The 122,542-nt window shown below is 43.8% G+C and overlaps 1 protein-coding gene across 2 annotated transcripts; it reads right to left on the reverse strand.

Moving 5' to 3' along the window:
- Positions 1–2,002: 2,002 nt before the first annotated feature.
- Positions 2,003–116,576, reverse strand: RASAL1 (RAS protein activator like 1). Of its 2 annotated transcripts, XM_075830070.1 has the most exons (21): positions 116,140–116,576; positions 100,470–100,526; positions 91,528–91,641; positions 91,337–91,398; positions 87,318–87,447; positions 33,038–33,119; positions 30,203–30,349; positions 29,902–29,993; positions 27,183–27,300; positions 26,937–27,087; positions 25,385–25,449; positions 22,625–22,737; positions 19,870–20,062; positions 19,190–19,327; positions 18,768–18,912; positions 16,025–16,197; positions 3,910–4,050; positions 3,667–3,802; positions 3,464–3,584; positions 3,180–3,259; positions 2,003–3,085 (listed from the first exon to the last, which is right to left on the reverse strand). In XM_075830070.1, exons 1-21 carry the CDS (start codon positions 116,202–116,204, stop codon positions 2,964–2,966), a joined length of 2,445 nt encoding a protein of 814 aa, XP_075686185.1. In that variant the 5' UTR covers positions 116,205–116,576; the 3' UTR covers positions 2,003–2,963. The 2 variants fall into 2 exon arrangements, with proteins under 2 accessions (XP_075686185.1, XP_075686195.1); XM_075830080.1 differs by lacking the exon at positions 19,190–19,327.
- Positions 116,577–122,542: the final 5,966 nt, after the last annotated feature.

The following is a 122,542-nucleotide window of genomic DNA, read 5'->3' on the forward strand; positions in this document are numbered from 1 at the left end:
TACAGTTAAGGTATGCATGTATTTTCCCCGCGTAGAGATATGTATCCAACTATATGCAAAAAGAATTTGCAATTATATAGCATATAGTTGACTTTAACAGGAAAAATCCTACACAGTGGCATATACCTCTTTTTTGCAGTATTGGATAGAATAGTAACCTTTGTTATTCTATACAGCAAAATAACTGTATTCGGATGCTTAGCTGTCAAACATATGCCAAAATATACTTTTTGGCATGCGATTGGTGCATAGAAACCTGTGTACATCGTAGGATACATTTGTTTATTGTATTTATTTGCTATCCAAACGTATCTTAATGACGTAACAAGTAAGCATAGCGTGGAAGGGGCACATGGTGTGGACTGTTATCTGTTTCATCTTATGTTTCATTTTCTAGGTCATACATGCTGCAATACTAAAAAGGTTGTAGAGGATTAGAAAAAAGGATCTGGTATTGCAGCACATGCTTATTCAAGTGAATAAGGTTAAACTGCAATACCAGACATAGCCAATGGCCACGCGTGTAGCCGTTTCTGCAAAAAAAAGCAGACCCATTTTTCTATTGCTTGACAACCCAGGGTTAGGTCTTATTCACATAAGCGTGTCCGTTTTGCGCGTGTAAAAAATGCAACATTTTGCGCGTGTTGCAGTTCCGTGTGACATCCGTGTACGGTGCGCGTCTGCATTTTTTATGTGCGTATGTCATCCGTATGTCACGCGTTTTTTACTTCAGCAAAAAAAACAAGGTGTTTTTCTTTTTCTCATCATTTCTTTGGCAACCGTTGCGTAAATCGCGGACAGCACATGGATGACGCAAAAAACGCACAAGTATAGGACATGCAGTGATTTTCACGCAGCGGACACACGCGTGAAAAACACTGAATGTCTGAATGGCCCCATTGAATTGTATAGGTCCGTGTGACGTCCGTTGTTTTAACACGCGTAACACGAACGTGAAATACGCTCGTGTGAATTAGGCCTTATAAGAAAAAAAAAGACTGATATTGCTACCATTGTCACTGAGAGCCTGTATAACATAGTACAGTAAAAACCCAAACTAAAGCTGCTTATAGACATTAGAAAGGAAGAAAACAGCCAACTGATTTAACTGACTATATCCTGAAATTTTAGCAACTGATTGTTTCCTACGACCAGTACCTCTTACCTGCTGAAAACATGGTAGGACAAGGTAAATTGTTTTTTCCGGCTGTTCAGTAGTTGCTATCAGGTGTTCATGGGTTTGCCAAATGATGTCAAACAGCTGTTTAGTAAAATTCACTTTTTATTTTTTCAAAAATGAAATAAGAGTTTGGGAGTTTGCAGGCCTGAAATGAATATTGGTGAAAAAAAGTGTTCTCTAGTACTGGTCCTTCTTGGACAAGTTTTAGCTGATACAATCTTATATGATCCTGGGGGTGACAATGATATCCCTAGTGAACTGACTGTCTTTTTTACCTACTGTCTATAAGCACCTTTAGGCTGGGTTCACACGACCATGTTACGTCCGTAATGTACGGAACGTATTTCGGCCGGAAGACCCGGACCGAACACACTGCCGGGGGCCGGGCTCCTAGCATCATAGTGATGTACAATGCTAGGAGTCCCTGCCTCGCTGCAGGACAACTGTCCCGTACTATAATCATGATTACAGTACGGGACAGTAGTTCCACGCAGAGGCAGGGACTCCTAGCGTCGTACATCACTATGATGCTAGGAGCCCGGCTCCCTGCAGTGTGTTCGGTCCGGGTCTTCCGGCCGAAATACGTTCCGTACTTTACGGACGTAACATGGTCGTGTGAACCCAGCCTTAGATTTAAAATCTTGGTTTTAAGTGGCCCAAGGAGACAGAGAAAATTAAAGAGATTGTACAACTTCAAGAGATTGTCAACATTCTGAAAGCTTATACTCTCTAGGAATTAATCAGTCTGGATGAAATGACTCTAGTGACATAGAAGAATGCTGCGACACATGTTCGTCTTGATTAAAGTCAGAGCCCATGAGACGTGGAACAGAATGGGGAGATTTATTAAGTTAGACAAGATAAAAATAGACCAGACAGGCAAAAACTGAGCCAGTGGCTAACGCTGTATGATACATTTGGCGCGTCATTTTAAAACATTTTTCTCTTCATTACACCCCATCATGAATGGCATACTTTATACCAACATTTTGTGCCAAAAGACTGGCACACATCATTAATAAATATGGTGCTTTGTACTACTTCTTAGCCACGCTACTTTTCTACACATTTTTCAAATCAAGTGAGGCTTACAAAGTGTCTAAAACACATAAAAAATTTACCGCGTCACATATATGCCAGTTTTTTGGCCCAATTTCAGACGAATTTTGCTTTGTAAATCTCTCCCCTTTGCAGAAGCACAGACAATAAAGTCTGCAACTGTATAGACTAATGTTATAATACCAGCACCCTACAATCAATTCCTTTGTAATTGCTGGACTACCTTTGCTTTGGTAACTGCAGACATTTACAGTAATGATGACATTTGTATAGCTGACAAGTGTAAATAAAGCCACCTTACTGCGCAGAAGAGGTGATGAAAAATGGATGCCCAATGAGGTACAATTGTGCTCTGTAGGGTAACAGGTACACTACAATCTCTAGAATGAACTACATCCAGGCTGGGGAAGACTGCAGGTCACTCAATGATAAATGATGGTATTTAAAACATGGCCAACTCAGACCTCCAGGGACAAAGTGTGAAACTGCTGACAAATACACTTCCATTTCCAAGAAAGGAAGCAAATTAGTTCTGACTTTGAGGTCCTCTCCTGAGAAAAGATACAAAATAAAAAAAAAGAGAAAAATATCTGCATCGTTTGTTTGTTTTTTTATTTTATTCTTGGCCTCAGGGAAAAAGTACAAAAATCGGAGGAAAATTAGCCAAGTCTGAAGAGCAATAAAAAGGGCTTGAATACAGACACAGGTTGTAATAGTCTGTGTTCTAGGTACATTGACTGTGATTCGGTGTCTCCTCTCGTTCTCTCCTCTCGAAGGCTTGGTGCGCTTTTTGTAAATCCTCAATCACAGAAATTAAACGTCTGGCTGGGGAAGATGGTGTGGAACCTGAGTGAGATAAATGAGAACGATATAGTGATACGTTACTCATATAATACTATACTGAAGTAAACATGAATATCCCGCAGACATCATACTGAACCTTCAAACACTTTGTCGTTGTAACCTATAGAATCCGGTTTTCCTACAGATGCACATTCTGCCCCCTCCAGACACTTATTCCTAATTAAAAAAGGAATCAACAGATCAAAGATTTTGCAGACAGCACGGAAAATGCCCTGCTTGGAAGAATATTGGGTGTATTTTTCAAATACTTACAATATACAATGGACGACAAGAGGGGCAAAACATATGATGAAGCCATGCAATCACTAGACATGAAAGCAAACCCAGTGTATGATTAGAATACAAGCTGTATTTGCAAACCTGAGTATGTCCTTTACAGATAGAAGATGTCGATATAGGACCTGAGCCTCTGCATCAGGATCCAAAGGATCACTCCAGTCCCCCAGAGTTACAGCCAAATGTGTTCGACTGCACCCACGAACTATAAAATAGACAAGGCATAACTGGATTGTAAACTATAGGCTTGCAATATATTCAAGTACGCTAAACTGTATAAACATTACCTGTACGTTCATTTTGTAGGCAGCATGTCCAATGTGCATTGCGATAGGCCCCTGCGTGATAGGTTGGCAACAGGCGCTGGTTACATAAACTGACTTTGCGCAGAGCAGAGAGCCATTGATTCAGCTCATTTACATTCTGTTTGGCCAGAATAAAATATACATAATATTTCATTTGTCTCACACATTACAGTCTGTAATTTTGTACAATTTACATTGTCTGGTAAATATAGCCCTGATTCTCACCTTGCATTGTATGTACATTATATGGCCTCCCTGTGCTTCACTATCCTGGGTAATGATCTGCATCATATTGGGCTGCTGAAATGCATTTTCATCTACTCGCTCTACAGCACAGATCCGATGTATTGGTATAGAAGAACGAACCTGTAAAAAGGAAAGAAATTGCAGTAAGAACTTTAATGTATAACTGCACTGCTAGGATAATAGCATTCAAATGTCATAGCTATTATTATTAATATTATCAAAATAGTTTTCACAACCCTGTGTAAACTTGAATAATTGTCTTTCCTGAGGGCTTGTGCTGGCCTGGCAGAGATGAAACGTTGAGTTCCTATGCCCCAATGTAAAATCTGTAACAGAGTACTCTCAAATTTACATGTGCATTTGAGTACTAGTATCCGCTTATGCAGCAGTGGAACCACTGGGCTAGCTCTGGCAACAGTTACCAGATGTAACTGCTACCGCTACACTTAACATACTGAATGAGTAATAATTCTTACAGTTATGTCACAGAACCTGGATAATGCACACAATAATATTTAACCACATGCATAAAAAACAAGAATAACAAATTCAGTACATGGATAATAAATACTGTGAAGTCATAGGAAAGGTATAGGGAAGGATAATATAGTGATGTCACAGCTATACAGTGATGTTACTGAACAAGGATAACATAGTGATGTCACAGCTAATGGATAAGGGCCACAATGATGTCATAGCACCAGGGACAATAAACACAACATTATAATACAAGCATATTGCACCTATTGATGTCACAGCACAGGGATAATAAGCACAGGGATGATGCACACAGTGATCATGGTCACAATGTGGTACTGTACAGGGATAATGTGAAAAGAGATGTCGCAGTACATGCATAAAAAAAACACTGAAGTCATAGGAAAGGTTATTGCACACAGTGACGTCACACTATGGGAAAAATGTGCACAGTAATATAACAAAACAAGGACAATGTCACGGAATAGAGATACAAACATAATGATGTCATCCAGAGGTGTTAACCCCTTTAGGACACAGCCTGTTTTGGCCTTGTGGACACAGATGATTTTTTCAAATCTGACATGTGTCACTTTATGTGGTAATAACTCCAGAATGCTTTTACCTATCCAATTGATTCTGAGACTGTTTTCTCGTGACATATTGTACTTTATGCTAGTGGAAAAATGTGGCCAATAAATTCAATACTTATTTGTGAAAAACGTTACATTTTAGCGCAAATTTGCGAAAATTAACATTTTTCGAAATGTAAATGTATTTGCTTGTAAAACAGATAGTAATACCACACAAAATAGTTACTAGTTAACATCCCCCATATGTCTACTTTATGTTTGCATCGTTTTTTTTCACGTCTTTTTATTTTTCTAGGACGTTACAAGTCTTAGAACTTTAGCAGCAATTTCTCATATTTTCAAGAAAGTTTCAAAAGGCAATTTTTTCAGGGACCAGTTCAGTTCTGAAGTGGCTTTGAGGGCCTTATATATTAGAAAGTCCCCATAAATCACCCCATTTTGAAAACTGCACCCCTCAAAGTATTCAAAACCACATTCAGAAAGTATTTGAACCCTTTAGGCGTTTCACAGGAATTAAGGCAATGTAGAGGGGAAATTTACAAATTTCATTTTTTTTGCCGAAATTCATTTGTAATAAAAACAATTCTGTAACACAGAAGGTTTTACCAGAGAAACGCAACTGAATATTTATTGCCCAGATTCTGCAGTTTTTAGAAATATCCCACATGTGACCCTAGTGTGCTAATGGACTGAAGCACCAGCCTCAGAAGCAAAGGAGCACCTAGTGGATTTTGGGGCCTCCTTTTTTTAGGAATATATTTTAGGCACCATGTCAGGTTTGAAGAGGTCTTGTGGTACCTAAACAGTCGAAACCCCCCAAAAGTGACCCCATTTTGGAAACTACACCCCTTAAGGATATTTTCAAGGGGTATAGTTAGCATTTTGACCCCACAGTTTTTTTTTCAGAATTTAGTGGAATTAGTCTGTGAAGATGAAAATCACCTTTTTTTCTGTGGAAACATAGATTTTTTTTTTCATTTTTACAAGGAATAAAAGAGAAAATTTGTAAACCAATTTCTCCCAATTTCGGCAATACCCCATATGTGGTCATAAACTGATGTTTGGAACCACAGCACGGCTCAGGAGGGAAGGAGCGCCTTTTGGATTTTGGAGCGCAGATTTTGCTGGATTGGTTTTCAGTGCCATGTCGGGTTTGCAATGCCCCGGAGGGAGCAAAACAGTGGAAAACCACCCCAAAGTGACCCTATTTTGGAAACTACACCCCATAAGGAATTTTTCTAGGGGTATAGTGAGCATTTTGACCACACAGGATCTTTTTTAGAGCTAAGGTGACCAAAAAACTGCGATTTTGGCGGTTGAAATTCTTTATTACGGCGTTCACCGTGCGCAATAAATTACGTTTTACTTTATTACTTTATTCTGCGGGTCGGTAGGATTACTGCGATACCATATGTGTATAGTTATTTTTTTCCGTTTTCCAGCGTTTGCATAATAAAATTACGTTTCTATAAAATAATTAATTTTCTGAGACACCCTATTTTAAGCCGTGGGAGGTTTTTTTTTTTGCAGGACGGGTTGTAGTTTTTATTGGTACTATTTTGGGGTAAATGCGACTTTTTGATCACTTTTTATTCTATATCTTGGGAGGGGTGGTGACCAAAAAATAGCGATGCTGACATAGTTTTTCCGTTTATTTTGTTTGCGGTGTTCATCGTGCGGAAAAAAGAACATTATAGTTTCATAGTTTGGGTCGTTACGAACACGTTGATACCAAATATGTGTACTTTTTTAACGGTTTCATTTTTTTCCTATAATAAATGACTTATTATAGGAAAACAAAAACTTTTATTTTTACACTTTTGTAAAACATTTTTATTAACTTTTTTTTACTTTTTACACTTTATTTTTTTGTTTATTAACTTTTTACACTTTCTTTTTTTTACCTTCAGCTCTGATCGCTGCTAGAATACATTACACTACCTAGGTAGTGTAATGTATTCCAACTGTCAGTGTGACATCACAGTCACTCTGACAGTTGGTCTACGAGAACCAGCCATAGGCTTCCATACATGGCAGACCCGGAGGCCGTTGCCTGGCCTCCGGATGCCATCACAAGCATCAGCAATTGCATGGGGGCTGCTAATGTGCTACAAACCCCCCAAATGTGTCGATCGCAATCGAGCACCACATTTATCGGGTTAATTGCCGAAATCAGCGGCGATGAGCCGCTGATCAGCAACACTGGAGTGTCAGCTGTCGGGGACAGCTGATCTCCCAGTTCCCGATGCACACCTTGTCGCCTACAGTGTGCATCGGGAACGACACAGTGACTTCCTGTCACTCTGACAGGAAGCCTAACAGGACCAGCCGAAGGTTGGCCCTGATGGGCTTCCGTCCATGGCATTGTTTGGCTTCCGTTTGCCATGCTAACTATCGGCAAACCCCGCGATTTCGGACCGGGGTCTGCCGATATGCTAGAAACCCCTAAGATTCAGCGATTGCAACCGATCGCCGAATTTAAGGGGTTAATTCACCGAAATCAGCGGCAAAGGACCGCTGGCCGGCAAGAGTGGAGTGTCAGCTGTCGGCGACAGTGTGCACCGGAAACAACTCAGTAACTATACGTTTTTCGTGCGGGAAGTAACCTCCCGCGACGACGTATAGTTACTTACTCGTGCGGATAGGGGTTAAAGAGCTATAATAGAGCTGAATAATTACTTTTCTAACAAAATTTGCGTTGTACCGTTCCTCTGTCATTCCTTCCTGAAATGTATGAATAAATTGCCAGTTGTGGATGTGTCCCTCTACACAGACCATTCAGTGCAGACAGAGTGAGACTGCGTAGCTATTTTATTAAATTTTACAATAAGTAAACAAACAAATATGAAGCTAGACCAGGTGCTTCTTCATATTAATGTAAAAAAAAGGCAACATTGATCAATCATCAACTACGGACAGAACAGCACATGCGCCGTTCCATTTGTGCAAAGACTAATATCATACAAAAGTGCATTAAAGAAGTAAAAGGAAAGAAAAAAACTCAGGAGAGAAAGAAGAGAGGCACAAAGGAGAAAAAAAAAAGGGTGTGAGGGGAAGGCTTCCAAGAGAAATCCCCAGAATTATCAGAAGGAGAGACTAGTAAGTGGTAGATGGGAATGGGCATGAAAGATCTATGGACCCCCAGATCTTAAGAAATTTCAAGTGGGTTTCGGAAAGAATTACTGGTGAGTTGTTCATTGTTCATAAAAGTATCCAATTTGGATAGAAATCCTGAGTACAGAATACCTGTGTAACGTCTATGGCCACGGCCTGTCGTTCTGACTTACCCCTTGATGGCCGTGGCCACGGACATGTGTGTTCTCTGCTGCGTCGTCCCCCAGTGAGGCGCCGGCACTCACTTCGTGGTATCGAGACTGTCTCCCGGAGGGCGCGTGCGCCCTAGCGTGCACGGTCTTAAAGGGCCAGTGCGCGCATAATTGCAGGAAGTCTGCAATCAAGCCCAGAATGCTACTGGACTATAAAAGGGGCTCTGCCCCCTTGTTCTTTGCCTGAGCATTGTTCGTTACCCAAAGTTTGTCTTGCTAATGGTCTCCTAGTGTCTTCCAGTTTCCAAGTGTTCCCTGTTCCAGTATCCCGTGCTATCCAGATCTAGTACCGTGCTGAGCTGTTGTCGTGTTGTGCTGCATTCCACACCTGTTCTGCTACACCACGCCTGATGTCTACGTGCCGCCTGGTCCCAGCCGAGCCTGCCTTGCTACTGTGCGAGTTGCCACAGGTACTCTTTTGGACTATAGACTCTGTACTATACCGGTTTGGTCAGCTGCCGTCCCGCTACGCGGTACAGTCCAGTGGGTCCACACCCCGCATCATGACAACCTGTATATGGTTTCTTCAAAGCATTGGCTGTCGTTTGCTTAGCTGATAGGAAGATAAATGTACGGTAAGTAATCAATAATGTGCTCGGGTAAGGTCAGAAGATTTGTGGTGAAGCAGGGCTTTCCAAGGGTCTCTGTGGAGAGAAGTGCGAAGGACCCCTCGAGCTAGGCCATAAACATGAGACCAAAATCGCAGTAAACTAGAACAGGTCCACCGCACATGCAGAATATCACCAATGTAGGCACAGCCTCTAAAGCAGTTGGCAAGATAGCCAGGAACCATATGGGCTATCCTTGCAGGAAACAAATACCAGCGCATGAGAACCTTATATACATATTCCACTGTAGTAGTGTTAATAGAGCAGGAGGAGACTGCGTCACATGCATTGTTCCAATCAGCTCTATCTCTTGACCCAGCTAAATCTGACTACCATTTAGTGTGTGCAGTATGATAGGTAACACCGTTGAATGTGGAATTAACAAGTGATATAAGACCACAAGAATGTGGAGACATTGTAACGTCCGTGGTCGCTGACCACAAACTCCTTCCATCTGGTCGACGCCCTTCTCTCCAGAGATGTCTGCACATGCGGCCGTCCTGTTCCACAGTGACCACCAGGGTGTGCTCGGGAGCTCAGTCCAGACAAGCAGCCAGGTCGCACACAGGTGGGAGGTTGAGCTGATTGCTCCCAGAGCACCCTGGATTATTAGAAGGGCTGTGCCCCTCCCTGCAATGCCTGAGCCTTGTTGTCATTATCCTAGTCTGTCTATGCAAATGGTCTCCTAAGTGTTTTCCAGTTCCCAGTGTTTCCCGTTCCTGCTACCTGTAACCTGTATCCCGCACTATCCTGGTCAAGTGCCGTGTTGAGCTGAAGTCATGCTGTGCTGTGTTCCACACCTGGCGCCTGCCTGCTGCCAAGTCCCAGCCGAGCCTGTCTTGCTTCTGTCTGAGCTACCACAGGTACACTATACGAACTATAGACTGTGACCTGTGTCCTGTTGGCCAGCTGCCATACCGTCAAGGTGATATGGCCCAGTGGGTCCACATACCCAACGTGACAGACATTTTACATATGCTCTAAAAGTAGTGAGAGAATGCAAGGAATCAAAATTGTGAAGGAGGATTGTGAGTCAACGGTTTAAGTTGCATATGTCGGAAAGTTTCTGATGGAGGGATGGAGAAAATTTCTTTCAACGCCTCAAAAAAAAGAAGGCCAGAGGAGGAAAAAAGGTGATAAACCTTTTGAAGGCCATTCCTACACCACCAGGAAAAGCAGAGATAGTCATCTAAACCCGGAGGAAATGCTATATTTAGCCTGAGGGATTCGAGGCGGAGATGGGGGTAAATAAGTTTGCCGAAAAGCTTGACCGCATCCCATACCTGTAGTGAGTCCCGTATCAGTGGACTGTGAGTCGTGGGGCAGGGGTTAGCTATAGGGGGTGTGGAGGTAGCAGTCGCAGCCGGGCCCTGGAGCCTGAGGGGACCCAAAAGCCCCTCAGCTGCATAAGAAGACACGAGTATTATAAATGATATATGGTAGGTGGGGGTCCTAGTATAGATTTTGCACTGGGGCCCAAGAGCTTCAAGTTACGCCTTTGGCGGAGGGTTGAGGGTACCCACTGAAACTCAGTCAATTGGTAACAGGGATCTTCAAAAACACCCAAAGTGGCTTGTCCGCTGTGCAATGCAGAAGGGAGAGTTGCGATATAGTAGCAGCCTGATAATATCACAAGAGATTAGGGACCCCTAGACTACTGTCCCATTTGTGGGCTGCTAGGGTGGGTTATGGTCCGCCTATTTTCCAGATAAAGGAAGGAAATAAGACGATTTTTCAGAAGTCGTAGGAAGGAGGGAACAGAGACTGGGAAAGTACGTTAGAGGTAGTAATTTAAGCAGAATGGTCATTTTAGTAACATATATCCTACCCAACCAGGAGATCATCAATAGGGACAAGCTGGATAATAAGACTACTTATAAAACGCAACATAGGGGCATATAGTTAGCAGAGTCCTTATGAAATGAAGTGATACAGACACCTACAGTTAGGTCCAGAACTATTTGGATAGTGACACAATCTTCATGATTTGGGCTCTGCATGCCACAACATTGGATTTGAAATGAAACAACTGAGATGCAATTGAAGTGTAGACTTTCAGGTTTAATTCAAGGGGTCGAACAAAAATATCCTGGACACGTTTAGGAATTGCAACCATTTTTCTACAAAGCCTCCTCATTTCAGGGGCTCAAAAATAATTGGACAAATTAACATTACCATATATAACGTTTTTTTTTTTTTATACTTTGTAGAGAATCCTTTGCAGGTAATGACTGCCTGAAGTCTGGAACCCATGGACATCACGAAACACTGGGTTTCCTCCTTTGTGATGCTTTGCCAGGCCTTTACTGCAGCGGTCTTCAGTTGTTGCTTGTTTGTGGGTCTTTCTGCGTTAAGTTTTGTCTTAAGCAAGTAAAATGCATGCTCGATCTGGTCGAGATCTGGCGATTGACTTGGCCATTGCAGAATATTCCACTTCTTTGCCTTAAAAAACTCCTGGGTTGCTTTCGCAGTATGTTTTGGGTCATTGTCCATCTGTACTGCGAAGCGACGTCCAACCAACCTTGCTGCATTTTGTTGAATCGGAGCAGAAAGTATATCCCTGAACACTTCAGAATTCATCCGGCTGCTTCTGCCTTCAGTCACATCATCAATACACACTAGTGACTCAGTGCCCTTGGAAGCCATGCATGCCCATGCCATCACACTGCCTCCACCATGTTTTACAGAGGATGTGGTGTGCTTTGGATCATGAGTCGTTCCAAGCCTTCTCCATACTTTCTTCCTCCCATCATTCTGGTACAGGTTGATCTTAGTTTTATGCTTTTACAGAACTGGGCTGGCTTATGTAGATGTTGTTTGGCAAAGTCTAATCTGGCCTTTCTATTCTTGAGGCTGATTAATGGTTTGCACCTTGTCGTGAACCCTCTGTATTTGCTCTCATGAAGTCTTCTCTTTATGGTAGACTTAGGTACTGATACAGCTACTTCCAGGAGAGTGTTCTTCACTTGGGTAGACGTTGTGAAGGGCTTTTTCTTCACCATGGAAAGGATTCTGCGATCATCCACCACTGTTGTCTTCCGTGGACGTCCAGGCCTATTAGAGTTCACAAGATCACCAGTGTGCTCTTTTTTTTCAAGAATGTACCAAACTGTTGATTTGGCCACTCCTAACATTTGTGCTATCTCTCTGATGGATTTCTTCATTTTTTTTAACCCTAACGATGGTCTGTTTCACTTGCATTGAGATTCTCTCCTTTGACCTCATGTTGTGGGTTCACAGCAACAGCTTCCAAATGCAAATGCCACACCTGGAATCAACTCCAGACCTTTTACTTGCTTAATTGATGATGGATTAACGAGGGAATAGCCCATGCAGCCCATTAAATAGCTTTTGAGATAATTGTCCAATTACCTTTGGTCCCTTGAAAAAGACGCAGCTACATATTAAAGAGCTGTAATTCCTAAACCCTTCCTCAAATTAGGATGTGAATACCTTCAAATTAAAGCGGAGAGTCTGCACTTTAAGCCCATATTGATTATATAACTGTATATTCAATATGTTTTGGTAAACAGCTAAACTACCAAAACTTGTGTCACTGTCCAAATAATTCTGGACCTAACTGTAAGTAGTCTAAGTGCATTGAGGACCATTGGAATGTGCATGAGGACTGTAAAAGCGAGATAGAGGTTCCAGGCATGGAGATGGGGAGAGCATGCGATTTCGAATCATTAATGACGAGTCCAGATATCTTACAGAATGCTGAGGCCCCATGCACACGACCGTAGATTTCGTCCGTAATTATGGACCGTAATTACGGTCCGCAATCATGGACCTATTCATCTCTATGGCTGACGGACACCTTCCCGTATATTTATGTGAAGGTGTCCGGGCCATAGAAACCTTTCCGTAAAAAATAGGACATGTCCTATTTTTTTATTTTACGGACCCTGCTCCCATATTTTAAAATGGGTGCACACTCCGCAAATGCGGATGCTGTCCGCGGCCGGCCATGCCCGTAAACACGGACAATGATTACGGACATGGTTGTGTGCATGGGGCCTCAGACAATAGAAAGATTAGGTAGGATGGTAAGGGGTTGGGTCAGTGCAAACAATATGTCATCTGCAAACAGACGCAATTTATGATGGAGTGCCGCTACCTCTTATCCCTTGACATCTGAGGAGGCCCTGATGGCGGCAGTGACTGGCTCTATAGATAAGACGAAAAGAATAGGAGAGGGAGGGCAGCTCTGCCTCGTTCCTCTCTCTATGGAGAACGGTGTAGATTTATATCCAACATAATGAGCCTGGGCCGTGTGATTAGAATATTGAACAGATATCCAACCAAAAAAGTTTGACAGGAATCCCCATTTTAGAAGTGCAAAGGTCATGTAATGCAACGAAAAGGAGTCAAAGGCTTTCAAAATATCCAGAGAGAGGTACTGTCACGTCCACGGGGAATGTGCACCCACTGGGCTACTCCGCGTAACTAAGTTGCAGCTGGCCAGGCAAGTAAATAACAATCACTGCTCAATGGGACCTTGATGGCAGGCTGGTGCCGAATTACTGGAAGCTGACTTGTGCTGGATTAACTGAAGCTGTCTTGTGTTGGATTATCGGAAGCTGGCTTGTGCTGGATATCGTAAACTGGCTTGTGCCGGATTATCGGAAACTGGCTTGTGCTGGATTACCAGAAGATGGCTTGTCCTGGATTACCGGAAGCTGGCTTGTGCTGTATTAACGGAAGCTGAATTGTTCCTGATTCTCGGTAGCTGTACTGGTTACGGACACTGGACTCGTCACTGGATACGTCACAGACACTGGACTCATCACAGACACTTAGCACGGATATTGGGGTCGTCACGGTCACGGACAATGGACACAAGATACAGGACTGGACACGGATACTGGATAGTCACAGACACAGTTTTCAGGGAACTGGAAATGGAACCTTTGCAGACTAACTCTAGGTTAGCACTAACATTGCTCAGGCACTGAGGAAGTGGGCAGAGTTCCTTAAAAAGTCCAAGGTGTGCGGGGATAGGCTGGGAGCAATATTCCTGGTGCTAGTCCCCGTTCATTAAAGGGCCAGCGCGCGCACACTTTACGAGCATAGATCGAGGAAGGGGAAGAGAGCAGAGCACGCCGGAGTCCCTGAGCAGAGAGATGCCGACACTGAGGACAGCTAAGCTGGCGCCTGCTGGGGTGAGTGAGACCCGCGGCCGCCGGCGATACAGTTACAAGGAGGGCAGCACCCATGAGGCAGCTATATGTGCTAAGTGAATGTCCCTTCTAAATGTTGTCATTACATTGACGACGCAGAATAAATCCTGCCTGATCCCGATGGATAAGGGAAGTAAGAAACAAATTAAGGCGGGTAGCTAGGATTTCCGCCAGCAATTTGATATCAATATTCAAAAGAGAAATAGGACGGTAGTTATGTATGTCTAGATCATCTTTGTTAGGTTTAGGGATCATAGCAATCTGTACTAAAGTCGAGGTAGGGTTCAGGGAGGCACCAGATTTAAGAGTAAGCATTAAAAAGAGTAACTAGATGAGGGTTCAGAAGGGAGGCAAATGTTTTATAATATAGGTCTGAAAAGCCATCAGGGCACAGTATTTTGCAAAGTTTTAAGCATTTATAAATGCTTGTACTTCTAAAAGGCAGATGTCAGTTTCCATGATATTTACATCTTCGGGGCTATAAGGGGGGGGTGAAACGTTCAAAGAAATCTGTTGCTGAAACAGCTCAGCAAACGCTCGATCATCTGCTGATCGTATAGTTTAAAAAAAGTTAAATATTATTGATGTCGGCAGCACATCTCCCTGTGTAAACAGGGAGATGTGCTGCCAACATGATAATAACGTATGGGGACGAGCAATCGGAGAATGTATGGGGACGAGCGATCGGAGTAATGACCGCTCGTCCCCATCCATAGCTCCGTGTGACAGGAGCAAACGAGCCGATCAACCAGACATCCTTGATCGGCGATTGCTGCACCGGCCAAATATCGGCAGGTGTAAAAGGCCCTTTAGTCTTCCAGGTAGAATCTAAGCGTGCTAAAGGGCCTTTTACACCGGCCGAAAATATGCCGCTGCAGCGAGCGCCGATCAGCGAGACATCGTTGATCGGCACACGTTTGCTCCTGTCACACGGAGCTGTGGATAGGGACGAGCGGTCGTTACTCCAATCGCTCGTCCCCATACATTATTATCATGTCGGCAGCTCGTCTCCCTGTTTACACATGGAGATGTGCTGCCGACAACGATAATATTTTACTTTTTTAAAACTATACAATCAGCAGATGATTGAGCGTTTGCTCGTTCATCTGCTGATCACTGCCCTGTTTACAATTATCGGCAACGAGCATTATATGAACACTCTTCAGCATTATAATCACCCAGTGTAAAACCCCCTTAACTCTGCGATCAAGAATTGAATACGATTTAGTCTAGAGACTTTGCCAGGATAAGGGTGCCCTTAAGGTTGACTGGGAGGATTTAGGGCAAGAACTAAAGTTGAAAATAACCCAGTTTTAAATTTATTCATAAATATCTAGGAGGAAAAAATTTAAATAAAGAACAGATGATAAAGAAAATAAAGAACAGATGATCCAGAATTGTTATTTCATGGGGAATATAAGTATTTACTAAAATAGACATGTCAGGAGAGGTGACAGGTCCCCCTTAACAGACTGGACTTTTGGCAAAACGTTCACAGATTTTTTAATTGTCGCCTCACAGCTTTTTTAAAAATAATTATTTATTTTATTTTTTTAGACTTGTTTATAGTTCCATATTGTTTGTAAGTTGCCGGCTGTATGACTGCTAAATAAACGAAAGAATTGTGGATCAAAACCATGGCCTGGATTCTTACATCAAGACTATTTTTTATATGCTGGACTAAACCAAACAGTTTTTAGCATTATCCATTGAAAATGTTCATATACTCTCCAAACCTGACAGTATTTAGTCTTGGCTGTCTTCTAATAGATGAGAGAATATAATCTGTTTGCAGCTTGCTGGTGCAATCTATACCACGCATATATATGTGCCTTACCTAGTGGTGTGATGTAGACTGTAAAAACTAGTGTAAATCCAATCTAGAACATGCCTAAATACCATCTTACCTGCCAGTCTGGGGATTTGGAGTAGGATAAAGTCTCGCTGCTCAGCCAAAAGTATCTTTTCTTGAATGTAAAACGAGTAACCAGATTCACAGCTTCAGCTTTGCGCTTGTGCAGGAATCCTTCCTTAATAGTGACTGATGGGTGAAAAAGCGTACGAGATGTATGCCCACACTCTATGAGAGATGTAAAGAGGAATAATTGTGACAAGGATTCAGCGGTTATTCTTGAGATAGCAAAAAGGTTAAAAAAAAATGTTTCTCTAGTAAGGGAACAGTTAATTAGAAAGTTGAAATGGAGAATAAGAGTATATTCACACGCAGTAGATTAGTTGCAGAAATGTATGCGACTGCTCCATACATGTGAATGGGAATGTTTCTTCAGCATGTGCATGGATTTCTGCAAGCCCAATTCTGATGTATGGAACAGTTGCAGACTTTTCTGCACCACATCTGCTGCATGTGAATATACATAAAAGTATGAAAGCTAAGACAAACCCTATCTTATAATTTGTTTGTAAACTTTGACTGCAGTGAAGTAACTTGGCATGAGTAACGTACGCCTTAAGAGGATCTGTCATCAGATTTCACAATACAAACGGCATACATTATTTAATAGACCTGATGAGACTGGTGTACTAAGTTTGAAAATCTGTGTAAGAATGGCTGTATGATCCTTTTTAAAAATTTTCTGCCATTAAAATGATCTTTTTATGAGACCAAGTATATGTATGATGCAATCTTAGTCTCCTCCCACTTAAAGCTGACAAGTTCCTATCAGCGTCCCTCCTTCCCTGCAACATGCTGAAATCTCACATCAGTACAAACTACAGTCTCCCTGGCTCTGCAGTTAAAGAAAGCAGCAGATGGAGTTAGAAGGTGTAATTCCACACTAAAACTGCTGCTGGAAGACAGGCTCTCTATCTGCAGAGCGAGGGGAAACTTTAGCTTGTACTGAGCATATACTTGGTGTCATGCATATATTTCTCATAAAATATTTATTTTACTATAAGGCATAAAATCTTTGAGAAAGGATTATACAGCCATTCTTACATGGATTTTCACAATAAGTACACCAGTCTCATCAGGTCTAGGATATCTATGTAATAATGTATGCAGTTTGTATTGTGAAATCTGGTGAAAGATCCTCTTTAAAGTGTAGCTAAACATTTGACAAACTTCTGACATATCTTAGTGAAGTTTGGACTGGTGGGGGTCCGAGCACTGAGACCCCCACCAATCACTAGAACAAAGCAGCTGAAGCGCTCATGTGAGCGCTCAGCCACTTCCTGTCTGTTCGGCTTTTTCCTGTAATAAATGTATCGGTGTACGAACTCAATAGAAAGTCTATGAGCCCGTACTCCGATACATCGGATTTCCAGAAAAAGACACGAAGTGGCTGAGCACTCAATCGAGCACTTCAGTTGCTTCGTTCTAGCGATTGGTGGGGGTCTCAGTGCTCGGACTCCCACCAATCCAAACTTCTGACATGTCACTATGACATGTCAGAAGATTGTCAAACGTTTAGCTACACTTTAAGGTAAACCATTTTAAGTCTCTTCTCAGCCACATTTACACAGTAGCCAGAAAACAGCACAAAGGATCATAACATGCATGAACCACAGATACAGACTATCATAAAACAGTCTATGGCTGCTGGTGGGACAGAAGATAGAATTCATAGTTCCAAAGTCTGCAAGATTTTTATTGGACTTTTACTGGAGGAAATGTGATTTCAATAATAACATACTTTAAGGGGACACAAAATCTATGATATATCCATTTATTGGGCAGTTGAACACCATCTTTTATCAGTCATGTCATCTTGACTGTAATGTTCTTCAATGGGATTGCTGACAAGAAGTCCAGAAAAATATCTGCCCCCATAATCTCTTCTAAATATCATACATTTCTAGTTATGTAATAGTAATATAATTACAAATAACAATAATATTATAATAATTATCAAACTACAAACAGTAGAAGGCTGGACCGGGAAGCATGTGACCCGTTGGCCAGTTCCCCAGTAGATTTTGAGGGCTTATGGGAAAGTATTTTACACTACATTGTGGTATTTGGTGCTGCTAAGGGGTGTTATGTACGTTGCACTGTGATATTTGTTTGACAATACTGGGGTGGTATTTTGTGCTGCACTGCGTTTCTCATGCTGGATGATGGTATATGTTTGTCCTGCTGGGAGTATTATGGGCACTTCACAGTCCTATTTGTTTGGCACTGCTACGGAGGTAATGTGGACGCAGCATGTTAGTATTTGATCGCTAGAGAGGCCTAAGCAGACACATTTTAAGAAGCCCTGATCTAAATGATTGGACGTAATTCTCAGCTCAATCATGTACTGTATCATGACTGTGCGATCCCAACATGAAAACAACACCACCAGCTGGATATAAAGCCGTCTTACCTCTTCCCCCTTTATACAGCAGTCAGAGGAAACCCGTTAAGGATGGGCTGCTACTCATGGGCCAGTGCTGTGTGCTTCCCCCCAGACTAAAACGTGAGATGGTCTGAGGTACATGTGACCCTCAGTTGAGAAATTCTGTATTCTGGTAACAGGTATTCATCTGAATTTCATCTTAATATTAAGTGTCACAGCGATAAGGAACATTGAGGAGGCAGGAGGGTATGGATAAATGGCATGATAGAAGTGTAATCTAACAATCTGAAGTTCACTATAAATTTAAATGTATAAAAAGATATACATTTATAATAATTTTAGTGCTACATACCAACATCACTTTCCATATCTATAAGTTTGTCCAAGAAATCCCGCAAACGCCCAACACTCTGTTGAATAAGAGGATGCAAAGGGGACATCCACTGTTCCTTTCCGTGACCAAGCTGCTGCCCTAGATTCCCAATACTCTGTACTACCTGAAAGACAGTGCATGGTAACATTACCAAATCAAAAGCGATGGATGGCAAGATATCAATAACAGCTTGATTATCAATATATTTATGCCGTCATCCTTAGCATTTTGCACTTAGTTATTGGTATACTTTATTTTTGAGGAAGAATAATACATGCTAGTATGTATAGCGGGCATAAATGACAGACATTAGTCACAATAAATATTGCAAATTGCATGCAGTGAAAAGAAACCCACAAGAGTCACAGGAGAACAATGTGATCACTACTTGTAAGGGATACCTTAGCGAGCAGGAGTAAAGTGCGTGCCGTGCGTGGATCTGCGTGATGCTCCCGTAAGTGGAACAACTTAGGAGTGAGGATTGCAGGTGCAAAAAAGCGCAAGAAAAGGAAACCACTGATGGCCGCATACTTCACATCCTGGTTTCAAGCAGAGATTATCATCACATAGTATCCAATACAGTGTCCTACACCCCCCCCCCCCCCCCCACACACACACTTTATCCCGTGTATTTATATTTATACAGTCATAAGAGCAAGTCATTACTTTTTCCCAGTTATGAGCTCAGAAAAGAAATTACACAATAAGATCAGGTTCAGAGTGCAGTCTTTAATGTGTCTTTTTTAGCCAAGGTGACATTTTTGCTTTATTCTTTCCATGCCTTCAGGATCCACTCCTGGCTTTAGGTAATAAAACACATCAAAATCTGCATGCGTGAAGCCGGTCTAAATAGTCAAAGCATGGGTCTTTCTACTGAAATAAAAGTTGATGAACAAAAAAAAAAAATATTTTAAAAGTTACACAAAAAAAATGGTTGCTCTATATATTTGAATGCAGTGATCTAGTCTGATGGCATAGAATAGAAAACACAGACAGAAATGACACTGGCTTGAACATGACAGACTTTATGCCAGCCTAAATATGTAGTTATGTAATGTAAAAATAATCTTGTTATTCTCACCAGGTTCGCCGGTTCTGGAAAACGTTCTTCCACCCGCTTATGTAGCTGCTTGAAGCAAAGACGCATACCTGGTGGGCACTGTTCACCTGAGCCCAAGATGGCATCAATTATGTCACTCAGGTAACCCCTCAGAGATTCTACACTGCTCTCACGGATCTGCTGCTCTGAAACGGAACCCTTAAAGGAGATACGTCTGCAAAGAAGTGGCAAAACATTTTCATTGCAAAAATAGTCCTGCAATTTTATGTATCTTGGCCGTGTAAATGTGAATAGTATTAGATTTTGATCCTAGGCATCTGTTATATGTATTTAATAGGTTTTGTACATTTACCCTTAATGGAGCGATTGTGCAAAAAGCAATATAGAACTGCCGACGCATGCGCGCTCCCGGCCTGCTGTGTGTGATGATGCAGATGTGCATGGACATGCGCTGTGTGTGTCTTCCAGACGCCGAGCCAGGAGTGCTGGACGGTGTATGGGGGCCGGGCACATGCACCATATAGTGAACGGTTATTAGATCAGGTGGGTGTATAGCTTCTATTGTAGTAACAACAAAATCTACTGCTTACAATTAATTATCGTCACTTACTAGTATTCTTATGCATATGCCCATTGGTTTAGATGGGAAGTTCCTCCCTCTAACCTACTCATTAAAGATGGATACATCCCACCACTCAGTAATGCTTATAAAAGCTGCTGGCAAAACGTGCGTCGGGGTTCTGTGGTGGTGGTCATTTTGTATTTGTGGGGAACAACATGCATTAAGGCTACATAGGATTGTACTTGAATGCATTTATCTACTGATCCTATACCTCTTGTTCCTGTTAGGTAACCTGATTTACTAATTGTGTTGGCTATACATATTTGTGGAATTTGTAATATTGTTGTGCACATTGTTTCTCTCGGACCACTACTATATGTTTTTTAACTGTGTATGTCTCATTTTAGGTCTTGATGGCCAATTCATTTTATAATTCTTTGTCAATAAAAGTGAATTTTTTTTACTGTACACACAGTGTACTTTTGGTTATGTATTCATACGTACACGTATATACATATGTTGATAAGTACTTTATGTATTTTGTAAGCAGGAATTCCAATTTTGAGCCTTCAGGAGTAATAATACATTTCACAGATGTGGGAGCTTAAAGAGGCTCTGTCACCAGATTTTGCAACCCCTATCTCGTATTGCAGCAGATAGGCGCTGCAATGTAGATTACAGTAACGTTTTTATTTTTAAAAAACGAGCATTTTTGGCCAAGTTATGACCATTTTTGTATTTATGCAAATGAGGCTTGCAAAAGTACAACTGGGTGTGTTGAAAAGTAAAAGTACAACTGGGCGTGTATTATGCGCGTACATCGGGGCGTGTTTACTACTTTTACTAGCTGGGCGTTCTGACGAGAAGTATCATCCACTTCTCTTCAGAACGCCCAGCTTCTGGCAGATCACGCTGTGACGTCACTTCCCCAGGTCCTGCATCGTGTCGGCCACATCGGCACCAGTTGATTTTGCAGCAGCATCAGCGTTTGCAGGTAAGTAGCTACATGGACTTACCTGCAAACGCTGATGCTGCTGCAGAATCATCTGTAGCCTCTGGTGCCGATGTGTCCTCGCTCGTCCGACACAATGCAGGACCTGTGAGTGACGTCACAGCGTGATCTCTCGAGAACACGCTGTCTGCACTGCCAGAAGCTGGGCGTTCTGAAGAGAAGTGGATGATACTTCTCGTCAGAACGCCCAGCTAGTAAAAGAAGTAAAAACGCCCCGATGTACGCACATAATACACGCCCAGTTGTACTTTTACTTTTCAACACGCCCAGTTGTACTTTTGCAAGCCTCATTTGCATAAATACAAAAATGGTCATAACTTGGCCAAAAATGCTCGTTTTTTAAAAATAAAAACGTTACTGTAATCTACATTGCAGCGCCGATCTGTTGCAATAGCAGATAGGGGTTGCAAAATCTGGTGACAGAGCCTCTTTAATAAATATCCTGACACTCAAGCTGTAGCCTGGCAAAGATTGTTCAGATCAAGGACACTTTCTACGTAGATTCAGGACTTGTCCCCGTCACATGATCAATAAATGCAAGGCTCAGGCTCATGCAGCAAAGATCCATAATATGGGCCCAGTCTACAGTATATGTCCCTCACAGAGACACAACACTGGCACACAGCTTGCCTTCAGTTGAGCAATATTGGAAGCGATAGTGGACCAGATCTGTAATATGTTTCATTGCTATAAACTGCCCAGAAAGAAAGTATAAGGGCAGTCCAACATGGCAATCAAATTAACAGCTTGCCCTATTCCGCTTCTATCTGCAGCATATAGCGGAAACCAGCCCCACTATAAAAAGTATGGCCTCTGGGAGAAAATGGGACAACATACACTGGGTAGTAAACATAAAAAATGATCACATTGGATCCAGAGACAGGTTCAATTTAACACCACAAGCAAATGAAAAATAACTGAACTGAAAATGTCTCAGCAAAAACCCAGAAGCCAAGTTATATTAGCCATTATTCACTAACAGTGTGGGCTGTCAGTAAATTCACTAGGATTACATAGCTCAAAGACGTGTTACTTGCCACTAAGAAGAACGATCCACAGGCTTCTTATTCTTACATCCACATGTAATGCAACTTATCAATTTGTTCATTACACGGTTACTGTTTTCCAAGACTTTCCTAAACATAAATGAAAGTAATACAAAAATTTCCAAAGCAAAATAATAAAATAGTAAAGCCTCTTACCTACTGCGGTTCTGATCAATCTTGCAGGGATCAAGCTCAACGTACTTCTTTTCCTCAAAGATTCTGGAAATAATAGGCCGTAGTACTTCATGAAGGAATGGCATTCCCACAATCTGGCGGAAGAAGGGTAGACCGTGGGTCTCATTTACAAAATGGAATGAATGTAGCATTTTTGCTCTGTTTCTACTAATATGCTGCTTTATGCATATATGAACACAATTTTCTAGATAGCCTCTGTAAATCAGTCTCTGTTCACACTGGCATCATGACATCCGTTTATACAGTATCTATAACTCATATGATGGATATGTGATGATCCATTATGATCTGGTTTTTATTACCCCTATTGACTTACAATGGCTCCATCAGGATTCCATTTTTTTTACTAGATACAGAATAGTGCAGCATGCAACAATAGCTAATGAAAAATTTGTAACAAAAATGTGAACAGAGCCTTAGGCTATGTTCACACGGAGTATTTTGGGGGAGGAATATCTGCCTCAAAATTCCGTTTGGAACTTTGAGGCAGATTTTCCTCTCCCTGCACGCCGATTCTCGCTGCGATTTTCGTGCCGTTTTTCGCCCGCGGCCATTGAGCGCCGCGGGCATAAAACAGCGCGAAATACGCTTTCTCTGCCTCCCATTGAAGTCAATGGGAGGTCAGAGGCGGAAGCGCCCGAAGATAGGGCATGTCGCTTCTTTTTCCCGCGAGGCAGTTTTACTGCTCGCGGGAAAAAGACGCCGACGCCTGGCATTGAAATCAATGGGAGGCGTTCTCGGGCCGTTTTTGCCGAGTTTTGCGACGCGGTTTCCGCGTCAAAAAACTCGGCAAAATACTCCGTGTGAACATAGCCTTAGTCTTTGACTTAATGGTAAGATAACTTGTAAACGTGGCCATAGAAGTAAAAATGATTACAAACATTCCAATTGTTTTGGAAGTTGTTAATGATAATCTTTGTTTATGGTGCAATAATTGGTTTGCGACAGATGAAAACCAATCAGTTGGAACACTGACCCTTCCATATTTTTCAATTCTTAAAGGTAAATGCTACGATTGTAGAGTGAACTTTTTATGTGGAAAATTCATTCAGAGCAAAGCAAAAAATATATTTCACTTGATACAGAAGGTTTTACATTAGAAAATTGCTAATTGTGCAAAATACCTTTTCATGTATGCCCCTTCCACCAAGCATGCATTTTTTTTAAGTGACAATGGAAATTACTTCCCATCTAAAAATACTAGGTATAAGCGTATAAATTATATATAATGTATATGCATTTTGTATTAGACCAATGCCAAATGTAAAGTTCTGGAACGCCAAAGATATTTTATAAGAACTTTTTCAATAAGAAACAAAACAGCTGCATTCCACTAACTAAATAACCCAATAACACATTATCATTTTTTGGTTTCGGGGATTGGAATGGAACTGCGTCCCATTCTATTTATCCCATTAGAACTTTTGCCCATGTAGTAACCCGCAGCCCTCAAATTCTTGTTATGCCAAATATATGTGAACAAATTTGTGAAATATAAAAGTTATCCTGTTGACATGGAAGATGCAGGGAGGTCAGTAATAGGCTAATTTTAGGTGCCCATATTACAGCCATCTTAGTGTTGGTATTATAGCTGCAAAGCCTGAACCCACGTGGTTCCACTAAACCAGTCTCAGGTCACCAAAAAACCATATGGTCTTTAAAGAGGCTCTGTCACCACATTATAAGTGCCCTATATTGTACATGATGTGATCGGCGCTGTAATATAGATTACAGCAGTGTTTTTTATTTAGAAAAACGATAATTTTTGACAGAGTTATGACCTATATTAGCTTTATGCTAATGAGTTTCTCCATGGACAACTGGGCGTGTTTTACTATATGGCCAAGTGAGCGTTGTGGAAAGAAGTGTATGACGCTGACCAATCAGTGACCAGTCAGCGTCATACACTTCTCTCCATTCATTTACAAAGCAGATAGCGATATAGAAGTATCGCTATGTGCAGCCACATAAACACACTACAACGTTACTGCAGTGTCCTGACAATGAATACACATTACCTCCAGCCAGGACGTGATGTGTATTCAGAATCCTGACACTTCGCTAATACAATCCCGACACTACAGCACAGGAAGCGTAATATCGCGAGATTACGCTGTAAACTGTCATTTCAAACGAGATTACGCTTCCTGTGCTGTAGTGTCGGGATTGTGTTAGCGAAGTGTCAGAATTCTGAATAGACATCACGTCCTGGCTGGAGGTAATGTATATTCATTGTCAGGACACTGCAGTAATGTTATAGTGTGTTTATGTGGCTGCATATAGCGATATAGCTATATCGCTATGTGCTGTGTAAATGAATGGGGAGAAGTGTATGACGCTGATTGGTCACTGATTGGTCAGCGTCATACACTTCTCTCCACAACGCCCACTTGGTCAAAAAGTAAAACACGCCCAGTTGGTCATGAAGAAACTCATTAGCATAAAGCTAATATAGGTCATAACTCCGTCAAAAATGATCGTTTTTCTAAATAAAAAATACTGCTGTAATCTACATTACAGCGCCGATCACATAATGTACAGCATAGGCCACTTATAATGTGGTGACAGAGCCTCTTTAAGTGGGGTCCCAGTGCTGCAGCCATAATACAAACTATGGCTTTATTAGGACCATCAGAAATTGGCCATAGTTGTACAACAGCAGGAAGCAGACAACAATAAAAAGACAGAAAGGTAAATGAGAATGTGAATGAGTGTGGTTACCTTCATATATTGCTCCATTGATTTTGAAGCCAGTGAGTTTGAACGGAAAAGAGTATTTGGGTCACCTATAAATGACATAAAGAGGAGTTTTTGAAATAATACTAAAAGAGGATCTGTCACTAGTTTAGTAATGCCCAATCGCCTAGCTAATCTAATAGGTGCTGTCACACTGATAATGCTGGTGAAAGTTGTATCCCAAAATGTTTATTATTTTAAAAGTTATGAGCTTTTTTCTAAATATGCAAATGAGGCTATACTTGATAAATGGGTGTCTACACCAGTGATTCTCCTGAGGTGGAGCTATGACGCTGTCCAATCAGCATGAAGCAGCTTCTCACAGTATGAGAGACAGTCTAGAGGGAAGGGGGATCACTTCAAACAGCTGTATCTCGGGCTGTGGACCACCTAGAACAGCGGTTCTAGTGGTATATGAAAATGAGATTCTAATCTTATGCTCATAACTTTGCAAATAATAAACGTTTTTGAAAAAAACAATCACACTGTAGTTATCAGCATCATAGCGCCTATTAGATTAGTTAGGAGATAGGCATGGCCGGCCTAAGGGGTGTGTGACCTGTGCCATTGCACAGGGCGCATCACTCCGGCATGTGGAAGGGAGGGCTGATGGTCATTTTATGTGAGTGGGGGGCTGATGGTCATTTTACTATGAGGGGGGGCTGATTTTTCCAGGGGTGCCTCGAGTCCGAAAAGGTTGGGAAACTCTGTACTAGGCTACAGGATCACGCCAGCCTATGCAAGGATCCCGTCGTCAGCGTTGTGGAGCAGCTCAGTTCGTCATGGAAACGGGGCCTAGGTGAGTACAATTTTTTTTTGTTTGGGGGGCACTGTCTACATCGGGGAGGTGGGGGCTATATGGCACTGTCTACATGGGGGAGGTAGGGGATTATGGCACTGTCTACAGGGAGGCTGTATGGCACAATCTACAGGGGGTACTATCTAGAAGGGGGGGCTGTGTGTGGTAGCCAGAGAAAGGGGGCATTATACTGCGTGGAGGCCACTAAGCTGATATTATACGGTGTAGGGGCATTACAGGGGGCAATATACTGTGTGTGGCACTTCAGGGGCATAATACTGTTTGGGCACAATTAGAGGACAAAATACTGTGTCCTTGAAGGGGTTATAATATATTATATTATTAAATATTATTATACTGCATGGGGGCACTAAAGGGGCATTATACTGTGGGGGGTCATTATACTTTTTTATGGGGTATTTTTATTATGATGAGGTGGGGCGCCGAAAGATAATTTTCCGTGGAGCGCCATCTATCCTAAGGCTGGCCCTGGAGATAGGGAAGTAATAAAGTAGTGACAGATCCTCTTTACACACTTATTTTTTGATCTCACTTAGCACAGTGAGCATGTAAAGGGAGACGTTTCAAATGTAAGGTCTTAATGTCCCGGAAACCCATCTGTCTGCATGCTTGTCAAGGAGGAGGCATGTATTTCAGCAAAGAAATTAAATGATATATGGGATGACTGTTTGGAGATTATGATAATGTAAGGGGACGATAAGACTAAGGTGACCTCACCAGTTCGATTCACCTCTCGCATATTCAGTTTATCAAGGAAGGTTACTGCCAGCCCCTGGCCTAGAAACATTTTCACAAGCTTCACAGCCACTTCTTGTCGGCTCTCAGCTGAACACATTTCCTCCAGAAGATCCAGAACACTAGAGTCTCCCTGTGAGAAAGAAGAAAAAACATTGACACGTAACCTGTGAACCAGCAGAAGATACAAGTTCTCAATGAATTATTAAGTAGCTATAAGCATCCCACCTGGTCAGGGGATTGAACTGACTCTACAAGGAGCTGGATGAGGTTCTGATAATAAACAGAGGGTAAAATCCGCTCTTCAGACAGATTAACTTTCACACGTAAGGACCCAAGCTTCCCTCTGAAAAGCAGAATATCAAATGTAATACTAGTCCAAAACCAATGAAAAGAGACATACATGCACATTTACTGTACACAAGTTCAATTGCATTTACACAAAGCTATGTTGTTCGCAATGACACTAAAAAGCTGTGTACATGCATGCATATTGTATAAACTGTAAAAAAATGATGTCACTTTGTGTAAATCATTTTATTTGTTAAAGCTGTTACAAGTTGGTAGCATTATGAAGTGCATATTCATGAGTTTTTTCTACTCCTATGTGTAGTGTAATAACTAAAATTTTCACAGGTAAAAAATCAAGAAATTTATATAAAAATTATTAAAGTGATCCTGTCACCATGAATTTCAGCTCCAGAAAACCATAGGTTCAGACAGGAATACTTTTCATTTGGTTACATTTTCCCTTGAAAACATCTCCGTAATTTTTAGCCACTTCTTTTTCTACATGTGAACATACCCTTACATTTCTTTGGCTATTTGTACTTGACAATTGCCAGTAGCTCTTTTAAGCAAATAAGTTGGGAAGTTACCAAGATTTTAGTAGAATACCTTAAACTGCATTCTGGAGTATACATTGAAACAATTAGGCTGGATTCAGACAAGCACATTACGTCCGTAATGGACGGACGTATTTCGGCCGGAAGTCCCGGATCGAACATACTGCAGGGAGCCGGGCTCCTAGCATCATAGGTTATGTACGATGCTAGAAGTCCCTGCCTCTCCGTGGAACTACTGTCCCGTACTGAAAACATGATTACAGTATGGGACAGTTGTCCCGCAGCGAGGCAGGGACTCCTATCGTCGTACATAACTATGATGCTAGGAGCGTAATGTACTCGTGTGAATCCAGCCTTATGGTCAATCTTTATTGGAGTTTCCTAAGATTTAATTGCTTTATTATATCTGCAACATGCTGTTGAACTGTTTGGGCCATGTAATGTTTCTTGGGATCATGATTTTAACTGGGAGAGATATATAGGACTTTCTATGATCACTATATAAGTTTATCTCTGTTAATACATATAAATATATATATATATATATATATATATACATTCAACATTGAAATTGCAACACCAAGCAGGAAAAGTTTGGAATTGTGGAAATCATACGATCGATAGACATGTTAATGATCTGCAAATGATAAGAAAATGGAAACAAAATATTCCAAACATCTTGATTTATTCAGTATCGAGTATGAGCGCCACTTACACGCCTTGGCATGCGATCAATCAGGTTATTAATGATTGTCTGAGGAGTGTTATGCCACGCTGAATGAACTTGGGGACACAAATCATCAAGTTTGGCGGCTATCAGCTCCGCTTGCAATTACCAACCAATGACGTCCCAGATGTGTTCCATGGGAGACAAGTCTGAAGATGCTGCAGGCCATGATAGCACGTTAAGGCCACGTAGGTGCTCACAGTAGCACGAGCAACATTCGGCCTGGCGTTGTCCTGTCGAAAAGCGGCTTCTGGGACACTTTGGAGAAATGGAAGTACCACTGGTTCCGCGACAAAATCAATGTAATACTGCGTCTTAGTGTACCTGAAATGAAGACTAGAGGGGTATGGCTACCGTACATTATGCCACCCCAGACCATAATCCCGGGAGTAGGACTGGTGTGACGTTCCCTTGTAAGGGCCTCATCATGGCGTTGTCCACGTGGTCTCCGGACCAATCCGCTATTGCGTCCGAGACAAAAGCGAGACTCATCGCTGAAGAGGATTGACCTCCATTGCCGTTTTGCTGTGAATCATGATAGCCTTTGAGAGCAGTGGCATGTGGTCAATGGAACACCTGTAGCTGGATGTCTGGCTCATAGCCCAATGTCGTACAAGTGTCTTCTGATGTTTTGTGTCGACACTGGTTGGGATGTGACATCTAATTTCACTTGCAGTACAGAATGGATCACTACGCGCCATTCTCGCAATCAGATGACCCGTCCGTGCAGAGGTTCGCCTCCGCGCAGATCTTGCTGTCATTCCAATTCATTCTTGTCCTCCCGACCTCCGGGACACACAATGTTGAACAGTGCTGACATCTCGTCCTAGGCGCGTAGTGATCTGTCGGCGTGATAAACCAAGGTCTCTCAGTTCAAGGATTCTGTCCCCCTCAGTTTGCAAAAAGTAGCGATAACTGGCACATCGACGTACTAGAGGCATCGCACGATCATCCCACACCACTTGATCTGATTTTTGAGGTTTCATGTGGCTAAAAAACTTTGCTTTCAATCTGGCTTTTATGCCCCTCCCACAAGCCACAGATTGGAGCTCGGTGCCTGAAAATTTGATCATTTGCAGATCTCGGCGACACCTTCTACTTCCTCGATTTACATAACCTTACAGCTTGCCCTTCTTGGTGTTGCAATTTCTATATTGAGTAGTGAATATATACACATATACAGTATATATATATATATATATATATATATATATATATATATATATATATAAACTGGGAGTGATATCTTTAACGTCCTGAAATCAGAAATGTAGCTTTATAGCATGGTAACAGGTATACTTTAAGGAATTCTTCCACTTTTATCTCTTTGAGAGTATTATCACGTTATGACGTCACACAACAAGTATCATTCTACCCATTTTCCTCTTCTGTGTTTCCAAAAGGCAGGAGGCGAAACCATCCAGTCACCGCAGGATTTCTATGTAGAGGCTCCAAGGGAAAGCACACCTGAGGGGGTGTTAACAGGGTAAGTGATGGAAGACATTGTTCAAACATGCAAGAAGTAAGAGACTACTTGGAAATTTATTGACTTAATAAGTATGGTAGTCATGGTGGACATAAATGATAGAGAAGAAAAAAAAAAAATCACAAAACCTAGGAACGAGGATAAGGGAATGAAAGGGGAGCAAACATTAAAGGTCGCTAGAGACACTTACACGGCCAAGGAAGTCATTCTTTCCAACCATATCCCAGTCCCAAACTTCAATACTGATCACTTGATCTCCAAGATCTAGTTCTTCTATGCCTCGTAAGTCAAATTCTAATACTTCATTCCAGCGAGGAAAGCGTGTTCTTTTAATAACCTGAAAACAAATTATTAGGTAGTACAGCACAAATCTACAGCTTCAGCGAGGTCGAGTAAAAAGGGAGTACAAATACATACACTCGGATATAGTTGATTAGATAGGGTTCTTGAAACCTACACTACCGTTCAAAAGTTTGGGGTGACCCAGACAATTTTGTGTTTTCCATGAAAACTCACACTTATATTTATCAAATGAGTTGCAAAATGACTAGAAAATATAGTCAAGACATTGACAAGGTTAGAAATAATGATTTTTATTTCAAATAATAATTTTCTCCTTCAAACTTTGCTTTCGTCAAAGAATGCTCCATTTGCAGCAATTACAGCATTGCAGACCTTTGGCATTCTAGCTGTTAATTTGCTGAGGTAATCGGGAGAAATTTCACCCCATGCTTCCAGAAGACCCTTCCACAAGTTGGATTGGCCTGATGGGCATTTTGTGCGTACCATACGGTCAAGCTGCTCCCACAACAGCTCTATGGGGTTGAGATCTGGGGATTGCGCTGGCCACTCCATTACAGATAGAATACCAGCTGCCTGCTTCTTCCCTAAATAGTTCTTGCATAATTTGGAAGTGTGCTTTGGGTCATTGTCCTGTTGTAGGATGAAATTGGCTCCAATCAAGCGCTGTCCACAGGGTATGGCATGGCGTTGCAAAATGGAGTGATAGCCTTCCTTATTCAAAATTCCTTTTACCTTGTACAAATCTCCCACTTTACCAGCACCAAAGCAACCCTAGACCATCACATTACCTCCACCATGCTTGACAGATGGCGTCAGGCACTCTTCCAGCATCTTTTCAGTTGTTCTGCGTCTCACAAAAGTTCTTCTGTGTGATCCAAACACCTCAAACTTCGATTCGTCTGTCCATAACACTTTTTTCCAATCTTCCTCTGTCCAATGTCTGTGTGCTTTTACCCATATTAATCTTTTCCTTTTATTAGCCAGTCTCAGATATGGTTTTTTCTTTGCCACTCTGCCCTGAAGGCCAGCATCCCGGAGTCGCCTCTTCACTGTAGACGTTGACACTGGCGTTTTGCGGGTACTATTTAATGAAGCTGCCAGTTGAGGACCTGTGAGGCGTCTATTTCTCAAACTAGAGACTCTAATGTACTTGTCTTGTTGCTCAGTTGGGCAGCGGGGCCTCACACTTCTCTTTCTACTCTGGTTAGAGCCTGTGTGTGCTGTCCTCTGAAGGGAGTAGTACACACCGTTGTAGGAAATCTTCAGTTTCTTGGCAATTTCTCGCATGGAATAGCCTTCATTTCTAAGAACAAGAATAGACTGTCGAGTTTCACATGAAAGCTCTATTTTTCTAGCCATTTTGAGAGTTTAATCGAACCCACAAATATAATGCTCCAGATTCTCAACTAGCTCAAAGGAAGGTCAGTTTTATAGCTCCTCTAAACAGCAAAACTGTTTACAGCAGTGCTAACATAATTGCACAAGGGTTTTCAAGTGTTTTCTAATCATCCATTAGCCTTCTAACACAGTTAGCAAACAAAATGTACCATTAGAACACTGGAGTGATGCGTGCTGGAAATGGGCCTCTATACACCCATGTAGATGTTGCATTAAAAAACAGACGTTTGCAGCTAGAATAGTCATTTAGCACATTAACAATCTATAGAGTGTATTTCTGATTAATTTAATGTTATCTTCATTGAAAAAAACTGTGCTTTTCTTTCAAAAATAAGGAAATTTCTAAGTGACCCTAAACTTTTGAACGGTAGTGTACATTTTTACAGACACGATGCACATTACTAACTGCTCCACCCTCAGCTTTAAAATGCTCTTTTTGCCTACAAATTGTGGTGGCAGGTATTTTAGAAGCCATTTCAATGTTCAAGATAATTCACTAAGATTAATCACTAAAATCTTTCTCAAAATGGGTATTTCCTCGTGGATCTTGAGAACCACGAGGAATTAATATTGACAAGTATATTGGAAAATTGTACAACCTTTCATAAAGAACATTTATTTGCTAAAACTGGGATACGCTTTTAAATGACTGTATTTCAGTGACACAATGGGGCAGATTTACTACTATATCTGCGTCTAGAATGTGTCAAAAAATGTCCCAAATTTCATTTAATGTAAGTACAGATGTTTTTGCCTCGCTAGACACTTTTAACAGGTATCTAGATAGGTGGTGTGGCGTAGTGATGAAGAGGGCATGTCTTGAAATGCACAATGCGAAAACGAAGTTAATCAAGAGTTGGTCTATGGAAAAGATTCTAGCATGTCCAGCAAGATGCACCAAATTTATTATACATTGTGCGCTGCTGTGACAAATTTGGCACATCTTCAGATTGCCTGGACTGAGTTTATGCTGTGTAAATTTTATACAGCTTAGTAAATCTGCGCCAATGTAACTCTAAACTATCATATAACCTAGCAGAAATAAAAAAATGCAAAAGTTGTTTGGATGGATTTCTACAGTAAATGAGTCACCAGTGTGGAATCATGACTTCAATGTAGTCCCCTTTCACTGTTTATCAAACATTGGCACCAGTTTAATACTCAATAAGATTTAATTTACAAAACAAACCGAAAAGCCCAGAGGCAAGATAGGAAGATTTAGATCCTGTGTATGCTTTACAGTGAGAATGTAAAAGACCAGGAGGGAGTAAGACATAGATGTTCAGAATCCACATGCACATGGTTGGAGGAACAGCACACTCACTGAGGTCTCCAAAGTCTGATTGTTGCAGAAGATGCGAACAAATGGGTCTGAAGTTCCAGAGATGTCTCGTGGTGCTAGATCTCTGATTAAGATACAAGAGGAAGATATGTTTTATAAACAAAACTCACATTACAAATACATTAAGCCATATCTTCATTTACGGTACCCATAATAACTATAAAAACATAACTGAAAAAACAATAAAATCTTTAACAACCTTCTATATCTTAACATCTTGTTGCATAGCTAACAAGACATAACAGGGTTATCTGGGTTTAAATAATTTCTCATCATTTTCAAGATCTAGTTTACATCCCAAGGCTGGAAGCTCTACAAACATAGTCCTGCTCACAGCTGAGAAGTGGATGCAATTGTATCCAGTCTATTTAATCCCCTGTGGGCTAGCGCAATTCTATCTCCTGTCCTAAAAGTATGCTACAATGTATCAATGTATGTATGCTTTACATAAGATTTCCTAGAGAGCTTGAAAATGATGAGGAACTAAAACACAAAGTTGTATAACTTTTCAGAAAATAAGTTTTACCCTCTATTTACATAAAACCCGATAATGTGTTGGCCTGATGTCCAAACTTGATGTACCATGTAAGCGAACAATCTAAATCAAAACAGTTGAATTTAATCTAATGACTGACTGCCAATCAGTCAGTGGCCAGTAGATCGCAATGACTAGTGGCCATTCCCCTTTTAAATTCTCACGACCATAACATAAAACAGATGTACATGAGGCCTGTGCGCGGAGCATGATGTCGCGATGTACCTATTTCTTCTCACATAAGCCCCAATGCTCTTTCAGAGGCTACATAACAAGATATGGGAGATACTGGAGCTAAACCTGAAACCAAAGTGGAAGCACAGGCACTGCTGAGGCACAAGAGGAAGTAGAGGTGATGTTGCACCAGAGGACTAGCAAGGGGGTGAATATTTGGATGTTTGAGATTGTTACTGTTATATGGGGCATCTGTGGTTTCACTGTTATGAGGGCATCTGTGGCTTTCACTGTTTTGGAGGCATCTGTGACTGTCACTATTATGGAGACATCTGCAGCAGACAAAGGCTATAAGGGGGGCATCTGTGGCTGGTAAGGACTGTAAACCAACATTTGTGGCTGATGCCAACTACAACGGGGGCATCTATGGCAGACCTAGGCTGTAATGGGCGCATTTGTAACCGGTTCAGGCAGCAAGAGTTGCATCTGTGGCTGGTGCATGCTGTAAAGGGGGGCATCTGAAGAGAGAACTTCAGTGGCATGCTCTCAGGCACATTGGGGTCAATAATAAGATAGAATTTTACTTGTCCCTTCTTTCACTCTTGGAGGGGAGGCCTAGTTTGTTGGTTGATCACTTGGCTTTGACTATACAAAAAGAAGCTTGCGTTCCAGAAGAATATGCTTACTACCCCTGATCTAAACAGATTCCACTTCAGGTTAATATGTACCTCAAGACCACTAATACTCCTCCATGGAAAAATGACACATCTACTAATGTAGTGCTATTATATTGTAATCATTCTGCCGGTTTATCTGTCTTGTTAACGCCACTTGCCAGAACACAGGTATTATAGTCTTCTTCTTCAGAACGTGATGTTTTAAACATCAATGCCATAATTCACTTTCATCATATACCCATGGGATTTTTGCATGTGAATAGTCTTATATAGACTTCCCATCGCTTTGATTCCAGTTATCCCCACACTTCAAATGATTCCTGTGTTGCCAAGTGCATAAACCTGTTGCTAGGAAACCACAATCTTTTCAGCTTCACGCTCAGAGCTGGCAAATTGTCATTAAATGTCTAGATCTAGGGTCATATTTCTCAGGCACATACATTTGTTAAAAAACATAAAGGGATCCTTTATAAAGACATTCGAGTCAAACAAGCGCAGGATTTTAGGGCACCTTATTACAACTATTAGGCTTCGTTCACATCTGGCTAGGGCTCCGTTCCGACATTCAGTTCGTCGGAACGAAGCCCTGACAGACACAAAGGGAAACCATAGGTTTCAGTGTCCATCACCATTGATTTCAATGGTGACGGATCGAATGCCAATGGTTTCTGTTTGTCTCCGTTGTGCAAGGGTTCCATCGCTTTGACGGAATCAAATCCATAGTCGACTACGCTATTGATTCCGGCAAAACGACGGAACCCTTGCACAACGGAGACAAACGAAAACCATTGGCACCGGATCCGTCACCATTGAAATTAATGGTGAAGGAAACGGAAACCTATGGTTTCCGTTCGTGTCTATCAGGGCTCCGTTCCGACGGAAAGCTCAGACGAAACGGACAGACCAATTCCCAATGGGCAACTGTTAAAGATTTGATCCACATGTGGGAACTTTTAGCTGATAATCTGATGTGTGATTGCGGCTGATCAAGCACTATAATAGAGCATGCATGACACTTGTCCTCCAAAGTGGCCAAAAAAACTGTATATTAAGGGAGCACACCACTTTATTTTTTTATTGCACCCTCCATTTGTACATTGGTGCTTCAGTGGGGTGCTGTGTGCAAAAATACTTACCGAACCCCACATCTTGTATTTTTCAGGTCCAGTGCCGCCCACGTGATCTTCCCTCTGAGGGTGCGTTCGCATATGTCAGTTGTATCAGCATCAGTTTTTTTGTCTCTCAAGTGATTACAACTGATACAAAAACTGATGCAAAAATGTATCAGTTGCCATCAGGCTTTTTCATGATTTTTACTACAAAACCATCAGTTGTCGTTAGTTGTCATCAGTTTTTGCCATCCGTTTTTACCACAATGGTCCACCAAAAAGGCAGTATAGGGTCTGAAAATGTGCCAATTTTATCAGAGTGGTGCATAGCTTTTGATAGATTGGATACACGATAGATTAGATACTTGTTGTGTTCCATGTCAGGGCTCTCCTTCTCTGCTCTGGCCTTGGCACTACACTGAAGACTGACACACACATTGTAATGTCACGTGTGTCATATTCAGTGCAGCGCCAAGACCGGCGCCAAGAGAGAGATCCCAGAAGGCAGCTGCTGTCCACTGACCTCAGATCAAATCTTCGAAGCAGCCACTGGAGCCTGAAAAGACGCCAAACACTAGTCCTAACTTTATGGAGTAGATAGTTTTTGGCGCCTTTACAGCTACCCAATACCACTCTGCATCTCCTAGCCACCCCACACCACGCAGGGATTCACACAACAGGGTTCAGGTGTCGGCTGTTAAAAACAGCCATCTAGGTCCGTTTTTGACGACCGTTTTGCATCCATTCCGTGTTTTCCGTTTTTGACAAATTTTTAAAAACAGATGAATTTCATGTGTAGATAATGAAACAGTGCCCTCTGTATATAGTGTCATACACCCCCTGCAAATAATACTGCAGCACCCTATGTAGATAGTGCCACAACCCTCTGTATATAGTGCCACACATGCCCCTGTAGATAATGCTGCAGTGCCCTCTGTATATAATGCCACAGTACCCCCTGTATATAATGCCACAGTACCCCCTGTAGATAATGTCACACAGCCTCCCTGTAGATAGCGACACACAGCGTCCCCTGTAGATAATGCTGCAGTGCCCTCTGTATATAATGCCACAGTACCACCTGTGTATAATGCCACAGTACCCCCTGCAGATAGTCACACAGCGGCCCCTGTAGATGGCGCTACACAGCGCCCCCGGGTAGATGGTGCCACACAGCGCCCCCTGTGGATCGGGAGCTGTGTGGCGCCATCTACAGGGGGCGCTGTGTGGCGCCATCTACCCGGGGGCGCTGTGTGGCGCCATCTACAGGGGGAGCTGTGTGACTATCTGCAGGGGGTACTGTGGCATTATACACAGGGGGTACTGTGGCATTATATACACAGCGCCCCCTGTGGATGGCGCCACACAGCACCCCCCTGTAGATGGCACCACCCCCACTGTATATAGTGCTTCCCCCCTTACCCAGTAGATACCACTGAAGCTACCCCCACTGAAGCTCCCTCTAGCAGAGGAATCCCCGGCCAGAGCATTGCCGACGCTGTGGCCGGAGATTCCCTCACGGAGGACTCCCTAACTCCACTGTCCATGTATGGACAGTGACGTCAGTGGCTACTCTTTGAGCGGAATCCCCGTTGCCGACTCTGGCCATGGATTCGGGCCAGATTATCGGCAATGGGGATTCCGCTCAAGGAGTAGCCACTGACGTCACTGTCCATACATGGACAGTGGAGTCAGGGGGTCCTCCGTGAGGGAATCCCCAGCCACAGCATCGGCAATGCTCTGGCCGGGGATTCCTCTGCCAGAGGGAGCTTCAGGTCTCCCTCTAGCCTGTCAAGGGCTTCCCCGAGCACAGCACTGTGCCCGAGGTTTTGTCAGCGAGCGGAGGAGCTCCCTCTGCTCCTCCGCTCTGAACTCATTCTGAAGCAGGGACCTGATCGTTCCCTACTTCAGTATTAAGTTCAACGGTGTCGGGGCATGGCCTGGACATGGAGCTGGTGAGACGCGTGGTGTAAGAGCTCCTGCTCCCTGACTGCTCCCAAGCCCGATTAATAGCGTCTATTTGCGACACACATCGCACTAATGCGAAGGGGATCACGCACCAAACCCCCGACACCCGCAAGAAGCGACCAGACAAGGACGAGGAGCGGTATACCTCATTATTTTTCGGACCCGGGCCTGCCTGCATCTCCAGCCCGTCTCTCCAATATGGCGGACCGCACTGGTGCCTCAGGGACGCCGTCTCTGGGAAAGACAACTACTCCAGACCAGCCACAGGATAGCTCGTCGGAGCCTCAGAGGGGTGAGTCAGCCTCTAACCCGGCATCGACTAGTATGGGCCCTGAACTGCAGGCACTAACGGCACAAATGGTGGCCATACCCACTAAACGGGATATGGAGGGTTATATTTCCCGCCTTGAAGCGGTTTGCAAAAATGAGATCCGTTCCTTGAAAGAGGACATTACCCATATTAATGAATCTGTGGAAGCTATTGAGGTGCAAACACAGGAGCTGCAGCAGCATCAGGCCTCCCAGCAAATGTTATTGGATCAACACTCTGCGCATATACAAATGCTGTTTGATATGACGGATGATGCAGAGAACAGGAATAGGAGGAACAACATCAGAGTCAGGGGTATCCCAGAAGCTACAGGGCCCCAGGACCTCGTTCACACGTTACAGGGTATATTTAACATGTTGCTGGAAAGACCTGCAGATTCCCCGGTGGAAATTGATAGAGCTCACCGCACCCTGGGTCCAAAAAGCACGGATTTGGCCAGACAGCGAGACGTGGTGTGTAGAATCCACTTCTTTCAACTTAAAGAATCTATAATGAGGCAAGCCCGTAACAGGGGTACACTGGACTTTGACGGGGCTCCGATGCAATTACTGGCGGATCTTTCTCGTTCCACCTTGGCAAAAAGGAGAGCCTTACGACCCCTACTTGTCGCACTTAGGGAAAAAGATATCCAGTATTCATGGGGATACCCCTTCCAACTACAAGTACGCCGTGGATCCTCCTTGTATTCGGTCTATTCTCCGGAAGATATCCCTGATTTCCTGGCTGCCCTGGATCTCCCACAGATTTCCATCTCAGATTGGCCGTACTTTCCTCCTATGCCGCAACGAACACCAAGACGTAATTACCGGATGGATCACTCCTCGACCCCTGCGAGACGCAGAAGAGTGCAGGGCCCGGGAGCTCCCGCTCATGCCTCTCAGGAACCTTGAGATTGCTCCTGTGATGCGCCGTCGGCTGCCTCCATGGTGCCTTACTGAGTTATACAGCGTTTAAGATAGCCACGGTTGCATATGTTGGACTCTGTTCCGCGGGTCCCGAGAAATTACCTCCCTGCCAGGTATATTACAAGACTGGCCTGCCCCTGCAGAATTGTATATGAGAAGCACAGTTGGCGTCTACCCCGACATCGGCTACGACCAGGTCAAGATTGCTGGAATAAGATGTTGGAACATTCTACTTCGCTGAGAAGGAGTGGTTGGGGTTACTCTTTTATGTCCTAATATGCTGCATTGGGGATGTGGGGGAAGGGGAATGCATTGGGGATTTATGTATTCATTACAGATCAGAACGAGCCCCAAGGTTGGGATCATGGGTACATACTTCCTCCCAGGCAATTGGCCATGTGGGTTTATATGGACCACCTCGCATCATGTCTGCAGACCCTTGGGATATGGTGGGAGGGAGATGATAGAGCTTATGGCCTATATACAGCTCTGCCGCGATGGTCGCGGGAGTAACCCCCCCCCTCCCCCTGGATAGGACCCTGGTCGGGCATAAATGGCAGTTTAGTCAGAATAGCAGCTGATATCCTTTCCTGTATGGTAATGGGAGCCGTTTAGATATGATACAGGTTATCTTCGATAAGGGGCAGTTCCTCTCAATAGAGGTAGTTGGTGCTAGGCATACATTAGCCAGGTACGGGTCGTTTGATCATGGTTGTTTGACGATGTGATAATTTACATGTGTGTCTATACAAGGCTTCGGGCATTTGGGAGTTGGTCGGGAGCTTCCTTCTTCCATAGTCCAGTCAAACCCACACTTAGGGCGTGTTCGGTTGAACACTTTACTTTAACCTCTTTCCCCTAAACAGAGTAGTTTTGGGGCTGGATCACTGTCTGTAGTGAATCCATTAGTTCACTGACTCTTTCTTCTCCTGTCCCCTCTTACCCCTCTCCTTCTCTTTCCCAGATGGAGCCCTTAAAATGTTGCTCATTAAATGTTCGGGGATTTAATACCCCGCAAAAACGTGCTCAAATTTTGCATCATATGCACAAACAACGTGTCCAGATTTTACTTTTGCAGGAGACTCATTTCAGGACCGACCATGTGCCCACTCTGAAACATCGATACTATACGCAGTGGTTCCATAGTACCAACCCTGATGCGAAATCCAGAGGAGTGAGTATCGCTATACATAAATCTCTTCCGGTCTCGGTTGTTGCTACCCAATATGATACCCAGGGGCGCTTTGTATTTCTGAAACTTCGAATATGTGAGCGACTGTTCACTGTAGCGAACTTATATCTCCCTAATCATGACCAGGTGCGCGTATGCAAGAGTTACTTAACGGAACTCTCCAAATTTGCAGAGGGTCTCTTGGTAACAGCAGGAGATTTTAACTTCACAATGGACAGGGTTGCAGACTCCTCCCCGGGGCAGATACTCCGTTTCCGCTTCTCATTTGGCTTCCCTTAAGTCTAAGCTGTTCGCCATGCAAATCGTAGACATTTGGTGGATTCTCAACCCCCAAACACGGGACTACACCTTTTATTCTCCGGTACATGACATGTACAGCAGGATAGATTTGTTTCTTATTAGTCACCATTTACTTTCCTGGTCCCCGAAGTCTCAAATTGGAACTATGATTTGGGCGGACCATGCGCCTGTTTACTTGTCTCTTACCCTCCCAGACACTAAACAGCGGGAATGGCATTGGCGGTTGAACCCCCATCTTTTAAGGGACACGGTATGCCAAACGCGATTAACAGATCCATCTCGGAGTTTCTGGATCATCATGAGGTGGACTCCACCCCTCTGCCGGTTCAGTGGGAGGCGTTGAAAAGTGTATTAAGAGGTATATTTATACAGCAAGGCTCAAGACTAAAAAGGGAACGGGCTTTCAAAATTGAAAAGCTCTTGTCCCAGATACGGACTCTAGAGACCACTCACAAACAGTCCCAACACCCCCAGACTTTAGCAGAGCTACTAGAAGCTCGAAATTCGCTGAGAAGTTTATTAGACCAGGCGCATGCGTCGTTTCGGGACCGGATGAGGCGTTTCGCTTACGAACACTCTAATAAATGCGGGAGGGCATTAGCTAGATCATACACCCACGGGCTCCTCAATCCTTTATACCGGCGATAAAAACGACACAGGGTGAGGTCAAACATAAGCCAGAAGACATTGTTAATACATTTAGGGACTACTATCAGGCCCTATACAACCTCAAGGGGCCTTTGGCAGACATGTCTCCAAGTGCCCTCCAATGGAGGATTGATTCCTATGTTGCACAGACGGCATTGCCGACTTTAGAGGAGACCGAGACGGCCTCGCTAGGGGAGGCCTTCTCAGAATCGGAAATACAGGCAATCATAAAGTCAGCTCCGTCGGGTAAAAGTCCGGGTCCGGATGGATTCCCGGCGTCCCTTTACAAGGCCTTTGTTACTAAACTTCTTCCCTACATGACTAAGGTATATAACGCAGTTACAACCTCCATGCCATTCACTCCGCAAACGTTAGCGGCCACCATTACTGTGATCCCCAAACCAGGGAAAGATCCCTCGGCTTGCTCTAATTACTGTCCAATCTCCCTGATAAATGTAGATGTAAAACATTATTCTAAGGCCATTGCAAATAGACTAGCCCCACTCCTACCACGTTGCATCCATGGAGATCAGGCGGGATTTGTTCGACACAGAGAGGCGAGGGATAATACCAATAAAACCACTCTCTTAATATCCTATGTCCTGAAAAAGTCTCTACCCACCTGTTTAATATCGGTTGATGCGGAAAAAGCCTTCGATCGGGTACATTGGGGGTTCCTGAAATCGGCGCTAACCCAGGTTGGGCTTGGCCCCATTATGCTGGATAAGATACTGTCCCTATACCAGACACCTACTGCACGAGTTAGGGCAAATGGGATACTTTCAACAACATTCTCGATTGCCAACGGCACTAGACAGGGATAGCTGTGGCTATCCGTAATTCCCCAGATATAACAGGGATAGGAATAGGTGGAGATTGTCATAAAATGGCTCTATATGCCGATAATCTCCTGCTCTTTGTGACAAACCCTGTGATTTCCTTACCAGTACTCATTAGAGAATTCGAAGTATTTGGCCAGGTCAGCAATTTTAAGGTAAACTATACGAAAACCGAAGCACTCAACATTTCCTTATCTTCTGAGACACTGGAGCTCTTAAAGTCATCCTTTAATTTTAAATGGCAGGCGAGGTCAATTAAATATCTGGGAGTCCAGATTCCTAGGGACCTAGTAGATCTTTACACTCTCAATTATCAACCTTTACTGCAAACCACTCTCAAAAACCTACATTCATATGATCGAGCGCAACTCTCATGGTTTGGCCGCATAAACGCTATCAAAATGGACATCCTCCCTAGGTTTTTATATCTGTTTCAGGCTCTTCCAGTATTAATCCCCGGAACATTTTTTAAGGCATTGGGGAAAGCCTTTCGGAACTTTGTGTGGGGCACTTTGAGGCCACGCCTTAATCTGAAGTCATTGTCCCGTCCAAAACTGAAGGGGGGAGCTGGACTCCCGGACTTGATCACTTATCATCAGGCCGCAGTACTCGCAAGGGTGGTGGACTGGTTTCATAATGGATCCAAGAAACAGTGGGTAGAGATTGAGCAGTCCATAGTCACGCTCTCACTTAGATCGTTGCCATGGATTATTCCTGATTACAGACCGGCGCTTGCGACCCTACCATTGCTAACCCAGCACTGCCTCACTTTATGGGACAGACTGATGGTTAGAAAGGGACTTTCACATAGACCCGGGCTCCTTAGCCCGCTGTTTGATAACCCGGAATTTTTACCAGCTGTCAATACGAAACGGTTTCTGATTTGGTCCTCTTCGGAAAACACGAGATTATGTCAGGTAATGTCAGACGGGGGGGAGGCTCCCTCCTTTGTCCGAGTTGCGCGGGACTTGCCCGGGGAGGATGCTTTCTTGGATGGAACATACCCAATTGTCCACCTTTTTACGTTCGGCCCTACCGAGCGGGATGCATGTCGTCACTAGCACTGCATTTGAGTCGTTGTTGCTTCAAACCGAGCCTCCGGCCCGGGTGATATCTAACCTGTATACCTTACTTCTAGAGGCCTGTGATGATCAGCCTCCTGCATACGTCAGCGCATGGGAGCGAGAACTGGGACTAACCCTGTCACTGGCTGATTGGGATCGAATATTTTTTCTGTCTCACAAAATGCCGGTGGCATGTCATGCACAGTAAAAAAAACTTCAAAATAGTGACTAGATGGTACCGTTGCCCACAAATTCTGAGCAGAATGTACCCTGAGGTGTCAGATTTGTGTTGGCGGTGCGGGACTGAGACCGGAACAATGTTGCACATTTGGTGGTCATGTCAAGTATTGCAGACCTTCTGGAAAGCGATTTTTGAAATCTATACAGAAGTGGAAGGTACACAGCTGGTGCCCACTCCTCAGATGGCTTTGCTATCCCTAATTCCGGGCCCTTTGCAGAGTATTAGGAAGGGGCTACTACGGCATTTCTTGACTGCGGCACGAACAGTTATTCCTAGACATTGGAAGTCTACTGTGCCGCCTTCAGTTGTCGAATGGGTGGCGGAGATGGATTCTTTATGTCGAATGGAATCTCTGAGTGCAGAGGACAGTGATCGCTTTGGTACGGTTCTCTCTCTGTGGAGTGCATGGTCGTCCTTCAAATCTGGTCCACACTTTACTAAATGGCTAGGCGGAACCCCCTCATAGAGGGGTCGGTCAAGAGCAGTCTGCTAATCCAGTGGCTTCCGTCTGGGAGAAGGGAACCCCTTCTTTCCTTTCTTTCCTTCCCAGTCAATCCTCTCATTGCCCCCACTGGGTTGAGGGGACACGGGGAGTCTCTGGGTGGCCCAGGACGTCTAGCTCTGGGCTTCTATCTCTTTCCTTGATCTTTCCCTACTTCTCTCTTTCCCTCCTCTTCTTCCTCCCTCCTTGCGTGGGACTTAGAATGATATCACACACCTTACACAAAGCCTTGGATTTACTTTTATGATGAGACCTTATCAAGGAAAGACAATGCCTATAGCTTGAGATGTGAATTTCGCAGACAAGGTGTGTGTGTACTATGTTGAAATATGCTAATGTCTTACCTAGGAGAACTACAGACAATGCAAATAATAACGTGTATGTATATTGAGATGTTTTCTTTGGTTTGTTTGCTTTTGTATTTGCTAAAATTCCTAATAAAAATTTAGATTATGAAAAAAAAAAGAAAAAAAGTTCAACGGTGTCTGCGTCCTGAGGACGCAAACACAGTTGACCATGGGACATACCCCTCGCCGCACGGAGCAGCGGGACACAGTCCGGAATCTGGGACTGTCCCGCTGAATCCGGGACGGGTGGAACAGTAGTCGTCAGGGGCTCTGGAGCGGTATCCCCGGCAATGCTATGACCGGGGATTCCGCTCCTAGCTCACATCCAACTTCCCATCGGGTGCTGCCGGAAGGTGGATGCGGCAGCACCTGGCGTACATCCGGCCACTATTAAAATAGATAGTATACGGCGCCGAACCTCCCTGGAAGCCGGAACAAAAAACGCTGCAGGTAATGATTTTGGATCCGGCTCCCAGGGAGGTACGGCACCGTACGGCGACACAACGGATGTCCCCCGTGCCAGAACAGATCCCATAGAAAGCTATGGGATCCGTTCTAGCATCAGATTGCCTCCGGCTGTTCTTCAACACGCCGGAGGTAAACTGAAGCGGACGCCGGACATATGTGAACGGTCCCTGACTTGTCTGGAGTCACTGTGCTTTTGAATAAACTGGAAAATTTTAAACACATTTGCTGTTTAAGCAAACAAAAGCCCTAATTTACGGCTGGCTGCAATAGTTTGCAATTTCTCAAATTTTCAAGAAAATTTCAAAAGGCTAATTTTTCAGGGACCAGTTCAGTTCTGAAGTGGCTTGGAGGGAAATATGTATTAAGTCCCCATAAATCACCCCATTTTGAAAACTGCACCCCACAAAGTATTCAAAAAAGCATTCAGAAAGTGTTTTAACCCTTTAGGCGTTTCACAGGAATTAAAGCTAAGTAGAGGTGAAATTTACAAATTTCATTTTTTTTTTGCCAAAATTCATTTGTAATACATTTTGTTTCTATACCACAGAAGGTTTTAACCAAGAAGTGAAACTCAATATTTATTGCCCAGATTCTGCAGTTTTTAGAAATATCCCACATGTGGCCATAGTGTGCTACTGGACTGAAACATAGGTCACAGAAGCAAAGGAGCACCTAGATGATTTTGGGGCCTCCTTTTTTTTTAGCATATATTTTAGGCACCATGTCAGGTCTTGTGGTGCCAAAACAGTAAAGACCCCCCAAAAGTGACCCCATTTTAGAAACTACACCACTCAAGGAATTTATCTAGGTGTGTAGTTAGCATTTTGAATCCACAGTTTTTTTGCTAAATTTATTTGAATTAGTCTGTGAAGATGAAAATCAACTTTTTTTCTGAAAGAACGTAGACATTTTTAATTATTACAAGGAATAAAGGAGAAAAAACACCCAAACATATGTAAAGCAATTTCTCCCGATTAAAGCAATACCCCATATGTTGTAATAAACTGCTGTTTGGACCCACAGTAGGGCTCAGAAGAGAAGGCGCAACATTTGGATTTTGGATTTCTGATTTTGATGGAATAGTTTTCAGTGCCATGTTGCGTTTGCAATGCACTGGAGGGACCAAAACAGTGGAAACCCCCCAAAAGTGACCCTATTTTGGAAACTACACCCCTCAAGGAATTTTTCTAGGGGTATAGTTAGAATTTTTACCCCACAGTTGTTTTGCTGAATTCATTGGAATTAGTCTGTAAAGGTGAAAATCTACTTTTTTTTTTCAGAAAAAACGTAGACATTTTTCATTTTTACAAGGGATAAAGGAGAAAAAGCACCCCAAAAGAATTTCTCCCGATTACGGAAACACGCCATATGTGCTAATAAACGGCTGTTTGGACCCACAGCAGGGCTCAGAAGGGAAGGAGCGCTATTTGGCTTTTAGAGCTCAAATTTAGTGGAAATGGTTTTTGGATGCCATGTCGCATTTGCAAACCCCCTGAGAGGCCAAAACAGTGGAAACCACCCAAAAGTGACCCCATTTGGGAAACTACACCACTTAAGGAATCTGTCTAGGGGTATAGTGAGCATTTAGATCCCACAGGTATTTTGTAGAATTTATTAGAATTATGCCATGAAAATTAATATCAACATTATTTCCACTAAAATGTTGAATTTTTTCATTTTCAAAAAGGATAAAGGAAGAAAAAGCACCCTAACGTTTTTAAAGCAATTTCTCCCGAGTATGGCTATACCTCACATGTGGTCATAAAAAAATTTTTCATTAGAAATTAATTAACCCTTTCCGGACTGATACATTTTTTATTTTTCGTTTTTCCCTCCCCGCTTTCCAAGAGCCATAACGTTTTTATTTTTCCATCAATAGAGTGGTGTGTGGGCTTATTTCTTGTGGGAGGAGTTGTAGTTTCAATTGACACCATTTAAAGTACCATTTAATGTACTGGGAAACTGAAAATAAAATTATTTTCAGGCTGAAATTGGAAAAAACTGCGATTCCTCCATTGGTTTTTGGGTTTTGCTTTTACTGCGGTGAACCGTGCAGTAAAGACGACAACTTAAATATTTTCCGCGACTCAATACAATTACGGTGATACCAAATTTCTACACTTTTTTTTTATATTTTACTACTTTTACAAAGTAAAAACTATTTGTTGAAAAAAAAGATAATTATTTTGCTTCACCATATTCCGAGAGGCATACATTTTTTTATTTTTTGGTCGATTGAGGGGCGTGAGGGCTTATTTCTTGCTTGACGAGTTGAAGTTTTTATTGGTACCATTTTTTGGTACATACAACTTTTTGAGCACTTTGCTGTTTTCAATTCTTTACTTCTCCCGGCGTTCACCGTGCGAGTTAAATAATGGTATAATGTAAGGGTATGTTCACACGACCTCTTTTCAGACGTAATGGAGGCGTTCTACGCCTCGAATTACGCCTGAAAAGACGGCTCCAATACGTCGGCAAACATCTGCCCATTGCTTGCAATGGGTCTTACGATGTCCTGTGCAGACGAGCTGTCATTTTACACGTCGCTGTCAAAATACGGCGCGTAAAATGACGGCTCGTCAAAAGAAGTGCAGGACACTTCTTGGGACGTTTTTGGAGCCGTTTTCTCATAGACTCCAATGAAAACAGCTCCAAAAATGGCCATAAAAAACGCCGCGAAAACGCAGCGAAAAATGCAGCAAAAAACGCGAGATGCTCAAAAAACTTCTGAAAATCAGGAGCTGTTTTCCCTTGAAAACAACTCCGTATTTTGAGACCGTTTTGACTCTGCGTGTGCACATACCCTAATGGTTTGGACTTCTACAGACACAGCGATACAAATTTTGTGTATTTTTTTACATTACTTCAGAGAAAAAATTTGAAAAGGTGTTTTTTTTTGGACTTTAAATATTTTTTTTTTTTTTTTCAATAATAATAACTATTTACTTTTGTTTTTACACATTTATTTATTGAACCAGCAATCAGTAGATAGCTTGTACAATACACTGCAATACTAATGTATTTCAGTATATTGTCATTTTTACAGGCTCCTGTAACAACGCGATCGCTGTTCCTGTCCGTTAGTCTTGGGTGTCAGCTGTAATACACAGCTGATACCTGCAGCGTAAGGCGCAGTCTGAGCTTGTGAGCCCGCTCCATACATCACCCCCACACCACGCTATTATATACATTATATACCACGCTATTATATACATGCTATTAAGTCGTGGTGCACAAAGGGGTTAATGCGCAGCGGATGGTGCAGAGTGAAAATTCCAATTTTCCACTGATATGCCATTTTAGTGCACAATATGTTGTGCCCAGTTTGTGCCACTGAAGACAAATTCATCATAAAATATTAACCGGGTTCTCCCGGGTATGGCGATGCCAGATCTGTGGACGTAAACTGCTGTTTAGGCACGCTGTAGGGCTCAGAAGAGAGGGAATTTGGCTTTTGGAGCGCAGATTTAGCTTGGTAGTAGTTCTGTATTCGATTTTACTTGTATTTCAGTTTATAATGTGGGGGCATATGTAATCTGTGCGGAGAACATCAGGACATAATAAGAGGGTATAATAATGGTGTAAATCAATAATAATCCGCAGATATGGCCGGTGTCGCACTGATAAATGGTGCCAGATCTTATCCGCTTTTGGAACACTCTACACATTTTGCGTCACCATATTCTGAGAGGCAGAACTTTTTTATTTTTTCACCACCGGAGCTGTGTGAGGGCTTATTTGTTGCAGGACAATCTGTAGTTTTCATTGGTACTATTTTGGGGTACATGCGATTTTTTTGGGATGAGTTTTTATTCCATTTTTTGGCAAGCAAGGTGACCAAAAACCAACAATCTTTTTAATTCTTTTTTTTTTTTTTTTTTGCGGCGTTCACCGTGGGCTATAAATGACAATTTGACTTTATTCTGCGGGTCGATACGATTACGGCGATACCATATGTATATAGTTTTTTTATGTTTTGTAGCGTTTGCGCAATAAAATCACTTATTTCTAAAAAATATATATACATTTTGTTTTGCCATATTCTTAAAGCCATAACTTTTTTTTTTTTTAGTTAAAAAAGCTGTGTAAGGGCTTTTTCTTTTTTTGCGGGACGGGTTGAATTGTATTGGTACTATTTTGGGGTACATGCGACTTTTTGATCACTTTTTATTATATATTTTGAGTGACCGGTGACCAAAAAATTGTGATTCTAGCATTGTTTTTTTGCTTATTTTTTTTGTGTTGTTCACCGTGCGAGAAAAATAACATTATAGTTTAGGTCGTTACAAACGCGGTGATACCAAATATGTGTACTTTTTTCAACGTGTTAATTTTTTTCCTATAATAAAAGACTTATATAGGAAAAAAAGCATTTTTTGTTTATGTAACTTTTATTTTTAGGCACCATGCACACAAACGTGCTTTTGCGGTCGCAATTCCCCCTGAAAATCCACGGGAGAATTGCGGCCCCATTCATTCCTATGGGGCCATGCACATGACCATGGTTTCCACGGTCCGTGCATGGCCCAGGAGCCCGGACCGCAGAAAGAACTGGCATGTCTTATTACGGCCATGTTCTGCGGTCTATGGCTTGCGGGTGACGCTCTGCTGCCGGCCGACCCGAAAATCACGGCCGTGCACATGGCTACGGTCGTGTGCATTAGGCCTTACACTTTTTTAAAACATTTTTATTATCTTTTATTAACTTTATTTTACTTGACCCACTAGGGGACATGAAGACTTGCAGCTCTGATCGCTGCTAGAATACATTACACTACCTACGTAGTGTAATGTGTTCTAACTGTCATTGTGACGTGACAGTCACTCTGACAGGAGGCCTATGAGGACCAGCCTCTGGCTGGTCCTCATAGGCTTCCGTACATGGCAGCCCGGAGGCCATTGTCTGGCCTCCGGTTGCCATGACAAGCATTGCCAGCCCCCGCAAATGCATGTGGGGGGCTGCCGATCTGCTCTAAACCTCTTAAATGCGGCGATCACAAACACCGCATCTAAGAGGTTAATTGCCAAAATCAGCGGCAATGGGCCGCTGATCGGCATCACGGAGAGCAGGGCAGACACCCTGCACATTTAACCGCCGCTGCAGTGTAGCACCATGCGGCGGTTAACTGTTAAAGCGCGGACGTAACTACACGCCCAGGTGTGCGAAGTTACTGCACACCTGGACGTGCATTTACGCCCAGGTGCGCGAAGGAGTTAATCTGCAACACCACTAACCATACAACATGAAGACCAAGGAGAACTCCAAACAAGTCAAACACAAAGTTGTGGAGAAGTATAGATCAGGGTTGGGTTATTTAAAATATCCAAAACTTTGAACATCCCACCGAGCATCATTAAATCCATTAAAACAAAATGGAGAGAATATGGCACAGCTACAAAAATGACAAGAGAGACCACCAACCGAAACTCACAGACCGGACAAGGGGGGGGGGATTAATCAGAGATTCAACAGACACCCACGATAACACTGAAGGAGCTCCAAAGATCCACAGCGGAGATGGAAGTATCTGCCCATAGGACCACTATAAACCATATACTCCACAGAGTGGGGCTTTATGGAAGAGTGGCCAGAAAAAAACCATTGTTCGCCAAACAGCATGTGGCAGACTCCCCCAAACAAATGGAAGAAGGTTCTCTGGTCAGATGAGACAAAAATGTAACTTTTTTTGGTCCATCATGGGAAACGCTATGCGTAGCACGTACCCAACACTTCCCATTACTCCCAGAACAACTTTCTCACAGTAAAGCATGGTGGTAGCAGCATCATGGTGTGGGGATGCTTTCCATTGGCAGTAACTGGAAAACTGCTCAGGTTTGAAGAAAACATGGATGGCAATAAATTCAGAGCAATTCTTGAGGAAAACCTGTTTTAGTTTGCCAGAGATTTGAGACTGGGACAGGGGTTCACCTTCCAGTAGGACAATGACCCTAAACATACTGCTATAGCTATACTGGAAGCGTTTAAGGGGAAACATTAAAATGTCTTGGAATGGCCTAGGTAAAGCCCTGACTTCAATACAAATGAGACTTGAAGACTGCTGTATACCAACGCAGTTGATCAATGGACTTTCTTCTGACTACAATATTTGGAGTCCTCTGGAGCAACACAGTAGGATTATTAATTACGCTTGATGGACCTGTGTAATTTTTCAACCTTTTTAACTATGTAACTATCTGTAACGCCGGCGCTCTGCACGCGTTGTTGTCTTACTGCTGCTCCCAGCAAGCACAACGCCCAGGATACATCTGATACGCAATGTACGGTTCCTAGATCTCCCCACTGACGTGGACGTGCACTTCTTTCTGCTGTTGGTGTTGCTGGGTCTGACTATAGGGCTCACTTCCTGCATTTTATAGTGCCAGCGCCCGCACCCAAATCCATCCCCAGCCTAGCCAGGTATATTAGTCTGCTTCACTGAACACACCCTGCCTGAGCAACATTGGACAAACTTTGTGTTATCCTGCAAAGGTTTCAGTATCCGGTTTCCCTTATCCTGTTTCTGCATCCAGTAATTCAGAAACCTGCCTGTGTCCAGTAATCCAGCACCTGCCTGTGTCCAGTAATCCAGCACCTGCCTGTGTCCAGTAATCCAGCACCTGCCTGTGTCCAGTAATCCAGAACCTGCCTGTGTTTAGTAATCCAGCACCTGCCTGTGTTTAGTAATCCAGCACCTGCCTGTGTTCAGTAATCCAGCACCTGCCTGTGTCGTTATCTGGCACCAGTTTGTGTCATTATCTGGCACCAGCTTGTGTCGTTATCTGGCACCAGTTGTGTCCAGTAATCCAGTACCAGCCTGTATCCAGTAATCCCACACCACCCTGTATCCAGTAATCCAGCACCAGTCTTTATCCAGTAATCCCACACCACCCTGTATCCAGTCATCCAGCTCCACCCTGTATCCAGTAATCCAGCACCAGTCTGTATCCAGTAATCTGGCACCAGCCTGTATCCAGTAATCCGGCATTAGCCTGTATCCAGTAATCCCACACCACCCTATATCCAGTCATCCAGCACCAGCCTGTATCCAGCTACCGATTACCTGCCTGTGTCCAGCTACCTCTTGCCTTCACGTATAAAGCTACCAAGTACCTTGCCTCTTGTCTGTTGCCATCTGCTATTCTCATCTATAGAGTAGTCCAGAGGGTCCACAACCCACTGGACGTTACACTATGTAACCCATCTAACCTTGAAGGAGTTGGAGCAGTTTTGTCTGGAAGAATGGGAAAAAAGCCTAGCGACTAGATGTGCTAAGATAATAGAGACATGAGCCACTTGCATCTGTAATTGCAGCAAAAGGTGGCTCCACAAAGTATTGCCTTTCAGGGGGTGAATACTTATGTACATTCAAGTTCTCTGTTTTTGGTCTTAATTATTGTTTGTGTCATAGTAAAAAATATTTTGCACCTTCAAAGTGGTAGGCAAGTTGTGTAACTCAAAATGTACAAACCCCCCAAAAATCTATTTTAATTCAAGGTTGTAATGCAGAAAAACATCAAGGGGGTGTATACTGTGAAAGTGATTAAAATATGTTTATTTGAGTCCATTTTAATAAGTATGGCTATGTGACTCCATCTTGGATTAAATTTCCATTTTGTATTTTGAAGAATTTATTTTAGTGAATAGGAAGATATGTTGTTTTAAGACAATCATAAGACAAGTATAGTAATGCTGATTTTGTTCCTCAATTGGCTATATGTCATCACCAGATTCACCATTTTATGTCCTCATTTCGACCTGCCACGGTTCTGCAAAGTACATCTGTATTTGAACAGTTATGCTTAAATAATCCTAATGGTCATCACCTTCTGTCTCATATATTTTTTTTTTTAATCAAACAAGTTTTTATTGATAATACAACATCAGTTATACAGCCTTTACATTTCTTACAGTACTTTACAGAAAACATATAAAATTAACATAACATCACTTAAGTAGTGCAAAATTTCTTCAAGTACTTTATGGCATGTATACAACATCTTTGGTTATACCATCACCTATTTCTCCCTCCAACTGAACTACCCCCCTCCCTTGCAGTACCCCCTCTCTTCCCTGATTTTTCCACCACTCCTCCTCCGTGTCTCTTTCATAGTAAACCGATATTTCACCAGACCTTAAACATGTATATGTGCCATCCCTCCTCCAAATCTTATCTAGTGATCCGCATTGCCATAGGCTTGTACCCATTTACCCCATTGTTTCTCGTATTTCTGAATTGTCCCTCTTTTCAGATATATCCGCTGTTCCAGTGATACCGTGTGGTTAACATACCCAACCAGTTCAGCTACCTCCGGGGGATCCGCCTGCAGCCAATATTTTGCGATTAGTTTCCTAGCATGATACAAAATCTTTTTAATAGACATTAGCTCCATTCCATCCCCTCCTTCCTCCCCAATGCAGCCCAGTAAGAATATTTTAGGTTCTATTGGGAAATCTCTCCCATATACTTTAGACACCACACTTTTAACTTCCCTCCAATAGCCTTCTAGCAGCGGGCAGCTCCAAAACATATGTTTTATGTCCGCCCCATCAAACATACACCTGGGACATTCCTTAGTTGATCTAATGCGCATTTGCCATAGCACCTTAGGCGTCCTATACACCCTGTGTAATAGAAAAATGTGTGACCTCCTGTGCGTTACACTAATAGAGAGTTTTTTAGATGATCCCAGTATCTCCTCCCAGTCTTCATCCCCTATGGGTCCTACATCCTCTTCCCATTTACGTCTGATTTCCACCAACAGGTCTCCCAGAAAACAAGAGAGTAGCGTATTATATAGCACCGAGATAATCCCTTTAGTGTCCTTTGCCCCTAGTACCCGCTCCATCCCTCCCATGGTGGAACAGCTCAAATCCACCAGTCTCTCTTGAGCCTGCGCCGCATGCCTTAATTGAAGATATTGGTAGAACAGTCGGTGTGGGAGTCCAAACTCCTCCTGTATTCGAGCAAAGGGCTTAAGAACACCTCCCTCATACAGCTGGTACACATATCTAATCCCCGCCTGTTCCCAGTCTTGAAATCCTTCCAGCATATTAAATTCCCATAGGTATGGATTGCCCCATAAAGGCATATAGTTGGAGCATCCCGTGGCCCCCAATAATTTCTTACTTTCCCACCAAACTCTATGTATTAATAGTAAAGTCGGCTTTCCTCTTGCCTCCCTCCTTAATTTATGAGATTCCATGGCCTCTAATACATCCGTTCTCTGACCCATATAATACACCAGTTTCCCACTAGAATCCCACTCCTCCCTATTCTTCCAGCCCTTAAAGTGTTGTAATTGGGCCGCTAGATAATATATCCATGCATTCGGAATAGCTAACCCTCCCTGTTCCACTGGTAGTTGTAGTTTATCCAGTTTTATCCTGGGGATCCCCCTTTTCCACACCAAGTCCCTAAACAAGTTGTGGATTCTTCTGAACCAGTATTTAGGCAACCACACTGGGGCATTGTGCACCACATAAAGAATCTGGGGCATCAGAATCATTTTGATGAGATTTGCTCGACCCAGTGCTGACAGTGGTAGCCCGAGCCATATTTTGGTCTTATCCGTGAGTTTGTTCAACAATGGTATCACATTTAGTTCAATAAAGTCCTGCACCCTCGCCGATATCATGATTCCCAGATACTTAAATTTCTGTACGCACGGTACCTCAACTCCTCCAATCACCAACGGCGTATCTACTGGCTGGAGTGGCAACAACACCGACTTATTCCAATTAATTTTTAGTCCTGAAAATCTACCGAAGCGCTCCAATACATTCATTATTACTGGCAATGAGTAATTTATTTCCCCCAAGAACATCAAGATATCGTCCGCATATAATGCTATGCGCTCCTCCAGCTCCCCACACCGAAACCCTTCTATCCCTGGATGCTGTCTTACCATATTGGCTAGGGGTTCAATTGCCAACGCAAATAGTAGTGGCGAAAGTGGGCATCCCTGTCGCGTCCCCCTCTCCAGTCTGAAGGAATCTGACATCCTTCCATTTGCTCTTATCCTAGCTACCGGCTCCTTATATAATAATTGTATCCATTTTATAAATTTCTTTCCAAAGCCAATCCGTTCCAAGACAGCCCACAGATACCCCCACTCCACACTATCAAACGCCTTGGCGGCATCTAAAGACAGCACTGCTCTACACCGTGCATCCGGAGCATCTGTCTGCAAATTCAGGAAAAGTCTACGTAGATTAACTGCCGTAGAGCGCGATGGCATGAATCCCGACTGATCTGTCCCCACAATTTTAGTCACTACTCGCGACAGCCTATTAGCCAGTACTTTCGCTAAAATTTTAATGTCCGTGGTTAATAGAGATATCGGTCTGTATGAGTCAGGTTGTTTCCGGTCTTTCCCTTCCTTGGGGATTACGACTATAACAGCTTCATACATTGTCTGCGGTAAACGCCCCCTGGTGAAACTATCCTGGAACACTTCCAATAACTCCGGCAGAACCGTCTCCCCATATGCTTTATACAATTCAGTTGGTATACCATCTATCCCTGGAGCCTTTTCGTTTGCCATAGAAATTAACGCTTCCTGTATTTCCTCTAGCGTAATTGGCTCTTCCAATCCCTCTCTCTCCTCCTCCCCCAGGGTAACCCATGTCATTTCTGCCAGATATTCTGACAGCAGATCCTCCGAGTAGTCCACCTTAGTACAATACAGTTCCTTGTAAAATGATGTTAACACCTCTAATATATCCCCTGTTTCTCCAACCAGAGTCCCATGCACTGTCTGCAGCTGATGAATAAACGCACTTTCCCGCATCGGCCGTGCCATATTTGCTAACAGTCTGCCCGCCATTTCACCCTCCTCATAGTATTTTTGTTGTAAGAATAGTCTTTTATTAGCCGCTTGCTCCAGCTGATGTTCCCTAAGCAATTTCTGAGCAACCTTCCATTGGGCTAGTGTTTCCGCAGTGTTATTAGTAACGTGCCTCTCCTCTGTTACTGTGACCCTATCTGTCAAATGTTGACCCATTTGTCGCGACTTAGTTTTAATGAGCGAGATCTCCCGTATATACACTCCCCTTATAGTCGCCTTCATAGCATCCCATAAAATATCCATAGGGACCGTACCTTTATTAAATTCAAAGTATTCTTGCAGACTCATATTTATTATCTCCTCTCCCACTAACCGTATCCAGAACGGATTTAACCTCCAGTGCATTCTCAACCCCCCCATCTCTGAGCTTGTTCGGAGCTTAAGTAACATTGGGGAGTGATCAGACAGGGCCCGTGGTAAATATTCCACCCCTTCCACACATTCCATCCCCATTCCATTATTAAACATTAGGTCTATTCGTGATAATGATCCATATGTAGATGATACACACGAATACTGCGTAGTAGAGGGCCATTTTGCCCGCCAAATATCTGTAAACCCAGCCTCCATCATGTACTTTCCGAATCTCGTCAGGCCAATATCTCCCACCCCTCCCCCTTTTGGAAATTTATCCCACCCTTTATTCATTATGTTGTTGAAGTCTCCCATCAATATAGTCGGTATCATAGGCCACCCAGCCAGTTTCTCCAGCACCTCTCTCATCGGACCCACAGAATACGGGGGAGGCACATACAACACCACAATTATACATTCCCAGTTAAACAATTTACAGTGCACCCCAACATATCTACCTGCCCTATCTTTAAAGGAATCTATACAGCTAAAAGGCACATCCCTATGAACCAGGAGGCTAACCCCCCTTGAGTATGTAGAATGAAAGGAGTGAAAACTATGTCGAATCCAAACCCTATGCGCTTGCTGCACCGTGTCAATAGTAAGATGAGTTTCCTGCAAACCCATCACTCCAGCAGACTGTCCTTTCAGGTATTCAAAGATAGCTCGCCTTTTTGTTACCTCCCCCATACCTCTCACATTCCAGGACAGAAGATTTACCCTACCCCCCATCTGAATCTTTTTTGCATTTGACAGTGGCTATTTCCATTACTCCCAATGACAATCAGAGCGTACTGCGTTTCAAACTCCCTTTCCCTCCCAAACATCCCCCCTCCCCCCACCCCCTCCCACTCAACTTTCCATAAACCTACCCTCCTCAGAGGGCCTGGGCTGATGAAGAAAACTTCACCACCATGACCATACAGCTTCCCTTTCACATTGTAGAAATCCATCTGTTTCCACAATTTAACCTCCAAAACCAAGAACCTCCCGCCACCTTCTCCTCAATAAACAAGTAACATTTTTATGACTCCTACATTCAATTCTGCCTTTAGACTGACAGCATCTTTCCTCTCCTCCCGCCAACAATGAGATATAGACATCATCTTAACAAAAATCAACATATAAATGCAGAAAATAATGCCTTATATTCCTGCGCAAGTCCTCTTCCTTCCACCATAGCAGAGTCCCGACTTCACCCATCCATTTGTTGATCACGCCGCCGCTTCCTCCGGATCATGTCGTAGTCGAGCCTCGTGACTATCCAACCACCGTAACGCATCTTTCGGATTTTCAAAGAACTGTACGGATCCTAATGCCGCCACTCGGAGCTTAGCCGGATACAACATGGAGTACTGAACTCGAAGATTCCTCAGTCGTCTTTTAATGTCCAGAAATTGCATCCTCCGTTTCTGTATCTCCGCAGAGAAATCTGGATAGAACGACACTTTCACCCCGTTCACTCTTATATCTTGCCTTTCTCGAGCCTGTCGAAGAATCAGATCTCTGTCCTTATAATGAAGCAATTTCACTAGCACCGGTCTCGGTGGCCTCCCAGGTGGGCCCGGTCGTGTGGGCACTCTATGAGCTCTTTCCACCGCAAACAGTGGGGTCAGCGATTCCTTGCCAAAAACCTCCAGTAGCCATTTTTCGAAGAAAGCATCTGGATTGGACCCCTCAACTTTTTCAGGGATGCCCACCATCCTGACGTTATTTCGACGCAAGCGGTTCTCCAGGTCATCGGTTTTTGCTAAAAGATACGTAACATCCACCGCCACAGCATTCACGTCTCTTCTCATAGGCAGCATACTGTCTTCTATTTCGCTGACTCGACCCTCCACCGCTGTCGTGCGTTCCGACACTTTTTGAAGATCATGCCGTATTATGGACAAATCTTCCTTAATTGCCCCCACCTGGCAGGTAAGTTTAGCTAGCGTGCTATTGCTCAGGCTTACCGCCGAGAAAACATCTGCCAGCGTTGGGCCCGGTTTGTCCAGGGTCTGTACACCTCGATCCAATCCTCCTCCTAAGTCATCTGCAACAGTCTCCCCATTCTCTTCCTCCTCTGCCTCCATTTGCGCTCGCAGCGGTTCAAATCTAGAGCCAGAACGGCCAGCCTGCTCCTTCCCTCCATCCGCCATCCTTTCCCTCTTATCACTGTTCACAGGGGTTTTTCTGGCAAAGCGTTCCAGCCGCGATGCCGCCGCCCCTCTCACATCCCTGTTCACTGCATATGAGCACATGTCAGCGCCATCTTGCGCCCCCAGCTCACCGTCCTCTGCCGTCCTGGATCTCCTGGATCGGGTCATCACAGCCTCCGATGCGTCCAGAATTTTGTCTCCCTGATCACCACGATTTCCCCTCTCTCCTCAGGTATGTCTCCGGTAGGAGAAGTGAGTCTTTAGGATGGTTCTGTAGGATATCGGCAGCGGGAGCTCCGGTTTATGCTTCCTTTCACATGCGCTGCTAAGCCACGCCCTTCTGTCTCATATTTACTCATATTTGGTCTCTCTGTTGGACAAACTATCATACATGTCTATGTGGGAGAGGGACTTACACACATCCTTTACTGTAAGGGAATGGCAGGATATGGCAGAACGTATTGAGAAAATTTCTATTAATGCTTCGTAGGTTGAAGCCAATTATAAAGTACTTTTACAATCGTACCTAGTTCCCTCTAGACTGGCCAAAATGTTCCCTGCTTCATCATCATTGTGTTTCCAACACTGTGGATGTGTGGGAGATCCTTTACAGAATGCAACACTGAGGAGGATAGACAATTTTGAGCGGAGCTTGCTGCTCACAGAGCATGCAGTTAGTGGGTTAGAACTGGAGGGTGAAGACATGGGTGAGCAGGATCAGGTAAGTAGCTGGGTTAATGTAGTTAGGGGCAGTAGAAAGGGGTCAAAGACAAGGAAGGCCGATCCGGTTTCTGGCATTCCAAGCAAAATTGCCAGGTTGGGTGATGATGCGAGGGTGTCAGTCTCAGAAAAGGCAGCCCTAGTGGATACTGATCTCCCTAACAGCCGGGAGAACAGCCCAGCTAGTAGTCGGCGGGATGGTAATGCAGGCAAGCCAAGACAATTGATAGTTGTAGGGGATTCTATAATCAGGAAGACGGATAGAATAATTTGTCGCCAAGACCGCCTCAACCGAATGGTTTGCTGTCTCCCTGGTGCCAGGGTTCGGCATGTGGTGGAACGGGTGGACAAATTGCTGGGAGGGGCTGGTGATGATCCAGCTGTCGTGGTCCATGTCGGTACCAACGACAGAATAAATGGTAGGTGGAGGAGCCTTAAGAATAATTTTAAAGAACTAGGCTACAAGCTGAAGGGAAGGACCTCCAAGGTTGTATTCTCAGGAATACTGCCTGTGCCATGCGCATCACAGGAAAGACAGCGGGAGCTTAGGGAGTTAAATGCATGGCTGAAGTCTTGGTGTAGAGGAGAAGGATTTGGGTTCCTAGAGCACTGGGCTGACTTTTCATTGGGGTACAAACTGTATTCTGCAGATGATTTGCACCTAAATGGAAGGGGGTCCGCTGTGCTGGGGGAGAGAATTCTAGCTGGGGTGGCGGAGTATTTAAACTAGGGCTGAGGAGGGAGGTCAATGTAGAAAAAAAAGGGGTAGCCAGGTTAGAGAGGGGTCAGACTATATTGGTGGGGGGAGAAACAGAATGTGGGGAGAGGACTAGACAACAAGATAAGGAGATCCTTTCGTTACAAAACATCAGTGTAAATAAAAAGGACCGATTAATGTCAAATCACATTTCTGATAATAAAAGTGAAAAACTGACAGGCAAGTTAAAGTGTATGTTCACAAATGCCAGAAGTCTAGCAAGCAAAATGGGGGAGCTGGAGGCCTTGATACTGGAAGAAAATATAGATATAGTTGGTGTTGCTGAAACATGGCTGGACTCTTCACATGACTGGGCTGTAAATCTACAGGGTTTTACACTTTTTCGTAAAGACAGGACAAATAGGAAAGGTGGTGGTGTATGTCTGTATGTGAGAAGTGATATGAAGGCGAGTGTGAAAGAGACAATAGTGGGTCAAGACTGTGAGGAGGTTGAAACCTTGTGGGTGGAACTAGAAAGGGAGGTAAACACTGAAAAAATTACTTTTGGTGTAATCTATAGACCCCCCAATATAACTGAGGAGATGGAAGGTCAGATATATAAACAGATGGAGCGGGCTGCACAGGCGGGTACTGTAGTGATAATGGGAGATTTTAATTTCCGGGATATTAATTGGTGTCATGGTTCGGCTTCAACTGCAAAGGGGAGACATTTCCTCAACCTATTGCAGGAAAATTTTATGGGCCAGTTTGTGGAAGACCCGACTAGAGGTGAAGCTCTGTTGGATCTGGTCATTTCTAATAATGCAGATCTTGTTGGGAATGTCAATGTTCGTGAAAACCTCGGTAACAGTGATCATAATATAGTTACATTTTACCTATACTGTAAAAAACAAACGCAGGCTGGGAGGGCAAAAACATTTAATTTTAAGAAAGTCAATTTCCCCAGGATGAGGGCTGCAATTCAGGATATAGACTGGGAAGAACTAATGTCAAATAATGGAACAAATGATAAATGGGAGATTTTCAAATCTACTTTGAGTTATTATAGTGCAAAATTTATTCCTACAGGTAATAAGTATAAACGACTCAAATTAAACCCCACATGGCTTACACCTTCTGTGAAAGGGGCAATACATGACAAAAAAAGGGCATTTAAAAAATACAAATCTGAGGGTACAGCTGTAGCCTTTGTAAAATATAAAGAGCTTAATAAAATCTGTAAAAATGTAATAAAATTAGCAAAAATACAAAATGAAAGGCAGGTGGCCAAGGATAGTAAAACAAATCCTAAAAAATTCTTCAAGCATATAAATGCAAAAAAGCCAAGGTCTGAACATGTAAGACCCCTAGATAATGGTAATGGGGAGTTGATCACAGGGGATCAAGAGAAGGCAGAGTTACTAAATGGGTTCTTTAGCTCTGTATATACAACAGAAGAAAGAGCAGCTGATGTAGCCGGTGCCAGTGCTGTTAATATATCAGTTGATATACTGAATTGGATGAATGTAGAGATGGTCCAAGCTAAATTAAATAAAATAAATGTGCACAAGGCTCCGGGACCAGATGGGTTACACCCTAGAATTCTTAAAGAGCTTAGTTCAGTTATTTCTGTCCCCCTTTTCATAATATTCAGAGAATCTCTAGTGACTGGTATAGTGCCAAGGGACTGGCGCAGGGCAAATGTGGTGCCTATTTTCAAAAAGGGCTCTAGGTCTTCCCCGGGTAATTATAGACCAGTAAGCTTAACATCCATCGTGGGGAAAATGTTTGAGGGGCTATTGAGGGACTATATACAGGATTATGTGACAATAAATAGCATTATAAGTGACAGCCAGCACGGTTTTACTAAGGACAGAAGTTGTCAAACTAACCTAATCTGTTTTTATGAAGAGGTGAGCAGAAGTCTAGACAGAGGGGCCGCTGTGGATTTAGTGTTTTTGGACTTTGCAAAGGCATTTGACACTGTCCCCCATAGACGCCTAATGGGTAAATTAAGGACTATAGGTTTAGAAAATATAGTTTGTAATTGGATTGAGAATTGGCTCAAGGACCGTATCCAGAGGGTTGTGGTCAATGATTCCTTCTCTGAATGGTCCCCGGTTATAAGTGGTGTACCCCAGGGTTCAGTGCTGGGACCACTATTATTCAACTTATTTATTAATGATATAGAGGAAGGGATTAATAGCACTATTTCTATTTTTGCAGATGACACCAAGCTATGTAATATAGTTCAGACTATGGAAGATGTTCATGAATTACAGGCAGATTTAAACAAACTAAGTGTTTGGGCGTCCACTTGGCAAATGAAGTTTAATGTAGATAAATGTAAAGTTATGCATCTTGGTACCAACAACCTGCATGCATCATATGTCCTAGGGGGCGCTACACTGGCGGATTCACTTGTTGAGAAGGATCTGGGTGTACTTGTAAATCATAAACTCAATAACAGCATGCAGTGTCAATCAGCTGCTTCAAAGGCCAGCAGGATATTGTCGTGTATTAAAAGAGGCATGGACTCGCGGGACAGGGATGTAATAATGCCACTTTACAAAGCATTAGTGAGGCCTCATCTAGAATATGCAGTTCAGTTCTGGGCTCCAGTTCATAGAAAGGATGCCCTGGAGTTGGAAAAAATACAAAGAAGAGCAACGAAGCTAATAAGGGGCATGGAGAATTTAAGTTATGAGGAAAGATTGAAAGAATTAAACCTATTTAGCCTTGAAAAAAGACGACTAAGGGGGGACATGATTAACTTATATAAATATATTAATGGCACATACAAAAAATATGGTGAAATCCTGTTCCTTGTAAAACCCCCTCAAAAAACAAGGGGGCACTCCCTCCGTCTGGAGAAAAAAAGGTTCAAGCTGCAGAGGCGACAAGGCTTCTTTACAGTGAGAACTGTGAATTTATGGAATAGCCTACCGCAGGAGCTGGTCACAGCAGGGACAGTAGATGGCTTTAAAAAAGGGTTAGATAATTTCCTAGAACAAAAAAATATTAGCTCCTATGTGTAGAAATTTTTCCTTCCCTTTTCCCTTCCCTTGGTTGAACTTGATGGACATGTGTCTTTTTTCAGCCGTACTAACTATGTAACTATGTAACTATGTATGGTGGGGTTGCCCTAAGGATCGCCGATTTTGGCGGAGAATCTTTAATATGTTATATTCTATAACCCAGATTAATTTGACTCTGTCTCCGACCAGGCGTTACTAAATGAGACAGTCCCTGGCTTGTCTAAAGCCTCTCATAAATTTGTATCCTTTCTTTTTCTGGCAGCTAAAATTGCTATAGCTACTTCTTGGAAAAGCCCTGTAATTCCTCTTCATCTGATTAAGACTAAGTTGAATAGGATTATGGTGAATGATCGATTACACTGTATGGTCTCAGATAAGGAAGAACACTTCCTTCAAGTTTGGCAACCATGGCTCAGATATCTAGGGACGATCTCTTCGGTATATTTGGCCTCTAGGACACGACCTTCATTTCTCTACCTTTCCCTTTTCTTGCCTTTCTTTCTTTCCCTTCCCTCTTTTATTCCCTCCCCCTATCTTATTTATTGACCTGTAGCAATATATGGTATATATTTGCCTATTACAATTCGCATTATGGGGATTACCCCCAGCTGCTACTTGTACTGTTTATCGAATGTTTGCTTTTATTTTTTTAAAACCTTCAATAAAAAATATTAAAACACAACTGGCTATGTGTCTCTCTGAGTTTGTATCTAGAGTTTGATACAGACAAATGTGTGTTTGACCTTGAGGTAGTAGCAATAGTATGAAAAGATTGTTCATAACCAAGAAAGGGAGTGAGAGGAGAATAAAATAGATACTGATGTGGTCTCTCATGAGAAAGAACAGATCATTATGATAGTATTGTTTTCTTGCCAGAAAAGTAGACCAGGTGTTAAATGACGTAAGCATATAATGAAGAATTATAATAATGCATTTGAAATGTATTGTATGTTTGTGATTGGCTCAATATGAAATATTCTCATTGTATGCTATTGGCTGAATCAGAGTTTTTGTTGTATTGTAAATGATTGGTTAACCTCAAGCCTACACCCCTTTTGAATGATATTATTGTAATTGATTTTGGCAATAAACCTCAGAGAAGGATTTTGAGCACACAAGCAATGTGTCTGTGTCTCTTCTCTCTGATATATATCGATAATTTATAACCTATGATTTGGACCTGCATAAATCACTTGAGGGCGGGTATCTGTTGATGTACCCATTACAAGTTTCAGTCTAACATATTTTGGCTCAGTTGTTGTGTCAACAAATCCGTATTGCCTGCTTTACAGGTTCACCTGTGGTAGAAAAGTATTAGGAAGCAATATGATGTTAAACCATTTCCTGATACGTGTACTCTATTGCTTGGGGTCTTTGAACAAGTCACAAGACATAAAAAGGTAAAACTAATTCACAGTCAGACAAGCATTCCCAAAATATTGTGAATTTGTTGTGTTCACTATAAACATTGGTGTTTACACTCAAATATAATACAGTTGACGGAGTAAAGTGTATCTATGAAAAGGCTTTTAACCCTTTCCCGACCTATGACGAAAATGAACGTCATGGTCGGGTATTAGTTCCCGCACCAGGACGTTCATTTTCGTCACTATTTCAAACTGTCACTCTGTGTATACACAGAGAGACAAGACCACGCTGCCAGCTGTCCCAGACAGCTGACAATACAGTCTTGCCTGTCAGCGAACAATCGCCGCTGCTTTCGGCATTTAATCGCTTTGAAGCATATCGGCAGCCCCCACAAAGTGATTGTGGGGGCTGCCGATGCTTGTTGTGGCAATCCGAGGCCAGACAATGGCCTCCGGGTTGCCATGTACGGAAGCCTAGGAGGAGCAGCCTGAGGCTGGTCCTCCGACGCTTACTGTCAGTGTGACTGTCACGTCACAATGACCGTTAGAATACATTACACTACATAGGTGTAATGTACTCTAGCAGCGATCAAAGCTGCACGTCTCGTAGTCCCCTAGTGGGACAAGTAAATAAAGTTAAAAAAAGATAATAAAAATGTTTTTAAAAAAGTGTAAGGCCTCATGCACACGACCGTAAAAACTCCCGTTATTACGGGTCGTAATTACGACCCGTAATAACGGGCTCATAGACTTCTATTGGCGATGGGTGCCTTCCCGTTTTCTCATGGGAAGGTGCCCGTGCCGTTGAAAAAGATAGAACATGTCCTATTTCAGGCCGTAATAACGGCACGGACAGTCCATAGAAGTCTATGGAGCTCTCGTAATGACGGGTGGCTACATGTGTGCACCCGTCATTACGGCAGCGTTGCTAAGCGACGTCAGTAAATAGTCACTGTCCAGGGAGCTGAAAGAGTTAACTGATCGGCAGTAACTCTTTCAGCACCCTGGACAATGACTACCGATCAGAATAAACCTGTAAAAAATAAAAGACGTTCATACTTACCGAGAACTTCCTGCTTCCTCCAGTCCGGTCTCCCGCCCGTTGCCTTGGTGACGCGTCCCTCTCGACATCCGGCCCGACGTCCTGGATGACGTTTCAGGCCATGTGACCGCTGCAGCCAATCACAGGTCAATCACAGGCTGCAGCGGTCACATGGACTGCCGCGTCATCCAGGGATGTCGGGCTGGATGTGAAGAGAGGGACGCGTCACCAAGACAACGGCCGGGTAAGTATGAATTTCTTTAACTTTTATTACAGAAAGGGCTGCCGATTAGTGCAGTGCTATTTTGCCGCCAAAAACGTGCCCGTAAATACGGGTGGAATACGGGTGACACCGGACCCATATTTACGGGCACGGGTTCGTAAATACTGGTGCAAAACGGGTCGAATACGTGTGACACCGGACCCGTATTTACGCCAGTATTTACGGGTGGGAAAAAATACGGTCGTGTGCATGAGGCCTAAAAATAAGTTATAATTTACATAAACAAAAAATGCTTTTTTTTCCTATGAGACATTTATTATAGGAAAAAAATGAACACGTTAAAAAAGTACACATATTTGGTATCACCGCGTTCGTAACGACCCAAACTATAAAACTATAATGTAATTTTTCCCTCACAATGAACACCACGAAAAAAATCAATAAAAAATTACGCCAGAATCACTATTTTTTGGTCACCACCCCTCCCAAAATAAAGAATAAAAAGTGATCAAAAAGTCACATGTACCCAAAAATAGTACCAATAAAAACTACAACCCGTCCCGCAAAAAACAAGCCCTTACACAGCTTTTTTGACTAAAAAATAAAAAAGTTATGGCTCTCAGAATATGGTGACACAGAAAATATTTTTTTTTATAAATAAGTGATTTTATTGTGCAAACGCTGCAAAACATAAAAAAATATATATTCATATAGTATCGCCATAATCGTACCGACCCGCAGAATAAAGTAACTATGTAATTTATAGCGTACGGTGATCGCCGCAAAAAAATAAACTAAAAAACCTTGTCAGAATTCCTGGTTTTTGGTCAGGATTGCAAAAAAATGGAAGAAAAAGTGATCAAAAAATCGCATGTAGGGGGCGTGGCCAGCTATGGGAGAGTGAAGACGTGCTTTCTCCAGCTCCTCACCCAGTGTGCTAAAATCGGCTGACATCCACTCTCAGACATGGGGAAGACGACTAAAAAACACAAGGCAGCAGCCCCTACCTGCCCCTCATCACCCCAGCGTGATATCGGGGAATACTTCGGGCGACAACCCCAGATGCAGCTCCGGGCCTCGATCCGGGCCGAGGCCGGGGGTCAAGATGGCCGCCCGACCTCTCCATCTCCACTGTCTCAGTGCCCTGAGCTGATAGAGACGGCAACAGAAGTCGCTCACTTACCCGTCCGGGTCCAGAATCTGGAGGCCTCCGATTCCGCATCTCTTCTCCGGGCTGTGGAGGATCCTGCGGCCCGGCCGACCTCGCCTGCCTGCATCCAAGATGGCCGCCGGGACTCTGTGGTGCTCAGATGTGGGCCTGCTCTGGGGAATACGGCCCCCTTCACAATCTCTCCGGATGGGAGAGCCCCGGTGCAGAGGGTATCGGACCCTCGGTCTCATTGTGAGGCATCTGGGGCTCCCTCCGCGGCAGGTGCCGCTTTTCTGCCATCAGGCCTCGTGGCCTCTCAAGATGGCCGCCGGCGCTCTCCGGCTGGCCTGCAGACGTCGGGTCTCCATCCACCTACGCCATTGCTTTCATGGCCTGATGGCCAGCTACCTCCTGGACCTGACTGCGGCCTGCTACCACCTGATCCGGCCTCCAGGGTCGCAGGAGACGCCACAGCTGCCCTGACTACAGCTCCACAGCAGGACGATTCATATGAGAGGCGCAGTGAGTACCGAGGCTCTGAACCTCCTGCCCCCAGTGTCTCTTTACAGCCTGTAGGGCCACTAGTCCCAGACCTCCCCACTCCTCTCAGGGGCCCTGGGCTGGTGGGGGCCCCCCCATCTTGGTCCTCCAGCTCCTCAAGGAGCAGCGCCCCAAAAGTCCCCTCAACCACCGCCCCGGCCGGGCATGTGGGATTTCCCCTTCAATCCGGGACTTTGCCTGCATTACATACCCGTGACCAGGGTCCTCAATTCCACCCACTTCCTTCTCCTGACCTGGAATATGCCCATGCTCCGATGGATATACCAGCAGACCTTGCATTAAGTCTCACAGACCCGTCGTCTGGAGGTATATGTGAAAATAGGCCGGCGACTCTTTCAGACATCCGCCAGCTTGTCCAACTGTTGCCCACCAGGGCTGATATGTCTTCCTTTGCCAGACAGATCGTGGAAGAATGTAAGCTGGAGTTTACTCAATTTCGGGCTGAACTTTCCTCACTTTCTACAAGGGTGGACACTCTTACGCAGGAGCGGGTTGCTGATAATGCCACTATTGCAAATATCCAATCTACTATTCAGCAGCACTCAGCTCAGCTGTTCACTTTGCAACAACACCTCGATGATATCGAAAATCGTAACAGGAGGAACAACCTACGTGTGAGAGGATTGCCCGAATCTATTCCTACGTCCGATCTGTTTTCAACTCTCTCCACCATCTTCAATACTTTACTAGGCCGTCCGCCAAATACCCATATAGAGATCGACCGGGCACATAGAGCTCTCCGCCCTGTAAGTGCTGATGATCCTCGGCCGAGGGATGTCATCTGCCGAATCCATTTCTACGCAATCAAGGACTCTATCCTGCAAAAAATCCGGCGGCAGCCCATCATTCTCCATCAAGGCACGCAGTTACGTATTTTGCCGGATTTATCTCGACATACGCTGGCGCAAAGAGCTGCTCTCAAGCCCCTGCTGGAGGTGCTCCGAAACCGGGACATCATTTACAGGTGGGGCTTCCCGTTTGCCCTTATGGTCAGACGGGATGGCCGTACCTATACCGTGCGATCCCCGACCGACTTGCCTAGTTTCTTGCGGGACTTGAACCTTCCTCATGTTGCGTTACCAGAGTGGCCCTCATTGTTATCCTCTGCTGGCGGAGGATCGAGAGGGAGACGCCCGCTCCCTGGGCCTCTATCTGTGGCAGAGGGTCGCCCTCCACGAGGACCCCGCAGAAGATCTAGACGCCGACAAGAACGGGACCCTACTCCACCCATGGAGACCGCCCGTTCGGCGTGATGACCCGGATTTCACACCCCGGGAATCCTTCCTTTTACGTATTTACTTGCTGTCGGTTTTCAAGAATGCCTGTGGTTTTGAGTATTACCTTCAGATGCCTTCCAATGTCTTCCTCTTGCTCATTATTTAAAGTGTGCAATGATGTTAAGCTGTCAATATTTATAATATGGTACGCTGGGGAGTGCGGATAACTCTTATGCGTAGTTGTCACCTTCCCCCTGTAGGTTTTGGACCGAATTTTTGGTCTACCGCAATTGTGCGCTTAGCTGGTGCGGCAGTTGTTTTCTTACTGCCTTTTTTGTTTGATTTTATGTCTGTGTTTTTCTCTAATGCTCTGTTCTTTACTCCTAGCTTGTTTCCCTCCTCTTCCTCCCTCCTGGCGATCCTGGACTCCGATCCCTCGTGCGTTAGCCGGCATACTTCAGCGAGCCGCTTAGTCTGCACCCATGGCTGACCTTACTATTGCCTCCTTCAATGTGAAGGGGCTGAATGTTCCTGAAAAGCGGGCGCAAATTCTACACCATCTACACAAGCGTAAGGTACACATTGCATGCTTCCAGGAGACACACTTTAAGGAGGGACATACCCCTACTATCAAGCACAAACATTACACTACGTGGCATTTCAGTAATAATCCCCTCTCCAGATCGTGTGGAGTTGCCATAGCCCTCCACAAGTCCCTCCCCCATCAGGTTGTTAATATGGTTGTCGGTCCCGACGCAAGATACATCATCTTAGTGCTTAATATTGGTGGGAGGGAATTCACGGTGATTAACGCTTATGCTCCCAATCAGGGTCAGGTGCCCTTCGTTCTCCAACTTATAGAAGCCGCCCTTCCGGTGGTCCGGGGGACTGTGGTGCTGTGCGGAGACTTTAACCTTACTCTGGATCCGACGGTGGATAATTCTACTGGTCGCTCTAGTGTTGCATATGGTGCTATTAGACGGGCGAGGCGTGCTCTCCTACAGCTTCAACTTTGTGATGCATGGCGCCTACAACACCCCACTGATAGGGATTATAGTTTCTACTCCCATCCGCATGGCACCTACAGTCGCTTGGATTACATTTTCATCCAGCAGCATGCTCTCCCCTGGGTAGCCTCTACGTCCATTGGCAGTATCCTGTGGTCTGATCATGCCCCGGTATACTGTACCTTACAACTCCCCTTCATCACTAAAGGCTCCTGGACTTGGAGACTGAATGAGTCCCTGCTCCTGGATGGGATGTGCCATGATGATTTACTTCAAACGGTGGAATATTTCACACTTGATCACGCTCAGGATGACACGTCCCCCTTGGTGCGTTGGGAAGCCCTTAAATGTGTTCTCAGGGGGGTCCTCATAAAACACGGAGCGCGCCTTAAAAGAGAAAGGGCCCACTCCCTTAAAATTGCGCTCCAAAAAATTAGCACTCTTGAACTGGCCCACAAGCGTGCGTTGTCTCTTCCGATTTTACGGGAGTTACAGGTTGCCCGACAGGATGCCAGACGGCTGTTGGACTCTGCCCAGCAGCGCGCTCTCCAAGTCTGTCGCAGTAAATTCTACGAGTTTGGCAATAAGAGCGGACGCATGTTGGCCAGAGCTTTAAAAACTAAGATTGCCCAATCACACATCCCAAATACTAAAGCTCCTTCTGGCCAGGTGGTTCACACGACCCCAGAGATAGCGGATTGCTTCCATACCTTTTTCTCTAATCTTTACAACCTTGACCCTCCCACCCCTACCCACTCTCATCTGCCAGACGGGGATTCTTTCTCTTCTCCCTTCACACCGTTGTCTAGGGAGATAGCTGAGGAACTTGATAAGGACTTCACCTCCCCGGAGCTCCTTGCGGTTATAACCGATCTTCCTGGGGGAAAGAGTCCTGGCCCGGATGGCTACACTGCCAAGTTTTACAAGGTGTTGGCTGACCGGTTGTTACCGTTTTTACTGCCAGCTTTTAATTCTATCTCCCCGGAGGTCCGGTTTCCTCCTAGCTCCACCTTGGCTCATGTCACGGTTATCCCTAAGCCGGGTAAGGATCCTCAACTCTGCTCCAGTTATCGTCCCATCTCCTTGCTCAATGTAGACCTGAAAATTTACGCCAAATTGCTCGCCAATAGACTAAATAACTACCTGCCTGATCTAATCCACCCGGATCAGGTGGGCTTTGTGCCTGGTCGGGAGGCCCGGGATAACACCCTTAAAACTCTAGATATTATCCACCACGCCCAGACTAACCACATCCCGCTCATGATCCTGTCCCTAGATGCTGAAAAGGCGTTTGACAGAATATCGTGGCCTGCCCTTTACCAAACCCTTCGGCATGTGGGAATAGGACCCTCTCTCTTGGCAAAAATCATGGCATTGTATCGTACGCCTTCGGCCCAAATAAAAATAAATGGCTCCCTCTCGGCACCTTTCCCTATTTACAATGGCACGAGACAGGGTTGTCCCCTATCCCCCCTGTTATATGTTCTGGTTATGGAACACCTCATGGCCTCCATTCGGAGCAACACGGATATTAAGGGTATTAATATTGGAGGGATGGAATACAAGTGCTCGGCATTTGCTGATGACCTATTGGTCTATCTCACAGATCCTCATGTCTCTCTTCCTTCATTGATGTCCGAGTTGTCCCGTTTTGGAACATGGTCTAATTTCAAAATCAATTTCTCTAAGTCGGAAGCGCTAAATGTTTCTCTCCCGGGCCCGTTAGTGTCGCTTCTCCAAAGTAATTTCCCCTTTTCTTGGCCCTCCAGAGGTATTACATATTTGGGTGCCCGTATAAGTGGTGACCTTACACAACTGTTTACAAATAATTATATCCCCCTACTGGCCAAGTTTCGCACTGATCTTAATTCCTGGCATAAGACTGAATTTTCCTGGTTTGGCCGTATCAATATTATTAAGATGTCGCTCCTCCCCCGCTTGCTTTATCTCCTGCAGACGATCCCCATCTCTATCCCATCCTTCTATTGGTTGCGGCTTCAGCGTTGCTTCGGCTCCTTCATTTGGCCGACTGGTCGCCCACGTCTGAGCCGGGCTCTTCTGACTCGCTCCAGGGGTACGGGTGGGGTTGGTCTGCCGGATTGTAGGCTCTACTATCTAGCATCAACTCACGCACGTGTTTTAGATTTTTTTCATAACCGTGAATCAAAACTATGGGTCCGTTTGGCTCAACAACTATGTCCCAGTACCCTATCATCCCTGCCGTGGACCCTGCCCGGGAACAGACCGACTCAAACCTCCTTTGTGGTCCATCATACCCTTCTGGTATTGAGGTCCTTAGGACCTGAAAGTACGCTTATAGACCCCCTGGGTCCTTTAACTCCAATCACAGACAATCCAGCCTTTCCTGCTGGTAAGGCTGGTCGCTCCTTCCTAGGCAGGCCGTCCACCAATCCCATGTATTTTGCCCAGGTTCTCTCCGCTTCCTCTCTTCTCCCTCTAACATCCATCTGCCCCGATGCTGTGCCCTCCACTCGCCGTATATATGAATATGCCCAGTTAAAGCACTTTTATGGAGCGGTTAAGCGACGCGCACATCTTCACCGGTTGTTGACGGACTTTGAGCGCCTATGTGTCTCCACCCAGCCCCCTACCCATATCATATCCACGATATATAAGTTACTCCTTTCACAGCGTTCCCAACAACTCCCCTCCTTCTGCGGGGCCTGGGAGAGAGAATTGCATACTACATTTACTGACGCACAATGGAAGCGATGTTTCTCCCTCTCACAAAAAGCATCTATAGCCACTAGGGCCCAAGAAACTAGCTACAAAATAGTATCTAGATGGTACCGGGTCCCGGCTGCGCTTCATAAATGGTATCCATCTATGCCTGACAATTGTTGGCGTTGTGGTGATGTAGGAGGTTGTATGTCTCATGTTTGGTGGAGTTGCCCCTTGTTGAGGAGTTTTTGGGATGCGGTACTTAAATTGATATTGGAGGTTACTGGAGTCTCTGTCCCCAACTCTCCGGAAGCAGCTCTTTTATTCATGTTCCCGATGCCAATACAAGTTTATAAAAGCTCACTAGTTAGACACCTCCTTCAGGCAGCAAAGTCAGTGATCCCGCGCAGGTGGAAAACGGCAATACCTCCAACATTAGATGAGTGGTTTCAGGAAGTTGCCGCGATACAGCGAATGGAACACCTGGTGGCTCACTCTCCGGCAGCTGTGGTAAAATACACATCTACGTGGTATCCTTGGATAGTGTTTCTTTCTTCTCCTTCCTACCTCACGGCTGTAACCTGAGTTGGCCTATGCTCTTGTGAAATGTACTGTGACGCTTGCTGGCTGATGTTTTTTCACCCAGAATACCCCAGAATCGGAGTCCAGGATCCCCTTGTCCTCTCCCCTCCCTCCTACTCCTCCCCCTCTGGGGACCTTTTTCTATACTTTCTCTTCCCCTGTCTAGGGTAATGTGCCGCTCCCTCTCTGTTTGAATTAAGTGGCCTCACTGTGCCTCCTGATGTGTTGCTGTAAGAATTCTCCATGCTACTGTTGTATACTGCGCAGTGTCCTTCCTATTGAGATGTGATGCACATTATTGATTGATTTCTCTTCTTTGTTGTTGTTCTGATTTGTTTTTGATTTGGTCCACTGACCTTGTTTGTCGGTTCCATTTATGGTGTGGAGGCCTTCCCTCCACTATGTTGTGTAATTTTGTGTTTTGAAACTCAATAAAAATTTTTGAATAAGAAAAAAAAAAAAATCGCATGTACCCCAAAATGGTAGCAATAAAAACTACAGATTGTCCCGCAACAAATAAGCCCTCACACGGCTCTGGTGGTGAAAAAATAAAAAATTTCTGGCTTTCAGAATATGGCAATGCAAAATGTGCAGAGTGTTCCAAAAGCAGATAAGATCTGGCGCAATTTATCAGTGCGACACCGGCCACATATCTATGAATTATTATTTATTTACAGTATTATTATACCCTCTTATTATGCCCTGATGTACTTTACCCAGCTTACATATGCCCCCACATTATAAACTGAAATACCAGCAATACCCCAAACAACTACTACCAAGCAAAATCTACACTCCAAAAGCAAAATGGCGCTCCCTCCCTTCTGAGCCCTGCAGCGTGCCCAAACAGCAGTTTGCGCCCAAATATATGGCATCGCCATACCCGGGAGAACCCGGTTAACATTTTATGAGGTATTTGTCTTTAGTGGCACAAACTGGGCACAACATATTATGCACTAAAATGGCATATCAGTGGAAAATTGCAATTTTCACTTTGAACCATCCGCTTGGGCACTATGACTTAATAGCACGTCATGGTGCAGGGGTTGATGTATTGAGCCGGCTCACGTGCTGAGACAACTCTATACACTGCGGGTGTCAGCTGTGTATTACAGCTGACACCCAGGACTAACGGACAGGCACAGAGATCGCGCTGTTACAGAAGCCTGTAAAATAACAATATACTGCAATACATTAGTATTGCAGTGTATTGTACCAGCGATCCAATGATCGCTGGATCTAGTCCCCTAAGGGGACTAATAAAATGTGTAGAAGAATTAAAGTTATTAGTAGTAAGATTTTTTTTTTTTTTAAGTTAAAAACAAAAACCTTTTTCCATTTTCTAAGGTAATGTAAAAAAAATGAACAAAATTGGTATCGCTACGTCCGTAAAAGTCCAAACTATTACAATATACCATTATTTAATTCCCACGGTGAACACCGTAAAAAAAAATAATAATTTAAACCAAAATCGCTGTCTTTTTTTATCCCCTTAGCTCTCATAAAAACAATTTAATACAACTTTTTAATCACTTTTTATGTACCAATAAAAACTACAGCTCGTCCCGCAAGAAATAAGCCCTCACACCGCTCTATTGATAGAAAAATAAAAAAGTTATGGCTCTTGGAAGGCGGGGAGTGAAAAAAACGAAAATAAGAAAGCAAAAAATGGATCAGTCCTGAAAATAAGAAAGCAAAAAATGGATCAGTCCTGAAAGGGTTAATTAATTCCTAATGAAAAAACCGTATGACCAAATGTGGGGTATTTCCATACTCGGGAGAAATTGCTTTATAAAAAATGTTTGTTTTTTTTTCTCCTTTATCCCTTGTGAAAATCAGGAAATTCAAAATGTTAGTGGAAAAAATTTTGATATTCATTTTCGTGACCTAATTCTAATAAATTCTGCAAAACACCCGTGGGGTCTAAATGCTCACTATACCCCTAGAACAATTCCTTGAGGGTTTTTCCAAAATGGGGTCACTTTTGGGGGGTTTTCCACGGTTTTGGTCCCTCGAGTGCATTGCAAACGTGACATGGCACCGAAAACCAATCCAGCAAAATCCGTGCTCCAAAATTCAAATGGCACTCCTTCCCTTCTGAGCACTGCCACGGGTCCGATCAGCAGTTTATTACCACATATGTGGTATTGCCATAATCAGGATAAATTGCTTTACAAATGTTGTGGTTCTTTTTTTTCCTTTATTCCTTGTAAAAAATTTAAATGTGTCTGTTTTTTCAGAAAAAAAAGTACATTTTCATTTTCACAGACTAATTTCAATATATTTAGTGAAAAACCTGTGTGGTCAAAATGCTAACTATACCCTTAGATAAATTCCTTGAGAGGTGTAGTTTCCAAAATGAAGTAACTTTTGGGGTGTTTCCACTGTTTTAGCACCACAAGACCTCTTCAAACCTGACAAATTGCCTAAAATATACCGTATTCTAAAAAAAGGGGGCCCAAAATCTTCTAGGTGCTCCTTTGCTTCTGAGGCCGATGCTTCAGTCCATTAGCACACTAGGGCCACATGTGGGATATTTCTAAAAACTGCAGAATCTGGGCAATAAAATATTGAGTTGCATTTCTCGGGTAAAACATTCCATGGTACAAAAAATTTTTTATTAGAAATGAATTTCGGCATAAAAAATAAAATTTGTAAATTTCACCTCTACTTTGCTTTAATTCCTGTGAAACGCCTAATAGGTTAAAACACTTTTTTAATGCTGATTCGAATACCTTGAGGGGTGCAGTTTTCAAAATGGGGTGATTTATGGGGACTTTCTAATATATAAGGCCCTGAAAGCCACTTCAGAACTGAACTGCCCCCTGTAAAAATAGCCTTTTGAAATTTTCTTGCTGCTATAGTTCTAAGCCTTGTAACGTCCTAGAAAAATAAAAGGACGTTCAAAAAACTATGCAAACATAAACTAGACATATGGAAAATGTTAACTAGTTAATATTTTGTGTGGTATTACCATCTGTTTTACAAACAGATACGTTTAAATTTAGAAAAATGCAAATTTTAATTTTTTCACTAACATAAAGTACATGTCACGAGAAAACAATCTCAGAATCGCTTGGATAGGTAATAGCATTCCCAAGTTATTACCACATAAAGCAACACATGTCAGATTAGGCTGTGTCCTGAAGGCCAAAACAGGCTGGGTCCTTAAGGGGTTAAAGTATTATACATAGTGACTAAATAGGTAAGGGGATTGGTCACTCTACAGTATATAAGAAGGTATCAAGGTCTCCTAGACATGGAACACCCATCTTGGGCAGTATTTTCCTGGTCTACACCATTGGAAACTTCAGGGACAGCATATTGGGCCTTGTCTCCGACAGGCTCAAAGCAGGTTGTAGCGTGCATGGCTGCTGGCCGTTGGGTTTACTCACCTCCCGACGCCCGCAGCCATGGATCAGTGAGCGCTGGTCCCCATCTCCTTCCTAGGAGACGCCAGCGCACACTCCCGCTCCGGGCCGCTGTTTCCCATAGGGTGCGCGCGCACACTCGTGCATGGTCTTAAAGAGCCAGCGCGCGCACATGTAAAAATTTATCATAATCAACTCACATGATTTCCTGGACTATAAGAAGGTCCCTGCCCTTCTGATCCTTGCCTGAGCGTTGTTAGTATTTCCCAAGTCTGTCTTGCAAATGGTCCCTTAGTGTTTTCCCTTTCCAGTTGTTACCCATGCCGTTACCTGTTCCTGTATCCCGTGCTGTGTTCTTGTTCCTGTGCCTACTAGTTTTGGAGTCGTGTCTACTGCACCTGCTGTTGTTTGCCACGTCCTGTGTCATCTGCCACGTCCTGTGTCATCTGCCACGTCCAGTGTCATCTTCCACGTCCAGTGTGATCCGCCACGTCTGGTGCAACATGCGGCACCTGTTGTCATCCGCCACATTTTGCGTAACCTGCTGCACCCACCTCCATCCGTGCCAGAGCTGCGGCCGCTGTCTGGACTATCCAGGTACCCTAGTGCGGGACTTTGTATTACTGGGTATTACCGGCTATGGCGGTGCGGCCTAGTGGGTCCACATACCCACAAATTGTGCACCCAGGAGAAACAACGCAGACGCACTTCTGGACTTTGTCTGTATTGCGGCCTCAGAGGCCATATTGTGCGTTTGTGACCCCAGAGGCCAGAGAGATCCCATTGCCTAGGATTGGTTGGAGAGACAACCCTAGATGGAACGGTACCTAATAAAGCCTTCTGTTCCAAGCTGACTATTACTGTGACCCTAATATCCGGCGACAGGACGCATTAAGTTTCTGCCTATCTTGACTCTGCTGCAAACTTCACCCAGAAAGAGCTTGTGGATCATCTTCAGTTGCCCACAGTTCCCCTAGAGACGTTTTTGGCTGTTGCCTCAGTTAATGGACTGCCTCTGCCGAATCCCATCGTTTCTAAAACCAAACCGTTGAAGCTCCAGGTTGGAGCACTTCATTCTGAATTAATTTCTTTCCTTGTTTTGCCCAAGGCCATCAATCCTGTTCTGATGGGTCTGCCTTGGCTTTGACTACATGCCCCAGTACTGGACTGGAATTCTGGAGAGGTTCTCCAATGGGGCTCCAAGTGCCATGGTCGTTGTCTGTTGCAGATCCATCCTGTCAAGCCTCCTCTGCCTCAGTCATTGGCGGGACTGCCTCCCCAGTTTGCTCAGTATGCAGATGTTTTCAGCAAAAGGGAGGCTGAGACACTGCCTCCACATCGGACTTATGACTGCCCCATTGAACTGGTTCCTAATGCCTCTCTCCCCGTGGACGGGTATATCCTCTCTCCTTGCCAGAGTCTCTATCCATGTCGGCCTATATCAAGGAAAATCTGGAGAGGGGTTTCATACGAAAGTCTTCCTCCCCGGCCGGGGCTGGATTCTTCTTCGTTAAAAAGAAGGACGGATCCCTTCGACCCTGCATTGACTACCGTGGTCTCAACCAGATCACAGTCAAGAACAAATACCCGTTGCCACTTATTTCTGAGCTGTTTGATCGCATACGAGGAGCCAAACATTTTTCTAAACTAGACCTGCGGGGGCTTATAATCTAGTCCGGATTCGCCGGAGTGATGAATGGAAGACGGCATTTAACACCCGGGACGGGCACTACGAATATCTAGTGATGCCCTTCGGACTGTGTTTCAAGAGTTCGTTAACGATATCTTCAGTGATCTACTCTATGTCTGTGTTGTTTATCTCGATGATATTTTGATTTTCTCCCCAGATCCGACGACTCATCGGAGGCATGTCCGTCAGGTTCTACTACGATTAAGGGCTAATCATTTATACGCCAAGCTGGAGAAGTGCGTCTTTGAGAGGAATTCTCTGCCCTTCCTGGGCTACATCATCTCGGATCAAGGCCTCAAGATGGATCCTGAGAAAGTGAACGCTGTCCTGGAGTGGCCACGTCCTCAAGGCTTGAGGGCCATACAGCGGTTCCTGGGATTCGCCAATTTCTACCGGCAGTTTATTCCTAACTTCTCTTCTCTGACGGCTCCCATCTCGACCCTTACCAAGAAGGGTGTGAACGCCAAAGTGTGGACTCCAGAGGCAGAGTCCGCATTTATTAGCCTCAAGAAAGCCTTCACTTCAGCTTCGATCCTCCATCATCCTGACGTATCTCGGCAGTTTTCTCTGTTGGTGCAGGTGCACTTCTGTCCCAGAGGAGCTCCAAAGGAAAGGCAGTAGTATGTGGCTACTACTCAAGACTTTTTTCTTCTGCTGAGCGCAATTACTCCATTGGAGATCGGGAGCTACTGGCCATCAAATTGTCCCTGGAGGAGTGGAGACATCTTCTAGAGGGCGCTGCTCACCCCATCCTGATCTTCACCGACCACAAAAACCTTACCTACCTTCAGTCTGCACAACGACTGAACCCCCGTCAAGCCAGGTGGTCACTGTTCTTCACCCGTTTCCAGTTTGTGCTCCACTACCGTCCCGCGGACAAGAATGTGAGGGCTGATGCCCTGTCCAGATTGTTTGAGACGGAAGACACGGTGGAGTCCCTTCAGACTATCATAGACCCGTCCTGCATTGTCACTGCTAAACCTTTGCAGGTTAGAGGCATCCCTCCTGGGAGGACTTTTGTTCAGTTGGCAGACAGGAGAAGAATTCTCCGCTGGGGACACAGTTTTAAACTGGCTGGGCACGCTGGTGTCCGTAAAACCCGAGACCTGATTGCTCGTCACTTCTGGTGGCCCACGCTACCTAAAGATGTTCTGGACTTTGTCTCTTCTTGCACGGTGTGTGCCTCTAACAAAGTGACTCACTCCAAGCCTGCCGGCCTGCTTCAACCTCTGCCTGTACCCAATGCCCCCTGGCAGCACATTGCGATGGACTTTGTCACAGACCTTCCCCCCTCAGCAGGATGCAACACTGTATGGGTGGTGGTGGACCGGTTCTCTAAGATGGCACATTTTATCCCGCTGACCGGCCTACCTTCTGGTCCTCGTCTGACGAGTCTCTTCATTCTACACATCTTTCGCTTGCATGGCTTGCCTCTTCACATCGTGTCGGATCGGCGTGTTCAGTTTACCTCAAAGTTCTGGAGAGCCCTCTGTAAACTCCTGGATGTGAGTTGGACTTTTCCTCAGCCTATCACCCCCAGTCCAATGGGCAAGTTGAAAGGATCGACCAGATCATGGAGAATTACCTCCGCCACTTCATCTCTTCACAGCACGATAACTGGGTATAGCTTCTTCCATGGGCCGAGTTTTCATACAACAACCACACAAGTGAGTCCACCACTTCCACTACGTTTCACATTGTTTATAGTCAACATCCTAGAGTCCCTCTTCCTGTGTCAACTTCATCTCAGGTACCCGCTGCTGACTCTGCATATGGGGACTTCCTGCAAATCTGGCAACAGACCCGGTCCTCTATTTTGCTGGCGGTAGATCGCATGAAGCGAAAGGCAGATACTAGGAGAAGAGAGCCGCCTCAGTATCTTCTGGGGACTAAAGTCTGGCTGTCCTCTCGGAACATTCGCTTGAGGGTGCCTTCATACAAGTTTGCTCCCAGGTTCCTTGGCCCTTTCGAGATCCTGCAACAAATCAACCCTGTCTACTATAAGCTGCGGCTGCCTCCTACCCTCAGAATCCCCAACTCCTTACATGTGTCCCTCCTGAAACCAGTGGTCCTGAACTGCTACAGCAAGACTTCTAGTTCCACAGTTGCTCCCTGCGGTCCTTCTGATGTATTCGAGGTAAAAGAGATCCTGGACTGCAAAAGGGTAGGAGGAAGGACTTTCTATTTGGTGGACTGGAAAGGGTTTGGTCCTGAGGAGAGGTCCTGGGAGCCAGAAGAGAACCTCATCGCTCCTGCTCTTATTAAAAAATTCCTCTCTCACTCTGGGCCCAAGAAGAGGGGGCATAAGAGGGGGGATACTGTAGCGTCACCTCCCGACGCCCGTAGCCATGGATCCGTGAGCGCTGGTCCCCATCTCCTTCCTAGGAGACGCCAGCGCTCACTTCCGCTCCGTTCTGCTGTGACTCGTAGGGTGCGCGCACACGCTCGTGCCCGGCCTTAAAGGGAAATAGGAAGTCGTCATCATCATCAACTGCCACGATTTCCTGGTCTATAAGAAGGCCCCAGGCCTTCTAATCCTTGCCTGAGCGTTGTTAGTTTTCCCAGTCTGTCTTGCAAATGGTTCCTTAGTGTTTCCCGTTCCAGTTGTTACCCGTGCCTTGTTCCCTGTTCCTGTTTCCCATGCTGTGCCTTTAGTATATGGTCGTGCCACATCCGGAGGAATCCGCCACGTCCTGTATCATCTGCCACGTCCGGAGGAATCTGCCACGTCCTGTGTCATCTGCCACGTCCGGAGGAATCCGCTATGTCCTGTGTCATCTGCCACGTCAGGAGGAATCCGCCACGTCCCGTGTCATCTGCCACGTCTGGAGGAATCCGCCACGTCCTGTGTCATCTGGCACGTCCGGAGGAATCCACCACATCCTGTGTCATCCGCCAAGTTTGGCGTTATTTGCTGCACCCATCTCCATCTGTTCCAGAGCTGCGGCCACCGTCTGGACTATCCAGGTACCCTTGTGCGGGACATTGTATTTCTGGGGTTTCCTGTTGTTTGGCCAGCTGCCTCCCTGCTACGGCGGTATGGCCTAGTGGGTCCACTAACCCGCTTCGTGACACCGTCTTTGTCCCCAGAGGCCAGAGAGACCCCAGTGCCTAGGATCGGTTGGAGAGACAAGCCTAGGTGGAACGGTACCAAAAAAAGCATTCTGTTACCAGTTGACTATTCCTGTGACCAACACCAGTTGACTATTCCTGCGTTCAACACCCGAGATGGGCACTACGAATACCTGGTGATGCCATTCAGACTGTGTAATGCTCTCGCGATCTTCCAGGAATTCGTTAATGATATCTTCCGAGATCTCCTCTATATCTGTGTTGTAGTTTATCTCGATGATATTTTGATTTTCTCCCCAGATCCGACGACTCATCGGAGGCATGTCCGTCAAGTTCTACTATGATTAAGGGAGAATCGTTTATATGCCAAGCTGGAGAAGTGCATCTTTCAGAAGAGTTCTATGCCCTTCCTGGGCTACATCATCTCGGATCAAGGTCTCAAGATGGATCCTGAGGAAGTGAGCGCTGTCCTGGAGTGGCCACGTCCTCAAAGCCTGAGGTCCATACAGCGTTTCCTGGCATTCGCCAATTTCTATCCTCCATCAACCTGACGTATCTCGGCAGTTTTCATTGGAGGTGGATGCTTCTTCTGTTGGTGCAGTTGCACTTCTGTTCCGGAGGCGCGCCAAAGAAAAGGCAGTAGTATGTGGCTAGTACTCGAGACTTTTTTATTCTGCAGAGCGCAATTACTCTATTGGGGATCGGGAGCTACTGGCCATCAAATTGCCTCTGGGGGAGTGGAGACATCTTCTAGAGGGCGCAGCTCACCCCATCCTGATCTACACCGACCATAAGAATCTCACCTACCTTCAGTCCGCTCAACGACTAAATCCCAGTCAAGCCAGGTGGTCGCTGTTCTTCACCTGTTTCCAATTTGTGCTCCACTATTGTCCCGCTGACAAGAATGTGAGGGCCGATGCCCTGTCCAGGTCATTTGAGACGGATGACACGGTGGAGTCCCTTCAAAGTATTATAGACCCGTTGTCACTTAGGGTTCATGGACCCACAGGGCCGTACCGCCTTGACGGTATGGCAACTGGCCAACAGGGCGCAGATCAGAGTCTATAGTTTATATAGGGTACCTGTGGCAACTCGGACACTAGCAAGGCAGACTTGGCTGGGACTAGGCAGCAGGTAGATGTCAGGCGTGGAGTAGTAGGACAAGCGTGGTATACAGTACAGCATGGCTACAGCTCAGCACGGCACTAGATCAGGATACAGATTACAGGATACAGGAACAGGGAACACTGGGAGCAGGAAACACTAGGGGACCATTTGCAAGACAGACTTAGGATACGACAACAACGCTCATGCATAGAAGCAAGGGGGCTGAACCCCTCTTATAGTCCAGGGACTTATAGGCTGATAGTTCATTAAAAAGTCAGGTGCGTGCACTGCCCCTTTAAGAATGGGCACGAGCGTGCACGCGCACCCTGAGGTGTGTGGAAGCGAGCACTGGCGCCTCCTGAGGAGGAGACTGGGGCCAGCGCTAACCGACTTGTGTCTGCGGCTGTCAGGGAGAGAGTGGAACTGACGGCCCCCAGCCACGGACATGCCACCCGTCCTGCATTGTCACTGCCAATCAATTGCAGGTTAGAGACATCCCTCCGGGGAGGACTTTTGTTCGGTTGGCAGACAGGAGAAGAATTCTCCGCTGGGGACACAGTTCTAAACTGGCTGGGCACGCTGGTGTTCGTAAAACCCGAGACCTGATTGCTCGTCACTTCTGGTGGCCCACGCTACCCAAAGATGTTGAGGACTTTGTCTCTTCTTGCACGGTGTGCGCTTCTAACAAGGTTACTCACTCCAAGACTGCCGGCCTGCTTCAACCTCTGCCTGTACCCAATGCCCCCTGGCAGCACATTGCGATGGATTTTGTCACAGACCTTCCTCCCTCAGCAGGATGCAACACTGTCTATGTGGTGGTGGACCTGTTCTCGAAGATAGCACATTTTATCCCGCTGACCGGCCTACCTTCTGTCCCCCGACCGGCGAGTCTCTTCATTCAGCATATCTTCCGCTTGCATGGCTTGCCCCTTCACATTGTGTCCGATCTGGGGGTTCAGTTTACCTCAAAGTTCTGGAGAGCCCTCTGTAAACTCCTGGATGTGAGATTGGACTTTTCCTCAGCCTATCACCCCCCCAGTCCAATGGGCAAGTCAAGAGGATCAACCAGATCATGGAGAATTATCTCTGCCACTTCATCTCCTTACAGCATGATAACTGGGTACAGCTTCTTCCATGGGCCGAGTTCTCGTACAACAACCACACAAGCGAGTCCACCACTTCCACTCCATTTTACATTGTGTACAGTCAACATCCTAGAGTCCCTCTTCCAGTGTCAACTACATCTCAGGTACCCGCTGCTGATTCTGCATTTGGGGACTTTGGGAAGTCTGGCTGTCCTCTCAGAACATTAGTTTGAAGGTGCCTTCATACAAGTTTGCTCCCAGGTTCCTCGGTCCTTTTGAGATTCTGCAACAGATAAACCCTGTCTCCTATAAGCTTCGGCTGCCTCCTACCCTCAGAATCCCCAACTCCTTTCATGTGTCCCTCCTGAAACCAGTGGTCCTGAACCGCTACAGCAAGACTTCTAGTTCCACAGTTGCTCCCAGCGGTTCTTCTGATGTGTTCGAGGTGAGGGAGATCCTGGACTGCAAAAGGGTAGGAGAAAGGACTTTCTATTTGGTGGACTGGAGAGGGTTTGGCTCTGAGGAGAGGTCCTGGGAGCTGGAAGAGAACCTCGATGCCCCTGCTTTCGTTAAGAAGTTCCTCTTTTGCTCTGGCCCCAAGAACAGGGGGTGTAAGAGGGTGGATACTGTAGCGTCCATAGCAGCGGGCCGTCGGATTTACTCACCTCCCGACGCACGCAGCCATGGATCAGTGAACGCTGGTCCCCATCTCCTTCCTAGGTGACGCCAGCGCTCACTTCCGCTCTGGTCCGCTATGTCCCGCAGGGTGCGCGCGCACGCTCGTGCCCGGTCTTAAAGGGCCAGGGCACGCACATGAAAACAATCATCATCATCAACTCACATGATTTCCTGGACTATAAGAAGGTCCCTGCCCTTCTGATCCTTGCCTGAGAGTTGTTAGTGTTTCCCAAGTCTATCTTGCAAATGGTCCCTTAGTGTTTTCCCTTTCCAAATGTCACCCGTGCCCTGTTACCTGTTCCTGTATCCCGTGCAGTGTTCTTGTTCCTGTGCCTACTACTGTTGGAGTCATGTCTACGGCACCTGCTGTCGTTTGCCTCGTCCTGTGTCATCCGCCACGTCCTGTGTCATCTGCCACGTCCAATGTCATCTTCCACGTCCAATGTCATCTGCCACGTCCAGTGTCATCTTCCACGTCCAGTGTGATCCGCCACGTCCAGTGTGATCCGCCACGTCTGGAGCAACCTGCGGCACCTGCTGTCATCCGCCATGTCCGGCGTAACCTGCTGGACCCACCTCCATCCGTGCCAGAGCTGCACCCGCTGTCTGGACTATGCAGGTACCCTAGTGCAGGACTTTGTATTACTGGGGTGCTGTGTTGTTTGGCTAGCTGCCTCCCAGCTATGGCGGTGGGGCCTAGTGGGGCCACATACCCACAAACGGTGACACAGGTCAATTCACAGGACCCTGATATGGAGAGCAACTTGGAAAAATCTAAAAAAAAAATGTTTGTGTAGTTTTAGAAATTCCATGACTAACGATTAGATTTATACCATGTTTTGTCACTACGTCAAGCAAATCTCTGTGTATACCTAAAAAGAAGTATACAGAGATATACTGTAACAAACCCATTGGTTCTAATATGGTTCTAATGTGCAAATGTATGCCAAAAGAGTCTCTTTTTAGCATACGTTAAGCAAGATTAGGTCTGGATACCTTTTTTTTTTTTTTTCTTAAAGTGCCTTTAACATTTTTAAAATACACTGTTACCACATAAAACTGTAATTTCCGAAGAATCAAAAGCAACAATTGGATACAGTGAAGGAAATAAGTATTTGATCCCTTGCTGATTTTGTAAGTTTGCCCACTGTCAAAGACATGAACAGTCTAGAATTTTTAGGCTAGGTTAATTTTACCAGTGAGAGATAGATTTTATTTAAAAAAAAACTGAAAATCACATTGTCAAAATTATATATATTTATTTGCATTGTGCACAGAGAAATAAGTATTTGATCCCTTTGGCAAACAAGACTTAATACTTGGTGGCAAAACCCTTGTTGGCAAGCACAGCAGTCAGACGTTTTTTGTAGTTGAAGATGAGGTTTGCACACATGTTAGATGGAATTTTGGCCCACTCCTCTTTGCAGATAATCTGTAAATCATTAAGATTTTGAGGCTGTCGCTTGGCAACTCGGATCTTAAGCTCCCTCCATAAATTTTCGATGGGATTAAGGTCTGGAGACTGGCTAGGCCACTCCATGACCTTAAAGGAACAGTGTTACCACAATTTTTTTTTTAATATGTTAAAGATGTTAGTGCTTTATTAAAAACGTTTGGATTAATTTGTGTGTTTGTGTGTTAATTTTTCTTATTTTTACACTTTTTCTTCCCTATGGGGGCTGCCATTTTTTTTTCCATTTCTGTATGTGTCGATTAACGGCAGCAGACGGAGCGGACGGGCCGGAGGGAGCCGCGGCGGCAGGAGCAGGTAAGAGATTTCTATGTATGTTCGTGTTTGTGTGTGTTTACTACTGTATGTAAACCTACTACACTGTGTGTTAGCTCAAAAAATGGCGACACACAGTGTAGGAGGTTAGACCGTTCAATCCCCTCGTTTATCCCGGCACTAGCCAGGATAAAGGAGGGGGGGGGATGCTGAGAGCTCACTAGAGCGAGGGCTTTTTACCCAATTTTGCAGCATAAATCAATGTGGTTGCTTTACCACATGCAATGCTGCAATTTTGGGAATGGCTCCATCTAGTGACCAGCAATGGGAAATATTATAAATTAGAATCCAATTGAATCCAATTTATAATATTTCCTGACTCGTGAAAAAAAAAAAAAAAATAGAACAATGTTTAATCACCTATACACTAATTGTTTAACTAAAAAAAAAAAAAAACATGTTTTGCTGCCAACACATTCCCTTTAATGTGCTGCTTTTTGAGCCACTCCTTTGTTGCCTTGGCTGTATGTTTCGGGTCATTGTCGTGCTGGAAGACCCAGCCACGAGCCATTTTTAATGTCCTGGTGGAGGGAAGGAGGTTGTCACTCAGGATTTGATGGTACATGACTCCATTCATTCTCTCATTGATGCGGTGAAGTAGTCCTGTGCCCTTAGCTGAGAAACACCCCCAAAACATAATGTTTCCACCTCCATGCTTGACAGTGGGGACGGTGTTCTTTGGGTCATAGGCAGCATTTCTCTTCCTCCAAACACGGCGAGTTGAGTTAATGCCAAAGAGCTAAATTTTAGTCTCATCTGACCACAGCACCTTCTCCCAATCACTCTCAGAATCATCCAGATGTTCATTTGCAAACTTCAGACGGGCCTGTACATGTGCCTTCTTGAGCAGGGGGACCTTGCGGGCACTGCAGGATTTTAATCCACTACGGCGTAATGTGTTACCAATGGTTTTCTTGGTGACTGTGGTCCCAGTTGCCTTGAGATCATTAACAAGTTCCCCCCGTGTAGTTTTCGGCTGAGCTCTCATCTTCCTCAGGATCAAGGATACCCCACGAGGTGAGATTTTGCATGGAGCCCCAGATCGATGTCGATTGACAGTCATTTTGTATGTCTTCCATTTTCTTACTATTGCACCAACAGTTGTCTCCTTCTCACCCAGCGTCTTACTTATGGTTTTGTAGCCCATTCCAGCCTTGTGCAGGTCTATGATCTTGTCCCTGACATCCTTAGAAAGCTTTCTGGTCTTGCCCATGTTGTAGAGGTTAGAGTCAGACTGATTAATTGAGTCTGTGGACAGGAGTCTTTTATACAGGTGACCATTTAAGACAGCTGTCTTTAATGCAGGCACCAAGTTGATTTGGAGCGTGTAACTGGTCTGGAGGAGGCTGAACTCTTAATGGTTGGTAGGGGATCAAATACTTATTTCTCTGTGCACAATGCAAATAAATATATATAATTTTGACTATGTGATTTTCTTTTTTTTTTTATATATATATAATCTATCTCTCACTGGTAAAATGAACCTAGCCTAAAAATTCTAGACTGTTCATGACTTTGACAGTGGGCAAACTTACAAAATCAGCAAGGGATCAAATACTTATTTCCTTCACTGTATGTTATGTTAAAGGTGTTGTCTGCTTTAGACAATTCGATTTTGTTAGAAGGGTCCCCCAATGATAAGCTGATCACATGGTATCCCACTGCAGGGACTGCAGCGATTAGCTGTTATCTGTGGGGAAAACTGATGCCATGTGTTCAGTAGCCTTACAGTGTCACCACAGGGAAATGAAGAATTACATGTGAAATCAATGGCCTGTGCGTGTAATGCAGAGATGCCGGGTCCTCCAGAGCGCTCCATGCCCGGCTAATAGATAAGGGTCCTGAACAGAGGACACTCATCAAGTTCTCAACAACTAACGATAGAGCAACTGCCTTCAGAGATAATACCTTTCACTCAACACATTCTAGGTTAGGGTGTGGTGAAGTTCGAATAAATCCTCTTTGTATTATATATTTAGGTTCACTGATTTTCAATCATTATAACTAAAGAAAAATGTTTTTTCTATTGTAGATTATCCTCACCCGCTTATCCAGGGTCTAAACTATAATGGAATTATAGTAAAGAGCACATGCCTAAAGGGTTATTCCCATCTTATAAAGTGATGGTATATTCTTAGGATACAGCTTCTCTTTATGACCAGTGGGGGGGTCCTGATCTTTGGGACCCCACCTGATCCTGGTAATAAGGGGGCACAGTAATGATCTAGTACTACGTCCACTTCTCCGTTTTCCCATTGCATCGGCACTTACGGCCACCCAGCTGTGCAGGGAACTTGAATGGGGCTGCACAGTGGGTTGGCGGGTGTTGCTGTGCAAGGAAAATCAGTGAAGGAGGCGCAGTGTTCAAGGCACATGACATTCATAGGGTCATACTTCACATTATGTATTACATCATTGCTCAGATTTTGACGTTTGATTTTTGTTTTTCAGTGGAACCACTCAAACATTGATTTGTAGTTATCTGACTGTAACAACTATAGGTTGTAAGTTCTTGGTTGCACAGAATAACAATGCTACATGTACCTGGCTTCCAGGACATGGCAGTGCAGGTTGCTCTTGTGCTGGTTTTGCATTATGTGCAGCTCGAGGTAAATCTCTCCCTGGACTTCTTCATCTGGATTCACGCGACTCAGGTTAATCCAGCTTTCAATACCTAAAGAGTAGGAAATCTTTATTACAGTTGGTAAATTTCATAATGATGAAGATATACACTACCGTTCAAAAGTTTGGGGTCACCCAGACAATTTTGTGTTTTCCATGAAAACTCACACTTATATTTATCAAATGAGTTGCAAAATGACTTGAAAATATAGTCAAGACATTGACAAGGTTAGAAATAATGAATTTTATTTGAAATAATAATTTTCTCCTTCAAACTTTGCTTTCGTCAAATAATGCTCCATTTGCAGCAATTTCAGCATTGCAGACCTTTGGCATTCTAGCTGTTAATTTGCTGAGGTAATCGGGAGAAATTTCACCCCATGTTTCCAGAAGGCCCTCCCACAAGTTGGATTGGCTTGATGGGCACTTCTTGCGTACCATACGGTCAAGCTGCTCCCACAACAGCTCTATGGGGTTGAGATCTGGTGACTGCGCTGCCCACTCCATTACAGATAGAATACCAGCTGCCTGCTTCTTCCCTAAATAGTACTTGCATAATTTTGAGGTGTGCTTTGTTGTCATTGTCCTGTTGTAGGATGAAATTGGCTCCAATCAAGCGCTGTCCACAGGGTATGGCATGGCGTTGCAAAATGGAGTGATAGCCTTCCTTATTCAAAATCCCTTTTACCTTGTACAAATCTCCCACTTTACCAGCACCAAAGTAACCCCAGACCATCACATTACCTCCACCATGCTTGACAGATGGCGTCAGGCATGTTCTTCTGTGTGATCCAAACACCTCAAACTTCGATTCGTCTGTCCATAACACTTTTTTCCAATCTTCCTCTGTCCAATGTCTGTGTGCTTTTGCCCATATTAATCTTTTCCTTTTATTAGCCAGTCTCAGATATGGCTTTTTCTTTGCCACTCTGCCCTAAAGGCCAGCATCCTGGAGTCTCCTCTTCACTGTAGACGTAGACACTGGCGTTTTGCGGGTACTATTTAATGAAGCTGCCAGTCGAGGACCTGTGAGGCGTCTATTTCTCTAACTAGAAACTCTAATGTACTTGTCTTGTTGCTCAGTTGTGCAGCGGGGCCTCCCACTTCTCTTTCTACTCTGGGTAGAGCCTGTTTGTGCTGTCGTCTGAAGGGAGTAGTACACACCGTTGTAGGAAATCTTCAGTTTCTTGGCAATTTCTCGCATGGAATAGCCTTCATTTCTAAGAACAAGAATAGACTGTCGAGTTTCACATGAAAGCTCTCTTTTTCTAGCCATTTGGAGAGTTTAATCGAACCCACAAATGTAATGCTCCAGATTCTCAACTAGCTCAAAGGAAGGTCAGTTTTATAGCTCCTCTAAACAGCAAAACTGTTTACAGCGGTGCTAACATAATTGCACAAGGGTTTTCAAGTGTTTTTTAATCATCCATTAGCCTTCTAACACAGTTAGCAAACACAATGTACCATTAGAACACTGGAGTGATAGATGCTGGAAATGGGCCTCTATACACCTATGTAGATATTGCATTAAAAACCAGACGTTTGCAGCTAGAATAGTCATTTAGCACATTAACAATGTATAGAGTGTATTTCTGATTAATTTAATGTTATCTTCATTGAAAAAAACTGTGCTTTTCTTTCAAAAATAAGGAAAATTCTAAGTGACCCTAAACTTTTGAACGGTAGTGTATAAGTGCAAGAGTACTCAAAAAGAAACAGTATGAGAATCAAGAAAGACAGCACTGCGTCAAAACTATATAACATATTGGTTGAAGAAGGCACATTTTCTATCTTACATTAAATTGTGGGGACAGGACCTCAATATCAATTTTTCTTAATTGGCCATGTCCAAATTGTTGAGAATTCCGGTGACATGTTTCAGATGTGTCAAATGGCAGGAATATTTAAACAAAGTGCTCAGCACGTGGTACCACACCAAAGTACAACTTCATAGTATGTATCCTGAATTTACACCGGGTGCTAGAGTTGTCTAGCCGAAACGGGCAATTTCATGCGCATTTGGCGGAATTGCTCTAAGCTTTCTGCCTTTTAGATAGCTGTATTTCCAAATATTAATGGTATACCCAAACTGACCATACCATGAAACCCATCCACACATCTCTTGGGTATTCTGCCTTCAAATGTGACGGAACACAACTCATATTGGCGCAGCGATTGTTTGCAGCAGCTAGGCTCCTTATCTCTACCTGCTGGAAATCTACTCTGTTTCCCACTATCTCCCATTAGATAAACAAATGCGATCAAATTTCCAGAATGGAAGAATTGGCTCATTGGGAGACAAGAACGAACCCCACTTCCCTATGATATGGAAGCCTTTGGTTCACTTCAAGACAATTGTATTGTAATGAATGTAATGAGGTATTTGTTTATGTGATAGTAATTATTCTATTATATAAGAATGTTTGTGGCAAGATGTCTGTACTGGAAGACCAAACTTATTGCAACTCTTTTTGGGTTAGACCAAACTCTTCTCCCTCACCCTACCCCTTTTTCTTCCCCTTCATGCTTTCTCATAAAGTGTTGACTATATGCTGTAATGAGTTTCTCGTTTTTCTTATGTCAATGCTATATCTTTTGAAACTCAATAAAGAAAAAATAAATAGGAAACACAGCAGAATTTCGAGTACTGACTATGCACCTGGCAGGGTATGCAAATTCCCTTAAAGTCAAAACAATTATATCCACTGGGAGGTAAAGGACAAATGAGTGCAGCTTTACATGAGAAGTGAAGAAGGTATAGCTGCTCATCTTCCCAGTCCCAAGGCTGACCACATCCATTGGTGCTTTGCAGTGTTGTAGCAAGGTAAGCATTCAGATGGCAGAGCAAATATTGGAAATCTTGAAGTCACAATAGCTCTTACATTTCTATATAAGGGTTGTCAGTACAATCCAGGGTAAGTAATAAGTGTAAAACAAATGTCAGAAAACCCCAAAAAGTTGCGGTGGCAGGTATAGAGGCAGAAGCAACATTGCTAAGTAGACCGTGTTGTGCAGATGAGGTTATGTCCAGAGAATAGTCCCTCTGGAGGCTATCTTGGAGAGACCAGCCTTTCCCCTAGAACAGTTTTTTTTTATGGTTTTGAGATGTATGTGTCTTAAGGCCCTATTACACCGGCCAAACGAGCTCGTTGATCGGAGCTCATTTGCTCCTGTCACAAGGAGCTATGGATGGGGACGAGCGGTAGCTACTCCGATTGCTCATCCCCATAAATTATTATCATGACGGTAGCGGGTCTCCCTGTTTACACAGGGAGATGTGCTGCCGACAACAATAATATTTCACTTTTTTAAAACGATGCGATCAGAAGACGATCGAGCGTTTGCTTGTTCATCTGCTGATTGCAGCTCTGTTTACATAGGGCAATTATCATCAACGAGCATTCTATGAACGCTTGTTTGCCCGATAATTGCCCAGTGTAAAGGGGCCTTTAGTTCGGGCACTGAGGCGCAGATTTACTTAGACTGGCGTTTAATATATCAGTCTTAATCAGGTCTTCACTGAAGTAAAATGTGGCAACTTTAATAAGAGGCGCATGCCTCTTAATAAATTTGGAACATCTTTGGCTGTCTGTGCGCCAGACTCTGAAATCTATGCCTGCTATGAGCAGGCATAGATTTGCGCTTAAATTTACGCCACTTTCTGGCATAAATGATAGCAAATCTGTGGGGGGCGCTGGTGGCCTTGCTCCCTCCCGGTAAACTCCACAGTGTTTTCCAGAAGTAAAAAGTTTAAAATTTTAGCGCAGCAATGGTGCCTGCCAAAATTTCTTACTTTTTAATGCCACAAAAGTGACATAAAACCATTATTAAATTCCCCCCGAGTTCTTTGAGATGTGTCCATTCCTGAGCGTGTCCAGACATACCTCCCCTCACATATTAAAGTTTTAACAAATTTATGAGCACCAATAGGATTTGCTTACCCCGTGGTTGCGATGCAATGTATTCTTTACTGAGAGATATCTTGCCAATTACATCATCATGTCTGTAACAAAGGAAAACAGAGTTTAGGATGATGTAACATGGCAAAAATGTAGAACGTCTGAAGACATGGATAGTAACTTATAAATGCAACTTTACACAGACATTCAGCACAAGAAATGGTTAATCTCACCCAATTGTGTCTTCATCCATCACATAGAAAGATAGAGTATGGAAACCAAGGGGGAGGTGCAGGGTGAACTCTTCGCCCCAAAATGGGTTCAGGTCCCTCCATACAGTGGCTGTTCTGCATGTGAGTAAAAAATTACATTGTAAACCACGCAAAAGTTCTTGAAATGTCATCCTGCCAAATCTATTGAGCTATGCTGTAATGTGATCTAGGGATGTATCACTGTATATTTAAGCTGATTTTCTATTAGTCTAGGGAAACTGGATGATAAACAGGCCCGAAATGGGACTTAAAATCATCCCTGACATATGTGAACACACAGACCCATGATGACCCGGCTCAAAAAAATATTTTGCGCATGGCCTCATAGGGATGCATAGCGGCTATATTCTGGATATTAGCATGCACTAGTTTAATGGCTATAACTATTATAGTTCGAGCACAGCTACCACCTCTAAACTACAGTGGGGTAAGCAAGGCCCACTGGTGGTACAGGTCTGAGGCTGTGTGGAGTTAAAGAAGTTAGTAGGCGGCCGCTGGCTGGTCCACCGTGCACCAGTCCATCTGCCATTTGCCAGTCCTGCCCTATTGACAAATCATGTTGGAGCTGAAATGACATCCATATATGTTTTGACTCAACTTCTCAAGAATCTGATACAACTAAGAAACTTCTAAATATTTAAAGGGGTTTTCTGGTTACAACAAGTTACCCCCTATCCGTAGGGTAAGGGGTAACTTGCTGATTGGTGGGTGTCCGACAGCTCGGACCCCCACCGTTTACCAGAACGGGGGTCCCGAATTTTCCCGAACCCCAAGTTTGAACCGAGCAGCAAGACGCTCATGCGCACTGCCGCTCCATTCATTCTCTATGGGAGCGCTGGAGATGGTCGAGTGCAGTGTTCGGCTTTTTCCGTCGCTGCCATAGAGAATGAATAGAGCGGCAGTGCACATGAGCGTCTTGCCGCTCAGTTCAAACTTGGGGTTCGGGCAACTTCGGGCTCCCCACTCTCGTAAACGGTGGGGGTCCGAGCTGTCAGACACCCACCTATCAGCAAGTTACCCCTTACCCTATGGATAGGGGGTAACTTGTTGTAACCGGAATACCCCGTTAAATTCTTGATAGAAGAGGGAAAGTCAAGTACTTATATTTACCAGTGCTTTGTTATTTTAAGCAGAAATATGGATAGGTGATAAATGACCATTATGAGAACCTCTTTAGGGAAGAACTCCCATGAAAAATTGTATTGCTGTTCCCGTTTGTAATGGCCATCTTGTGCATGTAAATTATATTTATTTTCTCACCGAGTGTCTATCTTTCAATCCATGGGCTCCGTTTGGCTGCCCCGTTCAGTCACGTGACCTGTAAACTGACTTTCCGATGCACACAGCGTCTTATGTGTGGACCGGAACCCAGTTTCCCACATTCTGAGACTTACATAGAGAAACTGGCTTCTGGTCCATACATAAGACACTGTGTGAATCGGAAAGTCAGTTTACAGGTTACGTGACGGAACGGGGGAGCCGAACGGAGCCCATGGATTAAAAGATAGACGCTCGGTGAGAAAATAAATATAATTTATTTACATGCACAAGATGCCCATTACAAATGGGCACAGCAATAAAAATTTTCATGGGAGTTCTCTATAAAACGAAACCTAAAGGATAATATGTATGTTTGTCTCTGGGAAAAACGGAAATAGACAAGGGGCTTGTCCAAAATGTACAAAACCTTTAAAAGTAATGTTTGAGCAATTCTTTGATTATAACATTACTCTTAAAGGTTATCATATGCCAACATGAATGAGCTGAAGGAAAGATATGCCATCCCGCAATGCCACATAATATAGTACCAATCTTGCTTACCATGCAAGCCAATCACTGAATACATACTGACCATAGTCGCAGGGGTTAATGCGCTTTCAAACAACTCCAGTGGCTTTGATGTACAGATACATCGGGGGTGCAATGCATCCCATGGGTATAACAAGGCTTTACTCCAAGCTTAGTAACAGGCTTGAGAAGCATTATAACTCCTGCCTGTCTCCATGGAAACAGGATGAAGGGATGCTGAGAAACTCACACTTCATAAGTGAAGGGGGGGGGGATCTATCACAACTCCCACTCCTCAAGAAACACAAGGGATAAAGCACTACTGTACAGCAATATGGCATGAGGCATCATCCAGGTCAGGAGAAGACCGCAGGGAGAGCCAATGCATGCTGTCCTTCATGTACGGGCCGGCACAGCACATATATAGCAAGTGGTGAAATCTTAGCTATGAAACATTGTAACTAGAACGTAACAAAGAGTTGGTCCGGTTTTATGTAAATAACACTTGAAGGCTATGCTATGCACACCTTTGAAAGGCAATTTTTATTTTTTTATAAAAATGTCAGTCAGTGCAACTTTCTAAATAGTTTTTTTTATTAAAAATTCGTTTTTCTTTATTAGATACAGCTGCTCTGTATTATTTATACAGAGCAGCTGTATCGTTCACTATGACTAGAATCTGTCAGTCCCGCGGACCTGACAGGTGCAGTGTGAGCGGGTCCGGCATGTCTCTGACACACAGGATTCACCTGTAATCTATCACATCTAAGTTATGAATTTATATGTGATGGATAACAGCTCGATCCTGCATGTCAGGGACACGCAGGACCCCCTGTCACTGAACTGACGGGAGCAGGATTTAGCAAAAGATATATCTGAAAAAGTCAAGCGGCACAGACAAATAGCACTGTAGTCTATTCTGCGTCATTTCACTGAATTGTGGGACACTGTGCTGTAACATTACTGCAGTCTGAGAAACCTGGTGTCAAGGGGCCAATTAATACTGCCAGATGACATCCTCAATTTCTAAAGGGACAGTTATAAAAATGTCATACAGTAAGGTTTATTTCATTGGAGGAGTGGTTTGCTTTTTTACAACTGTTCAGCTATCAATATATAACTTCTAAGTTTCTAACAAAGTTGTTTATTTTGTGGCCAATGGATTCTAGTGTTCCCTGCTGCTCAATAAAATTGGATTTTTTTTGCCGTATATAAGGGTTCAAATCAGATTTTTAAAGAGGCTATCCACTTAAAGGGATTTTGAACATCATAAGAGTGGGGTCCCTAGCTACCAGAGGTCAGACCCTTACAGATCATACATTGATGGCCAATTGTAAGGAAGTTAAAATATATATTAAAGCACTGTAGGGAAGTAGTACATCTAATTTATAGAGTTTTTGAAATATTAATACCTATGTAACCGCAAAGGAGCTAGATAGTATCGAACAAATGTCAATTGCTAAAATACTCTGCCATGCTTGCAAAATGATTGCTAAATATTGGTTACAGGCAGATCCTCCACGATTGACGGAGGTTATATTAGCTCGTTAAACTCAACTATTCTGAGGTTGAGGATCTACTCTAAAAGAGTAGTCCTAACCAAATTTGAGAAATAATGGGGAAATGGATAGATTGTTCAGGATTGGCGTCTACTAACCTGATGTGGAGTAGATTAGTAGAACTTGTTTAGAAATGCAACACCTTTCACAATTAGCAAATTACTTTGCATATAAGAATATTGGAGGTTGGACTAGATCACCTGCTTTCACAAAGGTATTCTAATATTATTCCTATTATTACAATCTGAACTTGGGTGCAACTAATAAACTTTAAATGTAAGAATGAGGATGTATATGGGGTGGGGGAGAGGGGTTTCTTTAATTTGTAACAGAGGAAAATTGCTTTGATGTAGTGTGCTTTATGCTCAGTAAAAAGTATACATGAAAGTACTGGTTAAGAGTGTATCTTATTTGCAGACTATAAGGAACAAATAATTAAAAAAGAAGAGATATATGATAGCATAATATACAATATATATAGCAAAAGATCTTGATAAAGATCCCATTGTTTTGCTGGGCACCTGGTCATCGATTTCTTTGTGAGTGCTGCTGCCTTCTCTTTTATATATATATATATATATATATATATATATATATATATATATTATATATATATATATATATACATATATATATACATATATATATATATATATATATATATATAAATATATATATATTTATACCTAATATAAAAATCAATAGTAGGTAAAGAGATTCTAAGAAATTACAGTTAAGACCCCATATGTATGGTCGCAGATATGTAGATTGAAGCTCTTGATCCCTGGAACAATAGATATAATTAAAGGGGTTGTCCCAAGTTGACTCAAAATTTTTTTTTTTAAACATTCTAAGCAGGAAATGAATTTTAAAACATTTGCTGTTAAAAAAATTTAAAAATTCATTTCCTAAGTGCCTTTTTTTTACACTTGATAACTCAGCAAGTGCTGGTTATCTTTTCTAAAAAGGGGCGTGAGCGGCTCGATGTCAATCAAGCCTCTCTGCAGTGTGCGCGCTCCCGACGTTGCTAGATACTGTAGTTCTAGCAACATCGGGAGAATGTTCGTTTCAAGCGGGCATGGTAAACCCGATTGAGACGAACTTACCGTGAATGTCAACTACACTACACTACACTACATTCACCCCGTTGCGGCAACCAACTTTTCCCTCCCCCACCCTGTCACTACATGTAATGTTTGTAGCCGCCGCACCGGTGCTGCATCAGCACCCGGCGAACAACAAAAAATATATAAAAAAAATAAACTCACCTAAGACGTTCCTACGGAGCTCTGAAAGGTCCCGTCACTTGCCATCTTCCTTCTTCTTGGCGCCGCTCGCATTCATAGTAACAATGCGTTGTGGCGCAGATGACGTAATCATATCAGGCACACGTGATTACGTCATCTGCGCCCACCGCTATGTTATTGTGAATGGGAGAAGAAAAGTGACGGGACCGTTCAGCTCTTCGTGGGAACGTCTTAGGTGAGTTTATTTTTGTATGTATGTGTATATGTGCATGTATGTTTGCATGTATGTATGTATGTATGTTTTCTTGTATGTATGTTGTCATGTTTGTATGTGTATATGTGCATGTATGTATGTATGTTTGCATGTATGTATGTTTGCATGCATGTATGTTTGCATGTATGTTTGTATGTATGTATGTATGTTTGCTTGTATGTATGTTGTCATGTTTGTATGTGTATATGTGCATGTATGTTTGCATGTATGTTTCCATGTATGTATGTTTTCATGTATGTATGTATGTTTGCATGTATGTTTGCATGTATGTATGTTTGCATGCATGTATGTTTGCATGTATGTTTGCTTGTATGTATGTTTGCTTGTATGTATGTTTGCTTGTATGTATGTATGCATGTTTGCTTGTATGTATGTATGTATGTTTGCTTGTATGTATGTTGTCATATTTGTATGTGTATATGTGCATGTATGTGCATGTATGTTTGCATGTATGTATGTTTTCATGTATGTATGTTTGCATGTATGTATGCATGTTTGCATGTATGTATGTTTTCATGGTTGTATGTGTATATGTGCATGTATGTGTATATGTGCATGTATATTTGCATGTATGTATGTTTGCATGTATGTTTGCTTGCATGTATGTATGTTTGCTTGCATGTATGTATGTTTGCATGTATGTTTGCTTGTATGTATGTTTGCTTGCTTGTATGTATGTATGTTTGCTTGCTTGTATGTTTTCTTGCTTGTATGTATGTTTGCTTGTATGTATGCCTATATGTGCATGTATGTTTGAATGTATGTATGTATGTTTGTTTGTATAAATGTCTGTATGGCCATGTATGATACTGTCTGCTGGCGCCCTGTATCTAAGCCAACTTTGCCGCAGGCTTCTATACATGGTATAACAGTCAGTATCACACATGAAAGTGAAACTAAGCCTACGACATGTTTTATTTAATTTTTTTTTTTAATATTTTTGATTTTTTACAGGTTTGGTGTTTGGACTACGTCGGTTTCGAGGACTACTTAGATGACGCTTTTTTTTTCATCAATAAAATGGTTAATGAGGGTTGTGTTGGGGGTGCTTTATTTCAATAAAATATTTTATCTATATCTTTGTGTTTTATTTTCAAGTTTTATTACTATCACTTTAGTAATGGCCGCTGTCTGAGTGACAAGGTCCATTACTAAGGGGAGGCTTAGTGTTAGCCGGTACAGAGGCTAACACTAAACACCATTATTACCCCGGTACCCACCACCACCAGGGGTGCCGGGAAGAGCTGGGTACGATCCAGTACCCGACCATCTATTGTGATGGTCGGGCCCTGGGGCGGCCGCAGGCTGGTATTATGAGGCTGGGAAGGGCCAAAAACAGTGGACCTTCCCACCCTTGTAATGCTAGGCTGCTGCTGCTGCTGTGTTGTATCTGGCTGGTTATAAAAATGGGGGGGACCCCATATATACACAAACACACAAACATATACACACAAACATATACACAAACACACACACATATACACAAACACACACACACATATACACAAACACACCCATATATACACAAACACACACAAACACACACATATACAAAAACACAAACATATACACACAAACATATACACATGCACAAACACACCCATATATACGCAAACACACACACATAAACTCCAAAAAACACACATATACACACAAACCTATACACAAACACATGTACACAAACACACCCATATATACACAAACACACATATACATAAACACACAAATATACATATACAAAAATACTGAAACATATACACACAAACATATACACATATGCACAAACACACCCATACACACACACACACACACACACATATACACAAACACACCCATATATACACAAACACACACATATATACACAAACACACATGTATACAAAAACACACACAAACATATACACACAAACCTATACACATATGCACAAACACACCCATATATACACAAACACACACACATAAACTCCAAAAAACACACATATACACACAAACCTATACACAAACACATGTACGCAAACACACCCATATATACACAAACACACATATACACAAACACACAAATATACATATACAAAAATACACACAAACATATACACATATGCACAAACACACCCATATATACACAAACACACACACACACACATATACACACACACACATATACACACAAACATAAACACAAACACATGTACACAAACACACCCAAATATACACAAACACACATACACAAACACACACACACAAACATATACACAAACACACCCATATATACACAAACACACACACATATATACACACACACACACACACATATACACACAAACATATACACAAACACACCCAAATATACACAAACACACATACACAAACACACACACACAAACACACCCATATATACACAAACACACCCATATATACACAAACACACACATATACACACAAACATATGTACACAAACACACCCATATATACACAAACACATACATAAACCCACACATATACAAAAACACACACACACACACAAACATATACACACAAACATATACACAAATACACCCATATATACACTCACACATAAACACACACACACATATACACGAACACATATACACAAACACACCCATATATACACAGACACACACATATACACACTTACCTTTAGCGGAGCGCAGACTTCTCCTTGCGACGGGTGCCTTCCACTGCATCTTCTGCGCATGCGCCGAGAAGCGCCGAGATGCGCGTTCACGAGCAAATGACATCCTCTGCTCAGGACGCAGAGGATGTCATTACGCATGCGCGGCCACCGCTAAAGGTAAATAGCGGTGGCCGGGAACCTAGGCAACGAGCAGGATACAAAGAGGGACCGACCGCAACTTCAATCAAGAATAGCAAGAAAACGACATCGCTGGACGACGGACAGGTAATTAGAATTCTTCTTATTTTTACATGGGGGAGCTTTATAGCTCCATTTATCAACTTGGGACAACCCCTTTAAGCCTACCACCTACCAGGTGACAACTGTTGTTTGTGATTACTTTATACTGCATAGGATCTATATGCAATTTTAAAACGAGTTTATTGAACATTGTTATAGCTCTGTATAGCACGATTACATCATGAGTCATTGAGTCCACATCAACCACATATAATGCTACTGTTCTTTTGGTTAAATTCTTCTGCCTATAGGCCCCCCGGAGTGGTGAGGTGAGCATTCTTTTTTTTTAATTGTCCAAAGGGGAAGGGGCTGTGGTTAGTCCGATCAGGGGGGCAAGGTACAGGGCCTGGCATAGGCCTCTACCTTGCTATGCCCCACATAATAAATTCTACGCCATCTAGGAGCTGGCGTAGATTTGTGCTATAATTTACGCCAGCTTTGTAGCATAAATTATAATACATTTTACAAAAGTGCTGGGGGCAGCAGAAAATAACCAAATGTCACAATTTTAAATGCAAATTGCTACATTTGGACCCTTTCTCTGGCTTATGAAGGTTGATAGTATATGTCGGTGGTAATTTTTCGCCTCCAACCAAAGGCAAAAAAAAATAGATAAATAATCAATTTTCATAAAATCTAACATTGGGACAACTCTGTGAGTGGCCCAGTCAGAAACCAGACTTGATCCGATTGAACATCTGGAGAGACCTGAAAATATCTGTTTATCGACACTCCTCATCTAACCTGACAGAGCTTGAAAAGATCTTCAGAGAAGAATCAGAGAAGTTCGCCAAATACAGGCTTGTACCTGCAAAAGGTGCTTCAGCAAAGTACAGAGAAAATAATCTGAATACTTATGTAAATGTAATATTTTTTTTTTTTTATTCTTAATAAATTTGCACACATTTTTGCAAAGCTGATTTTGTTTAGCTATTACGGGGTATTGCATGTAGATTGATGGGATCATAAAATATGATCCATTTTAGAATTAGGATAAAACGTAACAAAATGTGGAAAAGTAAAGGGGTCTGAATGCAATGCATATAAAAAGTATGGACAAATATGTGCATTGTATTATACCACTATATTATAGGACTCACCGTGCCACAACTTCATTATCCACCTTCACAATGCAGTACGGGTCACTTGTGCCTGACCTTTGAAAGAGGAATGGAAAAGGTCAAATACTGATAGTCCAGTCTAGCTAATGTTCAACTATCTTATCACATCCAACCTAACCCAGTCATCACTGAAATATGTGCCAAGCTGAATGTTTTACAAGACATGTAGGAATAATGTTTCATGGTTAAAAGGGGCTACTTGTGCTCCCTGCCTGTATGTCGGTCTGGAGGAAGCTATCTTATCAGATCTCAATTTTATTACAAGTAAAATACTCATAGTGATCCACATTAAAAACTCTTACCAGTCAGGAAGAACACCAGCACCACTTCAGAATGAAGTGCAATGAAATCATTAAAATTCCCTAAAATTTTAATAAATTGGATTTCCAAGATGCATACTTACTAAATATGCTATTGAACCCCATTGCAAGACCTGGAATAGACTTGGAATATTCAGACTACGGTGTGATAACGAAAAAAAAACATGCAATTTAGAGGCACCTGATTGATAGAGAATGCAAACCAGCGATCATACGTCAAAACAGGCATTACATTTATCGTCATAAACCATTAACATAATAAAAAATCACTGGCACTCTAGATGGTTTAGAACTGCTGCCGAAGGTCAACTTCTAAAGTATTTTCCTAGCTACAGAAACATGTGAGCTAGCTCAAAGAGCTCATAGAGAATAGTAACTCTGCGGTGAGAAGTTGACTGCTTTACACTGCTGAACTACTTTAAATGTGTTAAAAAAAAACTCACAGATCACCCCTGCAATACACTTATATTAGATCTGTAGGTATATGGACAGCTAAAATAGAACCCCAGAGAAGAGATATTTGGATTTGGATTTCCCATAGTATTAAATGATTGATACGTGTTAAAAATAAAATTTTTGATTGGAATGTTCATCTAAGTTGGCCATACACGTCAGTTAATTCTAGACAGATAATGTGCATGGGGGTTGCCTGACCTCCCCTCGAAATCTGCTGTAGGCAGACCGTGCAACACCATATTGGCCCAGGAGCCCGGACCGCAGAAAGAACGTGCAAGTCTTATTACGGCCGTGTTCTGCGGTCCAGCCTCATAGCAAATAAAGGCCACGGCCATGTGACACTTCTGCCCATGGCCGACACGAAAATAACGGCCATGCACATGGCTACGGTCGTGTGCATGAGGCTTTAGGGTAAAAGCCCTTTATCAAGCTGATGTGCTGCACTTGTCAGTCTCTTGGCCTGAATTCACTCAATGTCGAGAGGCTGACAAGTGCACCACATCAGCTTGATAAAGGGCTTTTACCGTAACAGCCTGAAGCGTCGCAATTTAAGTGTCCTGTGCACCTATGGCTAGAATGAATAAATCACTAAGCATGAGAAATGGGAGTGCTGCTTTTTATTAGAAGATTCTGTGATCATTACTTCATTGTATGAGAATACTTAAAAAGACATGTACCCACATACATCTCGAGGATCATTGCTGTTGTCTCTTGGCGTTAAGAAGCATCTTTATATAGCGGCGACATATTAAGTTGTGTTTTACAATCAGGGAAGTAACTAACAAGTAAAATTACAAATAAAACAGGTAACATATAACATATAAAATTGGAGGTACATGGAGGTGCATTATGGGCCTATAGCAGGCTATGGGTGCCATATTATGGACGCTTACCACACAGGTTGGTAATAGGGCAGTACACATGAGGCCTAAGGCTGAGCTATAGCCTCTGTGCTTAGTTTTATGCATCTCAGCCATGCCTGTGAAGGCTGCTAGTCTGCTCATGCACAGTAACATGGAGAACCTCATGGCCAGCCAAATGCTGAGGCACTCTATTAAAAGATAGACTACCAACTCTTTGGGGAAAACGTGTTCTTAGGCAGTGAGGGAGTTATTGTGAGTGTTCTATATGATGTCCGCTTTTTATGGTTCAAATGTAGGAACCTTTTCATAAGGCCCCATGCCCACTTCAGTTTTTTCCTTCAGTGTGCTATCCGTTTTTGTCACTGATAGCACCCTGAACCATTAATTTCAATGGGGCCATGCACACTTCAGTTTTTTTGACGGTCCGTTGCTCCGTTCCGATCCAAAGTAGAGCATGTGCTACTTTGGTCCGGGATTCCGTAACCGTGAGGCCCATGCAAGTCAATGGGGCCGTAATAAAAAAAATGAAGGCACACGGAAGGCATCCGTGTGTCATCCGTGTGTGACGGAGCCGTTGCCTAGCAACCGCCGGGCGGGCAGTAAAACATAACAGAAATATTACACTAATCGGCAGCCACTTGTCTCTATCAATCACTGATAGAGAAAAGAGGCTGCTGATTAAAAATAAAATAAAAATCAGTTCATACGTACCCGGTCGTTGTCTTGGTGACGAGTCCCTCTTCTTCCTCCAGTCTGACCTTCCAGAATGACGCGGCAGCCTGTGATTGGCTGCAGAGGCCGCTGCAGCCTGTGATTGGCTGCAGAGGTGGTCACGTGGGATGAAGCGTCATCCCTGGAGGCCGGCCTTCTGACGTCATCCTGACGTGCGTAACCGCCACTACAGCCTGTGATTGGCTGCAGTGGCGACATGGATAAAACGTCATCGCTAGAGGTCGGACAGGAGGAAAGTAAGTATAAAATTGTTTTTTTTTTTTATTTTTATTGCATTAAAATTTTATTTTCCGCGCGCCAAGCATGGTACTGTAAGGGGGCTGAAAGAGTTACCGGCGATCAGTGCAGCCCATTAACTCTTTCAGCACCCTGGACAGTATCATGCTCGGCGCACAGAAACAGAAACACGGAGTGCACATGGGATTGCACACGGCCGACAAAACAGACACACGGATCCGTAATAAACGGCCGTGAAAACCGTGTCGGAAGTGTGCAGGAGGCCTAAGTTACGATGCTCGAATTGAGCTGCTTTTTATAGGTTACAACCCCATATGGAACAGTAGTGGCTGCTTATGGTAACTGTCACCTTTGAACTTCCTGCTGTTATAACCAGGGACAATATAATACCTATTACAAATAAAGAACAAATGTTTACTTAAAACAATACATTGATAGAGAAAAGTCCCCATCAAAATCTACCTGGTCAATTTTTAGGGGTAAATGCTCAGACTGATCCAGTTTGCTTTGTGGACACTTTTCTGGATGCTATCCTTGTATCTTTTTGGATTTGACGTTGCTGATCCATACAGTTGACCTTGTTTTTTTCAACTATTCCCACTGGTGCTGGCCACTGGCTTAAAGCATACGGTCATGAAGACCATACTTGTCTTGAAAGTACTAGATCTCCAGGAGCAGATGTTTTCAGACATAATGGCTGTGATTTAGGAGACTCATTTAAAATAAAAAATAGGACCAGAGGCATAAGATGGTTTGTGTAACGTCTATGGCCGCGGACCGTCGTTCAGACTTACCCTCTGACGGCCCCGGCCATAGACGTCTGCGTTCTCGGCGGCATCTCCCTCCTGGAAGACGCCGGTACTCACTTCCGGGTTCTGAGACTGTTTCCCGCAGGGCGCGCGCACGGCCTCGAAGGGCCAGTACGTGTCCAGTTGTTAATAATCAGTAATTAGCCCAAAATGCTGCTGGACTATAAAAAGGGCTCTGCCCACTTGATCCTTGCCTGAGCATTGTTGTATACCTAAAGTTTGTCTTGCAAATGGTCTCCCAGTGTTTTCCGGTTCCCAGTGTTACTCGTTCCTGCTGCCTGTACCCTGTATCCCGTGCTACCGTGCCTCTGTGCCATCTACAGTGAAAGTCAAGTCGTGTCGTGTCTTCCGCTGCATCTACAGTGAAAGTCAAGTCGTGTCTCTTCCGCTGCATCTACTGTGCCATCTACAGTGAAAGTCAAGTCATGTCTTCCGCTGCATCTACTGTGCCATCTACAGTTAAAGTCAAGTTGTGTCACCGCTACTGTCTACATTGCCTCAGGTACCCTTTCTGGACTATAGACATTGTTTTGTACGTAGTTGGCCAGCTGCTATTCCGCTACGCGGTACGGCCCAGTGGGTCCACACCCCGTGCCGTGACAGTTTGTTTTGTCTGGGACACAACTTGCTGTAGCAGAAATAACCTTTCAGCAATAGTTACAAGGCATGCTAAGTACTGTAATTCACTTTATCCCCCTCCCTCTCATTGGGCGACAAGAGGAGACAGACACCTGGTTGCCTTTGCATGAATACATTTCTGTCTACAAAGTGGTAGAAAGCTAGAAAAGTAGCTAGATCCTTAAAGGGTAACTAAACGTTCAAACTTCTGACATGTCATAAGTTTTGATTGGTGGAGGTCCGAGCACTGAGACCCCCACTAATCGCTAAAACGAAGCGGCAAAAGCACTCGTGTGAGCGCTCAGCCGCTTCGTTTCTGTTCAGTTTTTTCTGGAAATCAATGTATCGGAGTACGGGCTTAATAGAAAGTCTATGCGCCTGTACTCCGATACATCGGCTTTCAGGAAAAAGCCAAACAGAAACTAATAGGCTGAGCGCTCACACGAGCGCTTTTGCCGCTTCGTTTAAGGCCTCATGCACACGACCGTGTTTTTGCGTCCGCAATTCCCCCGCAAATCCACGGGAGAATTGCGGACCCATTCTTTTCTATGGGGCCGTGCACACGACCGTAGTTTTTGCGGTCCGTGCACGGCCCGGGAACCCGGACCGCAGAAAGTACGGACATGTCCTATTATGGTCCGGAGTTGCGGTCCGGGCTCATTGAAAACAATGGCCCGGCCATGTGCATGTGCGGGCGGCTTGCGGCTGACAGTCCGCTGACAGTCCGCAGCCGGCCGACACGAAAATCACGGGCGTGCACACGGCTACGGTCGGGCTACGGTCGTGTGCATGAGGCCTTAGTGATTAGTGGGGGTCTCAGTGCTTGGACCCCCACCAATCATCAAAACTTCTGATATGTCACTATGACAAGTCAGAAATTTGTTGAACGTTTAGTTACCCTTTAACTCAAAACACCCAGACTTTCCTAAAGAACATTACATGTAAGAGTAGTAAAGATTGGCAAGAAATAAGAGCTACCAATCCTATAAGGAAAAGTGTGCAAACTACCTAAATATCAATCTGAACAATCTAGCAAGCTGGAAAAAAAGACAGCAACGTTGTGGGTTTTGTAGAAAGCACGTTGTAGAACACTCATTACGCTAAATGAAACATAGAACAATATAACAAATAAAAAATAATGATCCCACATACAGTCAAAACAAGTTATTAAACAATTATAAAGAGACATAAGAGAGACATGGAGACAGATAGCAGATGCAAACGCTGGGTACTCGCAATGTGGCATTAAATAGATACATCCTTCCTTCTCTTGATCTCCCTCCCGCAGAACCTACAAATGTGTGGTGGCAAGTAACTGTGTATATTGGGGTGTCGTATATGGAGGAATTTTCTTCCTATTTTAGTTTTTAGATAATGAGATAGCTCACTCTTGTCTTTTTCTTGTCTGTACACCTCCTCTGCCTCCCACCAGCCTTCATCAGCTGGTTTTTTAATTACGTTTTCTAATTAAATAATGAGTGGTGATTAGAGTGGGTGAGAGAGAAGACATAGGGAGGACCCATCTGGATGGGAAATAACAACTTTTGGCATACAGATCATGCTCCTCGCAGTCCCCCGCAGGGAGGGTCTGTCTGGGGGAATTTCAAGCTGTGTTTAAATAGGCATTCTTTTGGTTTACCATTTGATATACAGAGGATAGAAGATCAGAGCTCCTTGCTGGTTCAGCATCTTCTATTTCTCTGTTTGTTTTGTGTCCTATGAATATTCCCTTTTTGCCATGTTTTAATGATGTATTCATACATATTCAGTCAAGGTAGCACAAATCTAATTGGTTGTAGATTTACGAATAAAAGAGGTCAAACACTGAGTATAGTGTGTATTATAGATGGGTGAAAACAAAACCTGTAGAAGCAGCCGAGGAAAATAAAATGTTATTGGTTAGCTAACATGCTACAACCCCAGAGTATAAAACTCGTTTTATCATACATTCATTAACCGGTTCAGGTCCAGACTCTTTTGAGCCTTCAGGACCAGACACTGTTTAGCCATTTTGAGCATGCGTTAGTTAAACTGCTATCACCTTTTTATTTGTTGATCTATTGACGTGATTTTTGCAACGCTCTTTTCATAGTCAATGCAGGTTTCTTTTTTGATCATTTTTATACACATACTTTCTGCTATTTTAGAATTTTTAGACTTATAGTTTGAAAATAATAGCAGAAAAATATGCTTTTTTACGTTTCAGCTCATTTGTTCTGGTAATAGTATAGTTTTACCCTAAAATTTACATTTTATTTGTGATCACCATTGTCTACCGTAAATTTAGATATATTACAAGCCTATTTTAGGGTAATTGGGTCAGGGCAAGCATTACGACAACAAATGGCGTGGGGAACGCTTTTTTGGGTGGGTATTTTATGTGTACTTATTATTTATTTACTATTTCGTTTATTTGCACTTTATTTGCAGGAAGTTCAGATTTTCAGAACTCCCACATTAGTACTAAGTACACAGACTATAGACATTTTTAGATCTTCAATATGAACATATAAGCTTGTAAAGAAAAAGTAACATTGGCCATATACTGTATTAGTAACTCAGAAGTTTTATTTTACTTGCTCTTATTAATTTCCGTTTCTTATATAGCGCCAACATATTCTGGAGCGCTACACAGAAGTTGTCCTCACTTACAACCTAAGTCTAAATTCCCTATCTGTATGTTTTTGGAGTGTGGATAGAAACTGGAGTACCTGGAGAAATCACGCAGACACGGGGAGAACATACAAACTCCATGCAGACACGGGGAGCACATACAAACTCCATGCAGACACGGGGAGAACATACAAACTCCATGCAGACACGGGGAGCACATACAAACTCCATGCAGACACGGGGAGCACATACAAACTCCATGCAAACACGGGGAGCACATACAAACTCCATGCAGACACGGGGAGAACATACAAACTCCATGCAGACACGGGGAGAACATACAAACTCCATGCAGACACGGGGAGAACATACAAACTCCATGCAGACACGGGGAGAACATACAAACTCCATGCAGACACGGGGAGAACATACAAACTCCATGCAGACACGGGGAGAACATACAAACTCCATGCAGACACGGGGAGAACATACAAACTCCATGCAGACACGGGGAGAACATACAAACTCCATGCAGACACGGGGAGAACATACAAACTCCATGCAGACACGGGGAGAACATACAAACTCCATGCAGACACGGGGAGAACATACAAACTCCATGCAGACACGGGGAGCACATACAAACTCCATGCAGACACGGGGAGCACATACAAACTCCATGCAGACACGGGGAACACATGGGCTGTTTTGGGGTAAATTGTCAGCAGTGCCCCATTTCTGCATTTGAAAAAATGTTTACATTATTTATATGGTTGATTTTTGCATTATAACGTCTAACAGTTACCTGACTCTAATGGCAAGAATTTATAATGGGTACAATGGGGCAGATTTAGGCTGGGTTCACACAACCTATTTTCAGGCGTAAACGAGGCGTTTTACGCCCCGAATTACGCCTGAAAACACGACTCAAATACGTCGGCAAACATCTGCCCATTCATTTCAATGGGTTTGCCGACGTACTGTGCTGACGACCTGTAATTTTACGCGTCACTGTCAAAAGACGGCGCGTAAAATAACAGCGTCGTCAAAGAAGTGCAGGACACTTCTTGGGACGTAATTTGAGCCGTTTTTCATTGACTTCAATGAAGAACAACTCCAAATTACGTCCGTAATGGACGCCTCGCAAAACGCCAATACGAGCAATTACGTCTGAAATGCAGGAGCTGTTTTCTCCTGAAAACAGCTCCGTAATTTCAGCCATAATTGTCGATATCGTGTGCACATACCCTTATTATTACTTAAACTTTGACAGGATAAAACTAGACCAGACAGGCAGAATCTGTGCCACAATAATCTTAGTGGTGCATACCGTATGATAAGTTTGGCGGATCTTGCTAGACATGCTAGACACTTTTCTCTTCCTTTACGATACCTCATGGCTGGTGTGCTTTACACCAATATTTTGTGGCAAAAGAATGAAGCATGCCATTAATAAATTTGGATAATTTTGCCATGCTTTAAAACTATTGAGTGAGGTTTATAAAGTTTTGGTGCAATATGAGCCAGAATTGTGGCGTCCTTTTCCAATTCTAGCAAAATATTTCTGTGTATAAAGTGCTGGCTCAGTCCAACTTCTCAATATTGAATTCCTAGGTTGCCTGCACCAAGATCTATGCATGTAAATCCAGCCTAAAATATTTTTCCATGCTTGTGAAACAGTATTGAACAACTCTTAACCGTAGTGGACCAATTGCCAAGCTTTGTCCAATGTCTCACAAGAATAAATCATCTACATGGACTTTTCACTATAGTAAATCTAGTGTCAGGGGTGTAGCTGGATGGGTAGGGCTAGTACGGCATGTGGTGGTTTCAAGAGGGAATGCCAACAAAGTTTTATTGGTGACTCTTTCTCTTGTTCTGGCGTAAAAAAGTGTGAAAATGTTTTACTTTTGTGTCATTTCTGCTGCTCTCTGCAGTTTATATAAAAGTTCTCAGGGCTTAGTGTAAGAGGATGGGACCACCCACGGCGTGCCATTAAAATTAAATAAATTATAGCGGAAATCTATGCCAGCTCCTGGCTGGCATATATTTTATTCAGTGGAGCACGGACAGCCGGCGATGCGACTAAGATATGAAGAGGTGTGCGCATCTTAATAACGTTGTCGCATCTTACTTCTGCTTTCTTCTTAAAACTAGCGTATGAAATGGCAATAAATGGGACAAAGGACTCCTAATTGGGTGATATATAATGGAATCCTCACATGTAAATGAATATTTAAAAAATAAAAGAAACAAATGTTTAATGTCTATATATTTTTCCTGGACATCTATGGGAAAATTCTAAGGCTGGGTTCACACGTGGCGGAATTTCACTTAAATTCCGCTGCGGACACTCCGCAGCGTTAATCCGCAGCGGTGCCGTTTGTCCATTGACTTACACTTTAATTTAGCAGTGTTCGTTTAGACGAGGCGTAAAATTCCGCTGCGGAGCATAGGCTGCGGAGCGGAATTTGGTGTCCGCAGCATGCTCTGTCTGTTGCGGAGCAGTGGCGGACTCATGGCGGAATTTCTCCATTGACTTCAATGGAGAGTCAAAATTCCGCAATGAAGTCCGCAGATATTATGTGTGCTGCGGAGCGTATTGGTTTTACTACCATGACATTTCTTCATTCTGGCTGGACCTATGTATTTCTAGGTCTACAGCCAGACTGAGGAAGTCAATGGGGCTCCCGTAATGACGGGAGCGTTGCTAGGAGACGTCTGTAAATAGTCACTGTCCAGGGTGCTGAAAGAGTTAAGCGATCGGCAGTAACTGTTTCTGCACCCGGGACAGTGACTACCGATCTCAATATACATGTATCTGTAAAAAAACATATAAGTTCATACTTACCGAGAACTCCCTGCGTCTGTCTCCAGTCCGGCCTCCCAGGATGACGTTTCAGTCTAAGTGACGGCTGCAGCCAATCACAGGCCAAGCACAGGCTGCAGCGGTCACATGGACTGGCGCGTCATCCAGGGAGGTCGGGCTGGATGCCGAAAGAGGGACGCGTCACCAAGACAACGGCCGGTAAGTATGAAAATCGTTTACTTTCACTAGGGAAAGTGCTGTCCCTTCTCTCTATCCTGCACTGATAGGGAGAAGGGAAGCACTTTTCCCGCAGTCCGCAGCAGCTAGTCCGCATCAATGTACTGCACATTTTGTGCAGATCCGCAGCAGAATCTGCAACGCAGATTCTGTGCGGAATTGATGCGGACAGTTGCGGAGGAAATCCGCCACGTGTGGTCATGCCCTTAGTCACATTGCTTGCAGTGGCTCCTTTTAATAAGACGTTTATTGAATATACAGGGATTGAGAGGACAGTGTATTATTTTGAAAAAAAATATTAGGCAGGTCCAGCAGAAAACACATTTACAACAAGCAAAACAGACGGAGAAATAATATTTGTGTTCCAGTTTGTGATTAAAGTTTGGCGGTATTCCTTTGGATTTTTTCATGCATGAGAGATGGCAGTTCTATTTTATGTTCTCTATAGCTATAGTGACTATTTATAGCTATCTACAGCTTCCGGATACATTATAGAAATACACTCAACATTGAAATTGCAACACCAAGAAGGGCAAGTCATAAGGTTATATAAACCGAGGAAGCAGCAGGTGTCGCTGAGATCTGCAAATGATTACATTTTCAATCACGAGCACCAATCTGTGGCTTGTGGGAGGGGCATAAAAGCCAGAATGAAAGCAATGTTTTTTAGCCACATGAAACCTCAAAAATTGGATCAGTTGGAGCAACAACGGATGATTGTGCGATGCCTCCTGTTCGTCGATGTGCCAGTTATCGCCACTTGTCTCAAACGGAGAGGGACAGAATCCTTGAACTGAGAGACCTTGGTTTATCACTCCGGCAGATCGCTGCGTGCCTAGGCTAAGATGTCAGCACTGTTTAACGTTGCGTGTCCCGGAGGTTGGGAGAGCAACAACAAACGGGAATGACAGCAAGAGGTGCGCGGAGACGAACCTCTACATGGACGGTTCTTCTGATTGGAAGAATGGAGCGTAGTGATGCTTTCTGTACATTCCAAGCCTAGGGCGGCAACCAGTGTCGGCACAAACCATCAGAAGGCGTTTGCACAACATTGGGCTACGAGTCAGACGTTCAGCTATATATGTTACATTGACCACACACCACCGCTCTCAAAGGCTATCATGGTGCACAGCAAGACAGCAATAGAGGCTGGAATGGAGGTCTCTCCTCTTCAGCAATGAGTCCCACTTTTGTCTTGAACGCAATGATAGCCACAGATTGGTCATGAGACCACGTGGGCAATACCATGAAGAGGCCTTCCCAAGGGAACGCCACACCAGTCCTACTCCCGGGATTATAGTGTGGGTGGCATAATGTACGGTAGCCGGACACCTCTAGTTTTCATTTTAGGTACACTAACAGCTCTGCGTTACATTCATTTGGTCGTGGAACGAGTGGTACAACCATTTCTCCAAAGTGTCCAAGCAGCCGTTTTTCAAAAGGACAAGGCCAGGCCGCATGTTGCTCATGCTAATGTGAGCAGCCTGCATGGACTACCATGTGCTACCATGGCCTGTAGCGTCTCTGGACTTGTCTCCCATCGATCACATTTGGGACGTCATTGGTCGGCAATTGCAAAGTGACTGCCAGTAACCAATCTTGATGATTTGTGTGCCCAAGTGAGTTCAGCGTGGCATAACATTCCTCAGGCGACCATTAATAACCTCATTGATACCATGCCAAGGCGTGTAAGTGTGTGTATTTCTGCGCGTGGCGCTCATACTTGATACTGAATATATCAAGATGTTTGGAATATTTTGTTTCCATTTGTTTATCATTTGCATATCATTAACATGTCTATCGATCCTGTGATTTCCACAATTCCAAAACTTTTTCTTCTTGGCGTTGCAATTTCAATGTGATTCAGGCACAATGAAATAAAGCAACATTAACACTCATACACAGATTTTCTAATTCAGGCCCCATTTACAACATGTTTTTGGCAGACATTTAACTTATACGACAGGAAAAAACTCCATATGTAAACATTAAACGGAGGCTGTGATGGATGTCTAGCAGTGGCATATGTGACTATAGACTTTAATGGTTTTCGTTAAACAGATACGTCATTAACTGGGGTTATGACAATTCATGATATATTCTTTAAAGAGGCTCTGTCACCAGATTTTGCAGCCCCTATCTGCTATTGCAGCAGATCGGCGCTGCAATGTAGATAAGAGTAACGTTTTTATTTTTAAAAAACGAGCATTTTTGGCCAAGTTATGACCATTTTTGTATTTATGCAAATGAGGCTTTCTAAAGTCCAACTGGGCGTGTTGAAAAGTAAAAGTCCAACTGGGCGTGTCTAAAGTAAAAGTCCAAGTGGGCGTGTATTATGTGCGTACATCGGGGCGTTTTTACTACTTTTACTAGCTGGGCGTTCTGACGAGAAGTATCATCCACTTCTCTTCACAACGCCCAGCTTCTGGCAGTGCAGACACAGCCGTGTTCTCGAGAGATCACGCTGTGACGTCACTCACTTCCTGCCCCAGGTCCTGCCCCAGGCAAATGGAGCCTTTCGGACACGTTTAGCGTGTACGTCGGCAGCTTTTCAGACATGCACGCTAAACGGACATCACAAACGTGTTGTGAACAAATGGATTGCTGGTGCCATGCTAAACAGAATGTTGCAACTACGTGTCTAGGCATGCCACACTGCCATAAACTAAATCTTTCATATCACTAATCACTATGGTAAATGCTAGTTAGGAGTGGTTGATGTGTTGCTAAGTAAGGGTATGTTCAAACGCCCTATTTATGGACGTAATTCAGGCGTTTTACACCTGTAATTACGGCCGAAAAAACGTCTCCAACCCTTTTTTTTTACGCACCGCTGTCAAAAGACGGCGCGTAAAAAGACGGCTGCCTCAAAGAAGTGCATGTCACTTCTTGGGACGTAATTGGAGCCGTTTTTCATTGACTCCATTGAAAAACAGCTCCAATTACGTCCGAAATGGACGCCGTGAAAACCACGTGCACTTCCAAAAACGTCTGAAATTCAGGAGCTGTTTTCGCCTGAAAACAGCTCCGTAATTTCAGACGTAATTGGCGTTGCCGTGTGAACATACCCTTACTTGTTTGGAGAATACTGCCAGTGCTTGTTAAAGCAGGGTCGTTCAAGATCCTATTATAACATCGGTAGAACGCCAATCACTTTAAGGGTATGTGCACACAACCTATTTTCAGACGTAATGGAGGAGTTTTACGCCTCGAATTACGCCTGAAAAGACGGCTCCAATACGTCGGCAAACATCTGCCCATTGCCTGCAATGGGTCTTACGATGTTCTGTGCAGACGAGCTGTCATTTTACGCGTTGCTGTCAAAATATGGCGCGTAAAATGACGGCACGTCAAAAGAAGTGCAGGACACTTCTTGGGACGTTTTTGGAGCCGTTTTCTCATAGACTATTACAAACAGCTCCAAAAATGGCCGTAGAAAACGCAGCGAAAAACGTGAGTTGCTCAAAAAACGTCTGAAAATCAGGAGCTGTTTTCCCTTGAAAACAGCTCCGTATTTTCAGACGTATTTTGTTAATCGTGTGAACATACCCTAAGGGTATGTGCACACGATAACGGCAAATACATCTGAAATTACAGAGCTGTTTTCAGGAGAAAACAGCTCCTGAATTTCAAATGTAATTGCTCGTTTTTCACGGTGTCCATTACAGACGTAATTGGAGCTGTTTGTCAATAGAGTCAATGAAAAATGGCTCCAATTACATCCCAAGAAGTGAAATGCGCTTCTTTTGACAAGCCGTCTTTATTACGCGCCGTCTTTTGACAGCGACGCGTAAAATGACAGGTCGTCGGCACAGTACATCGTAAAGCCCATTGAAAGTAATGGGCAGATGTTTGTCGGCGTAATGGAGCCGTTTTTTCTGACGTAATTCAGGGCGTAAAATGCCCGAATTACATCTGAAACTTGGTCGTGTGAACCCAGCCTAACCATGAAGATGTCATTTCTACATACATAGAGATATGAAACTCAAGGGGTTGCTTATGATAACTTGTGTTAGGTCAGGTGCTCTGTACGGGATATACCTATGTCTATAGTTACTAGATTTGAGTTTAGTATATTTCATAAAATCTTTCAAATGAATGAAGTGAAAAAAAAAATGTGATTATTGTTATATAGACACTGTAATGAACCCACAGCAGATTTGTCATCATAATGTTCTATCCATGGTTTTATAGAGGATTGCAGGTAAATCAAGTTGAAAGGAATGTCGGCAACTCTCCAATGACTACAGTTGCCAAGTAATGTTTTCTTGAGTTAATGCAAGCAGTTACATTGCCATAGTCAATAGCAGATTTTTATGGGGTGTTTCAGCAACATGTCCTCCACCATCAGCTTGTCTAAGGCTTCGTTCACATCTGCGTCGGGGCTCCGTTCATGGGTTTCGTCTGAGCTTTCCGTCAGGGGAACCCATGAACGGAACCCTGACTGAAACAAACGGAAATCATAGGTTTCTGTTTGCATCGCCATTGCTTTCAATGGTGACTGATCCGATGTAAATGGTTTCCGTTTATCGCCGTTGTTTAAGGGTTCCGTAGTTTTGATGTAATGAATAGCACAGTCGACTATGGTATTGATTCCGTCAAAATGACGGAATCCTTAAACAACGGTGATGAATGGACCACCTTACAAGTCCCCCTTAGGGTTCAGTTCATGGGTTCCCTTGACAGAGAGCTCAGATGGTACCCATGAACGGAGCCTTGACGCAGATGTGAACGCTTCGAACTGCGTCAGGGCTCCGTGAATGGGTTCCTTCGGAGCTCTCCCATAGGGGAACCCATGAACTGAACCCTAAGGGGGACTTGTAAGGTGGACTTGTAATCTAAAAAGGGCTTTCCAAAATATACAACTCATTTAGAAGAGAATGAGGCAGATTTACTAATCAAAATATGGCAGAATTCTGGTGCACATTACGTGCGCCACATTGCTAGAGTGTTTTAGCCGCTTTTTGTGAGTCCTCCTACAAGGGTGTGTCTTTAGCGGGAAATGGGGTGTGGCCAAGTGGAAAGGGGACGGGGCAGATGTGCCAAATTGTTCTAAAAAAGTAGTGTAAAGTAAGTCAATCAATAGGTGGAATAAAGTTAGACCGAAGTGTCTAAAGATGCGCCAAATTTATCATCCAGAATGAGTCACTGGGATAAATTTGGTGCATCAAGTCTAATTCTAAATGTCTAAAATGTAAGACTGTATTAGTAAATCTGCCCTCAATGTGTCACCCGGTATCTTTACATGAATTCATCCATTCAATGTCCTAATAAAAGTAAGCTAGTGGGCGCTCTTGCCCCCCAATGAATACTTATCCAAACCCCCTATCATGAAGAACGGTGGGATAAGAAAGTGGTGGTATAAGAGAATTAGTGCTGTATGTAAAACAGGACAACGCGAGGGTAATACCACGACCTACCTCAGGATACCTTTCTTCTCGATATCCTAATGCACAAAGAGTTAAATAACCAATTCCTCACTTCCATGCATGTATGTCATAAAAATATTGTTAAACACGAGGCCAAATATATATACTAGATAAGTTGGTGCATATATATATATATATATATATATATATATATGTCACCCGTGTCTGTCATTTCTGCCCTAGTCTGACTAGGCGCAGTCGGATTACCGTCGCTTTTTCAGGAATGCAGGTCTGTGTGCCAGTGACCTGGACTAGAAGTTATGTAAACACATTTATACATTTCGCTCCATATAAAATGGAAAGCCCATGATGAGATGGAGGGTGGCCAGGTGCATATACCAGCGTGTGCCAGTTTACCATTTACTGTACAAATACTCTCAGCCGTGAGGTAAAATCCTTCAGGTTTCAAATATCACTTGCAGCCGGCTGTATATTCTCCCTTCTATTAACTTCATGAATGGGGTGAACATGAGCAGGTCTCAAAGGAAAGAGCGAAGACGTTACACAGAAAGACTACAAGACTTACACGTCCTTAGCAGGCAGGTTCTTCCCCTCCACCAGTCTGAAATAGAGAGCTGTATTCCTTGCCATATCGGAGAATGAGGCAAAATGCAAATCTTCAGATAGAGGATGATGGACCGAAGTCAGAAGGAACCTATAGACATCTCCATCACTCCATCACAGGACCCCGGTACTCCACTCTCATCCATTCTGTGCTTGTGCAGAGAATACTCCTCTATAGTAGTAATGTCATGCTGACACCCAGCTCAGGAGTCAGTAACCGTGCACAGGACCGCCTGGCACATAAGAAGAGCAGTGATATGGGTATAGAAGCCTGGCAGGTGAGGCTTTCCTAGAGAATAACGAGTGCCATGATGTCTACAGGGAAACACTATCCACAGGTTGTAAGCGCAGCTCTGAGCTCCGGTCTGCTGCTTGTCTCTGCCTCCACACTGTAGCAATAAGAACTGCAGGAGGTAGGAGGAGACATAGCAGCGCCCCCTGCTGGTAGAGTTGTGTAATGCTGTTTACCTGTGTACGTCTCCGCACGGTGCTGCTGCACGGAACATGCTCCCTGCTGCGAGGATTCCTGCTGCCTGCAGTGAATACCGAGCTGCCCGCTTAACCCACTGTATGCTGTAGACTTGGATGATCACGCATTGTAGCTGAGCTGTGTGTGCAGTCTCTGAATCTCGGATTTGGATGACAGCTTGAGCATTTTGTTATTATAATCCGTTTCCCATCATCTCGTACATTACAAAACTATTTAGAAAGACGATTTGCTATTCTGAGCATACAACCAGTCAAAGTGGAGAGGATAGTGTGGGGAGATTTATGCCAAGTTTAAGAAAAGGCGCACTTCTTTGTCAATTTGGCGCATATTGGTCTCTCAGATAGGACGAAAAATCTTGCTATGAGGAGATGTAGATTTCCGCCAATAAACTTGTGCCATTTTCTTATAATTTAGTGACTGACCTGCAGAGTGAACAGAAAAATGGCAAAAACTAAAACGGAGCAAAATTGGCACAGGTTCCAATGCGACTTTTAAAAAGTTGCATTTTATACAAATGAACTGGCATAAACAGATTAATAAATGTAGGTCTGTGTGTAGATATTCATATGTTCCTATAGACTAACAGAAGACATAAATCGATGAGACGCAGTGAAAAACGCACTTAAGGCTAAGTTCACATCTGCGCCACGGTCCCGTTCTGTCTGAGCTTCCTGTTGGAACGGGACCCTGACTGACACAAACTGAAACCACAGGTTTCCGTTTCCATCACCATTGATTTCAATGGTGGCAGATCCGGTGCCAATGGTTTTAGTTTGTCTCCGTTGTGCAAGGGTTCTGCAATTTTTATGGAATCAATAGCGTAGTCAACTATGGTATTCATCCCGTCAAAATTACAGAACCCAGTGGCGTAACTACCGCTATAGCAGCCGTAGCGGCTGCTGCGGGGCCAGCGGCATGGGCCCCCACCATGGCCGGAGGCTCCGCTAGCAGCCGCTATGGCTGCTACAGCGCGACGCCACTGAACACTACGGCAGGGAGGTATCTCCCCGCTGTGCCATTAAACAAAAGACATGTATCCCCTCTCCACAGGACAGGGGATACATGTGTGATCGCTGGCATTGATAGGGAGAGCGGGGGACTGAAAGTCCCCTGAAGTTCTCCATCACAAACCTCGGACTTCCAGGGTCTGTGCCGGCAGCTCCGTAGAAATGAATGGAGCGCCTGAGTGACCAGCGCTCCTTTCATTTTTAGTGAGCTGCGCAGACGCCGGAAGTCAGAGGTTAGTCATGGAGAACTTGGGGGACTTTCGGTCCCCCGTTCTCCTTATAGCTGCCAGCGATCACACATGTATCCCCTATCCTGTGGATAGGGGATACATGTCTTTTGTAGGACACGCTGTAGGTCGCATTTTTTTGGGAGGGGGGGCTGTATGGCGTTCCCTACAGTGGGGGGGGGGCTGTGTGGCGTTCCCTACAGGGGGGGCTGTATGGCGTTCCCTACAGGGGGGCTGTATGGCGTTCCCTACAGGAGGGGGGGCTGTATGGCATTCCCTACGGGGGGCTGTATGGCGTTCCCTACAGGGGGCGCTGTATGGCGTTCCCTACAGGGGGGGCTGTATGGCGTTCCCTACAGGGGGGGCGCTGTATGGCGTTCCCTACAGGGGGGGGCGCTGTATGGCGTTCCCTACAGGGGGGGCTGTATGGCGTTCCCTACGGAGGGGGACTGTATGGCGTTCTCTACAGGGGGGGCTGTATGGCGTTAGCGCCATACAGCCCCCTCTGTAGAGGACGCCATACAGCCCCCCTGTAGAGAACGCCATACAGCCCCCCCCCTGTAGATAACGCCATACAGCCCCCCCTGTAGGGAACGCCATACAGAGTCCCCCCTGTAGATAACGCCATACAGCGCCCCCTGTAGATAACGCCATACAGCCCCCTTTGTAGATAACGCCATACAATTACACCTTTGACATTTTTTTCTTTAAAAAATGCAGGATCCACCTATACTCTAGTAGATCTAAGTTATGAACTTAGATGCGATCGGTAGCAGCTCGATCCTGCGTGTCAGAGACATGCAGGACCCTCTTACACTGAACCCGTCAGTGCCGTTAACCAGATACAAGTATCAGCGCTAGATACAGCTGCTCTGTATAAAGGTATCTCAAAAAGTAAAAATAGTTATATAATAAAATGTATTTAGGAAGTTGTACCAATCACACTGTTAGACATATACACACACATTGATATATATATATATATATATATATATATATCTCCTTCTCACAGGTTTACATAGTCTTTAAGTATTAACTATTGTGTGTGCACAGTGCTGATTTGGTCAGTATTTTGCATCCGTTTGTTTTTCATTGTTAAAGCCAAAACTAGAAGTGGATCCTAAACACAAAAAAGCATCATGAAAAATTTTGCTATGTTAGAATGTAGCCTAAATGTTTCCATCTGCTGCAAAATCCACATGCTTCATTCACATCTGCTCCAGGTTCCTGTTCCATCAGAGCTTTCCGTCGGAACGGGACCCTGGCTGACACAAATAGAAACCAAAGGTTTCCGTCACAATTAATTTCAACGGTGATGGATCCGGTGCCAATGGTTTCAGTTTGTCTCCACTGTGCAAGGGTTCTGTCGTGTTGACAGTATCAATAGCGTAGTCGACTACAGTATTAATGTCACCTGTAGCTATATGTTCTTGTCTGACATGATCTACCTGGGCTTATCCAGCAGGGTGCTGCAACACTACAAAAATGTTGCTTGCTGCTTCTCAGGGACATAATTTGAAGCTTTCGGCCCAAATGCAAAATTTGTACCAGGATCCCTCAACTATCACGTGCCATTCAAACTACTGCTGTCGTCTTATATGGCAGAGGTGTCTCCACAGGCCATGGCGCAAATACAACCTATGCTCCTCCTATTAGAATTCTGCTACTTTGTCTTCATCTTCATTCAGGACACCAGAAAACTATGGCAGATTATCCGGATACTCTGGAAACTTCACAAGATATAGATATTGCAGCCCTGATACTGCTGCATGGGCAAAGAAGATGTCTAGATGACGCAGCTGGCCAGGCAGCCAGAGTGAACTTGGCCGGCTTTATATGCTGATGGAGCCAGTTCTCTGAAACCAGTACCTGATGAATATATTATGTACCGGCTCTTAGAAATCTTTTTTGATAGGCTTACAAAAGAGCGAATATGAGTTTTGTGGCATGTATACAATTCCGAGGGCAGAATACTAATGACAAATATACAAGCAAAGGACAATGTGATGTTAGTGAATGCACAAAACAAACCCTTGATTCTCCTAGTACAGTTGTCAGTTCACACTGTTCTATTGGGTTATTTAATACAAATGATCATGAATATGTAGATTTTAAATACTCTTATACCATTTGTAAACTAATTTATACAATAATAATCCATTACTACATCATAGATCTTAATAATCCAGGATGTTCCAATTAATAGTCCCATGCTGGATTGACTAAAAAAATGACCTGATGGAGCGGCACTGTGGCATCCAGGTTCTCGATTTTTCTCTGGGGCAGATCTTTAGGGGTAATTGGGGCTAATAACTGTAAAGCTGGATTCACACGAGCATGTTCGGTCCGTAATGGACGGAACGTATTTCGGCCGCAAGTCCCGGACCGAACACAGTGCAGGGAGCCGGGCTCCTAGCATCATAGTTATGTACGACGCTAGGAGTCCCTGCCTCGCTGCCGGACAACTGTCCCGTACTGTAATCATGTTTTCAGTACGGGACAGTAGTTCCACGGAGAGGCAGGGACTCCTAGCGTCGTACATAACTATGATGCTAGGAGCCCGGCTCCCTGCACTGTGTTCGGCCCGGGAAATGGGCCGAAATACGTTCCATCCATTACGGACCGAACATGCTCGTGTGAATCCAGCCTAAAAGGTCAGACTACTTATTTGTGTCTCAGAGCCCCAACGCAATATGCTTTTCATATTGTCAGTGTAAGTCCCATTCCAGTGCCTATCCTACTCCTCTGGGCCCCAGACATTGGCGTGTGGACACAGGGACAGATGATATGTATATAGTATATTGTGTCAAGCTCTGAGATCCACAGAAGTCTGACATCCAATCACTTCTGCCATAGAGAAGCCAGACCCAGTATACATCAGACCACCTTACCTGACTAACTTACCTGGACATTACTATGGATTATGGTTGGTTAATACTTCACATTCAATTACCTGTGTTCCTTGTTATGCTGATTCTTACCTCAATGCACAATGCCTGGTTCTCCAGCATTTATAATTCTGGCTCTGCCCCATTCTATTAACTCTAGCGTCGACTGCGCTATTGAGTCTGTAAAACAACCAGAAACCTTGCGGAACGGAGACAAACGGAAACCATTAGCAACGGAAGCATTACCATTGAAATCAATGGTAATGCAAACGGAAGCTATGTTTTCTGTTTGCCTTTCCGTTGATGGGATCCTCCGATGGAAAGGTCTAACGGAAACTGAACGCTGATGTGAACAGGCCCTTAGTATTGTAACACATGACAACTAGTGTGAGCGGTCAGCATGGTGTGATGCGACTGGCGCTGCACTAACGAGCGGCGGCACTGAAGACAGAACATGGTGGGCGCACTGCAAAACACTCCCATGTTCTCTGTCTTCAGTGCTGGTGCCGCTGCTCATTAGTGTAGTGCCGGCTGCATCACATCATGCTGACCGCGCGTGCACACTTTTTGTCAGGAGCGGGGCAATGGTAGTTTTACACAGCCGCAGGCCCGCTCTAACAGCGGACAAACCTCTTCTTGCCGCCGCCGCCGCTATTGCCTTGAATACCGCAATCAAAGCTGACAGCAGCATTCAAGGGGAAAATGAGAAGGGGGATACCCATTTGATAGCATCACAGGGAATCCCTGTGATGAGATTGAGGGACATACCATATATGGGCAGACAGCCCAGGGTCCATTGAAGGACCCCAGGGCTGTCTGACCATATTTCCTGTTAGGGCAAAAAAAAATACACATAGATTTTTTACAACATTAAAATAAAAGTCTCAGTACATAAGACACACACATTTGGTATCGTCGCGACCGTAATAACCTGCTTTCTTTCACTTATTAATGTGAGGCACATGGTATTATGAATTTTGAAACGCCATGTGCCTCACATTAGAAATTAACCCCACCATGTACCTCGCATATTAACACAGTGTTGTCCATTATGACTGTGAGAAACATGATGGGCTTAATGACTATTAAAGGGGTTTTCCCATGAGGGACTTTTATGACATATCCACAGGATATAGGTGCGGGTCCCAGAGGTGAATTCAATGGAAAAACCTGCAACAGAAGAGTTGCGATTCGGCAACATTACTTGACATGCTGGGTTGGAAAAAACGCACCGCAGGTCAATTTATGTGCGTTTTTTTCGGCGGCATTTTTCCGCAGTGTGATGAGATTTGTTGAAATCTCACCCACACTGCTACTATAATACGCTGCGAATTTTCCGCAATTAATCCATTGCGGAAAGTCCGCTGTGTTTACGCTGTGTGTGTTCGTACCCTGAACGTGGCTGAAATTAAGTTCTTCTGTTCCATCACAGGAGCAGAAAGACGGAATTCAATGCGGTGATGGATCCGTCACATGACTGACATCAACAGGGGTCCAACAGGGTTGCCATCATCTTGTCAGTCATTTTACCGGAAAAAAAAAATTGCACAGCGGGCTCGACTATTTTCCCGTTACTTTTCATGACATCTGCGACTCCAACACAGATGTAAACAGAGCCTTGCAAATAGAATTGATTCAACTAAATACCTGCCCATATTCTACTTGGCACTTGTTATCGGTCAATGGGGTGCTGACCTGGGCTCTAGGCACATGCCTAATATATATATATATATATATATATATATATATATAT

Source organism: Rhinoderma darwinii, chromosome 1 (assembly GCF_050947455.1).
Source record: "Rhinoderma darwinii isolate aRhiDar2 chromosome 1, aRhiDar2.hap1, whole genome shotgun sequence".
NCBI classification, from domain to species: Eukaryota; Metazoa; Chordata; class Amphibia; order Anura; family Rhinodermatidae; genus Rhinoderma; species Rhinoderma darwinii.

What these genes read in the sequence shown, in the direction of transcription:
- RASAL1 (XM_075830070.1), bottom strand. Translation starts at nt 116,204, where the DNA reads ATGGCAAGGAATACAGCTCTCTATTTCAGACTGGTGGAGGGGAAGAAC. An exon ending in TAATGTACATACAATGCAAG is followed by an intron (nt 3,803 to 3,909) that starts GTGAGAATCAGG and finishes CTGGCCAAACAG; the next exon opens with AATGTAAATGAGCTGAATCA. An exon ending in CCTACAAAATGAACGTACAG is followed by an intron (nt 3,585 to 3,666) that starts GTAATGTTTATA and finishes TCTATTTTATAG; the next exon opens with TTCGTGGGTGCAGTCGAACA.